The following is a 143668-nucleotide window of genomic DNA, read 5'->3' as shown; positions in this document are numbered from 1 at the left end:
CATCTAAAAGTAATATAAAACAAAATAGAATTAAATAAAAGTAAACAAACATGGGTAGGACGAACCAAACAAACTACCAGCGTGAAGAGAGCCAAAGAAAAAGTACAAGAAACACATATAGAGACAGACAGACACACACACACAGACACACACACACACACACACACACACACACACACACACACACACACACACACACACACACAAATCCCGGAAGTCTATTGGAGAAAAAGAATTTTCCTTTTGTGAGTGGTTGTTAATTAGAGACAGTTTCGGGCTAGGGATGGGGGGCTTGTGCCTAGATTGTGCCACAGTGTCTGTGAGTTCATGTGTATGTCAGTCCTGCTGTGCTTAGAAGGCCTTTTTTTCTTTGGTGTCCTCCGTCTACTCTGGCTCTTAAAATCTTTCCACCTCCTCTTCCTCAAGATTCCCTGAACTCTGAAGGGAGGGATTTGATATAGACATCCCATTTAGGACTGAATGTTCCAAGGTCTGTCACTCTGCACTTAATCCCATTGTGGGTCTCTGTATTAGTTCCATCTACTTCAGGAGGAAGCTTCTCTGATGATGGCTGAGCAAGGCACTGATCTATGAGTATAGAAGAATGTTGTTAGGAGTCTCTCTTTTTTTTTTTTAAGACAAGATTTCTTTTTGTAGCCCTGGCTGTCCTGGATCTCGCTCTGTAGACCAGGCTGGCCTCGAACTCAGAGATCCGCCTGCCTCTGCCTCCTTAGTGCTGAGATTAAAGGCGTGTACCACCACTGCTCATTTTATTGCTGTGTTCCTTTAGCAGAACAGTAGTGTTTGGATCTACCTAGGTCCCTGGCCTGTCTAGTCTCAGGTTGGCCAACTACATGGTGTTGTGGGTGGGTTCCATCTCATGGAGCAGGCCTTGAATACAATCAGATATTGGCTCGTTACCCCACAAGCTCTGTGCCACCATTATACCAGTGTATCTCCCAGGCAGGTCACAATTATAGATCAAAAGGTTTGTAGCTGGCATTGTGTTGACCTTTTTCCTCTCATTTGGTGGTACATTTACACAATTTAAAAAAATGAAATCATGCAATTTATAGGTAAATGGATGGAATGAGGGGAAAAAAATCATCCTGAGTGAGGTGACCCAGACCCAGAAAGAGAAATTTGGTATGTATTCACTTATATGTGAATATTAGCTGTTAAGTCAATGACACCCAAGATACAATCCATAGAACCACAGAAGTTAAGAAAGAGTAAGGGTCTAGCGGTACAGACAGATCTCGTTAGGAAGGGCACTAGAATATATAGTTATGGATGGATAAAGGGAGGGCTGGAACTGGAGGGTCTACTGGAGAGGGTGATGGGAGAAGGGGATGAGGAAAGGTATACAGGGAGAGACAGCTAAGATGAAAGGCCATTTCAAGGGTAGAATGAAATCTAATACAGTAGGAGCTTCCTAAGATATATACATAAGAAGGTGATCTAGGTGAAGTTGCCAAATACTGAGGGAGACAGAGTCCCAACTGGCCATCTCTTGTTACCAAATGAAGCTTCTAGTACCGGGATTGTTCTAAAGCTAATTGAGTTGTTGGCCAAAGGGGTACCATGGGAATCCCCAAACAAGCCAGACTGTTAATAAGATATAAAAGTTGCTCTCTACAAGCTGGCAGTAAGGCCCCATTGCTAAAGGCAACAACTCGCTGAACATGGAGAAGCCTACACAGAGCCTTCACACCTATGTTCTAGCACCTTTGGTACAAGATGGTACTCTGCACACTACCAAAAGAGAAACTTAAACACCAAGCCATCTCCAAACCCTTTAATCTACAATGGGGTCTTGCTTGCAAGATACGCTAGGACAATGGTGGCACAAAGCTTGTGGGAGTTGCCAACCAAGATCTGGTGGATTTTAGCCGCATTCCACGAAATGAAACCCATACTACTTGGGTGACCAAGAACCAGAGACTAGATAGTCCAGAGACCAAGGGTAAGACCAAATAGGGTAGTTCTAAAAACAAAACAAAAAGTAGCAATAAAATGACTCCTAATGACATTCTGCTATACCCATAGATCAGTGCCTTGCTCAGTCATCATCAGAGAAGTTTCCTCCTGCAGCAGATGGGAACAAATAAGAGACCCACAGCCAGACAATATGCAGAGAGTGAGAGACTTGGAACACTCAGCCCTAGGGGAATGTCTCTATCAGGGAACCCTGTGGAAGAGGAGGCAGAAGTGTGTAAGAGCCAGAAGGAATGGAGGACACCAAGAAAACAAAGCCCACTAAATCAGCATGATCAAAGCTCCTATGAGCTCCCAGAGACTGAGGCAGCATGCACAGGTCTGCACGGGTCTGCACCGGGTCCTCTGTGTATATGGTATAGTTTCCAGTTTAGTGTTTTTATGGGACTCCTGAGTATGTAAACAGGTGGGTATCTGGTTCTTGTGCCTCCTCTTGGCTCTTCTCCTCCTGTTCATTTGTTTTGTCCAACTTTGATGTGTTAGTTTTTGTTTTATATTATTATATTTTATTTTGTTACATTTTATTATTGTTCCTTAGAAGGCTGTTTGTTTTCTAATGAGACAGATGGGAGGGGATCCAGATGGGAAGGGAAGAGGGGAGAAAGTGGGAAAAGTAGAGGGAGGGGAACCATAATCGGGATATATCATGTAAGAAAAAAATCTATTTTCAATAAAAGGGGGGAAAAGAATCTTCTGCTATATTGGGTTCCCATACAACCCCTCAAATGGCCCTTAGTTTTAACTGTCTCCTCTTTATTTCTTCCCTTCCCCTCTCCCCTCCATCTCCCCTCAGATCCCCTTGTTTCACCTTCTCCATCAATCCATAACTGTCTATTCTAGTTCCCCTTTCCAGGGAGATCATAGTCCCTTACTATGATAGTCCCTCTAGTCCCTTACTGTAGATGTAACCAACCTTCATATTAAATAAGAAACACAGAACCAATGCAAAGAAGAAAGCCAAGAGGTCAGAGCTAAGAGCTAAAACCTTACCCTTCCTCCTGCGGTGGTCCTACCTCTCCGAACCAGAGCTACCCCTGTGTTAAAGTCTTTATATAGAGTTCCTGTTCTGCCTTCTCATTGGTTGTAAACCCAACCACATGACCGCCTCGTCACGGCCTGTCTGTATAGGCCTCCAGGTTTTCCATGATTGGTATTGAGATTAAAGGCATGTGTATACAATAATGGCTGTATCCCTGAACACACAGAGACTTACCCAGCTCTGCCTACCAAGTGCTGGGATTACAAGCGTACGCCACCACTGCCCTGCTTTCCTGTGGCTTGCTAATAGCTCTGACCCCCGGGCAACTTTATTTATTAACATGCAAATAACATTTTAATACAAATAAAATATCACCATACCTTACTCTACATCGAACCTCTGTAGTTATACAGATTGTAGCCTGCTTACTGAAGACTTAACAGCCAATATCTACATGTAAGCAAATATATATACTCTATCTGTCTTTGGGTCTGGGTTACCTCACTCAGGATGATTTTTTTTTTAGCTCTGTCCATTTACCTGTGAATTTCATGCTTTCATTTTTAACAGCTGAGTAATGTTCCGTTGTGTAAGTGCACCACATTTTCTTTACCCATTCTTACATTGGTGGACACTAGGCTGTTTCAAATTTTGCCTATTATGAAGAGAGCAGCAATTAACATGGTTGAGCATGTGTCTCTGTGGCAAGATGAAGCATCCTTTGGGTATATGCCCAAGAGAGGTAGATCTATTTCCAGTTTCCTGAGGAACCACCACACTGATTTCCATAGTGGCTGTATAAGTTTGCACTCCCACCAGCAATGGATGAATGTTCCCCTTACTCCATATCCTCACCAGCATAAGCCATTTGTTTTATTGATCTTGGCCATTCTGACTGGTGTAACATGAAATCTCAAAGTAATTGTGATTGCATTTCCTCGCTGAGCAAGGATGTTGAACATTTCTTTAAGTGTTTCTCAGCCATCTGTGTTTCATCTTTTGAGAATTCTCTATTTATATCTATACCCCACTTTTAAAATGGGTTATTTGTTGTCTTGATGTCAGGTTTTTTGAGTTATTACATATTTTGAATATTGGCCTTCTATCAGAAGTGTGGTTGGTAAAAATCTTTTCCCATTCTCTGGCCTGCCACTTTGTCCAGATGATGGTGTCTTTTGCCATACAGAAGCTTTTCAGTTTCATGAGGTCCCATTCATTAATTGCTGATCTTAGTGCCTGCATTAACCGTATTCTGTTCAGAAAGTCTTTTCCTGTGCCGAGCAGTTCAAGGCTGTTCTCCACTTTCTCTTCTCTTAGGTTCTATGTATCTGGTTCTATGTTGAGGTCTTTGATCCATTTGGAGTTGAGTTTTGTGGAGGGTGATAAGTATGGATCTATGTGCATTCTTCTGTGTGGCAGCTATCCAATATGACCAGCACCATTTGCTGAAGATGCTATCTTTTTACAATGTGTATTTTTGGCTTCCTTATCGAAAATCAGGTGTCCATAAGTCTGTGGACTTAAGTCTGAGTCTTTAATTTGACCCCATTGATCAACATGTTTGTTTTTAAGCCAATACCACGCTCTTTTTTTTTTTTTATTACAGCTCTGTAGTACAATTTGAGATCAACCATGGTGATAACTCCAGCAGTTCTTTTATTATTCAGTATTGTTTTAGATATCCTGGGATTTTTTTGTGCTTCCATATGAAACTGAAAATTGTCCTTTCAAGTCCTGTGAAGAATTGTCCTGGGATTTTGATAGGGGGTTGCATTGAATCTGTAAATTGCTTTTGGTAGGACCGCCATTTTTACTTTATCAGTCTTTCCAATCTATGAGCATGGGAGATCTTTCCATCTTCTGATGTCTTCTTCAATGTCTTAAAGTTTTTTTTTTATTATAGGATTCTTTCATTTGCTTGGTTAGAGTTACCCCAAGATAGATATATTGAGACCCATGCATTTTGTACTCTCTCTTGGGGAGATGGCAGCAGTATGGTGTGGAGGTCTGACTTAGAGAACTCTGCCTTGGCCTTTGGCTGCCTGCATGTGCCCAGACACCACCCACTCCCACCTGTGTCTGACCAGTGAGTGCACACTTGCCTGGGACTTTGGGATGCGTCTTGTCAGCTATGACCTGGTGAGGTAGAGCCTGCAGACCTGCCGTGCAGGCAGTGTATGATGGCGCCCAAAGTCACCTTTCCCTCTATGGATGGCAGGACTGTGAGTGGATTATCACACACTGAAAGTGACCCCATCCAGGACTTATGGGCAGAGGATAGCTAGGGTGCCATATTTGAATGCCCTTGGATTCTGCCCTCTGCATCTGCTCTTTTGTCCAGTTGTGCTTTGGGTCCTTTCACTATAATAAAACCTTCACAGTTGAGAATAAGGCACCCCTGCTGGGTGTGGCAAAGTCAGGTGGATCTCTGTCAGTTTGAGACCAGCCTGATCTACATAATGAGTTGGAGCCAGCCAAGGCTTGTGTCGTAAGACCTTGTCTCAAAAACAAAGACTAGCTCTGTGAGTGCTGTGGTCATTCTAACATAGTCTCAGGCAGTGGTGTGAGCTGTCAACTCACGGCTGGTGTCTGAAGTTAGGGCCTTATGGTGGCGATTCTCTGGGCCATATGGCATGCCTGTATTGCTTTGCAGAAGATAAATCATACCAGGTACAGCAATCAACACAGAGTATTAAAGTGTCCTGGTGTATTTTGGTTTGGTTTCTCTTTGATTTCTTTGGGGACATTTTACTCATCCTGATAGTAAGATGAACAACCAATCAGAGACCAGAAGGATGTGCTCAGAATCACATCAAATGCTATTTCATTGTTATTTCATATATATGACAATGAAATTGAGCCACACTGAGAATTTTATATATCCCTCTGAAGTCATAGATCAGGGACCTGTTCAGCAATAGACCCAGTGGACCCATCCATTGCATTAGACATCACTGCCACTTGCCAGGAGGCCACATCTTAGAAGGTAAAGTGGCTGCTAAGGACTCTGGGAGGGTTGGTCCTTCTTGGTTCCACACCAGTGAGGTATCCCAACAGCCTGTCCTTGGGGACAGATGGATAGAGGAGATGGACAGTTTCTAAGAACTGTCTTGAGGAAGGAATTACGCAGGTGGGTGGAGAAGGAAGGTGGTATAGGTGACCAGGTCAGGGGCAAGCATGCAGCAGTGAGGCCTGTGTTGGAAGAAGTGGCTAATCCCTGATACACGTCTGGTCTGCCGGCTCCAGTATACATTTAGCTCTCTTTCCTGGTGCACTGCCCAGGGACACTGTCCTTCAAATACTCATTGACTTCCTGTTGGACACTGACTTCCTGTTGGACACTGTGGAGGTCAAAACATGATGTGGAAATGTCATCAAAGAAATGGCTGAGAAACCAAGACGAAACACTCACCTATAGTTGTCAAAAAACATCCTTTAGAAATGAAGATGGGATCGGCACATCCCCAGGCAAAGGAACCAAGACAATGTGCAGAGAGTGCACAGGGAGCTAAACCCAAGGAAACTTCTAGCAGAATGGAGGAGACTGCCAAACAGAGCATGCGGCTAGGACACACTTCCCCCAAGAATCTCTTTCTTCAAGGTGTGTTCTGGTTTCCTTTCTGTTGCTGTGATAACCACTGACCAAAAGCAACTTGGGAAGAAAAGGGCTTATTTGGCTTAAATGTCCAGGCCTTAGTCCTTCACTGAGGGAGTCAGGGCAGGGACTCAAGGAACCTGGAGGCAGGAACCGTGGAGGAATGCTGCTTACTGGTTTGCTCACTCTAAGGCTTATACTTTGTTAGCTTTCTTATACAGCCCAGGACGACCTGGGAATGGTTGGTAGGGAATGGTGCCACTCATGGTGAGCTGTGCCCTCCCATTTTGATTAACATGACATTCCCCCAACAGACAATCTTCTAGGTAACTGGAGTTCTTCTTCCCAGGTGACTCTAGGTTGTGTCGATTTGACAATAAAAGGTCAGTGGTGAAGAGCACTTCCTGATCTTGCAGAGGATCTGAGTTTAGTCACTCTGGCTGGATGACCCACTACTACCTATAATTCTATCTCCAAGGGTAGCCAATATCCCTGACCTCCATAAGACTGAAACACAAATGCACATACATACAGACAAACATACACATACACATAATTTTAAAAATTACATCTTAATAAGTCAATATTTTTTAGAGGAGAAAGTGAGCTGAGCTCCAGCATTCACCTCCCTCTGCTTTCTGACTGTGGACGCAGTGTGACCAGCTGCCACGAGCCCATGCCACCATACTCTGCCCCCAAGGACTGCACCCTTGAACAATAAGCCAAAAGAAACCCTTAGTGAAGTTACCTTTGTTAAGTATTTTGTTGTAGCAACAAGGAAAGTAACTAATATAGTAGGACAGTTCCTATCAGGCAGTGTGACATTGCTTTGAGAGGCTGCCTCTTGGGTGCAGTCTACAGGGCCCTCACTCAAGGGTACACCTGCCTGGCATGTGTAGCACGAATCCTAATTGGTCTTAATAAAAACCTGGAGCCAGATATTGGGATAAATGCTGAAATATCAGAGAGACAAAGGAACAAGCTATAGCCACCTCTCACCTCACCAGTTCCTCAGCAGAAAAGGACTGAGCTCCTGTCTCCTCCTGACTTATGTTCCTTTCTCCACCCAGCCATATCATCTCCTGTTTCCTCCTCCCTAGTGCTGGGATTAAAGGTGTGTGTGCCTCCCAAGTACTGGGAGCAAAAGCATGAGATCCCAAATGCTGGGATTAAAGGTGTGTGCCACCACTGCCTGGCCTCTATGGCTAACTAGTGGCTGGCTTTGCCCTCTGCTCTTTAGGCAAGCTTTATTTGTTAGAGCACACACAAAATATCACCACAGGCATGTTTTTAATTGTGTGGTTTCAGTTCCTAGCCTCCTGCGTGGCCCTGAATTTGGTCCTCTCCAGTCCCTTTTCCAGCCATCAGTTTGTTGACGTTCTTTCAAGCTACTGACTGTTCAGCCATTGTTGTTGCTGTTGTTGTGGTCTCCATCCTGTTCTCATTTGTTTTCAGGAGCCCTGGGCTGTGAGTTTGGAGCTGTTGATAATATCCTCTGCTCTGTTCCTGCTCACCTTGCCCATGACTTCCTTCAACCAACAGAATGCCTTGTTTTGACTTCTCAAGCACACTGTGTATGTCCATACGTGTGTGTGTGTGTGTGTGTGTGTGTGTGTGTGTGTGTGTGTGTGTGTGTGATGTCTCAGGGTTTTGTTGAAGTACCTCCTCACTTGCAAGGTCACAGAGATATTCTGAAATTTCTTCTATGATCTCTGTGGTGTTAACTTCACATTTCAACTTTTCCTGCATCGGAGGAATCCATCCAGCTTTATTGTTCTCTAGGAGGGAAATCATATTATCTGTACTTTAATTTCTCAATTTATTTCTAGTGAGGCTTTCTTTTCCTGATTGATGTGGTTGTTTTTCTCTGTAAAAGTCTGGTATAGTTTGTGCAGAAATGAGGCAGAGCAGGCCGAGCTGGCGGCTGCACTTTCAAGGAATATACTGAGTATTTGCTGGTGACCTGGCTGTGGCAAAATAAACGAGTTAAAAATTGATTTCTAGTTCAGTGCTGGGAGGGATCATTAAACTTGACATTTTATTCTGTTTGAGGTTGGAACCTTCATGAGAACTAAAAATGATTCCAATTTACTTCCCACCCTATTTCCTGGAAGGGAGATTTCATGGTCCAAATACGACACATAATGAGAAGGGGGCATTCCCAGCTCTAATTGCAGAGCCTTAATTGACAACTGGGGTGCAGACTCGCCCTTTCCTTTCGAGTCTTACGTGTCTCACTCCATCCATTCAACCTACAGACTTCTGTTTCTCCTGTCTCCCTCCCTCCCGAGCCTCAGCGCCAGCTCCCCATTCTTTGCCCTGCTAATTTGCTCTACTATAGAACAAGCAAGTATCTCAGCCAGTGGACCTTCTTCTTTTTATTTAGCTGAACTTAATTGAAGTCTAGCACAAACAGAAAAACATGCCAATCATAGGTTCACAGCTCAGGGGGCCTCCCAGGCCAAGCCAGCCCAGCCAGCCCAGGAGACAGCAGTCCTCTCAGAAGCCGTCTGTGTCCGCCCTGAGTGGCCACTGTCCCGTCTTTCTGAAGCTCAGATGAGTGTTGCCTCAATTTGACTTTCTCCACAAAGGTTAGAGGAGATGCCTCTTTTTGTATTTGGTTCCTTTTTCAAGCAGTTTTGTGGAATTCACCAATGTATGTATACATGTGCGAGTATGTGCTGGTAATGGTAGGTGCATGTGCACACGTGGGTGTGTGCATGTAGAAGCCGGAGGTCCACCTTGAGGTCATTCCTCAGGACAGCTGTCCACCTTGTTTTGTGAGACAGCATCTCTCACTGGCCTGGATCTCACTGATTCAGCTAGGCTGGCTGGCCAGTGAGCCCCGGAGATCGTCCCATCTCATCTCCCCAGTGCTGAGATTGCAGATGTGTGCCTCCACGCCAGGACAGCCGGGGCGGTTACACAGAAACCCTGCCTCAAAAAAAAATTTGAGAGATTTAGTGTATTTATAACACTGAGTCTTTCCATCTCTGAACATTGCAACAACTCTCGAACTTTTAGGCCTTATTTAATCTCAGTAATGTTTCACAGTTTTGGGGGAAAGTTTTTTTTTTTTTTCGTATTTTAGTTATATTTGTTTATAGGGGTTTGAAGTGTCTTATTCTTTCTTGTATATTTTCTTGCTACTACATAAAATGCAATTGATTTATATGTTGTTTGTGTTCTGTGACCTTAAATCTTAGTTCAGTCTATGTTACTGTAATAGAATACCCAGAAGCTGGATAACTTACATAGAAAACATATTTATTACTCACGGTTCTGGAGATTAGGAAGTCCAAGGTTGATGACCAGCATCTGACAAGGGACTTCGAGTCATGAGAGGAAGTTAGAGAGATGGCAAGAGAGAGACAAGAAGGGACCAGCTAAGTGTGGTGGGGCACACCTGTAGTCTCGGGTCTTAGACAGAGGGGGAGGGTTGATTTGTCAATAGTTAGGAACAAACAAGCAAACAAAGCCATAAAAGATGTGACTGGCAAAATGGTTCAGCAAGTAAAGGGGTGTGTGTGTGTGTGTGTTTTCAACAACACAAGCCTCAACTGCATTTTCCTCTCAACCATCTTATGGAAAGCTCTGTTATTATTGCTGGCATTATACAGATGAAGAGCTGAGTTTCAGAGAAAGAGGAAATATTTTGGTCAAGGTCACCTAGAGGGCAAGCAGCAGATACAGGACCATGGGATAGCTCTGTGCACAGCCACTGACTCAGTCCAGAGGCTCTGGCCCTCAAGGATCAGCTCTCCTAGACTCCTGGAGTTTCACACCTCCACCTGCTGACTCCAGTGGCTTTGGCCAGATGGTGACATCAACTTCTGTGCAGGCTCATTTTCTTCTTGAGAAGGGGCACAAAGATGCCCATTATTGAGAGCCAAAGAAGTGTGTGGTCTGGAGACACCAGAGCTACCAGCAAGGGCAGAAGTTCAGAGAGAGGGCAGATTCCATGAGATATGTGATGTGACTTGGTAATCACATGGCTTCAAGCAGGAAAATGAAGCCCATTCACTTTTGAGGTTCTGAGGAGCCTGTGGCTACCTAGAACTGTGATAGATAGAATTAGGACTTTGGAAAGCCAGGTAGGCCAGCTGTGAGCCCAGGACTCCTGTCACCATATACAATGCCACTAAGTCAGAGTGGTACACTGTGGGTCACTGGTGGCACAGAGAACCTGAGTCTGGTCTCAGCAGCCCTGGTGAGATAGTCTTCACCTGCAGGCAGCGGGGCAGCCAGCTAGCTCCCAACAGGGACAGCTAGCCAGATCTTTCTAGCAGCCCAGGGCTGGGAGCCACTAGGTGATCTAACGTTGTCCCTGTCCACTCTTCCCTCCAAAACTCCACTGTTGTGTGTAGCTATCTTTGGGACCTTTTTTTCTTTTCTTTTCTTTTCTTTCTTTCTTTTTTTTTTTTTTTCAGAATAAGCCCTTGGGTTGGGGAGGTGGCTCAGTCATTAAAATGTTTGCCATGCACGTGTGAGGACTGGAATTCAGATCCCCAGAAACCCATATAAATGCTGGATGGACATGGCAGCCTACCTGTATTTCCAGCCTCTGTAGGCAGAGCAAGATGGCTTACAAAACGAAACATTGGCAAGTTCTGGGTTCGATTGAGAGACTCTACCTCAGTGACTAAGGTGGATGAGCCACAGAGGATGATTCCTGACCTCATCCTTGGGCCTCCACATACATGAACACACACACACACACACACACACACACACACACACACACACACACACACACATCTGGGTGTGGAAAAGGAAATAAAACGAGACCTTAAACAGTGACTAGGTTGCAGAGGCTCTGCCTGAGGGGTGTGCAGAGGCTGCCATTCCAGGCCGAGGTCAGCTCCGGTCTCTCTGTCCTGTGTGCACACTCTCTCAGTATGTGATGGCTTCCACTGGGTTATGACACAGCATGCAGCTCCTTGCCAGATGCCAGTGCCAAACTCTTGGACTTTCCAGCCTACAGACCTATTAATAAACTTCTTATGACTATAAATTGCCCAGTCTCTGGTATTCTGTTACAGCAATGTAAAACAGACCAAGGCAAGCACCATTACCCTGTCTGCTTATTCCTTAACTACTAAAATTCACCTGCCTGGAGACTTCTGCTCAGGATCCAAGAGTCTGGGATTCACTTAACCTAGAAAATTACTGTATTTCTAATATTGGCTTAAGCCTTATGGCACTAGTTGGATAGTGAAAATAATTTGGTGCAAATTAGTAAGAAGATCCATTCTTCCTGTGGGATAGTCTGAAGACACAAGATGATTGACAGGAAGGTGAAAGGCAGTGGGGAGGGTCACCAAGCTGAAGGCATGTGGGATGTGTTCTGCAATGACTTTGGAAAATCAGCTTGGCCCTCCTTCCTGACCCTTTCCCCACATCTTTTAGGCTAGAGTATGCCCAGTCTGAGACCGCAGGCCCAATTCTGTTGACTCCTAGCTGTCTCTACACCTGGCCATGCTGAGGTCTTTCCCAGGATCCATGCCTCTTCTGTCCTGGCATGTGCCTTAGTCCTTGCCTATACTCTCTCCTTCAGGACATGATGTAGTGGGTACCTGTTCCACCTATGACCTTGACATACCAGTCGCTAGGGTGAGGGGCACATACGCCTCACTCTCTTCTCTCTCTCGTGGGCTTAGACAGTATGGACTGACTCAGGCGGCAGAAGCAGCGTGGGACTGACCATCAGCCTTCCAGAACTCTGCTACAATTTTGCCTTATCCTGTTTAGTGAGTTGTTCCCCCCCAACTTATAGTCTAATAAACTCCCTAATACTCATTAAGCAGACTCCCTTGGATATCTCGCTATAACATGCCTCTGGGTATGTTGGCTGGCAGCCTAGGTTATGCTCTTCTGCCTTCGTTACTGGGGGCCTGGACATAAGGCCAGCAGCCGGGGCCTGTATGTGGACTTCTGGGTAGGAAGACAAGTTTCAGCAAGGCTCAAAGTGTCCATCACCTACTTTGGGTTTGAGGCGGGTGGTGGTGGCACATGCCTTTAATCGCAGCACTCGGGAGGCAGAGCCAGGTGGATCTCTGTGAGTTCGAGGCCAGCCTGGTCTACAGAGCGAGTTCCAGGATAGGCTCCAAAACTACACAGAGAAACCCTGTCTCAAAAAACCAAAACCAAAACCAAAAACAAACAACAAAAAACCTACTCTGGGCTTGCCTTGCAGGGCTGCCTAGAAATTGGCGCAATTATTGTCCACTCAATTATAACCTGCAGGGGTTTAAGAGCAGCTCATGGAGATGCACCCCAGATAGCACCAGTCCAATCCAGGCTTTTAGCTTCTATTATTTCACATTGGGCTCTGGTTTGATATGACCCAAGGGCAGGACTCGCCCTTCTCTGCCCCTTCACCAAAGCATGGCCCAAACTCAGCAGATAATTACTTGCACTTTGCCCATTATTCCCAGTAATACGTTGAGGACCTGTGACTCTCCAGCCTAGACACAGTTGAGGATGTCAGGGGCACCTGAGAGCTGATGACTTCATTTTCTCAGAAACTGCAGCTTCATCGGTCAATGCTCAAAAAAAAAAATGAGAAGTGCAGCTCTCTGCCCACGAAGGAAGTCACTGCTAATTTGGGGGAGATGGACACACCATGAACATGGATATGGACGTGACTGGGTCAGTCCGGATCAGCGTGAGGGAAGGAGAGACAGACCAAACAATGAGTAAGACTAAGACTAATGTTGGCTGATTCACATCCTGGTTAAGATTCTCATCAGAGCGTGGTGGGACACCGGTGCTGGCCACCTCAGTGAGAAAGAGCCCTCCTGGACCACTTGATGCTTGAAAGAGAAAACATCCATTTGCTCGCTAGTACATGCACCTCTGTGGAGCAGGGGGTGTGGGATTTGTGGCAGCAGAGGAGCAAGGAAGGATCCTCAGAATGCCTGGTGAGAGGGGTCAGAAGGGAGTTCTCTTCAGCAAGTGAGCAGAATCCTCTTCAGAGTGGCTCCTGCCTCTGAATGAAAAAAGTGAGGGTGTGTCCATGGCTATAGTAGAGACTAGGGGAGCTTTCTGGTCTACCTCAAGGGGCTGTGAGGAGCCAGGAGAAAAGAATGCCCAGGACTCTGATACAGGGACTGATATCCTTCACTGAGGGAAGGATGCTGACGGAAGACATTCCGGTCTGAGACAAATGAGACAGAGAGCAGAATTGAGGGTGTTCCTGTGAACCTAAGAGGAAGCAGGGACAGTTGGCTATTGGGGGGTGGGGGACATCTTGTCTGTGCAAAGGATGTGTAGATGCAGCCATCTCTCACAAGACAGTGTTTCCTGTTGAAGTGCCAGCCCTCCCCCAACATCAGACATCTAGGTTGCAAATGGCAGAAAACGAACTAAAAATGTGTGGGGACTGGAGAGACTGCTCAGTGGTTAAGAGCACTGGCTGCTCTTGCAGAAGACCTGGGTTCATTTCCCAGCACCTACATGACTTCTTACAACCATCCGTAACTCCAGTTCCAGAGGATCTGAACCCCTCTTTTGGCCTCTGTGGGCATTGCATGGATATGGTGCACAGACACATGCAGGCAAAATATCCATGCACATTAAAATGAATAGATTATTTTTGATAAAGCTAGAAATCATTTTAACCCTTTAAAAAAAATAATGTTTCTCCTTGGCCTGAGGGTCCAAGGATGGAGCTGTCTTCAGTGGCTCAGAGTCTTTGGCTTTAGTAAGGCCACAGACATCTCTCTTCCTGTAACTCTGGTGTCCTGTGTTAGCATCATCCCTGAGCAGACTGATCCCTTGGGGAAGTTGAACCCTATAATGTATCGGTAATGTAAGTAAATGTGTGGGGGTGGGGAGAGGGGTAAATAGTTTGTTTACAGCTACCAGGAACACATGTTGTAAACATAAATCACATTTAGTCTTATGCTTTATTAAGTAGCTTTATTTGAATTAATGACTATGAACTAGATTATGGAAATACCTACATCTCACCAAAAAAGGTGGGGGAGACAACCAGAGCTTAAAACTTTAGCACCAACCAAGTTCACTGTGCCACAGGAAGCCTGTCTATCAATGACTGGAGGTTGGGCCCTTGAGGGACGGGTCTCAGGGCAGCAAGAGTGGAGAAGACCTTTCCAACCCAAAGACCACAAAGCACTTTATTCTGTTTGAAAGCCAAGTGGTGCAGCTTTGATGGGGCTTACCTGTTGGTCTGTACTCACCCGAGACAGAGACATCCAGGTGTATCAGCTGGGATGTGAGGTCCCACCTCAAGCTTGTGCTGATGGATGACAGAGCAACAGCCGAGTCCACCCTGGGGTGTGCATGCAGCCTGCAGCCAGCCTGGGGGTTGCCAGAAGGAACAGGTGCTGGGCAGTGGCCTTGGCCCTGTAGGCAGCCTCTCATGGTGCTTTATTGGTTGCTCCCACACTGCTAAGCAACATGAGCCTGAGGGAGAGCCAGGACAAGCAAAGCTGTTTGTTCTTCACTCCACAAGAAGAATACACACTGTCTAGAAAGGTCAGGGCATTTGAAAAAGGTCAGGGTTCACAACTATGTACATGGAGGCAGGCAGCATTCTGCCCAGGATGGTTTCTGCACACACAGCAGGAGACAAGGGCTCTAAACACCCCATGCCAGGCTTTGTTCCCCTGCTTTCTCCTTGTGTCCCATTTTTCAGGTCTCCCCCTGACTAAAAAAAAAAAAAAAAAAAAAGAGGCCTGTCTAAGTAGCACCCCTAAGCAGTTTTATTACAGTGATGCTGAGAACATCAAGGCAAAGCTACATGGGATACTGATGATCTGTGCTCACCTGGGTCAAGGCATCCATGCGTGTCTGCTGGAATGTGAGATTTCCCAGGGCCTTGTGGAGGGACTTAGCTTTCACTGCTTGGTGGCTGGTTTTCACAGACTAACAAGAGAATATTTTGAGGTAGGTATGCAGAAATGTTAGATAACACTGTGGTTGCTAGAGTAAAAAGAACGGGCTAGAATCTGCACACAACCCCTGGAGCATGAACACATCACCAAAAGGGGCTCGGGGCAGCAGGCAGAACTTAGCGCTATCAGAACTCTGTCAATACATTTCTTTACAGGGGCTCCTGCACTCACTGTGGAACCACATCTCAATAAACCCACTGTAAACCTCAAACACTCGTGTTCAATGCCTGTGTCTGCTGAACATAGCAGCTTAGCACAGCCTACTTTCCAGGGCCCAGCCAGGCAGTGCCATTAAACACAAAGCATGTCTCGTGATAAAGTCCATTGTTTGTTAGGTGCTTTCCAAAGTCTGTGGCATTCTGGTTGTCTCCCTGGGGGAGAACGGAGCTCAAGACTTGAAGTACAGTTTCTACAGAATGCATAGCATTTTTACACCATTAGACAATTGGGGAAAAAATGGAAATGCAGCCATCATGAGTTGGGGACTGTTTGCAAGGTGAATGTGGTGTTTCCCATTTATAATCCCAGAGCTGGAGAGGCAGAAGCAGGCAGATCCCTGGGCCTTCCTGGCCATCCAGCTTCAACTACTAGTTAGTTCCAGGCCAAAAAAAAAAAAAAAAAAAAAAAAAGTGGATAGCATATACCTGACAATCATCTGATGTTGCTCACTGACCTCTGACCTCCTGATGAAGGCACACACATGTGGACACACGTACATACTTCATAAAAAGACTCAGAGGCTCATGCCCCACCATCCCTGCACAGAAAAACAGGCCAGCCCACTCCCTCCACACAAGCACTCGTTGGGCAGAATCTGTTTCCTCCCAGGGACACCAGCAGCAGTCTGAGCACCTAGTTACCACAGGCCTTCTCAGGTGGGTACAACTGATGCTTCAAAGCACTCACAGTTGTCCAGTCTTCAAGTCCAGGAGTTGAAAAGGTTTGACTCCAGCAATTTACACGTCACAGAATCAACGTGATGTTAGAATGGAGCCAAAGTTGGTCTATGTTCTCAGAGCTCATTTCTCTCTTTAAAACTCTAAAGGTAAAGTTCAACCCCAAAGGGCTATGTACTCAAAGCCCTGTTTATTTCAAATTCAGTTTCTTTTGAAAAAAAAAAAAAGCCAATATCTCAGAAGGAGAGGAAGTCAATAGCTTGGCATATGAGATATTTGGTCTGGGCTGCAGGGAGGATGCCTTCCAAGAACAACAGAAATGTCTTAATCAGGGGGTCACATGTTACAGGTGAAGGCTGCCCCAATGACACTGTACCTTGGAATTCACAGATTGAATCATTCTGTGTCCTTGAGGATGGCCAGGCATACAGACCTACTTGAGTCTAACAAAGAGAATAAGGCATAAGTGATAGGCTGTCCGTGGTAAGGATTCAGCTCAGTTGGTAGAGTGGCTTCTGTCCTGCTGTGGGACACGGTTACAGATGTGCTACAGTGCCTGCATTTTATGGGGATTCTGAGGACTCATACTCAGTTCCTCACACCTGCGAGGCAAGGTCTTTGCCCACTGAGCCATCTCCCAAGTCCCAAAGTATCTTTTATTTAATTATTTTTTCCTTCCCCAAATTAAAAAATAACTTTAAAAATGGCTATTCTTTTATCTAGTAATTTTCTCTTCTAATCACATATCCAAGGGAAATGAATATTGCTAGACCTTTGTGTCACGAAATCTTCATTTCGGGGTTGTTTGCAGAAGAAAGCATTTCAATGTCTCCAAACAAAAGGGCTGAGAGGCATGAGTCTATCTAAATGGTACCACAGTGTGCAAATACTTAAGACCTTATTTCTAAAGGACATTACGAGAAAACGCTCACACCATGTGATGTCAGCAGAGGAGGAGGACATGGAGTGGACCTCCCTGGGCGGGGTGGATTTTTCTAGAGAGAGAATTAACAGGTGACATCTACTGATCTTTCTGAAAAATCTTCCAAGTATCTGATGGTGAAATCTGTTGCTTTTATGTTCATGAGGGAACTAACAAATCAGAATGTAAAACACTCCCTCCCCTAGCTCAAGAATTTTTGGAAGGTCTTAGTGTCTCCACATGAAGTGCTTGGAGCCTATAGAAGCCCTTTGTGAAGGTGGGGGAGCCCTGGGATGCCACCAGACCCTGTCACTCCGTCCACATGTGTACTGAGGTAAGGGCAAAGTGTTCACAAATGGAAGGACAATCAGATAGAAGACCCAGGAGGTAAAAGCACTTCCCACTGATGACCCAAGTTCAATCCCTGAAACTCACAAGGGAGGAGAGAACTTACTCCTGCACACTCTTGGACTCCCACAAGTGTGCTGTGGTACACACATACACACAATATAAAAAATAAATTTCAAAATATGGACTAGAGCATGGTAGAAAATACCAGAATTCTTATAAGTTCCAGGAAAATTTGTTAATTGCCTGTTATTTTCCACCCCCACCCCCCAATGTAAAAGTTACATCTCATTGTGCATAACTTCAAAAGTATGTGAAAGCCACTAGTTCCCTTACCCAGAGTGTCACCCCACCATGGCATCTAAGCTGTCTAGCATGGTGACTGTCCCTTGCAAGAAAACAATGGTTTCCCTGGGCAAGCTGGATGCTGGGTCTTTTCCCTAACCTTGATTCTTCCTGAGTACCCTCAACTCCGGATGCTCAGAGGATACTACAGCCAGCATCTGCAGGGCGGGCAGAGGCTGGGAGGGGCTGTACAGCACTTGGTGCCTCTGTCACAGCTGTAAGCAAGGCGGTCCCTGCCCACTGCCCTGGGATATGCCTCTTTACTATTTAGTCAAAGACTGGGCTACTCTCCTTTGCATGTGGGGTGAACCCAGCTCTCTGCTTCTGATAGCTGGCTAAATGCTAATCTTGGGAGATTGCACCCCCACTCTGCTGTGGCTCCTAAGAGTAGGGTCACCCTAGCCAGACAGCCATTGATGGGAACAGCTGCCTGTGAGTGCTTTTCAGTCCTGGAATCACTTTTCTCGATGGCACCAAAGACAGTGAGACAAAGTCCATCCAGTATCTTTCAGCCTTTGCATTAGATTGCAGTTGGAGGGTGTTGCCAAGCTTCCAGGGAGCAGTTGGACAAGCAGTGGGCTCACAATAAACACTTGATCTCTGTGCATTGCACTTAGTTGGATGCTGTTAGGGGCCTGGGGTGATGCTTGCAGGCAAGTACAGGTCTGCAGGGCTATTTCCACTTGGCTGGTTCTGTACTCTGGGCATGAGGGGCGACTTGAGCTGCTTTCAAAGCTTTGTGGATAAACTTATGTTTTATCCATTGAAAGTGTCTCACAAAGAGAGAATACAGAAATTATCAATTCAGATTCCCAGCCTTGGTGAACCTTTCTCACACTTCAGGCTGCCTAGAATCCACACCCGTTCCACCCCAGGGATTGGTTTATCTCCTTACAGGGCCTGAGTTGCCTTCTACTACAGGTACCAAATAGCCCTTCAGTCCCTTTCTAGTCTTCTTGTAGTCAGTACAGACATGTGACTGACTCCCAATGGATACACAAGCCCCAAGCTTGAATCTGAATCCAGGAGGAAAAGCCACCAGGATGCTGGGGCTCAGGAATGCTGGGACTTGGGGATACTGGAGCTTGGGAAGACTGGGGTTCAGTGAGATTTATACAGAGGGTTACTGGGGCTTAGAGATGCTGGAGACTGACTGCCTCTCACAGTGTTTAAAATAATGGGAGCTAACCACTCTCCCATACCCCACTCCTCTGTGATGAGAGCGTCAAGACTCACACCTAATTCTTCCCTATCCAACAAACACTAGTTAAGTTAAATAGAATGGGGGTGAGAATCCAGCTCTGTCTTTTCCAAATCCCCCACCACTGAGATTACAGGGTACCTGGGTATCAGAAAGGATATAGGACATGATGGGGCCTACATCAAAATCCAAAGACCATCCCTGCTGGGTGGCCACAGTCCTCTCCTCCCTTTCTCCAACCCTGTCCTTTCATGTCCATGGACCAACTTGGTGACGTCATGGCCCCGTAATATTAAAACAAAACACAAATCACCCTTCAGGGCTCCCTCCCGTTAGTGCTCCTTTCTCTCATGTTCTTTCGCCCAAATTATAAGTATCTATCATTTTTATGTGCTTGCAGAAGTCATTAAATAAGCCGTCAGAGTGGCAGTGCCCACTGGGACAACTGGCATAAATAGTTTAGGAGTGTTTAAGGAGTAGTTATTACTTCTGTGTATCATATGAGCACCAGGCAGGCGTCTGGTGAGCCATACTTTCTCCTTCATAAGATAAAAACCTGTAAGCCACAGGAAGGTGAGGGACCCACCTGGGGTTAGGCCATCGGATGCAGTGCCTAGCAACCACTCAGACTCCCTGTCCCTGTGTGGGTTGTCTCAAGGTCATCACTGGTGATATTACTGCAGTCCATCACAAGTCCTGAGTTCTGTGTGCTTTAATATTTTATGGGTGTCTTTGAGATGCTGGCGCTAGGCTGAGGAAGCAACAAAACACAACTCAGTTTCATCTTGTTGCTTAGTCATCAAGGATTTCAGCATTTTGCTTTTAATTTTACTTTTTAGATTTATTTATTTTATTTTATGTGTATGAGTGTTTTGTCTGTAAATATATATGTGCACCACGCACATACCCAGTGCCCTCAGAGGTCAGAAAAGGCCCCCTGGAACTGGAGTTATAGGCTGTTAGGAGACACCAGGAAGGTGCTGGTTATTGGACCTGAGTCCTCTGCAAAAGCAGCAGGTATTCTTAACTGCTGAGTCATCTCTGCAGCCCTCACAGGAGGTTTGTTTGTTTGTTTTTGTGGTTATTGTTGTGGAAGTCAAACCTAGAACCTAGTGCGTGCTGGGTAAATGCTCTATCACTGAGCCATAATTCCATCACGAATATTATTTTGAATTAGCAGACTATGGGGTTGGAAAGATGACTCAGTGTTAAAGATCTTGTACTGCTCTTGCAGAGGACTCAAGCTCAGTTCCGAACATCCTCATCAGGTGGCTCACAGCCACCTGTAACTCCAGCTCTGAGGGATCCAGCACCTCTGGCCTCCATGAGCATCTGCAATCATATGCACATACCTCCACAGTGAAATGTACATGTAAGTAAAAATAAAATACAAAAGAGGTGCTTTAAAAATTAGTTAACAGATGTGCCTGTTAGTTTTATGTCAACTTGACACAAACTAAAGTCATCTAAGAGGAGGGAACCTCAACTAGGAAAATGCTTCCATAACACCAGGCTGTAGGCAAGCCTGTAGGACATTTTCTTGTTTGCTTTTCTTTTTCTTTTTCAAGACAGGGTTTCTCTGTGTAGTCCTGGCTCTCCTGGATCTTGCTCTGTAGACCAGGCTGGCCTCTACCTTCCAAGTGTTAGGATTAAAGGTTTGCACCACCATGCCCAGATAGTAGAGCATTTTCTTTTCTTTTCTTTTTTTTTTTTTTTAAGATTTATTTATTTATTGTGTATACAGTGCTCTGCTTGCATGAATCCCTGCAGGCCAGAAGAGGGCACCAGATCTCATTACAGATGGTTGTGAGCCACCATGTGGTTGCTGGGAATTGAACTCAGGACCTCTGGAAGAGCAGCCAGTGCTCTTAACCGCTGAGCCATCTCTCCAGCCCAGTAGAGCATTTTCTTAATTAGTGATTAATGTGGGAGGGCCCAGCCCATTGTAGGTAGTGGAACCCTGGGCTGGTGGTCCTGGGTTCTATAAGAAAACAGGCTGAGCAAGCTATGATGAGCAAGCTAGTAAGCAGCATCCCTCCATGGCCTCTGCGTCAGTTCCTGCCTCCAGGTTCCTGCCCTGCTTGAGTTCCTGTCCTCGCTGTTTTTGATGATGAACTGTTACACGGAACTGTGAGCAAAATCAACCCTCTCCTCCCCAAGTTGCTTTTGGGCCTTTGTGATGGTGTTTCATCACAGCACTAGTAACCGTAACTAAGACAGCAGACTATCTTTAACTCAACTCCACTGCAGCACCATGCATAATGATACAAACTGGGTCATTCCCACTGCAGGGCAGACAAGGAAGCCAGCTGCTGCTGCATTTGTACATGACCATCCTGGCAGTGTGAGTTGTCTTAGGCTGTGTCATGCTGCTGTAAAAAAAAAAAAAATGAGGTAACTAGTGATGAGCAGACATGTGTTGTCACAATTGTGAAAGCTGAGGAGTCCAAGACCAAGGGGACTCATGTGGCAAGGTCTTTTGGGGTTGTAACGTGCCAGAAAAGCTAAGAGTGAGAAGGGGGCAGGGAAACGGAGCCTGAAGACATGCCATCATGTGGGTGCTGCTGAGCCCCTCCGCGGGACATGGCCCGAGTTCCCCAGAGTTTCTGGGATTGTCGCCCAGTGCTTCTCTCCTCAGAGCTGCCCTTAGCACGAAAGTGCTGTTTCTCCAAGATGACTCTCCAGCCCTCACTCTAACCCTAAAGACAACCCCTCATCCATGTCTGGTCAACAGAGGATGCAAAGGTACTGTCTGCTTAGGTCGGTTGGGCATGCTAGTGAAGGCCTGGCCTCTCCACACTGCAGTGAGGTTTGCTTCCTGGTCCTGCTGCCCTCACAGGTGTTGGTCCCAAGGGTATACCTAATAAATTCCCACATGCAAATCTTGGTCTCAGAGGCTATTGCCTGGGAAACCTGGTCATCATTCCTCGGGTTTAGTTTATAAAGTTGAAAAAAATCCCAATACACACAATGACTTAAGTTTTGAGACTGCATTATACAGGGAAGTAGGCATTAAAAACTTACAGCAAGGCTCCATATTTCTCTCAGACCAGTGGGAGATAAAGACTATAGCAAATAGGAAGGGTGGCGTCTCAAGCCAGCAGGAAGTCAATTGCTCAGTGCAGAGTTTATCTAATGCATTGACTGTCACCACATACCAAACATCCAGTCAGGGTCTTGAGGCCTCAGGGAACGCCTTAGCTCACACAGCTTCTCGGGGTCAGGTGATATACACAGATGGTTGTGTCTCTTGTGAGGTTCAGCTAGGGCCCTGACAATGCCTTGGTTGTTGACTAGGCTGAGGGGTCTGCTTCTTCCATACTTTCCAAAACATATGCCAAATTCATCTGTGTCTGTTGGCGTCCTTACCAAGTGACCACTGCTCCACAGAACTGCAAGGGCCCTCCCATCCTGGAGTCCATTTTTCTCCTAGCAGTGATCTGAGGGAGGGCAGGGCAGATGTTCCAAACACTGTGTGACCATTGCTTCACTTGCATTTTGTTACTAAAAGGGAGTTGTGGAGAATTAGCTGATACCTTATGAAGGCAGAAATATCAAAGATTCATGGGCTTCTATATGTCTTTTTAATGAGACATTTTGTTAACTGGTACAGTATTACCATTTAATGTACAATCAGTATGTAGGTGTTGATGTTCTCTTTCCCATCTTCTGTTCCCAAGACTTCATTTTAGAGCAGCTAGAATATAGCTAAAATGAAAGGGACATGCAGGTTCTTATAAAAAACCCTCCCCAGTATTGGTGTCCCCTCCCTGAGGTGGGCACAATGGCATAGTCCCCTGAAAGCCACAGTTCACATGGGATTCACTCATAGTTTTGTACACTGTGTGCCCGTCCCCAAGTAGAAACACATAACATGCAGCATACATGGGTGTGGACCTCAACTTCATTATATTTTCACATGATTATGATAATTCCTTGTTTTTGAGTGTGAGTGTGTGTTGGTCCTTGGGTTATCTGCAATTATTTCTAATCCTGTGAAGTTACAGCTAATATAATCACTTGACAAGTCTGGGTGATTTCGGCCCCTTCGTGGACCATGGATGGCTGTCTTGTGATTTCCATCATTATCATTATGGATTGTTTCTTATTGGCTATTTTTATCCAGGGGCCAGGAATTCGGTGAGATGCCCTTGAGTCTGCAAGAATTCCTTGCCCTCCCCAAGCCTCACATCTTCAGATGGGCCACTGCTGCGGGACTACTCCTCTCCTGAGCTGCAGGGTTCTCTGGTGAGTCCTGCCTCCCTGCCCCCTACAGTATCGCACCCAGATGGTCCCTGGGAAGGCCATAGGCACCCACAAACTCCTCTCTTGTCTGGGTGTGATGGTTTGAATGATAAATGCCACCCCCAGTCTTGGACATGTAAATAGTTGTTTTGCAGTTGGTGGTGCCATTTGGGTAGTTTTAGGACGTGTAGTCTTGTTAGAAGAAGGATGCCACTGGGGCAGGGCATTGAGCACTTAAGGCCTTGCCTTCCTTGGACTCTCTTGGTCTCTCTCTGCTGTGTGTTTGTGGTTCAAGATAGAAACTCTCAGCAGCTGCTCCTGCCATCTCACCTGCCTCCCTGCTTGGACGGTGGTGGGCTTTTAGCCCTTTGGAATCATAAATCCAAGTAAACTCTTTCTTTCATAAGTTGCATTGGTCATGAGGTTTATCACAGTATTAGAAGTGTAACCAAGACACAGAAGGAGAGCCAGTCCTCTTCACTGTGCTCCCTGGTATCTGTCACCCAGAAGATCAGCTTGTGCGCACGCTAAAGGAGAAATACAGCCAGCAGTATGCTCCTGCAGACATTCTGTCTGTGGTTTATGGCCCTTGAAGATATCCAGATAATCTTGCTGAGCAGTCCAGATAATCCTGCTCAGCAAGTTGTGGTTCCCTGCCAAAAATCCAACCCAATAGTTTCAAATATGGTTTCATGCCAAAAGTCTAGACCAATAGTTTCAAAAAACCACCTTGTCCCATATCCCTTCTACCCAATCCCAGGATGCCAAAGCATGTAATTCCCAGCTTGCAGTTTTTTCCTATAAAAACTCTCTACCTCTGGGCCCTCCATCACTGCCACATTTCCCTCCATCTGCCATGTGGTAGCCCAGGTTCGAACCTGACAATAAAAGGACCCTTCTGTGCTTGTATCGGAAACCGGCTCCTTGGTGGTCTCTGGGGGTTTCTTGAAATGGGTACAACAATAAAAAATTGATTAAAAAAGAATAAAGTGTGGATGTTAGTTGGTAACAAGTCACATGAGTCCAGTCACTGGGGTAGAACACACTGATGTGGGGTACTAAGATAGGAGAAATGATGGACGGTGCAATCAGGAACTCTGGACTATCTCTGCAACTTTTTTCCAAAGCTAAATCTGGTCTGGAATAAAAAGGTTGTTTAAAAGAGAGGGGCTGGGGAGCAGCTCAGTGAGTGAAGCACAGGACCTGAGTTTGGGGCCCTAGTATCCCCATAAAAGCTAGGCATGACAGCACTCCTGGAACCCTTGTGCTGAGGGGCAAAGACGGGCAGATCCAAGCTTGGGGCTTGTTGGCCAGCCTAGTCAAAACAGTGGGCTCCGGGTTCAAAGAGAGACTCTGTCTCAAACAATGAGGCACTGGTGAGATGGCTCACTGGGTCAAGGTGTTTGCCGTCAAACCTGAAGACCTGGCTTTCAATCCTGGATCCCACATGGTAAGAGAACACTGATTCCTGCAAGTTGTTCTCTGACTCCCCCGGGCATGCATGTCATGTCTGTGTATACACGCAATAAATAAATGTAATGGAAAATGTGTAAAGGATGGTAACAGACACAAGTTTTTAAAAAAATGAGTTGGGGGCTGGCAAGATGGCTCAGAGGCAAAGAGCGCTGGCTGCTCTTCCAGAGGTCATGAGTTCAATTCCCAGCACCCACATGGTGGCTCACAACCATCTGCAGTGAGATCTGGTACCTTCTTCTGACCTACAGGGATACATGCAGGCAGAACACTGTATACATAGTAAATAAATACATTTTTTAAAATGAGTTGGAGAACTGATTGAGGAAGATACTCAACAAGCTCTGGCTCCCTTGCCCATCCTCGTGGGAAAGTGCACCTACACACACCTACATGCACGTGCTCATACACACACACACACACACACACACACACATTAAATAGAAACAAAACGAAAAGAAACCAGTTGTGTCCGTACGCTAACCCTTCAGGCGCCAGGGGGCTCTTACTGTTTAATCCGATCTCGGTCAAATTTTGTCATTATAACTGAATAAATTCTCAGTCAAAGAGGAGCAGAGTGAGCCTGGGCCAGGCAACTCTGACCTGTGAGCAGGAGACAAACCAGGCTCAGGCTCTAAGGAGGGGACTGTGCAGCTTCGAGGCCCTGGGGACAGCTTACTAGAAGTCGTTTATGGGAGGCTCAGGAGACAAGTCTACTTCCTCCTAGATGCACACGGGTACGTCCCCACAGTGCCTCTGTATCAACCAAGCAGACCTGAGTGGACTCTGGAGCACCGAGGGATGGAGATGTACCTGGAAGGTGGCCTTAGCATTATTTAGCATTAGTCTTTTCTGTCTCGTAGCTACTTTTGGTAGTGAACCTGACTGTAAAGTCTAGATGTGACCTTCTTCAAAGGCAAATGAGGGTGAGAATGTTCCAGGCTCTCCCACTGTACCAAGCTCCCCTCTTGACTCAGGAAGCTAGGGTCCCCAGGCAAAACCCAAGAGGCTGTATTCTAAAGCTGTATTGAAAATGTCCCTACCCTGAATCCATTAGCATCTTCACACAGGAACCATGCTTGTGAAAACCAGCTACAGGGAAGCTATTGAGTCAAGACTATCCCAGACCTCCTGACAGCCCCGCACCCAGATGGAGGACAATACCTTTCCCTTGCTCAGCCCCAGTGGATCCCTACTGGAATTTTAATTGCTCCCTCAGGATTGAGAAGTAGCTCCTAGAAATGTCACAGTGTCCTGGACTGGCAAAGGAGTAAATGATATTGTCACTTAATGTTGCAGGGTGAGGTAAGATTCTCCAGGGAAAAGTGAAAAATAGACTGGTCTCAAGGGGCAGTCCTGGCAGCAGACACAGTTTTAAACTCAGCTGCAGCCCTGAAACTTGATGCTGGGCGAGAACTGGGGTACGGGTCCAAAGCTCACAGTGACCTCAGGACACACAGAGCAGATGTGGGCAGCATGCCCCTCTGCTGTCTTAATGAAAGTTGGGTGTCATCAGTAGACAAGGAAAAGCCACTCACTGTGGTCCAGCTGCTGTCCCTGGGGGCTTCCTTGTGCTCCCTCTGCAGGTGATGCCACCTCTGCACAGAGACAGACAGACCACATCTTCATCCTGATTCTCACATCCAAGCTGTTTGTCCTTCCTCAGAGCTAGTAGCAAGCAGAGGAAGGGGATCCTTGTGTCCTCCGCTCTGTTACCAGACTTCTTTTGGGTACCACCAGTCACAACATACATAGAGTAATTCATTTTGCATTACTATAATGAAATGTCTGAGGCAAGCTAACTTTATGGAGAAAAGAGGTTTGTTTAGCTCACAGGTGGGTCTAGGGGCTCAAAGGCATGATGCCAGCATTAGCCAGGCTCTGGTGAGGACCCTTTGGTGGGGTGGCGTCACAATGACAGGTACATGTGGAAGGAAGGGATCACATTTTGAAATAAGGAGTCAGAGAGCATCTGGGCTCAGGCTGGCTGTTAACAACTTGTTACATAGAGAGCTCAGGGTTCCCCAAAAATGGTATGAAAATCTATGCCCAACATGTCAGGAGACTTGGACACCATGGGTAAAGGAGGAAACTAGGCTCCTACCTCAGCACACAAACTGAACTGAAAATGAACTGATACCCCAAATACCAAAAGTAAAGCCGCGACACTCTTAGAGGGAAACAAGAGGAGCTGGAGATGCAGCTTGGGTGGGCGATCCCTCACATAGCATCCACAGAGCCCCAGGTCTAGTCTCTGGTACCACATAGACCAGGTCCTCCCAAGGAAGGGTGAAGGCAGGAGGATCATAAGTTCCAAGAAATCCTCAGCTACAGTCAAGGCCAGCCTGGGCTACATGGCTCCCTCTGAAGAAGAGGAAAGTGGAGATTATAGGGAAGGGAGGAGAGAAGGGGGGAAAGAAGAAGGGGGGAGAGGAGGGAAGAGAGGAAGAAGAAAAAATAATGTAGTCTCCAGAATATGTGAAGAGATGTTACAGCTGAACAGCAAACCAAACAACATGATTTAACAACGAACAAAAAGTCTGAAGAGAAGCTTCCAAAGAAGCCATGTGGGTTCGAGGAACCGAACCCAGGTCCTCTGCAAGAGCAGTAAGTGCTCCTAACTGCTGAGACATCTTTCCAGTCCCCGAGCTTTTTTTTTTTTTTCCCAGTTGAAATTAGACCAAAGAACAGAGCCAGGTACCTGCACCTCACTACAGTCCTCCAGGTCATGAGAAGTCATGGCTGGGGCTGAGCCCCACGATTGCAGCAGCAGGATGGAGATTTCTATACCCTGAGCATGGTGCAGGAAAGGGGGCAGCTGTGCACTATATGACAGTTCTTTTCCTGGTTGTCCGACACCCTCCCCTAGTGGACTCTGGTGGAGGTTCAACGGGCACAGCTCAGGCCCTACCCTGCATACTGGGGAGGCTCTGATGGTGAAAGGAGCCACCACCTGAGGAAGAGGGCTTGAAATATACGTGCAGGAGGTGTTTGGGAAGCACCTGAGTTGTGACCCAAGCTTCCCGAATGCTGTGCGCCCACTCGACATCCTCCACACTTAACTTCCGAACTAGTTTCCTCCACTGAAGAAACTGCTCGTGGTGCTCCTGAGGACAGCAGGATTCCCACTGCCCCTGAGTATTCCGCAATGTGTGCCCAGCATCTGTTAGGCACCTGCTGTCTCCACAGTGCCCAAGGAGAAGATAAGTCTGTCCTCAAGGCATGACCACTCAGCAGAATGCCTCTGTGCCTCCTTATCAGAGAAAGCAGAGAGTCATGGAAAGTTGGAGGGAGGTGCTTGTGCTGGGAGATGCCTCTCTGTACCATGGCTAGTGTGAGACTGAGGGAACCTGCCGTGTGGCTTAGCTCGTGGTGTGCTGGCAGTTGCCAGGAGATGGGTTTCTGTATCGCAGCGGGCATGAGCGACACAAGACGAAGAAATTGCTCTTGGCTCTATTTTTCCGTGTTTAAAATCGTTTTCAAAGCTTGCTTAGGTTTCATGTGGAAATTCCAGCCTCATGTTGAAGTGCCATATAGGGGGAAATGGCGAAAGTTTGGGCCAAGCACCTCTCTCCTATCTGCCACCTTTGGCTCTTACAATCTAAGAAAAAAAATCGAAAATTAAAAATAAAAAAGGCTGGTGGGAAGGGTTCACAAGGCCCTACCCTTCCCTGAGGATCTATGTGCTGTTAATGGTTGCTAGGGAAACAGTTTCTTAGTGGTGTATCCACTGGTAAGATGCCCATGCTCCTGACAATAGCCCTTCAACTACGTTCCTGTGAGCAACCCTAATGGAACGCATTGGGTCACATAGAAAGAGGCATAAAAGTGGAAGGGGAGCTAGCTGGGAAGAGAAGGGGTTCAGCAGGAGTGGGAGGGGGACTTAAGAGGGTGATGGGGTGAATATTATGAAAATACATTACATACATGTATGAAAATGGCATAACAAAATCCATTATTATACATAATTAATGCTAATAAAGCATTTTACAAAGCTTTGAAGGCAGCTAGATCACCATGATTTCAATATTGCTTCTTATTGAGTGCATGTGGCATGTGTCACGGAGGGCATGTGGAATCCAGAGGACAACTTTGGAGAGTTGGTTCTCTCCTCCCACCTTGCTGAAGCCGAGTCTATGTTGTTTTTGCTGCTCTGTGGACCCTAGCCTGGCTGGCCCGAAAGCTTATCATTCTGGCTCTGCTTCCATGTGGGTGCTGGGGACAGAACCTGGGTCCTCTGCAAAAGCAGCAAGTGCTCTGGACCTTGGAGTCCTCTTTCCAGTGCCCACTTCCTTGTTTTCTTAAGAACACCGCAGTGTTTGAGTGAGCTTTAGCCAAGCACAGTGTGTCGATAACTACAGTTAAACAGCAGCTGGTGGGTTTTCTCTGCGACTGATCCCTGGGAACCGTGCCCTTCCTGCAGGGCAGTACTGCTCGGCTCATCCTCCCTGTGTTCCAGACTCCTCTGCCGCACTCCTGGGCCGAAAGGGATGCTCGCGCCCTCCTCGTGTGACTGAATCCACAGTACAGCACACTTCCTCTTTGTTCAAGCCCCTCCCCATCGCAGTCACCCACTTCCATGGTTGTCCCTTGTTTGAGGGTGTGGGCTGAGCTTGGCTGTAGAACCGTTGCAGTAACGTGCCGTCTTCCGGGGACTAACTAGGGTTTTAGAACACAGAGGCAAAATGCCTGGTTTAAGAAGTATTGTGCAGAGCCGTAGTGGCATGCACCTTGGATCCTAGCACTCCGGAGGCAGAGGCAGGCAGATCTCTTAGTTCAAGGCCAGTCTGATCTACAGAGTGAGTTCCAGGACAGCCAGGGCTGCACAGAGGAACCCTGTCTTGAAAGAAGAAGAAGAAGAAGAAGAAGAAGAAGAAGAAGAAGAAGAAGAAGAAGAAGAAGAAGAAGAAGAAGAAGAAGAAGAAGAAGAGTTCTGCAAAGCCTAGTTAAGAACCCCCCACAGATTTATCTTACATAGAAAGGAAGGAAGGAAGAAAGGAAGGGAGGGAGGGAGGGGGAAGGGAGAGGGAAGGAGGGAGGAAGGAAGAAAGGAAGGAAGGGAGGGAGGGAGGGGGAAGAGAGAGGGAGGGAGGGAGGGAGGGAGAGAGGGAGGGAGGGAGGGAGGAAGGAAGAAGGGAAGGCCTAATCCCTTTTGGGGAAAGGCCTTGGCAAGGACACACAGAAATGGAAGGCCATTGTGAGTTTGTGTGTTGGAAGAATCAGCAGTGTCACAGTGCCCGTGTGCTCCACAGCAGTCTGCAGCACCCACCAAAGCAGCAAGCCTGCTGCTTGGTGTCAGGGTCAGAAAGAGGACCAGGATGTCATCTGCACTCCCATGCTCATTCAAGATTGTCTGCAATAGCCAGGCTCTGGAGTGAACCCAGAATTCACTGGTAGATGAGTAGATAAGGAAAACACGACATGTATGTACAAAGAAATGCTACTTGGCTGTAGAGAATGAAAGAAATTCTGTTGCTACCAACAACATGAATGGAACTGGAGGGCATCATGTTAAGTCCAAGAAGCCAGACACAGAGCTGGGCATGACGTTGCCTGCCTTTAATCCCAGCACTCTGGAAGCAGAGGAAGGCAGAACTCCATGAATTCAAGGCCAGCCTGGTCTCCATAGTGAGTTCCAGGGTAGCCAGATCTATGTAGAGAGACTCTGTCTCAAAACAAACAAACAGAAGAACCCAAATACAGAAACATAAACAGCACATATTCCCACCCACAGCCTGAAAACGTAAGCTCCCGTGTCCATAGCAAATGTGTGAGATGCCTGGGGTTCATGTTCATGTGGATTTTTCAAAGCAGTCAGAAAAGGACATTTTGAATGTTCTTAACACAAAGAGTCAATGTTTGAGATGACAGTTATGCTAATTACCCTGAAGACATCACTGCACAGCTTATATATAGCTATGTGTATTTATACGTTTTGAAAGAGCACATTGTAACCCCAAATATGTACAGTTCTGTATCTGTCAATGATAAAAAGACCCAAGGCGATCGAACGCCCTCTTCTGGCTTCTGCAGGCCCTGTATGCATTCAGTGCGCATATATACCTAGGCAAAACAGTCATACATATAAAATAGAAGTAAGTAAATCTTTTCTCTTTTTTAAAGATTTATTTATTTATTATGTACACAATGTTCTGTTTGCATGTATTTCTGCAGGCCAGAAGAGGGAGCCAGATCTCATTACAGATGGTTGTGAACCACCATGTGGGTGCTGGGAACTGAACTCAGGACCTCTGGAAGAACAACCAGTGTTCTTAATCTCTGAGCCATCTCTCCAGCCCTAAATCTTTTCTTAAAAGTATCTGTTGGCTCATTTGGTGCTCTTGCAGGTGACCCAGTTTCAATTCCCAGCACCCAAATCAGTTGGCTCAAAAGTGCCTGTAATGTTCCTAGTTCCAGGGCATCTGATGCTGTCTTCTGGGCCATGGAGCACCTGCACACAAGCAGACACACACACACACACACACACACACACACACACACACACACACACACACACACAAATTGTTTTAAAGACCTACAGATACCAATGGGCTTTCTAGCACCAGAAGAAATGTTGTATGCTCCATCTTAGGGTCTGGGTGGGAGGTGATGGGCAGAAGCACAGTACTGCGACTCTGCCAGTGTCGTGGAGGGCCCCCAATCCCTGCCCGCTCCTCATGCTGAAACTCCCCTGGCAGCTGCCCTTCTCTATCTCTTCTCCAGTTTCACACAATGTTCTTAAATGTCACACTGCACCTGTGTGAACAAGCTGCTCACAGCGGGAGGGAAGATTGCCCCCCTGTTGAGCCCCTGCAGACAGCCTCGCATCCCCTGGGGGACACGGTGACATTGCCGGCTCATGTCTCTCCAGACCGAATCCTGTTCTCCCTCCCACACCCGTGTGTCTCAGCTGGACATTTATGGGATGTGTCAGAGACTCTTTTTTTCTCCTTGTAGCGTTTGGGCCCAGGCAAGTGAGAGATTTGGGGTTGACAAGTTGTTTGCCTCAACGAAAATGTGTGTTTTCTGCCTTACATAAGGCATTGGGGAAACCAGATGTACCCCTTTGAATATTTATGGCCTCACAGCTTCTTCTATTAATAATTCATGGTGCATCGTCATGTCTACCCATCAAGAGGGTTACATAGCAAAAAGGGACAGAGAGAGTCCCCTCCTCCCCTCGCCCTGGAAGTCCCTGCACCCGGAGCAGACAGATGGGCACCGCATGCCTTGTTTGGTTCACCCTGCGAAAGATAATAAAACACACTTTGCTGGAATTTTCTATAACAAGCCTTGATTACTTTAATAAACCACGGGGGGACTCATCAGGAAGCACACAGCACTTTCCCAGCCAGACTTCAAAGAGAAACATTTGGCTGCCTTTGTCATTATTGGGCCAAAAATTTGTTGCTAAACTAGTCTATTTGAAATACATTTAAAAGAGCCCTTTGCCACTCAAAGCTTGGTCTCCAGCTCGGGTGGCTTTCAAGGTTACAAACACTTTTGTTTCTAATTGAAATTCGGTTCTTGACAAGAGCGTCAGAAAATATCTTAAAAGTGAAACTGGCCAGTCACCTGGAATGTAACCCAGAGAGGTAAGCTCCAGTTGTGTGGCCTGAAGCTTTCTGAGTAGAAGAGGCCACATAGGTTATCAGATCCTCATTAAATTGACACCAGGTGGCGTTGTGGGGGTGGTACTGTGAGGGTGACATCTCTAGAGTTGTAGTGAGAAGGTGGCATTTGAGGGTGACATCATGGGAGGAGCACTGTGAGGGTGGCATCATGAGGCAGCATTGAGGGGTGGCATTTTGAGGTGTAGCATCATGTGACTGGCATCATGAAGGTAACATCTCTATAGTGGTAGTATGAGGGTGATATCATGAGGTCAACATCATAGGGTAGCATCATGCTGTGTTTCCTTCTTTCATAAATTCCTTAAAAGGGAGATGTGTTATAATCTCCTTTTCTCATAGTTTATTCAAGCACCTGGGCTTCACTGGTGCTTAGTGATGCTCCATGCTCTCTCCTGGTTGATAGCAAAGTTGCGTCTTCATTTTTTCTCTTACTGAAAACAGTTAAAACGCATCCCAGCTTCATTTGGTAGAGCACACAACTGGCATGCAAAAGCCCTGGATTCAATCCCAAGCATCTTGTAAACCATATAAGGCACACACCTGCAATTCCAGCACTCTGGACATATAAGGAGGAGGATCAGAAGTTCAAGGTCATCCTCGGCTACATAGTGAGTTCAAAGCCAGCCTAGGCTATGCAAGGTCCTGTCAAAGGAAGGAGGAAGGTAGGAATGAAGCCTCTGGCATGCTGGGCAAGCTTGCTAGTGACCAGCATCTGCTCTTCCCTGTCTCCGTCCCCCATCCTGGAAGCAGCGTCTGTCCCCTGACCTATCCTCATTCTGGTCAGCTGACCAGTGACCGTGACCTTGAATATCCCTCCCACTGGTCCTGTTTGTCCTTCTCTGTTGAGTTGCAAGAGCAGAAGCAGCAAGAATGGGTGACAGGATGGCCAGGCCTAGACCCATTCCCTGTGGGATTGGCATCCTTCTAAAAAAACAACTAATTACAACATCGGCTGCGCTCCCTGTGAAAGGGTTAGCGAGCTGGAGAGCCCCACCCATCTGGATGTTGTAATCAAAGAAAGATTTTCCTGAACCAGGAAGTGACTAGGGAAGGCTTTCTCTGGGACTTACAACCAGGGGGAGCCATAGAGCACCATATAGCAAGCAGCCACACAAGCCCAGAAGGACCTCCAAGGTTGCACCCCAGCACCTTCTCAGCCTGCCTGGTGCCTCACCGTGGCCCCTGAGTCCTCCAGGCCACTCTGCCCACTAGAGGCTCTGTGGCCACCTGCTGTCTGCTCAGGATACTCTTTGCCCAACTGCTGTCCCTTGGGGATACTATGTTACCCCTGATTTCTTAGATTATGACTAACTCCAGCCTTGGGTCCACCAACACTTTTTGAAAGCTTTACTTTCCTACAATTGAGTTCCCTTCAAGTTGGATTCTCTCTCTCCCGGCAGAGACCATTGGTCATGCTCTCCACACACAACTCCTAGTAAGACAAAACCCACTAGCGTCTCTGTCAGGAGCTCGACCTTATCTTTGTAAAGTGGGGGCCCTATCCCTGAGAGATCCCTGCTTTTTCCATTCTTTTTCTTCCTGGAACCAAAACAATTGTCATCTTAGGACTGGGAGACAGCCTAGTTAGTAAGGATGTTTTCTGTGCAAGTATGAAAACCTGAGTTCGAATCCCCAGAAACCAAGTAAAACGTCAGAGACTGGCTTGGGTAACTGTAACCCTAGGCTTGAGGGGCAGAGATGGGTAGATCCTAGGAGTTTGTTGGCAAGCCAATCTAGCCACAATAGTGAGCTTTCAGTTCAGTGAGCAGTCATTCTCAGGGCAACAAGGGAGGGGTGGCAGATGACACCCAGTGCTCTCCTCTGACCTCTCATGTGCACACATCCATGTGCTTGTATTGCCACACACACACATGCAACACTCACACACGCACACACCACCTCTCTCTCTCTCTCTCTCTCTCTCTCTCTCTCTCTCTCTCTCTCTATCACACACACACACACACACACACACACACACACACACACACCTTACTCTCTGCTTCTTGGGCTCATCTCTCACTATGATACAATATCACTTAGGGTCTCAGAATCAGCTTCACTTCAGAATGTGGTTTTATCTTTTGCTGCACAGCCTGAGTCTCCTTTGAAAGAGAAAGTCCCTTCCCTCAGGGTAACATCCAGCCTTTACCTTCAGCAGTACAGAAATCAAACAAGAAAACTGAGACGAGGCTTCCTAGAGACGTCAATCATCTCAGGTTGGCTTCTTAGCTGGCATGCGAGCAAAGTCTTCAAACACAGCTGTGATCATCGCAGGCATTTCCGAGCATGGGGGCTCCCTGCTGCGGAGGAAGGAGTCCCAGACAGGAGCTTTCTGTGTGATCCACTCATTCAAGGCTCTGTTGAAATAGAATCGAGTAACTGGCTGTGACACGCAGCACTTTGGGAGGTAGAGGCAAGAAGATTGAGTTCAAGGCAACCTCGACTTCACAGTAAGTTTGTGGCCAGCCTGGGTTACATGAGACCTAAGAGAGAAGGAGAGAGATGGAGTTTGAAGGGCAGAGGAGTTTAGGAAGTTCTTTCAGATCAGATCTCTCAGGACTTACTTTGTCTTTTCAAAACTCCTGCCATGGTGCCGCTGCAATTTAATTGGAATTTTGGCAGGTAGACAGATACCCTGGTGACCAGGAAGGAGACAGCAGTTGCTTTGAAAAGTGTGTGCCCAATTTGTGCTGTGGGTAAACAGCACTGGTATTGGTCAGCACAAGAGTTCATGGTTTGTGCAGACAGCCATGGTCAGCACCATGGAGAGGTCAGATGAAGCGACTGAGAACTAGGTGCTGTGGAGGGGTCCCAAAACAGCCTGACCACACCCCAGCCATGACAGGCTTAGTTAGGGGCCCAGCTTCTGTGACAGGCTTACTGGCAGGTAAAACCCAGATCCAGGAAAAGCCTTAAGCTGATACCACCCAGGGATCCACCCAGGGATGATGACGTAACCTACATCCCAAACATTCCAACCATTAGATAAGGTGGCCAGATGTCCTTGAGTCTAGCACACACCTATTTCTGTTTTAAAGATACCCCTAGACAATTGTCAGCCAATCAGGGTCCTGGACCCTGGAAATCCCCTCACCCCAGCCTCTGCTATGATAAAAATCCCACCCAGCCTGAGCTCAGGGTTCTCTGCTCTCACTGCTGTGTCAGACAGACAGAGGGACTAAGCTCCAGAGTTTGAAATAAAGGCTCTTTGCTTCTACATGTGGGATTTAGTCTCCATGGTGGTCTTTTGAGGGTCCCCTCGATCTGGGCATAACAGTGCCAAGGATCAAAATTGTGGAGGCTTTGCTTCCTGTTGAGGGCTCCCTGCCTAACTCACAACCAGGCCAGATTGAGGAAGGCCTAGCACATTAGGGAGCCATATCTCTGGAAGTGTCCGTAAGGCCATTTCCAGACAAGATTGGCAGAGGGTGGAGCCCAGGCTGGCCTTGCACTTTGATCCTCTTACCTCAGACTCCCAAGTGCTGGGATTTACAAGTGTGTGCCACTATGCTCTGCTTGATGGGGGGAGGCAGGGAACCAATTACATATAGACTAGAGGGGTCAATTTTTCTCCCTTCTTGAACCCCTGGAGGAAGTATTTTCCTTTCCTTTTCTTATTTATTTATTTATTTATTTATTTATTTATTTATTTATCTATCTATCTATCTATTTATTTATTTATTTTTAGTTTTTGAAGACAGGGTTTCTCTGCCTAGCCCTTGTTGTCCTGGAACTCACTTTGTAGACCAGGCTGGCCTCAGAGATCTGCCTACCTCTGCCTCCGGAGTGCTGAGATTAAAGGTGTGTGCCACCATGCCCTGCTGGAAGTATTTTTCTATTAGTCCCTGAACCTTAAAAATCAAGGGCCTTTCATAACATTTTTTAAAAAGATTTATTTATTATGTACAGTATTCTGCCTGCATGTATGTCTGCACACCAGAAGAGGGCACCAGATCTCATTATAGATGGTTGTGAGCCGCCATGTGGTTGATGGGAATTGAACTCAGGACCTCTGGAAGAGCAGCCAATAATCTTAACCTCTGAGTCATCTCTCCATCCAGCCCAACATTTTTTTTAAAGACAACTTCTTCCCCCACATAATGTTTTTATTGATTCTTTGAGGATTTCACATCACACACCTCTATCACATTCCCTTCCCTTTCCTGTCCAACCCCCGCCCTTGTGACCACCACCACCCCAGCAAAACACAACAGCACCAACAACCAATTTGTGTCATCTGTATACTCACTGGAGCATGGTCAAACACTTGGTGGCTTGCCCCTTACGCAGAGCTGAGTCCTTCCCCTCCCTCACTCTGCTGGAAGCCATCTGTTGTGGAGAAGGACACTTCAGCATCCTATCACAGTTTTTAAGAGTTCCCTTCCATGGCTTCCTGTTTAGGCTGTTACTATTTGGGGCGGGGGTGTTGCCACAGAAGTCCTCCATGTCCTTCTTTCTCACTGTGCATCTGTTGCATCTGTAATCATCGATATCACTGCCAAAATAGCTTATTTGCTCTTTAGGGACCGTGGATCAGAGGCTTCCATATGGTTTCTGGCATCAGCACAGAACACGAGCAGGGCTCCAAGTTGCAGTAGGGCCATAGACCCAGACAAGGCCCTCCAATGCAGCAGGGATCATGGACACCAACATGGCTTTAGGCTCCTGCATAGACCACAGACATCTGCCTGGCCTTTGGTGGTAACATGGGCCACCAATATCAACACAGGCTGGGCCTCAGTAAGGCCACTGATTCAGACATGGCCCTCTGCAGAAGCATAGACTCACCATGGCCTTAGGTGGTTGCGCAGGCCACTCAGATCAGTATGGTCCCCAGTGGCAGCATGGCCCATGAACATCAACCTGGCTTCAGTCTGTAGCACATTTGAGTGGCCTTCAGTGGTAACATGGGCCACAGATATCAACTCAGACTCCGATTGTAGCAGGACCTCGGACCCAGACATGGCCTTGAGTGGAAGCCCAGACCCAGACACCACCACGGCCTCAAGTGACAGGGCAGGCCACTCACATCAGTATGGTCCCCAAGGAAAAGCATCCCATGGATCATCAACATGGATTCAGGCCATGGCATAGGCCATGAATATCCAAATGTCATCAGGTGATAACATGGTCCTCGGATATCAACCTGGACCCCAGCCACATCAGGGCCACTGACCCACACACGGCTATCAGCAGCATAAAAGGACATAGTGGTCCTTTGAGAAGGTTCAATCTAGAAAGTGGACTGTTCCTTATCTCAGGCCTCTGTCATTGCCCAGAGCTAAGGTGATCCTGAGGCCAGGCAGCTTGTTTGGAAGCTAAGACTGCATCTATGAAAGCTCTGGGCTGCTGGACACCATCTGGTCAACCCCACTGGGCAATGACATGATCCACCATCAACCTCAGTCCTCTCTCATGCTCATCATTGCTCTCATGTCACCAGTTCCACCTCTCTCCACAGCGCATGCGCCGCTCTGCTCCCCCATCGCTCCCATTCCTCCATCACCTGTTCTTTCCGTGCAGTGGCGTCTGCCAGGCCCACCATACCCACATGAGCGCTGCTCATAACGGTTTTTAAAGTCAGTTTTTATTGTTTTAAAGACTCATAGGAAAACATGATTGGTTAGAAAACAAATAAACAAAAAACAAACAAACAAAAAACCCAAAACCCAAAACTCAGGAGGCAGAGGCAAGTGGATCTGTGTGAGTTCAAGGTCAAACTGGTCTATATAGTTCCAGACCAGCCAAGAGTACATAGTGAGACCCATCTCAAAAGAACAAACAAACAAACAAACAAATCTCTTGAGTTTGCTAAAGCCTTTGGCTAGTATTAAGAATTCTGACAAATGTGAGTAGAATGGCTGGCAAGGATTAGCACAATAGAACTTCAATCTCTAGCTGGGACCTCAACGAGCAGGCATGTGCATGGCCTAAGGTCCTGTGAATTGGCCATAAACATGACCCTACCGTGCTGGTTGCACCTTGGCATCAAGGAAGAAACTTGGCAAGCAGAAGAAACTTAGCTCCAGCAGTAACCAGGATGTGGGGGCTTGGATTCTACTGTTACCTGGAGAGAAGACTGGGTCCCACCATTACAGTGAGGCAGGTGAGCATCAGGATGGCTGAGCAAGCTGGGACCCACTTTTGAATGCAGTTATACATATACCTTTTTCCTAACAGTGTGTCTGGTGACCTGGTGATGCAGGAATCCAACCTGTATCAAACCGTCCGTACATTCCACCTCAAATGATGAAGTAAACCAGTGGTGACTCATACCTTTTTTTAAAAATTTATTTATTTATTTATTTTTCTATTATCAGCTTGATACAGTACAAAATCTTATCCTAATAGTGAAATGTTTCATTGAGGCTTGCCCAGTAATTGAGTAAAATAAATACTTACTATAAGCCACAGTCATCCTAGTGTCCCCCCTGCTATATAGCCTCTCTGGTTCTGTGGGTTGCAGTCTGATTGTTCTTTGCTTTATATCTAGTATCTACTTATACTATACTTATACTTATACTTTATATCATACTACTTATGAGTGAGTACATACCATGTTTGTCCTTCTGGGTTTGGGTTACCTCACTCAGGATGATATTTTCTAGTTCCATCCATTTGCCTGCAAATTTCATGCTGTTATTGTTTTTCTCTGCTGAGTAGTGTATGTGTACCAATTTTTCTTAATCCATTCTTCAGTTGATGTGCATCTAGGTTGTTTCCAGGTTCTGGCTATTATGAATAGTGCTGCTATGAACATAGTTGAGCATGTATCTTTGTAGTATGATTGAGCATTCCTTGGGTATATGCCCAAGAGTGGTATGGCTGGGTCTTGAGGTAGATAGATTTCCAATTTTCTGGGTGGCTCATACCTTTAATCCTAGCACTTGAGAGACAGAGGCAGGCAGATCTCTGTGAGTAAAAGGCCAGCCTAGTCTACAGAGTGAGTTCCAGGACAGCCAGAGCTACACAGAGAAACCCTGTCTCAGAAAACAAAACAAAAATATGGAGTAAATTGTTCCTACCTAGCATCTGTGATAACTCTTTTTCCTGGTTAGTTTCCATTCAAATCTGTCCCAAACATATTCAGCAGCTAGAGGCAGAAGGTTGACCAAGCCTAAATTGACTTGGGGTCCATGTACAATAAGGCAAACTATGTCCTTTGAATGAGCTTTTAGGGGAAAAACAAACAACCATGTTCACCATCTTATCCCTATGCATGATTGACATACAGATGATTAAAATCAGATGCATCATGAAAAGGAACAAACTTATTCAATAAAAGCTTACATAACACAAGCCTGTCAGTCAAAACAGATTTCCCATATTCCACCCTTAGCAACCAACTCGTCTTCCTTCTCCGGGTACCCATAAAAGGAGAGAGACTTCTCTAGCTCAGGTAGCTCTCTGCTCTCTTGCCTGAACCTTCATTTTGCTACAGAAAAATCCCCCAGGCTACTTTGCTATTTTTGTGTGATTCTTTATTTCTCCGAACAAGATGCCAAGGACTTGGAAACACCTAGTCTAGACAAGATCACCAGCACCAAAAGACATATAAAACCAAAGCTTTCTGGGAACACAATGGAATTCCAAAGTCCATCAAGCAGGTGTTGGTTCTAACTGAGTACCAGAACTTCCCCCTCAGCAGCAGTGACAGCAGCTTTCTACAGACAGTGTGGCCCGTGGTTTCTAGGATCTGTCCTCCTGTCTCCAGTTCTGTCCCCCTCTGTACTTCCAAGCATAGAGAAAAGTCGTGGGGCTCCTTGGAGCCCAAGAAGGCAAGTAGCTGTAGCGGTCAGAGAAGCAGTCATTACTCACGAACTCAGAGGCTCACCACGGTTCTGTTGTTAAGTCTTCTGGGCAAGAATAAGATCACTACCATTTTGAGCCAAAATTGAAGCAAGTTTGATTTTATTGGGGTGCACCCAAGAACTGGCCAGCAATGCTTCCTAAGTTGGGTTGAAGAGAGCAGCCCCAAGTCTATTTCTTGGGCCCTCTTTCAGGAGTAAAATTACAAGTAGTTGCCAACAAGTTTATAGAAGATAGACTGTAATGGGGTGTGATTAGGAAGGGTCAGGGTGTTCTCAAAAACCAGTCAAAATCATGGGTTGGGCAGGTCAGGCTCTGGGAAGCAGACTTAAAAACGGCAACTCCGTTCTTACGGTAATAACGCATTTTGTTCACAATACATCATGTCTCCTGCCTTCCACGTGGAATCCCTCACTGGTGACAGGTCCCTCACTGTCACCACAGCAGCTATGCTGTTGTCTGCTGTTCTGCTAAGCCAGGAAGGGAAACAGTGGTGTATGGTGACATTTTACTTGTGCTGAAATGTGGTTTTATTTGGATGTTAATAAATAAAGTTGCCTGGGGGTCAGAACCAATAGCAAGCCATAGCAGAAGTCAGGCAGTGGTAGCACACGCCCTTAATCCAATCACTTGACAGGCAGAGTCTGTGTGTTCAAGGACATGGCCAGCTTGGAGACACACGCCTTTGATCTCAATACCAACCATAGAGACCTGGAGGTCTGTATAGACAGACAGTGACAAGGAGGTCATGTGGTTGGGTTTACCACCAATGAGAAGGCAGAACAGAACGTCAATAAAAAGACAGACACACAGGAAGTAGGTCTCTTTCTCAGGGGAAGGATGGCAGTGGCATCGGGTGATAAGAAGGTGGTCTCAGCTTTTGGCTACTGCTCTATGATCTCTGGGCTTTTAACTCTGCATTTGGCTCTGTGTTTCTTATTTAATAAAACCGTTCAGAATTACATCTACAGTGGTGTTGGTGTGAAGTTAGCACAGCAAGCAACCAGAGCAGAGTGACCAGGGTGGAGCTGGGGAAGGACAGAGGTCATCATTGCTTCAAGTGGCCAAGTCACGGCAGGCGAAAAGCTCGTCTCTGGATAATTCTTCCTTCCCACAGTATTCATGTCAGAAAGCCTCTTTGCACATGGAGAAGGGAGCCCGGCTTCCAGAGCTTCTTCACTTCATGGAGTCTCCTCTGGGAGTCTGGATGCTCCAGCAGAAAACAATGAATATTCATGAGGTGGTAACTAAGCTGGGATACTTCCAGATTCCCTGTTATCCAAGGAAAACCAGTTTTGAACCAGCAGGCTTCTGTTGCTCAAGCCTCCAGAGAAGAGGAAGAAGCCCCCAGAGATGGGTTCTGCTGCTCTGTAGGAGGAAAGCAGCCCCTGAGCTTCATCAGAGGCCATCCCAGGTCTGCCCTGGGAGTGCAGAGCCTAGTTAATTGTTCTACAGTTCACACAGCCAGACTGCAGGTGGGTGGGTGGAGACGTGTGAGGGCAGGGCCTGTGGGTCAGCTAGGACCCTTTCCTAAATGTACCCCTCACCTGTACTCTTGAGGCTGGTAGGCACCAGACTTCAGGGTGGAAGTGTGGTGGATGGTCTTGCAGATGGCTCTTGTTTGTCTCTCTGGGTAAAGAAGTAGAACTGGGCCTCCTGGTCTAGGCCACACCTTTCCAGAAAGTTCTCCCTCCGTTCAAGACTTCCACACCTCCCAAGGCCAGAGCCAAGTCCTCTCAGACAACAAGAAGAGTGACTTCCCAAACCTGTTGACTCCTCCCCTATGAAGGATGGACCTCAGCCATTACCAAGTCTACCATAGTGGAGGCACAGCCAGGTGTGGTGTGAAGAGTGGAAGAGGCTGACGACTTCCTGTCCTGGCTTCATTTCTGTGAGCTTCCGTGAGTGTGATATGTCCTGACAAAAAATGGGTTTATTCTGCTTCCAGTTCCAGGTTACAGTCCACCATCTCAGGGAGGTCAAGGCAGGAACCCCAGGCACCACAGACACAGTGGAGAGCAGAGAGTGAAGAGCAGGATCCTTGTTTGCCTAAGCTGTGCTCAGCTTTCTTCACTCTTAAGCAGTCCAGGACCCAGCCCATAAAATGGAGCCACCTACATTCAGGGTGGCTCATTACGTCCATAGACAATCAGAACACTCCCCCACAGGCCACCTTGATCTAGATAACTCTTCCATTGAAACTCTTTCAATGCCTGGGGCATAGTGGCACATGCTTTTAGACCTGCAATCAGAAGGGAAGAGTAGGTGGATGCATCTCTCTGAGTTTGAGGACAGTCTTGTCTACATAGCAAGGTTCAGGCCAACGAGGAAGTGAGAACCTGTCTAGAAATGAAAAAAAAGAGAGAGAAACTCTATGCTCAGGTGGTTCTAGGTTGTCAATTAACAGTTAAAATTATCCAGCACACTCCCCAAAGTAGCAAGTTCTCACCAGAAGAAAAACAAAACAATAACAACAACAACAACAAAAAACACCTCAAGTCCTGATTGCTCTCCTTTCCCATGGGGTTTATACCAGAAAGCAGGAACACTTACCACTGCTGCAGAGAAGCTAAAAGTACTTTCGGTAAGTGGTTCTAGTGTGGGAGCCAACAGTGTTTTAATTTTAGTTAATTTAATTTTAATTACTGTGCCTAAGAGATCCATGAAACAAAATGCCTCTAACCTGTAAGCCCCTTGCCCAAGGACAGATGGTTATTGAAATGCTGGAGGCTGTTGTTTATGGGAGATAACAAGCCACAAGTTTTCACTCCCCTAAACAAGTTTGTTTGACCCAACTACACCCGATGTGCTTGATCACCTGTAGGTGTGAGGTACGCAGACAGGAAATATATCAGGATATATGCTCGCTCCTGATTGGACCTGATGGAAAATACGGTGGCCTTATGGGGCTGCCTTTTTAAGCCTCTGCAAAATGTGACTCATTGCCATTTTCTGGGAACCCAGGAAGGGACCTGGCCACAGTCCCATCATCCTGGCCTGTTGTGGAATTTTGTACACTGTGAATATGTGTCACTCTGATTGGTTTAATAAAAAGCTGACCTGCCAAAAGCTAGGCAGGATTCTAGGGGTAGAGAGAACACTGGGAAGAAGAAGGGTGGAGCCATGAGGAGACACCACCAGACACAGAGTGAGAAGGATGGGCAATACATAGATGAGGTAAACGAGCCTCAGGGCAGCACATAGATGAATAGAAGTGGGTTAATTTAACTTGTAAGAGCTAGCTAGAAGCAAACCTAAGCTACGGCCAAGGTTTCATAATTAATAAGCAGTCTCTCTGTAATTATTTGGGAGCTGGCTGGCAGGACAGAAAAGTCAGCCTACACTGGCCAGTGGTTAATTAAAGCTCGCTTCAAATTTGGCTTAAAATTGTGGCAGTGGTCTTACTCTTGCCCTGCAGAGTTAACACTAGGAGTTGGCAAAAGTCCTGTACAAGCTTGTTTGGATGGAGACAAACTGTCCTATAGCCTCCAGGAAGCTGTGGTGAGAGGTTCCAGTATTGGATGGACCATCTCCCCACCCACACCCCTTGGCTTATTGAGTGGATAGCCCATTTCCACACAATGGCCTCTGTTTGTGAGTTCTGTGTCTTTCACTACACTGGGGGAGGGAACCTTTTGGCCAGTTCTGGACATGTCAGAAGTTAAACACTCTAGAGGGCATCAGCAGATTCCTGTACAACTGTCCCAAATCCCTTGTCCATGATGAGTCACTGCTGAGGTCCCCAGAGGTCTGCAGCTCTTTTCTGGTGCCTGCTGGAGTACACCACCACAGGCTGGCTTCCCTCCTCTGTTGTGCTTTCTGGGATCAGTTCCCAAGTTCATACAGAACACCTGGCCCTGGCATGGAACTGGTACCTAAGGAAGCAGCCACCACCTCCCCATGGAGGGAAACCAGGAAGCTTAGAAATTACTGAGTTATAGGAGCTCAGAGGGCTTTTTTGGTTGTTGTTGTTTGTTGTTTTTTTGTTTTGTTTTTTCTTTTCCCATATTTATTTATTTGTTTGTTTGTTTGTTTTTCTATTATCAGCTTGATACAGTATAAATTCTTATCTTAATAGTGAAATGTTTGATTGAGGTTTGCTCAGTAATTGTGTAAAACCAAAACTTATTATAAGCCACAGTCATCCTAGGGTCCTCCCTGCTAGGTAGCCTCCCTGGACCTGTGAATTGCAGTCTGATTATTCTTTGCTTTATATCTAGAATCCACTTATGAGTGAGTACATACCATGTTTGTCCTTCTGGGTTTGGGTTACCTCACTCAGGATGATATTTTCTAGTTCATCTATTTGTCTGCAAATTTCATGCTGTCATTGTTTTTCTCTGCTGAGTAGTACTCCATTGTGTATATGTACCACATTTTCTTAATCCATTCTTCAGTTGATGGGCATCTAGGTTGTTTCCAGGTTCTGGCTATTATGAATAATGCTGCTATGAACATGGTTGAGCATGTATCTTTGTGGTATGATTGAGCATTCCTTGGGTATATGCCCAAGAGTGGTTGGGTGTTGAGGTAGATCGATTCCCAATTTTCTGAGAAACCGCCATACTGATTTCCACAGTGATTGTACAAGTTTGGATTTCCACCAACAGTGGAGGAGTGTTCCCTTTAGGAGCTCAGAGGTCTATGGCCATGAGGGGAGCTCAGCTAATGTGTCCTGAAGGAGCCAGGGGTGAGACCTTCCAAAAGGCAGCTGCTCACAACCCTCCCTCTTCCTTCTGCAGCCTTGGGGCTTCTCAGGCAGAAAGTGTGTCTTCTGGTCTGAGCTGCAGCCACACCCGAGCCATGCATGGAAGAGCAGCAAGTACCCTTTTGACTTTGGTCTCTAGAGTGAGCATCACGTGCAGAAGCTAAGGGGGAATCTTAGTCCAAGGCTTCAAAAAATGATGTGAAGGGGGCACGGTGCCATTGGTACACTAGAGGCACCCAACCAAGTGTATCTCAAGAATCTTCATCCACCTTGGGAAGGGAGCCATTTTCTCCTTAGGAAGATGGCTGGAAACAGTAGCTGAGATTCACATTTCTTAGTGGATTCACTCGATCCACCCATCATGGCTGTGCCCTCATCTCTGGTGCCTCATGTGCACAGTGAAGACAGGAAGTTGCAGGTCCTGAGTAGTTGCCCTGTAGATGTAGGAAGACAGACAGACATCACAGGAACTGCCCTGTGCATCAGGTAGAGGCTTGTAAGGAAGAACAGCAGGGACTCCGCTGCCTAGTATGGAACAGACTTCGGGACAACACCTCATTTTCCCCCACATTCCTACCCCATGTTGTCTCTGTGTGGCTGGCCTGGTGTGGTACTTACACTTCCTTGTGTGAGGACAGTATCATGATCTCAACAGAATCCACACAGAAACTAAAGTGCTCCTCTAGGAATAAACGACACATCCCAAGTTCATCTCAAGGGTAAGTCTGGAGCTGGATAAATGGCCCAGCAGGTAAGAGCACATACTGCTCTGTCGATAGACCTGAGTTTAGAGCCCAGCGCTCACATCAGCTGGCTCAGAACCACCCCTAAGTCAGCTCCAGGAGATCCAATGCCTTCTTCTGGCCTTCCTGGGTGCTGTACACATGTCACACACACACACACACACACACACACACACACACACACACACACACACACACACACAAATAAAGCAAATATTTTTAAAGTCCACCGAATGATCCCAGTTCTGATAGACCCAGCAATATCTTCTTACCTGTCACTACTGTACCTGGAAAATACAAGCCTTCAGATGACCCAGAGAGACTCAGGTCATCCATCACAGGAGAGCATCCCCTTAGTGTGTTATCTGTTATGGGACAGCGGAGCTGTGACTTCTTTCTCGGTTCTGTAAGCATGCTCCTACTCACCCTCAAGAGGACCTACAGGGAATCTTGAGCCTCCTCAAGCCTGTCTGAGAAAAGTGGTCCTGACAGTATGGGCCCAAGGAATGGGCACTGGTTTCCTAGTGACTGACTTCAGCTGTGACTTTCATGGACCACTAACCCTACCACATACTAGCCTTCAAGAGCAATGGAAACAGGGTGGAGAGATGCTCAGTGGTTAAGAGCACTTGTTGCTCTTGCAGAGGACCTGGGTTCAGTTTCCAGCACCCACATCAGGCAGCTCACCATTGTCTGTAACTCCAGCCTCAAGGGGTCTGTTGCCTCTGGTCATCATAGGCACCTGCACTCACATGCACAAGCCCACACACATACACACATAATTTAAAAAATATTTTAGAAGAGTAATGGGAAGCATTCCACAAATATTTGAATTGCGTACTAGAGACACAAATCAACATATGCACCTTGTGATGTGTTTGTCAATACATCCTTGCATTGAGATGAAAGCACAATAATTAATTGCTATTTACTCCTTGTGTACTGTGTGCTTCATGCCCTAGGTAACATTTGAAGATTTAAGTGTTGTCTGGGAGATGCTAAGTACATCTAAATGATAATGTACAAGTTCATCTTATGAAGAGACTAATAATAGCCTCAGTTAGAGATTCAGGTAATTTGATCATATCATCTTCTAACTAGAGTATATAGAATCATTGGGCAGTGAGGGTCACTCAGATCTCACCTCTTCCTCAGTCTTATTGAAAGGTTTAAAAGAAATGAACCTTAAAAAAAATATTGGGGCTGGAGATGGCTCAGTGGTTAAGAGTACTAGCTCCTCTTCCAGAGGACCTGAGTTCAGTTCCCAATACCCACATGGTGGCTTACAGCCATCTGTAACTCTAGTCCCAGGAGATTTGGTCCCCTCTTCTGGCTTACTCAGGCACTGCATCCACATAGTAGACAATCATACAAATAAAATAAAAATTAAAGGTTAAAAAATCATTATATTTATTGTTTTGAAAATTAGGTTAGCACATGTGTGTATGTGTACAGGTGCCTGCTCAGGCTGGAGGTATCAGATCCCATAGAGATGGAGTTACATGTGGTTGTGAGTCACCTGATGTGGGTGCTAGGAATAGAATTCAGGTGATTTGCAAGTGTAGTATGTGCTCTTAACCACTGAGCCATCTCTCCAGCTTCAAATAAACCTTTAAGAAAAACCAGTAAGATAAATATTGAAATTTGGGACTGAATGAGAAATCCCACCGGGAATCTCAAATAGACAGACATGGTACAGTTTGCACTGGATTCCACATGCTGTGCCCATTCCTTTACTTGTGGGCACTCAACAGACACATCTCCCATTATAACAATGAAAAGCAATAATGCCCAGTGATCCCCGTGGTTCCAGGTGATCTTGGGGACAGAGAAAATAAGGAAGTAAGTAAGTCTGTATTTTAAACTATTTATGGGTCTAGTATGCCAAGTAAGATATATACAGAAGTAAGGAAAAAATCCAAGGAGATCCCAGTTAAGTTCTCCATTGCATTGCTTTCGTACAGACAGGACTCCACATTCAGCATGTGTACAGTCACGCTGCTGGCTGTCTAACACCCTAGATCCGTTCACGCTCTCGTATAAAGGTTGTCTTTGCAGGAAATCCAAGATAACTTCATGTCAAAGCCACAAAGAAATTATCACAAATTTTCTATTTTGGAATGTTGATGGGTATAATTTATTATATACAGTATAATATGCCTGTACGTTCATGTTACAATACACAGTTTTAATTTGTGCACTTGAGGAATCCGGGACATGGAATATAATGGAGTTTTATTGCCCAAGAGTTTGTAGACGTTTTGAATGATGAGTAAGAGGTTTGTCTTAAATTGAGGTGCTATGGGCAAAGCTGCCCCGTGTGGTGATAAAAGTGGTGGCAGTCAGAAGCCTTCGGGTGGTAGCATGGGCTAAAGTGACTGTCGGGATCTCAGCATGCAGCTGAGTGGGCGGTCGCTAGTGGCTAGATATCTTTACACATGCAGCTACAGAGAAGTGGAGAGAAACTAGCACACTCCTCCTTTCCTCCATCTAAAGGCTGAGGGGGACAGTGAAGGACACAGTGCAGAATTTGCACAGTTTAGAACATTCTATGTGCATCGTTTTCATAGGACTCAGACTCAAAAAAACAAACAAAAACAAAAAACTTCTTATATCTGACTAAAGCCAGAAAACAAAAAAACAACAAAAAGCGAAGCTTTTGTTCAAACACTTAGCAAACCCTGGTTATGAGAACAGTCATGGATATGTGAGCCATTCTGTTCGATTTCCAGCCTGGCTTAGACCCAGTCCTTTAGTGTAGGATGTGTGACTGGTTCAGGCCGCTGCTCCCAGAAAATGGGCCCCAGAGTATTGGGAATTTTTGTATTTAAAAAATTCAGGTATGATAGTACACACCTTTTCAGCAAAGGCAGAAGCAGGTAGCTCTCTGTGAGTTTAAGATCAGTCTAGTCTATAGAGTAGGTTCCAGGACAGCCAAGACTACTTAGTGAGGCCCTGTCTTAAACCTAAATGAATACTTAAAAACTCTTAGCCAGGCGGTGGTAGTGCACGCCTTTAATCCCAGCACTCAGGAGGCAGAGGAAGGTGGATTTCTCCAAGTTTGAAGTCAGCCAGATCTACAAAGTGAGTTCTAGGATAGCCAGAGCTGTTACACAGAGAAACCCTGTCTCAAAAACAAAACAAAACAAAAACAAAAACAAAAACAAAAACAAACAAACAAACAAAAAAAAACAAACAAGCCCCAAAAGTCTTAAGGATGGAGCTGTTGCCCTTCCAGTCAACTGAAGAAACACACCAGCTCTCTGCACCGGCATCATCACCCGGCCAGCTCTGAGGGTCCACACCCTGGATGAGGATTCTTCAGGAAACAGCCCCTCCACGGCTGTAAAGGCAGCATGTTTCTCACTGCTGTGACCTAAAGCACGGGTGCTTTTGCTCACTCAGGATTTTGCTGAGAACCAAGTGCTGAGAGGGGTCCACAGCTCCGTGGGTTCTGATGCCTCCACCCTCAGTGTGCGGGAAAAGTCAGCACGCACGGCGGGGTTCCGTTTATCACTTTAGCTGTTTTGCTAAGGCTCTCAGAGCTCCCTCGGGCTGCCTTTGGAGGTGTGGGTGCAGCCAAGGTTTTCTGTGACCGTGTAAACACTCTGTCTTTACCAGACTCGCCAGTTACACTGCCAACTTGAGAGAGGCCATAAGTGACCTTTGTTTGCCAATCTTACAGCCTATTGGTCAGGTTCATATACCAACAAAACCACAACAGCAAAGTGACCAGCACTCCTATTACTGAATGTTACTGATGGACAAACAGACCCTTGTGGTCACCAACTGTGAAACTGTATTGAGAAGTCAACAGTTCATAGCTATTAATAATCTGGAGTCTTATTTATCCAGGGATGATGAAACACTAAGGCCAGAAACATTTGAAGGAATTACACAAAGAAAAACCCACAGCAAATAAATAATTTTGACAAATTCTGTGACATTAGTAGTTTTTTTTCTATTTTTTCGTGAACAGTTGTTTCAGAATGGAAGGAAATATTTCATTTTTCCAGTTCCAAGATGATGGACTGAGTTGATTTTAACTGGAAACTGTCCTTTTCTGCAGTATGTGTGTGCGTGTGCGTGCGTGTGTGTGTGTGTGTGTGTGTGTGTGTGTGTGTGTGTGTGTGTTTATCATGAACAAAACAGTAAAGACAACAATCACTGTCCTCACAAGTGGGACTGGGCTTTGCTATGTTTAGGGACAGAATTTTGTGGTCAGATATCAGGAAGGACTCAGAAGTATTAGGGTATACACTCTAGGACCACAGAGCAGAAGTCTGACATGATGACTAGCTACTCAGAGAAGTTTGGCCGTATGGTCTGCTGCTCTGCCAACAGCCTCACCGGAGTATTTTGTTGTTGTCCTTAGATAGCCCAAGCTGGTTTTGAACCCATTATGTAGCCCAAGCTGGCTTCAAATTTGAGATCGCCCTGCCTTAGTCTCCTGAGTGCTGGGTTTACAGGTGTGTGTGATCGCCGGCAGCTCTAGGTCTTGTCATTCTTTCTGCCTCTCTCTACCTGCTGGTTCACTCCCTCTCTCCTCCCTCCTGTCTGCTCTGGCCAACTTTTCTCCTGGCCATGCTAGAGTGAATTTAGAGGAGGAATGGGCACTTTGTGGGCCAGGTCCGTGGCTGCTGGTACAGAGTGAGGGAGAGTCCCCAAATTGGGGGCATAAGCCACCAGAGCCTTCAGGAGAAGACAACTCCCAACCCATGAGCACAGACGTGAAGCGAGCTGAGCTCCGATGTGACCCTGGTGCCCTTGGCAGACGGATCTTGTCCTCAGCACTGCTGGGCAGACTGCAAAGGTTCATGGGACAGGGCAGTCCACTGAGCTACGGGAAGAAGGCACTCCCAGATGGCCCCTCACTGTTGCTTAGAGAAGAAGACCTTGAAAGCACTGCTGTAGCTCCTGTTGAAGGCTGTGTAGATGAGCGGGTTGAAGAAGGAGTTGGAATAGCCCAACCACAGGAAGATGCTCTTCCAGATGGCAGGGATGTCCCAGGAGCACAGGGGACCGATGAGCTCTGTGACAAAGAAAGGAAACCAGCAGAGCACAAATACCCCGATGAGGATGCCCACCATGAGGGCCGCCCTCTGCTCCTTCTGCTCCCGCCACGTGTCCCCTTCTGTCTGGAAGGTAACGGTGGCATGGCGGACTGTGAACACCATCTGGGGCTGCTGAGTAGCATCCTTCACCTGCAAAGTACAAACAGACACTTTGTAAGGAACAGACTCTTCAAACCCGCCAGGTGGTGGTCAAGCTGAACCCAGGTACGGGTGGGCCTAAGCCCCACAAGCTGCTCCAAAGGAAGTGTTGGAGTTTAGGTGGAGGATTCCATAAACTAGGGGCAGAGTAGTGCAATGGCTGCGTCAGGGGGTCTGCATCTTAGAAAAGGGAGGATGCTGCAACACAGAGTTCAATGCAAGTGAGTTTGTGGTTATCTCATCAGCTAAAGGGGCAGCAAAAATAAGCAGAATGTGGGGTGTCTTGATTAGCTTTAGCTGTCAACTTGTCAGCTTGGCATAGGGCAGAATCATCTGAGAAATTGCCTAGATCAGATGGGCCTGTGGGCTCTCTCTCTCTCTCTCTGTGTGTGTGTGTGTGTGTGTGTGTGTGTGTGTGTGTGTGTGTCTGTGTCTGTGTTTGCCCAGCCCACTATGGGCAGTATCATCCCTAGGCAAGTCATCCTGAATGGTATAATAATAAAACCAGCTGAGTTTCAACCAGCAGTTCTCAACCTGTGGGTCGTGACCCCTTTGGCAAGCCTCTATCTCCAAAAATATTTACATTACGGTGGATAACAGTAGTAAAATTACAGTTATGAAGTAGCAATGAAAATAATTTGATGGTTGGGGTCACCACAACATGAGGAACTGTCCTAGAGGGTCGCAGCACTAGGACAGTTGAGAACCACTGGACTAAGCCATCTTACAAGCCAGCCAGCAAGAAGCATCCTCCATGTCTCCTGCTGTCCTTCTTGGGCTGTGCAGTGTGTTCCTCAGTTAGAGGTGATGCTGTGTGGGCTAGGACGCAGGCCTGCCTTCAAGCTCCTGCCTTGACTTCCCTCAATGATGGACTGTGGTCTGGCGTTACAGGCTCAAATAGAAACTCCCCTCTCCCAAGTTGCTTTTGGTCCGAGTGCTTTCTCACAGCAACATAACTGAAACTAGAGCATGAGGCATGTGGATTTGGTGGCAAAGACACAGAAGACAGGATCACAAACTGGGTGGAGTCCGAATCACCCGGGAGGCTAACTTCTAGGCTTGTCTGTGAGGGAAGACACACCCTCAGTGTGGGTGGCACCATCCCATAGGCTGGGGTCCCAGACTAAATAAAAGGACAGAGTGAGCTGAGCACCATCATCAGCCTTGTTCTGCTTCCCAGCTGCACAGACAGTGTGAGCAGCTACCTCAGGCTCCTGACACCATGACCCCCCTGCCCTGATAGATTGCACCCCCAGACCATGAGCCAATGCAGAGCCTTCCCTTGATTTGCTTCTGTAAGGTAATTTAATGGCAAAAAAAAGTGTGTGTGTGTGTGTGTGTGTGTGTATTATATATATATATATATTATATATATATATCCTAATGAGCTCATTATAAACAAAATAGTGAAGACTGAAAATTCATTTACCATATCTCTCATACCAGGTACCCTAACCCAGCCAGCTACATGGCACCCTGTGGAGGTCAGTGATTTTCCTTTGCCATCTGGAGGCTAGCTGGTGTTGGCTTACTGTTGCTGCCCAGCATTAGAGAGGACCCACTGTTGGGGTGGGCTTTGAGGTTTCCTTTGCTCAAGCTTCACTCAGTGTGACACTCAGAGCACTTCCTGTTACCTACAGGATCAAGGTGTAGCTCCTTATCTACTCTCAGCTTCTTCTCCAGCACCATGTCTGCCTGCACACCGCCATGTCCCGCCATGATGATAATGGACTAAACCTCTGAAACTATAAGCCACCCAATTCAATGTTTTCCTTTATAGGAGTTGCTGTGGTCATGGTGTCTCTTCACAGCAATAGAAACCCTCACTAAGACAGCAGGTATGGGGGCTCAGTGGGTAAAGGTGCTTGCCGCCAAGCCTGATGACCTGAGTTCTATCACCGTAGACTTCATGATAGAAGGAGAGAGCAGACTCCCCCAGGACTCCCAGGAGGTCCTCCCTCTGACTCTTCCTCCCTCAGGAGGTCTTCATCACTCCTTTTAATTTTCATGGGCCAAACTGAGCATTGCTGGTGGCCACAGGACTTCTGGCAACCTGAGGGTAATAGCAACAGTGGGGACACTGAAAACATGGGGTGCTGTGATACTAGGGGTGCTGGAGACATGGAAACACTGGGGCATGTTTTTGCATCAGGAATTCTTCAGAGTTTAGTAACAGAGCTCCATATTTCTCAGAAAAGCACACCCCCACCCCAAATTCTGTTTTCCTTCGGTTGCTGTGCTAAACACTATGACCCAAAGCAACTCGGAGAGGAAAGGGTTGATTTCAGTTTACACTTCCAGGTCACTCTTCATTAGTGAGAAAGTCAAGGTAGGACCTAAGCAGCAGCTAAAGCAGAAACCACAGAGGAGTGCTGATTGCTGACTCACAGGCTCATGCTCAGCTAGCTTTCCCACACAGCCCATGCTCACCTTCCTAGGCGTGGTGCTGCCCACGGTGGGCTGGACCCTCCCACATCACTCTTCAGTCAAGACCCTCTCTCACAGACATGGCCACAGGGCAATCTGATTTGGGCAGTGTCTCAGTTGAGGTTCCCTCTCCCCAGGTCACTCCAGGTGATGTCAACTAACCAGGACACACTTCCATGTGAAACATGGATCCTTCTCCCAGGCCATGTTCTGGTGCTGTGTTCAACACCAGCACCTCCCCTGTCCCCCACAAGTGAGCTCAATGATTGAAATCACTGTCCACGGAGCTGTCAGGTTCATTGGTAGGAGATCCTGGCTGTTTGAAGAGTTTCCACTTTCTCTTGTTTCCAGGTTTGTGTGCTCACCCTGCCTTCCAGACCTTGGCTGTCTGCTCTCTGCCAATCAATGGCTACAATGAAGCACTTAACTGGGTCTGTAGAATGACCTGTACCAATTGCCGTAAGAGTTTAGCGCACTCATTAGCAGATCTCAGGAAGAGAGAATGAGGCTAACACAGAGTGAGCAGTCAAGCCAGATCCTCTCAACTCTGACACACACTTAGAAAAGGTGCTGCACAATTTCAGACTCAAAGAAAATTTCCAGCTTTACCAGCCTTTTGTCTTTCAAAACTGAGTTATTTGGGGACAAGTACCACTTGCCAAAGCTCTTGGGTTTTGTTTGTTTGTTTTGTTTTTAAAAATATTGATATGCTAAATAATTGTTTATGATTTTACTGCAAATCTAGCATGCTCTTTCCACTGCTTTGTGGTGCTGAAGTTGGGGGACAGAGACTTTCAGCTCTAAAGGGTGGGTTCAGTTGATTTGCAAGACAGGTCACCTGGACCTGCCAGAACACTCAAGAAACAGATTCCCAGATTAGAAGAAGGCTCTCCATGGTGGTGACTCAGGGACAGACTGCTTGTGCTGTAGCTATGGTAACAAGGAGGCTTGCTGGTTATCTAAACCTCTTCCTCTGATCAAGGACAATGCAGTTCCCAGAGCACATGCTTATAAACAAGCCAGTAATCATCAGCCTTCACTCAGGAGCCAGCCAATCAAGTCAGAGTCACCCTAGAAACCTGACTCTGAGAACCAATCATTTTGAGTACTCACATTCTACAGATGACGTTGGCCTCTGCCCCGCAGAATGACCACCCACCCTGAGCCCGATCATTCTGAATTCATTGAGATAATCATGATTTCCCTTCTCCTAAGAACAGTTAGGGATGACGGGATTTCTCTTTGGTGATATATTGTGTACTCTAATAAAATTTGCCTTAAGATCAGAGAACAGAACAAGCCACTAGATTAAACATAGAAGCCAGGCACTAGTGGCACACACCTTTAATCCTCAGGAGGCAGAGATCCATCTGGATCTCTGCGAGTTGAAAGCCACCCTGGACTACATGAGATTGACTCAGTCTATGAGAGAAACAGAGCCAGGCAGTGAGGCACATGCCTTTAATCCCAGTACTAGGAAGTAAGTAATACAGCTGGGGGGAGAAAGGTATATAAGGCGCGAGGAGACAGGAACTAAAGGCTTTTCGGCTGGAGAGCTTCAGAGACATTCAGAGGGTTCATGGAGTTGGCAAGGTGAGACGTGGCTGTGGTATGTTCCTTTGTCTCTCTGATCGTTCAACATTTACACCAATATCTGGCTCTGGGTTCTTTTTTTTTATTAAAAGACCTATTTTAGACTTCATATTACATTGTTTTTACTGCCTAGGCCATTGATTCACTAGTTCTTTTCATCTCAGCCTTTGGGTCACAGCTGTGCCACCCTTAGCCAGTTTTAAAGGTAACACTGAGACCAATTCTAGGACCTGCCATGATATTTCCCCACCAAAAGGCATTCACTGGACCCCAGCTCCAGGTACCTTTTGTTCAGGCACTCCTGGTTCCTTGGGTTCCTGCTGGCCCCCTGGGCTCCTATTGCTATCCCAGAATTTGCAAATAAGGACGTCTTTGTGCCAGATCACCATATTGAGGTGTTTGCTTCAAGTAACTAGAGCCTCAGCTACAAGTCTGCTGTTGGGTCTTGGATTAGATCTTGGGATAAGGTGTAGTTGGTGTCAGAGTGCAATACTGGCAAACACCACCATGCTGTGCAATTAACTTGCAGCATCTACAGTTGCATGCTTTTTTGTTTTAAAGATTCATTTTGTGTGCATGCGTGCGAATGTGCATCTACATGCCGGTGCTCTCAGAGTTGTAAGCTGCCAGATATGAGTGCCAGGATTGAACTCAGGTCCTCTACAAGAACAGCAAGTACTCTTAATCACCGAGCCATCTCTGTCTAGTCCCAGTTAGTTTGTTTAATTGATATCCAGAGGCCCTACAACATTGCCCACTTGGGGTCTCTCTCTAGCATGTTCTGGGAGCTCTATCAACTTCCTAAGTGAACTGCCCTTTCTTCAAGATTTTTTGTTCATGAAAAATTGAAGCATTCTGTAAACTCACTAGATATAAAGTCAGATCTATAAACTATAAATTCAAAGCCTATACCAGAGTCAGGGGCATAAGGGAAATTTTTTCCTAAACTTCAGAGAAAAGGGCAGAAATGTGTTATGGAATTCAGAATTTAATTAGACTATCAAACAAACAATATTACCAGGATCTGTCACAGCCTGAGTTGACATCTCTTCAGATTTGGAAATATTTAAAAGGAGGACAGAGAGGAAAAGAGTTATCTAAGCCAATTGTGGAAATTTAAACACAAAGATAAAGATAGAATATGGATTACATAAGGTACTTTCAGAAGCTTCTCTTGCATGGGATGACTGAACAAAGGTGCAAAATTGCAAAGCAAACAAAGACAGAGAATAGGTTTAGCATTCATGCAGCATTTGTGTGGAACGGAAGCCCACGGCTGATGGAATAAAGCCTTTGCTGAAGCCCAGTCTTCTTCTCCTTCTTTCTTTCTTTCTTTCTTTCTTTCTTTCTTTCTTTCTTTCTTTCTTTCTTTCTTTCTTTCTTTCTTTCTTTCTTTCTTTCTTTCTTTCTTCCTTCCTTCCTTCCTTCCTTCCTTTCTTCCTTTCTTCCTTCCTTTCTTCCTTCCTTCCTTTCTCTCTCTCTCTCTCTCTCTCTCTCTCTCTCTCTCTCTCTCTCTCTCCCTCTCTCTCTTTCTTTTTTTGTTTGTCTTTTTGAGACTGGGTTCTCTGTGTAGCCATGACTGTCCTGGAACTCACTATGCAGACCAGTCTGGCCTCGAACTCACAGAGATCTTCCTGCCTCTGCCTTCCAAGTACTAGAATTAAAGGCATTTGCCACCTCAGTCTTTTCTTTCAATAAAGGGACTAAAAAATAAGAAGTAAATGGAACAATAAACCTAGCAACTTATAAAATACTCGATATGAGGCTAGATATTTCCAAATAGCCTTAAAAAGTAAAGGCCAGCGATCTGTATGAGATAAGGTTTTCTGGATACACCTGACTAAGCCTCTGTACCCAGAGATGTGGGAGACTAGATTAAGACCCATGTACTAATAGATTATCTATCAGTTGTCTATCTGTCTTTCATCTCTTTATATCTACCATGTATCAATTATCTGTCATCTATTATCTATCATCTACCACTGTCATCTATCACTTATCTATATCTTTCATAATCTATTAGCAGAAGGCACCTTAAAAGAATCAATATCTCAAGCTAGAAACTGAGTGCAGTGGAAACTCCCAGGAATCTATGAGGGTGACCCTTGCTAAGACTCTGAGTAATGGGGGATATGGAGCCTGAACTGGTCACCTCCTGTAACTAGACAAGATCTCCAGTGGAGGGATTGGGACCCCAACCCAGGCATATAATCTCTGACCTACAATTTGTCCTGCCTGTAAGATATGGTGGGACAAAGGTGGTGCAGAAATAATGGGAGTGGCCAACCAATGACTGGTCTAACTTGAGACCCATACTATCAAAGGGAGCCCACCTCTGACAATGCCTGGAGGGCCAGAACCCAGAGACTGGACAGAGTCCTAGGATAGAACCAAACATGACTGGCAAAAAAGAAAAAAAGAAGTCAATGAAATGATTCCTAATGATGCTCTGCTATATTCACAGACTGCTGCCTAGCCCAACTGTCAATAGAGAACCTTCACCCAGCAACTGATGGAAACAGGTGCAGAGACCCAAAGCCAAACATTAGATGGACCTTAGGAAATCCTGTGGAAGAGTGGGAGGAAGGATTATGCAAGCCAGAGGGGCCAAGGACACCATGGGAAAACACAGAGTCAACTAACCTGGGCTCTTGAGGGCTCACGGAGACTGAACCACCAACCAGAGAAATTACATGGGCCCTCTGCACATGTGTTGCAATTGTGTGGCTTGGTCTTCTCATGGGATGCTGCAAGCTGCAGGAAAATGTAATGGAATTCAGCTACTATCACAAAGGCTACTACTTGGAAAAGTCAAGGACTTTTCCGAAGGTCAAGCCATGGCTTAAGAAGTCTTGGTGATATTTTAGCTTTTGTATATATATTAACTGGTTCCTATAGTGATTTTCTTGTAATACTTGCTTCCAAGAACTCCTAACAGTGTATTTATCTAAAATACCTATCAAGCATCCAAGGCCAAACAATCTCCTGAACTAAGGTAACACCCTTGTGGAAACAACGCCTGTTCCCTAGGTCGGGCGGATAGCCTTATTTCTTGTGCAACCTGAGACCCTCCTTTTCTATTACTAACATTGTAGACTCCTAACTTCTCACCTAACCACTTCTAGGAATGTAGATTGAGCACATAAATTCCCTTTTTGATATACTAACCGATCATTAGTTCTCAGTTGACCTCCTCCTTTACCACTCCCATTTTGGATTGTAAAAGAAAGCCTGGTGGTCACTGCCTGGGGAAAACTCTTATCTGCCTTTATGACCCTGCAAGAATTCAAGCCTGGTGACCTTGCTCTGCCAGAAGATTGCTATTGCTTGGGTTTATAACTGGATTTCTGAGAGACTTGGGGAGAACTGAGAGAATAAGGAGACTGAGAGGAGGAGAGAGAGGGGAAAAAAGAGAATGGAAGAACCAGATGGTAAGGACTGGAAAGGAATGAACTGAGATGGGGAAGAACTAGATTGAAGGGCTGAAAGAGAGTACTAGAGGAATGAGATGGAAGATGGGGAAGAGCCAGATGGGGAAGAACAAAATGAGAGAGAAGGAGATGGGAGAGAAGCTAAGATGGAAAAGAACTAGATGGATGAGAACCCAGATGGGGCAAAACCAAGATAAGAGAATCAAGTCAGCGGATAAATGTAGAGAGAAATCAGGCAAGAAAGGAGCTAGGCATGAGAGCAGAATAGAAGCTGTGTAGAGAAAGGACCAACACAGAATAATAAAGTGTATGGACCAAGGAGTTTCATGTACCTAGATTTGTTATATATCATCAAAGATTAAATTATCAGCTGGTTGTAGATTCTTTCTGGACCCTGGGAGGGGATTATTGAGGGGCTGGACCTCCATAGTCCCAGATAGTGGGAACTCGTGGCAGAGGGAGCAGAGACTGTCTCTGACTCTGTTTCCTGCTCTTAACACCCTCTCCTCCTGCTGGGTTGTCTCATCCAGCCTTACTAGGACAGGAGGTGCCTAGTCTTGCTGTAACTGGATATGGCATGGATGGCTAGTATCCATGGCAGGCCTGCCTTTTTCTGAAGGAAAGAGAGAGGGAGTGGATGGGGGAGCTTGGGAGAGGGACTGGGAGGGGAAGAGGGAGGGAGGGAGGAGAAACTGTGATTGGGCTGGCAAAAAAATTAATTGATTAATTAATAAAAAATTAAAAATAAACCGGGCAGTGGTGGTGCACGCCTTTAATCCCAGCACTCGGGAGGCAGAGCCAGGCAGATCTCTGTGAGTTTGAGGCCAGCCTGGTCTACAGAGTGAGATCCAGGAAAGGCGCAAAGCTACACAGAGAAACCCTGTCTCAAAAGACCAAAAAAAAAAAAAATTAAAAATAAAAATAATTGCCAGGTGGTGGTGGTGTATGCTTTTAATCCCAACACTTGGGAAGTAGAGGCAGGTGAATCTCTGTGAGTTCGAGGCCAACCTGGTCTACAGAGTGAGTTCCAGGACAGCTAGGACTGTTACACAAAGAAACCCTGTCTCAAAAATAAATAAATAAATGAATGAATAAATAAATAAATAAATAAAATATCTCATATTAACTGATAAACAAAGTCACTATCCAAAATCTGCTTACTAAAGTCATTCCAATGGGGACATAATCACCCACTAAGTCCCCATCCTTCTAACTGTGGATGCCCTGCTTGTACTGAGTTAAAGCTACCTTTAACCCTCACACTATAGAAAGTTAACTCATTTGGTATATAATTTAAAAGTTACTTGGGGATGGGCTGGAGAGCCGGCTCAGCAGTTAAGAGCACTAGCTGCTCAGCTAGGTGTGATGGCTCCACCCCTTTTATCCTAGCCCTGAGGAGGCAGAGGCAGGCAGGTCTCCAAATTTGAGGCCTGCCTGGTCTACACAGTGAGTTCCAGGACAGCCAGGGATACATAGAGAGACCCTGTCTCAAAACACACACACACACACACACACACACACACACACACACACACACACACACACACATATATATATATATATAACCACTCAACCAAAAGACCTGGGTTTGATTTCAGCACATATAGCAGACCAATACTATTTGTAACTTCAATTCCAGAGAATCTAACGTTCTCTTCTGGACTTTGCATGCACTGGGCACACACATGGTATACATACACATATGCAGGCAAAACACCTATAACACATAAAATAAAATAATTTAAAAACTAAATGAAATAAAAATTACCTGAGAATGGCTGGTTGGCTCAACAGGTAAAGACATTTGCCGCCAACCTTTATGACCTAAGTCTGAGCCCTGGAATACACGGGTTGGAAACAGAACCAACTCCGACCAGTTGTCTTCTGATTTACATGTGTGCACGGAGGCACACACACACAAAATGTAAAACAATGAAAAGACAAGACATCTGAAAGGCAAAGGTAACCTGGTTTGCAGTAAATTTAAAATAGTAAACCTAGGGAAATTTTTCTTTAACAAAATACTTTGTTGCTGGGCATAGTATGTGCTGTAATCTATTTTGGAGGCTAAGGAAGGAAGATTTTCAAGGTTAAGGCCAACCTGGGCTACATAAGGAATTCCAGGCTAGCCCGTATTATATAGGAAGACCCTACCATAAACAAATAATGGATAGACAAAATGATTCGTTTGTGCCAGGTGATAAAGAAAGAGCAAATGAAAGACCAAGCTGCGGCTATGCAGCACATTTCTCAAAGGTTTGAGAGAATGTGGGTGCCGGTGGTGAGAAGACAGCCCTTCCGTCTGTGACTCTCCTAGAGTTCAGTGAGTATTGGCTGTTTCCTAACGAGTGTGCTACCACTCGGGATGAGACTGTAGCTAAGAATGCTTACACTATAGACCAGAGCATTACCGAAAAGGCAGCAAGGGGCCTGGAGTCCCTGTAGACACCCCACAAGCAAGAGGAACTGCAGCCCAATGCACTCATGCAGCTGCATGAGAGCCCCCAGAAACCTGTCCTTTTACACTGATAACAGTGTACCAAGGGGGCTGGAGAGATAGCTCAGTGGTTAAAAGCACTGGATCCTTTTCCAGAGGACCCCGGTTAAATCCCAGTGTCCACAAGGCAGCTCACAACCATTTCTAACTTCAGTTCTAGGGGATCCAACACCCTTTTCTAGCCTCCACAGACACCAGACACACATGTGGTACACAGATATACATATAGACAAACACCTGTACATATAAAATTTTTAAAAATGTACTGAGGCTAGGGATTTAGTTCAGTTGGTAGCATGCTTACAGCATGCGCAAGCCCCAGATACAATCTTGAGCACCAAATAAACTGGGTATGATGAGTTACACCTCTAGTCCCTGCACTAGGAAGGAGAAGAGAAGATCAGTCCACAGAGAGCTGGAGGGGACCCGGCACCCTCTTCTGGCCGCCGTGGACACTTGCAAAATGCTTGTTTTTAATTATTTAATATCTGAGAGTTTTGCCTCCGTCTATGTCTGTGTACCACGTGCATGCAGTGCCCCCAGAGGCCAGAAGAGGGCATTTGATCCCCTGGAACTTGAGTTATAGATGTGGGTGCTGAAAATCCCACTGAGGTTATTTGGAAGAACTGCGGATGCTCTTAACAACTGAGCCATCTCTCCAGTTCCCCGAGAAATGTTTTTAAATTAAAAAAAAAAAAAAGTACACACTGACTGAGCCATGCTCCCCAGCCTCAGTTCAGTCATCAAAGCTTTGTTCCTTTGACTGGTGGTCCTCTGTTACTACTTGTAATGAGCCCCAACCCCCAATCACTAATGGACCTACCCAGCATCTCCCTGTTGTTAGAGTAGGGGGGAAAAAGTGATCAAGAGACTGGAGTCTCTGGCCTGAATGGAGACCTAACATTCAGTTGAGCAGGATCATTCACTTGGCCAAGAAACCACGCCTAGGAACTGAGGCTTCCTTAAGCTATGCTGCAGAGGTAGGTGAAGTAATCAGTCCTTTAATGAGGTACTGAGATTTTCTTCCCCGAGTCCCCACACAGTAGCTCATGGACCACAACCACAGTGTTTGGCTCCTTTTCTAAGTGCAACGTCTTCTCTTCTCCTTTGTCTCTTTTCTAATCGTGCTTTCCTTAACGCTTTGGGCTCCCTCCCCCAACATTTTGGACTTCCTTAATCTTCCTAAAGCCTCCTCCCCACCCCGTGGCCTCCTGTCCACCTTTCGTCCCATCTCTACAACAGGCTTCAACTGAATGACTTTTCCCTTCCTCTCCTCCTTCTCTGGGCAGTGGCTGAGTTGTTTTTTGTTTTTTGTTTTTGTTTTTTTTTTGGGGGGGGGTTGAGACAGGGTTTCCCTGTGTAGCTTTGGAGCCTGTCCTGGATCTCGCTCTGTAGCCCAGGCTGGCCTCGAACTCACAGAGATCCGCCTGGCTCTGCCTCCCGAGTGCTGCCCGGCAGCGGCTGAGGTTTTAAGGCTTGCCTGCCTTCGAGATTTTCTTTCAAATTCTAAAATTGTCTTTGTGTTTCCATTTGAGTCTATTCCTAAGTTATTTTATTAATGAGACCAAGAACACCCAAAGGGGTTCATAATTGGAGTCTGAGTGTGTTCCTGGGGAAACTGAGGCTCACCTTTTAGACTGTCAATCTCATCACTCATTCATAAAAGAATTTAGAAGCAGACTAGAAAGGAAGTTGGGGATAATTTTATTGGAGTTTAAAAGAAAAACAACAGGGCGGGGAAGCTGTGACTCTCCGCAGCTGCCAGGGGATGGGAAATGGGGACAAGGGAGAGAAAGAGCCATGCTGCTCAGGGAGCAAGCGGCCCCAGGGAGAAGAGAGGGAGTTCAGAGAGAACGTGAGACAGCCCGAGAACCAGGGACAGCACACTTGGCCTTTGGCCAGTGTCTGAAAGAAAGGGAAATAGATGAAAAGAAGAAAACGGGCCAAGTTACACCAGGCAGATTCTGAAAGGGGCTGCGCCAGAGAAGAGGCCTTTGGAAAGGAACAGTACATTGTCTCATTAGGGGTAATTTATCCCTTCCACCTCCTTTTTGGCTGCTTGAAATGCCAGGTCTCCACTCAGGCTAGAGACAGAACAACCTTCACCCTTTTTTTTTTTTTTTACGGTAATTTAAATTCCAAGGAAGAGCAAAGCATTCCGTTACCAGGGAAACAGAGGTGGAACCCAAGCTTTAGTTGCCTAAAGCTATTTAGAACCTAGTTCTGGGCTTTTTGGTGGATACAGTAGAGTTTCCAAAATTCAGTTCAATGAATTCTGGTCCTTGAAATTCTTCATTGTGGGGCCGTCCTGTGCTATTAGGAATCACCAGGCAGTCCAGACATCATCCTTGGTGGAGGACCACTGCTCTAGATGGAGGAACAGGGAGCCGTGTCTCCCTTTGCCCCTTCCTCTACCTCCTCCATCTATTGTGCCCTAAGCTTGAATGACTAGGAATGCAGCCACGCTGACAAGGTCTTCACAAAGAACCACCATTTACTTAGGCTTACCTTTACATCAAGCCAGTACAACACACCCAGCACATTCAGTTAAAGTATTCTGCTGTCCCAGAGCCCAGCAACAGAAAACCGGGACTGTATTCTTGTCTGATCTAACTTCAGTACATAAGTGAGGCCCTCAGCAATGGGTAGGGAGCTGACTCCTTTTCCTGGAGTTTGAGAACATTGAATCACCAAGTCAGATTTCCAGGAGTTAAGGAGAGGTAGACAGGGAATTGTGGGTGGCAGAGGATGGAAGCTGGACTTCCTTGTAGAGATTGTCTGCTTCAAATGCCAGCCATAGGGAGCTGGGGGAGCTATCTGTTCTGAAACTTGAATTTCTTCCTGCATATTACTCAAAGGGAAAGCAGATAGGCCAGGTGATCCTCAGTAGTGCCCATGGTCTGATGGGGCTGCAGTAAATAGGCCCAGAAGGCAGTGGTCCAAACCATAAGGCAAGGAGAGCAGACACCAAACACAGGCACCAAGATGACAGTAAACAGTTGTCTTTAATCTTGGGGGGGGGGGATGATTAGACAGGACACTGAAGAATGATAAATGACAACCTAGAAATAATAATTTGCAAAAGAGCCTAGAACACAACACAACCGATGTGCCTGCTGTGTGGCAATCATCCTGTCAATCATTCTAATCTTCCCTCCTCGGACGCTCCCTCACTACTAATGCAGAAAAAGGCAGGTTTTTTCGTTCCGTTCCCCGCCCCGCCCCCCCCAGTACTGAGCCAACGTCCCCCAGACACCAGCTTCACCAGATGTTCTATAAGGAATGCTGTCCATCCACAGAGCTTTAGTGCCAAAGTGGACCCGATAGGATACGATCACAAACCCTACGTCTTCCACATAAGAAAACAACCCACCAGACACTCAACACGGGAGGGACTCTGTAATTCAGAGCTTAAAGCAAAGGTAGTCTCTGGCGCTTGCGCCCTCCCTTGCCTACGTCTTCCTAAACTGGAGAGTTTCACCTTCCATAGACTTCGGGGGAGGTCTGCCGAGAAGAAAGCCTTTGCAGATGCAAGTGAAGTATTTTTAGCGATCCTTGTAGCACCCACCTCCACAGCTTCGGGAACGGGGGAGACGCTGTTGGTCTTCCTGGAGCCCACGCGGAACTTCGCGGCCTTGTAAATCTTCCAGTACACGAAGAGCACCACGCACAGCGGCAGGTAGAAGGCGCCCACGGTAGAGAACACGGTGTAGGAAGGCTCGCGACTGACCTGGCACTCCTCGCTGAGCTCAGAGTACGTCTCCCCCCAGCCGAAGAGTAGCGGGGTCAGAGAGATGACCGCAGAGAGTGCCCAGGTGAGCGCGATCATCACGTTGGAGACGCGCTTGCGGGCACGGAGTGTGTACTCCAGGTGGCGTGTGATCGACCAGTAGCGGTCCAGGGCTATGGCTGTCACATTCCAGATGCTGGCTGTGCAGCAGAGCACGTCACACGCTATCCACAGCTGGCACAGCCGCCGGCCCAGCTGCCAGCGGCGCCCGGACAGCTCGTGCACCAGACTCAGTGGCATGACCAGCGCAGCCACCAGCACATCCGAGATGGCCATAGACGCCACCAGGTTGTGTGGGACGCGGTGGAAGGTGCGTACCCTGAGGATGGTGGCCAGCACCAGCAGGTTCCAAGCAAACGTGGCCGCGGCTAGAAAGCCTAGCAAGGTCAGAACTAGCACTCGGAAAACTGAGAGAAAGGGCCGACTAGGGCGCAGGTCTTCCGCACCCAGGCTGCGATTGGGTTCCAAAGAAGAGGGAGTGGAGAGGGAAAAGGAGGTCAAGTTTACAGGCAGATCCATCGCTGGTCCAGGACACCTGCGTTCAGATTCAGTGTAGCCACCGAGCCCACCGGAGTCAATATAGAGATGTTTGCGACCACTGACTAGTGGAGAGGTTTCTGTCAAGAGCCTGTCACCCTGACCCCAATCTCCAATCAGTGAGAGTCTGGAAGAGACGTGGCAGAGAGGAGCTAGGCTGCAAGCCGCACAGTCTCTGTATCCTTAGGGATTTGGAAAGCGGACTCAAGGGGCTGAGTCTAGAAGCCAGGGCTCGCTTAATCTATCACATGCCTGCGTTTCCTCACCTCGGCGGAGACCGCTGTCTGGTCGCCAGCAGCAGAGCATCCTTGGATTCGTCTCTGCCCGGTGGATTCCTGGAAGCCGGCTGGTGCGTCAGAACAGTCACTGGTCCAAGATTGCTCCCTGCCCGCTCCCCCACCCCCTTCTCCGGGCAGTGGCGCCCTGGGGAACAGCCGGATGCTGAAGAAGCCACGCAGGTACCTGCTTTCTAGAGATGGTCTTCTGCTCTACGCTGGCCTCTCTCCACCATGCCTGGGGTTGCTACTCCGAAAACGCACGCTGGCGCGCCCACCCGGACCGGCCTTAGCAAAGTGGGGATCCAGCGCTACGTAAGGCATCAGCTGATGAAGCCGCCTCTCCCCGCCCCTGGCTCCCCGAGCGGCGGTGCTTGGCGCTGTCCACGGTGCTGCCGCCTACACCAGCACTCAGCTTGGTGGCTGTCCAAGGTCCAGTCGCTCTTTACCAATTGGTCAGTGGCCGGGATCCAGTTTACTAGTAAACTTTCCTAAAGCCTCCCTCCAGTACCCACGCCCCCCTGGAGGTGATTTTGAAGCCCCGAGCGGCATCTCGGTTTCCAATGGGTGTTGTGCACAAGTGTCCCGAGTGAGGCACTTAACTAACAGTCTAGCGTACTGTTTTCCCCCTCCAGATTTCAGTATGTGATTGCCTCCTAGGTGGGTAAGCTCAGTGTCCTCGCTTAAAGAGTTGTTTGCCTTAGAGGAGGAGACAGATGGCTGTTTGTCCTATTCTCAGAGAAGGCTGAGGTGTAGAGCTAGGGTGCCTGTGTCCTGACACCTAGAAAGAGGCTTGCAGTAATCTCTCCAGCAGCTCTACTGAAGGAGCCGGAGAGATGGCTCAGCCATTAAGAGCACTGGCTGCCCTTGCAGAGAACCTGCTTTGGTTCCCAGGATTCAGGTAGTGCCTCACAACTGGCTACAACTCCATTTTCAGGCAATAAGACACCCCCTTCTGGCCTCCACAGGCACCAGGTACGCATGTGATGCACATACATACAAGCAGGCAAACACTAATACACAGAAAATAAAAATAAACAAATCCTTAGGAAAAAAAGAAAAAGAAAAGGCCCATGACACTTAAAAAGCAGGGGCACTGAGCCAAGTGTGATGGTACAGCCTTTAATCCCAGCACTCAAGCTTGAGGTAGGTGGAGCTTTGTGAGTTCAAGGCAGCCAGGGCTACACAGTGAGACCCTGTCTCAAATATAGATATATTTTATATATATCTCCAAGCAAATTAAAAGAAAACCATGGGACATTAATTCTTCACCCCAATGCACATGTAAACAAATTGACACAAGTGTGCTCAAACACACACACACAAATACATATACACACACAGAGTTCTGCACCTATGTACACATGAATGAGTTCATGTGCACACGTAACACATATGCACACACACAGATGGCCATTGACCCTTAGTAGTCCCAACCCCTTTCAGTGAATTTCCTTGGGGTCAAAGTCTTTCTGCAACAATGTTAAGGTAATACTTGTTTTTTACAATGTTAACACTCAGCCAGGTGGTGGTGGCGCACGCCTTTAATCCCAGCACTTGGGAGGCAGAGCCAGGCGGATCTCTGTGAGTTCGAGGCCAGCCTGGGCTACCAAGTGAGTTCTAGGAAAGGCGCAAAGCTACACAGAGAAACCCTGTCTCGAAAAACCAAAAAAAAAAAAAATGTTAACACTCATGTTGGAGGTGCAAATGTGGGACATGTGCATGGTCCTTCTGATAATAAGGGAAGATGCTTATGCTGAGGAATTCTATTTACATAATCATAATTATGTATATGTTGACTAGAACTAGAAGGTTTTCAGTTTTGATTTTGGTTTAGTTTGCTTTTTTCTAGAAAGGATTCTCTGTGGAGCCCTGACTGTCCTGGAACTTGCTCTGCCGACCAGGCTGGCCTCAAACTCACAGAGATCTGCCTGCCTCTGCCTTCCAAAGCCTGGTATTAAAGGCAGGCACTACCACGCAGCAAGAACTGGAAGTATATTGAATGAATAGCAATTTTTCCTTGAAAGAATTATGGACAGGTAAACTACCATTCTTCGTCTTGCACGTAAAGCAGATATTTTCTTTCAAATGAGTGAAGCAAACCTTTTAGGAAAACAGCTGCCAATATTTTTCATCCATAACAAAATTCTGGAACATTCGAATCCATCATTGGAAATCTGGCAGCTTAGAGGTACTAGAGACCTGTGAGCTGAGTTTGATGATAAGGTTAATGAATGCAATTCTTTCTTTAAAGATTTATTCAATTATTTAAAATATTGTATATGTGGTGGGGATATATACTCATGTGTGCAGGAGTGCAGAGGCATCAGATCTTCGGGAGCTGAAGTTCCAGGTGGTTGTGAGATGCCTGAAGTGGGTCCTGGGAACGAAACTCAGGTTTTCTGGAAGAGCAGTACAGGCTCCTAACCATTTAACCATCACTCCAGCTGCATGATACTGCATTATTAATGTGTCACCATCTGGAAAGTCTGGACAACTCAATACCCAAGTTACCGGGCATGGCATGACAATATCCTGAATGGAATTTGACTCAGTTCAAAAGGCAAAGTACACAATAGGATGTTTTTTAATTGTTTGTTTGTGTGCTACAAACAGTTCAGAAATTAGCATTTACTGAGTTTTGATATAGCACCACAGGAAAAATACCCATAATTATCTGAAAAGAGTATTTAAATCCTCCTCCATTTTCCAGTTACAGCTATGTATGAGACTGGATTGGCTTAACCAACTTAAAAGAAAGGAACATCTCCCAGAAGATGGGTTGAAGGGACAGATACAAGATTCCAGCTGTCTGAAGAGAGTCACAAAAAGATTAAGCAATGTAATTTCAAGTTTTGGAAAATATTTTTTACAAAGACATATCGTTTATGTGACTATGTAATGGGGTCATTGTTTTATTTTTAAAAATAATAGATGTGGTAGTTTGAAATAAAATGGCCCCTAAAGGGAGTGACACTATTAGGAGGTGTGACTCTGTTGGCATAGGTATGGCCTTGTTGGAGGAAGTGAGTTATTATGGGGGTGGACTTTGAGATCTCCTAAGATCAAGCTATGCCCAGTGACACTGTTCACTTGCCTGTGGATCAAGATGTAGAATTCTTAGCTCCTTCTCCAGCACCATGTTTACCTGTATGCTACCATGTCCCTCCATGATGATAATGGACTAAACCTCTGAATTGTAGACAAGCTTCAATGAAATATTTTCCTTTATAAGAGTTGCTGTGGTCATAGTGTCTCTTCGCAGCAATAGAAACCCTAACTAAGACAATAGATAAGTGTGTTCTGAATTGCCCCACTTAAATTTATAGCCCAAAGCTAGGTATATTAGTGCACACCTATATTCCTAGCACTCAGGAGGCAGAGGCAGGAGGATTAGGAATTCAAGATCTGTAGCCAGATTATCCACTGAGCTCTTCGGGCTCTCTAAATTTAAGTGCACAGTGTAGCAGCCTTGATGGTAACTGTAAGTTTCTCCAATCTCACCCAGCCCATGGTCCTGTGTTTCTCTGGTCTGGCCTGGCCCCGCAGTCCTGCAGCCATTTATAAAATAATTACACAGAGGCTTATATTAATTACTAATTCTATGGCCTATTGGCTCAGGCTTCTTGCTAGCTAGCTCTTAAAACTTAACTCAGCCCATTTTTATTAATCTATGTATTGCCACATGGCTTCATGGCTTACTAGTACTTTCACATCTTGCTTCTCCTGGTGGTGGTTTTTAGTCTCTTCCCAGACTCCACCCTTCTTTGTCTCATCCTCAGTTCAAATATCCTGCCTAAACTTATCCTGCCCTGCCATAGGCTAATGCAGCTTTATATATATCAACCAGAGAAACACATATTCACAGCATACAGAAAGACATCCCCTTTACTATCAAATCAAAAAGGAAGGCTTTAACTTTAACATAGTAAAATTACATAAAATAGAACAGTTATCAAGTGAAAATTACAGTTAAAATATCTAGTCTATTTGTATTTGACAAAATTAAAGAAAATATTCTATCATCTATCCTATATTTGTGAGTCTAAAGTTTCATGTTTAATTTATCTTTTATCATAACCAAGGAAAATTGTAACTAACTAGTCTTTGACTACATCAAAGACTCCAGAAGGATATAATATTACCTAAGAAAACAGAAAGTGCATTGCAAGCAACTTCCATAATTCCAGAAATGACAGAGACAGCTGGCTGACTGGACAGTCATCCAAAGTTCCTCTGTAATATTGGGGCATCTATCTTCAGCCTACAGGTCTAAAGTCTCTGGCAGACATTTTAGTGAAGCAGGAAATCTGAAGTATTGTCTCACCTATTGGCAAAGTTCATCTGAGACTGGCTGCAGACTCTACAGCTAGTCCTATTGAGACCCAACTATCTAAGCTTTCTTACAGGACCCCACAGAGATACCATCGTCCCTAAACAGCAGGATGCAATTCTAAAAAAATGATGCCCCTCTCCCAAAGTTTTCATTTTTCTCAGGGTTATGGATGGATGGTTATAGGGTTGGGTGGAGGACAATAAAACTTAGACTCAGGATTCTTTTTTGGAAAAGAAAAAAGGGGAATGGATAGGTATAGTATATTAAGGTAAATTATTGTATCTACTAGTAAACTAATTTAGCAATCAGTCTTACATGATTTGCACAGATATAAATTCTTGTATATTGATTCAAATGTAAACTATTCTTATATTCCTACTTAAGATAATTTGTATAGTGATACATATGCAAAACTATAATTGTTGTATTGTACACATATTTCTACTTCTGTTTGAAATATTTTGTATATTGATACAAATGTAAAATTATAATTGTCATACTATATGTACATTCTACCTCTGTTTAGGATATTTTGTATATTGATACATATTAAGGATATTGCTGTCATATTGCATATTGCACTATACATTTCTACCTCTGTTTAAGATATTTTGTGTATTGTCACAATTTTGAGATCATTGTCCTTATACAGTACATCTGCTTATAGACTGTTTACCTTGTTAATGTGTAGCCTTAATCCTTAGGTTATTTAGGTAGATAAGACTTGCAGAACTATCGTCACCCATGCTTGTCATTTCTATAGTTATGTTAGTTAGGTTGTCCAGATTTACAGAAACATATGTCAGATGGATAGGTAATCTTCAAACACTTCATAGGTCTAGAGAATATGGCATTTAAATGTTTTGATAACTTAGAATTCTATTGATGTGAGACACGATTGCTCCTGGCAGGACTGATCTGATTCCGAGAGAATGTTGGGCTTCTAAGACATTTCTGTTTGGAAGTTTGTATTCTTCTTGTCACAAAATGGCCTGCTGGGCAAAGAACTGCCCTTGCCTCAACTGCTGACAGTATGAATGCTGTCCTTTCTGAATGAACAGGACACAAGGAAAAGTGACTACTGAACTCTGCCAAGACAGGGTAAGATGGTCTTTCAGAATTCCTGCTTCTGAAAATGGTCTGACAGATACTCTAGGCCTGTAGCCAAATTGGATGCCCCAATAATGATAAGAAACTTTAGATGACTGTCTAGGCTGCCAGCTGTCTCTGCCTATTCTCACAAGAATTTCAGAAATCGCTTGCTTGCATTTTCTGTTTTCTTAGGTATTATTATGTTCCTTCTCAGGTCTTTGATGGAGTTACAGTTTGATGGAGATAGTTACAATTATAGTCCTCTCATATCTTAGCTAAGAACATTTTAGATATTAAAGTTAGAATCTTCAGGATAGGACAGCTATTGGAGCAATCTTGGTAATTCGCCATTTACCTACAATCTGGATATTTCTGGACATTTAGCATGTCTTTCTTGTTTGATGTTGTTCTTGTTGGTTGTAGTTGCATTTTTGTTTATGTTATTACCCTTTGTTGTTCCTGTACAATACTTCACAATCATTCTTTTTTTTTTTTTTTTTTTTTTTTTTTTTTTGGTTTTTCGAGACAGGGTTTCTCTGTGTAGCTTTGCGCCTTTCCTGGAACTCGCTTTGGAGACCAGGCTGGCCTCGAACTCACAGAGATCCGCCTGGCTCTGCCTCCTGAGTGCTGGGATTAAAGGCATGCGCCACCACCGCCCGGCTACAATCATTCTTATTGTACGTAGTTTGCATTAAGTTTAAAACCTTCTTATTGGCCGGGCAGTGGTAGCACACACCTTTAATCCCAGCACTCGGGAGGCAGAGCCAGGCAGATCTTAGTGAGTTCGAGGCCAACCTGGTCTACAGGGTGAATTCCAGGACAGGCTCCAAAGCTACACGGAGAAACCTTGCCTTAAAAAACCAAAAATAGCTGGGCGGTGGTGGCGCACGCCTTTAATCCCAGCACTCGGGAGGCAGAGCCAGGCGGATCTTTGTGAGTTCGAGGCCAGCCTGGACTACCAAGTGAGTTCCAGGAAAGGCGCAAAGCTACACAGAGAAACCCTGTCTCGAAAAACCAAAAAAAAAAAAAAAAAACCCAAAAATAGATAGATAGATAGATAGATATAGAGAAAACCTTCTTATTTAGACAAAAAGGGGAAATGTAGTGGTATTTGCTCCCCCATGACCTTGGGCTGTAGGACCTGAAGGAGGCTATGCTTCTTGCTATTGTATGTGACCTCTTAAAAGGAAAGGGAGAAGGGGAGAAGGGGCTCCCTTCTCCCTGCTGCCTGCTTCCTGGTCTGATCAAATTGCCAGGTGGCTTCGCTCCTGGTCAGAACAGAGCTGTTTACTTGGTTCTGTATTTGTGAGTGTATTTCCTCAATTTATATCTTAATAAATCTCCATTACCCATTAAATAGACTCACGTGGATTGATCATGTGGATTGATCTTAACACTTGACTTATGCTTGCAGACAGTGGGATGCATGTCTAACCCAGTGAGTATCCTTGGCAGAAGTACCATAGCCCTTGACGGGCAGAACACTGTAAGCTGCAGTAGGTTTGGGGTGTAATGAATGAGCTTCCAGACCCCTTCCTCTGCCCTTGTATGGTCTCCTCTAGGAGGCTAGGTGTGATGGTTAGTGTGAATTGTCAGATTACCTATGAGGCAAGCCTCCGGAAACACGTGTGTGGGATTCTCTACATTAAGGTGCTGAGAATATGTGATGGATTGCCCTGATTGTACTAATGGTGTGCAGAGACACCCCTTGACTGTGGGTGGGACCGTTTCCTTGATAGGGACCCTGGGCTGTATGAAGCACAGCAACAGCTGAGGTGAGCGCTGGCATGTGCTGCTCTCTTTTTCCTGGCTGAGGATGCCATGTGACCAGCGGTGTCAAGCTCCTGCTGCTGTGACTTCCTGCTGATGGACTGTTCCTGGAACTGTGAGCCAGAATAAACGCTCCCTTCTTTAAGTTGCCTTCTCCAGGGTATCTTTTGAACATAATTTCTTTATTGATTCTTTGGGAATTTCACATTATGCATCCTAATTCTGCTCACCTTCCAGTCCCCATATCCTTCCCTCACCCCTCAGAAAAATTTTTAAAAATCAAACCAAAACAAAAACAAAGCAAGCAAACAAATAAACAAAAACAAAAAGTAACCTCTTCGCTTCTCCATCTTTCCCGCCTCTCCAACACCTCTTCATCCATCCTGGTGGCATTGGGAATGGTGTGTCATATAGTATATATACCCTTTCATCCAATCAGCTTTACTAACAAATGTTCGTTGCAATGAGTCATTGATCTGGTTCAAGGCCTCTGGCTTCTGGTATACCATCATAACTGGATCCTCACTGAAACTCCTCTGGGACGTCCTTCGGCCACCCCTAGTCATGGAGAGCCTGCAGGAATCTTCCACAGGACCAGTCCCTTCACAAGCTCTAGCAAGTCCTAGATGGGGTAGATATTAGGGTAGACCAACCAAAGGCCTGGCTGTGGGTATGGGTGGTAGTTGAGTTAGTCAGTCCAGGCCACTGGGGTTACCTGACTCAGGTGAGAGCGTGGAGCCAGCTCCCCTATGTCCATGCAGTCAGGGTCAGTCTCCCTCATGGTGAAGGGTAGATCCATCTCTTCCAAGTGCAGGGGCCAGGTCTCCTGTGAGGTTAGGGGCCATCTTTCCCCGGTACAGCAAAGGGTGGGGCTGGCTCAGCATGACCCTCTGATTTCATCATATATGGTTCCTATGGCCCCTGAAGCGGCATAGGCCACAAACATCAACACAGACCCCAGCTGAAGCAGTATCACAGACCCAGACACTGTCCTCAGCAGCAGCTGGGTCTGAATGTCACCATCGCCCCAGGTGGCAGTGCAGGCCACTTAGATCAGCACGGGCCCCAGCGGCAGCATGGCTCTCGAACACTAACATGGCCTCAGACCTCAGATGTCCTCATGGCCTTTGATGGTGACAGGAGCCTCGGACATCAACACAGACCCTGACTGAAGTAGGGCCATGGACTCAGACATGACCCTCAGCTTCAGCTCTGGCCCAGATGTCACCATGGCATTGGGTAGCAGCACAAGCCACTCAGGTCTGTATGGCCTTAGCTGCAGCATGGCCCTTGGAGCCCAACATGGACTCAAGTGGCTGAGCTGACCCCGGGCATCCACAGGGCCCTTGGTGCAGAAGCCACAGATGTCAACCCAACCCCTGGCTGCTATAGGGCCACAGACCCAGACATGGCCTTCAGCAGCAGCCCAGGCCTTTTCCAGGGTATTTTTTATCATAGCAGCAGAAAAGTAACTAAGACACAGATCTTCAGTTGGCAAAAACTCACAGACTTCTCCTTGGGAAGTGAGTATCCCCCTAGCAAACTGTCTGCTGTCCCAATGGGTAGCCTGTCCAAGTTCTATAGAGTCCCACTCCCTTTACCTGAATGTGGGATAGCTCTGACAGTTTGTTCTTGCTGGAAGGTTCCTGCAGGATTGGCTGAGGCCCAATTACATGTACACGGTGACCAGCCTGCCCCTGATGTCCAACTCTCCCTATCTCCTTGTGGGTTTTTCTCCCAGATGGGGTTCCCAGCAGAAGCTGCTCATGATTCTCTACCCCAGAGAATACAATCTAAGGCAGCAAATGAAGTTCCTCTATGGAAAAAGGTGTTATGCTATTAAAAGAGGGGTCCTGGATTGGAATGTAGCTTTCATGTGTGAGGCTCTGTATTCAGTGTTTGGTATTGCAATAACAAAACAGGGTTGATGAGATGGCTCAGTGGGTAAGGATACTTGGCACCAAGCCTAATGGATCTGAGTTCAATCCCCCAGGCCCACATTAGAGGACTAACTTCTGCAAATTGTCCTCTAGCCTACAGACTTTCACACACTCCATGGCATGCACCCTGTCCCCCATACAAAGCAAAAATAAGTGTTACCATAAAAAATTAAGATGGGGACCAAGATTCTGCTAACATTCCTCAGAGTATTTGGTAAGTGTGCACACTAAGACTGGCATAAATACAAAACTCAGGGTAGCTAATTTTCTAGAGAAGATCCCACTGTGTGGTTAATTTCTATTGAACAAAGTCACCCCAGTAGAATTCGGGGAAGAGATTGTTTCACACACATGCTGGAAATACAGGGTAATTTTCAATGGTTTTGGTTTGGAATTTTCTGGAGTGTGAGGGAGCCAACATGAATCCTTAAACTGCTGTGACCTTTGTAATATTAAATCATCAACTTAGAAGGCAGCTAATGAAGAACAAGGACCATATCCCCCAATACACAAACGTCTTTCCATCCTGGAACAGATACAGGATCTGCCGTTAGTCTTAGTTTTCTATTTCCCGGCATCCCTACTTCATCTGCACATGGCAGAGTCAGGGGAGAGGAGTGGCGATAACCAGGTCCTTTCCCACGGTTTGTGTGTGTGTGAGGGGACAGGGCAGAGACAGAGAGTCACTCTGAAGCATGGGCCGTCCTCACACTGGTGGCCATCTTGATGTCTCAGCCACCCAAGTGCTCAGTTACAGCCATGCTCCAATATACTGAGCTTCCATGGATGACTATCTTCACATAAGTTAATTCGGTCATTTACCAGGTATAACTCAGAAAGCGACCTTTAAAAAAATATGCATTTATTTGTTTGGTTTTGTGAGACCAAGTCTCATGGCTGGCCTCAAATGTGGTTTGTAATGAAGCTGGCCTTGAACTCGTGATCCCCCTGCCTCCACCTCTCAAGAGTTGGACTACAGGTGTGCACCCATGCCTTGCTAGAAAACTACTTAGAAATAGCACTTGTCTTCTGTGACTGTGGAGGAAAGCTATAGTGAGTATGACATTTTGTGGGCTCAAGTCTGTCTGCAGTTCCTGAAGCCATCTGGCTTCTTGGGGGATAGCTTAAAAGCAGTGTCTAAATGTGCTATTGTCCCCTCACCATACACAGAAGCACATTCCTCAGTCCAGCTCATCCCTGGGGAGCCAGGACATGGGGTCTTGAGAAGCCCCTGAAGCCCACAGCAGTGGAGGTCCTTTCCTTTGTGCTGGCAGCCACCTCAGAGGTCTCCTGTCCCTGTCCCCTCAGTATCTGCTCTTCCTCTTCTGGTTTCTGCACCAAAGCAAGTGTTTGGGGCTAGAGGGACAGCTAGAGGTGGAATGTTAACCAGTGTGTGTGAGGCCCTGGGTCCCTGCACCACCACTGAGCAAAGTCTCAGACACTAACCTTACCTGGCTGAAGGAAAGGGCAAACAAACAGACCATGAGCTGTAGTGCTGCCTGGTTTATCTAGCAGACTTCAGCAGGAATGGAGGGAGGGCGCCAAGTGTTTGATTTTCTCAAGCTGAATGAAGGATTCCAGAATATACAGCTAGACAAAGATGAACCCACTGATTTGGGGCACTGTCAGGGCACAGGACTCACTTCCCCGGCAAGGGAGCCAGAGGACCCATGGATGGGGCAAACTCAGTGGGAACGTGTTAATAGGTTGTTTGGGGGGAAGCCTGAGCTGTGTTTGCAGATGGCGGAGGAAGGGATCTCGAGACTGCATTACAGAGCAGATGGTGTGTAGACCGACTGGGTGTCCCAAAAGCTGAGGAGGTGAAAACCTGTTCCTTCTACTCTATGCTGACGGCCCATGGATGTGTGGCCTTTGGGAGGTGACTAGGCTTAGACGAGGTCATGAGGGTGAGGTCTTCTTGATGGCAGAAGTGTCAGAGAAAAGGAGGCTGGAGAGACGACTCACTGACTAAAGGCACTTGCTACTTTCCCAGAGGACTTGAGTGTGTTTCTCAGCATCCATATCAGGTGGCTCAAAACCTCCTGTAGCTTCAGCTCCAGGACATCTGATTCCTGCCTCTACTGGTACCTGCACTCACTTCTACATACACTCACACACAACAGACACATATTCAAATAATGTTTTAAGAAGAGGATGATCTCACCCATTTCTCTGTCATCGGGGGATCCCTGTGTCTTTCTTAGGGTAGCCTCCCTTTATGGATGAGATCTCCATGAGCAAACTGGGGGTGGGGGGATAATGGAGGGCAAGGGTCGGGGAAAGAGAGCTTAGGGGAGCAGGAGATCCCAGCTGGATCAGGAACAGAGTGGGAGAACAAGGAAAGAGAGACCATGATAAATGAAGACCCCATGGGAATAGGAAGAAACAAAGTGCTAGAGAGGTCCCCAGAAATCCCCAAAGATACCTCCACAATAGACTACTGGCAATGGTCAAGAGAGTGCCTGAACTGACCTACTCTGGTGATCAGATGGCCAAACACCCTAACTGTCATGATAGAACTCTCATCCAGTGACTGATGGAAGTAGATGCAGCGATCCACAGCCAAGCCAGGTGGAGCTCCAGGAGTCCAATCAGCGAGAGAGAGGAGGGATTCTATGAGTGAGAGATATTGAGACCATGATTGGAAAAAGCACAGGGACAAATAGCCAAACTAGTGGAGACACATGAACTGTGGACCAATGGCTGAGGAGCCCCCATGGAACTGGAGCAGGCCCTCTGGATAAGTAAGACAGCTGATTAGCTTGAACTGTTTAGGAGGCCCCCAGGCAGTGGGACCGGGACTTGTCCTTGGTGCATGAGCTGGCTTTTTGGAACCTAGGGCCTATGCTGAGACACTTTGCTCAGTCTTGGTGTAGGGAGGAGGGGACTAGACCTGCCTCAACTGAATCTACCAGGCTGGGCCGACTCCCCAGGGGAGACCTTGCCCTGGAGGAGGTGGGAATGGGGGGTGGACTGGGGGGGGGAGGAGGGAGGACAGGGGAATCTGTGCCTGATATGTAAAATTAAATTAATTAAAAAATAAAAATAAATATTAAAAAAAGAAGAAGAGGATGATTATTTTGGGATGTAGCTCAATGGCAGCATGCTTGCCTAGCATGTGCAGTGCCCTGGGTTCAATCCCATCTTCCTCAGAAAGACCACTGGGAAAGAACTGGCTGACATCTGAGTGGTGGATGGGAACCTAGGAGCAAAAGGGTGGAGATGCCTTAGTGTGCCCGTGTCCTCCAGGACTGCAGGAACTGTCCAGCTCAGCTACAGCTGAGGTCAAAACTGGGTCTAAAGGATGTGATCATCCCAGACAGCCCAAACCTGAGACTCTCATAGTGTCAAATGTTTTCCTTGTCCCTGGCTGTGACAGCTGACATTGACCGTACCTAGGAGACAACCCTCGGGGCACAGCTATGAAGGACTGTCTGTATTTGGTTAGCCTCTAGGCATGCTTGTAAGGAATTATGCTGATAGCGATAATTCAGGTGGGAAGACCCACTCTAAACGCGGACACCACCATTTCCTGTACTGACATCTCAAACTGTGTAAAAAGGAGAAAGTGGTGGGGCCTGGGAGATGGCTCAGTGGGTAAGAATGCTTGTGGCCAAAATTTAGATTCTGAGTTTGAACCCTAGTACCTTCAAGTGGAAGGTGAGAACTGACTCCTCAGGTTATCCTCTGACTTCCACATGTGCACTGGGCCTGGGCACGATTCCTCTACCAATTGATCAATCAATCAATCAATCAGTCAGTCAGTCAGTCAATCAATCAATAAAATGAACATTAGCCAAAAAGGAGGCATGGAGGGAAAAAGTAAGTAAGAAATCAGCATTCATCTCTCTCTGCTTCCTGGCTGCACACATAATGTGATCAGCTGCCTCAAATTCCTGCTTCCTTGATTTCTCTGTCATGATGGACTTGGCCCTTGAACCATGAGCCAAAATAAGCCCTTTCTTAAATTGCTTTTGTCACCATATTTTATCACACCACAGCCCCTCTGGATGAAGCCTGAGAAAGATCTCACTTGTCTTTTGTTTTGGTAGTGAGTTTTGAGACACTTCTCACTGTGTAGTCTTGACTATCCTGGTACTCATTATTTAACCCAGACTGGCCTTGAACTTTTGGAAAGCCTCTTGCCTCATCATTTGAAGCATTCAGGCATACACCACCATGCCTGGCTGTAAGAACGTGTGTAGGATACATGAGTGACCACATTTCGGGGGCTCTCTTAAAAGGAGGCTAGCCATCTCCTCAGTCAAAAGTCCTATCTGTGGAGGTCCAGGAAGCGGGGTGGATTTGAGAAACCACTGTGGCAATTTGAGTTGAGGATCAGCTCCACCACCACGTCTACCAAGCATTCCATCAAAGGACACCTTTATCATGGTACCTCTATATTTGTTCCTAAGTATCCTGTGACTGAGTAGCCATCTGGGACCTTGTAGTCAAAAGATCTTTGATATCTCTTTTGTGATGCTCTGGTACATGGATTTTTGTCTGACAGCTTAGTTCTTCCTGTCTTGGGGGCATGATTTTAGTTCAAGGAGGGTCTGGTCTGATTCAATGTGCTGTATTCTTCTTCCTGCCTTTGCTCTGCCCCCACAGAACTTTTGGAGGCTCCCTTTTCCATTCAGCTCTGTACTCTCAGAATTTAGGAGGCTGAAGCAGGAGGGTTGCCTAGAGTTCAAGTCTACACTGGGCTACATAGCAAATTGCTGATCAGCCTGGGCTATAACAGGAGAACTTGTCTCAGAAACAAAATGGAACAAAACCACACAAGTAACTAATAAAGCAAACAGTGATGGTTAGTGTTAATTGCCAATTTGACAATCTAAAGCCACCTGGGAAGAGAATCTCAGCCAGAGATTATCTACACCCAGTTGGCCTGTCAGTCATGTTTCTAGGGGGTTGTCTTGATGACACTGATTGATATGAGATGATTTTGGTTTTGTGCAGCACAATGTTATTCATTAAACGGCACTGTTTACCACGTGAGGAAAGCCACCAGGCACAACAAAACCCACTATGGGAAGAAGTGGGGAGGAGTCTGTGACCCACTTTTTATGGATTCCCCTGCACATGCGCATATGGGCTTATGGAGCTATGCCACACATGCCCATAGATTGTGTGATCATGCTGCGTGCAAATTATGTGATCGCACAGCACATGGATTATGTAGGACGTAAAGCCCTGGAATGACTAAACATCTGTACAGTGCATGTGTGGTCATATAGCTGGGGGGTGGCCAGGAATTTCAGTAGAAGACCCCATCTGATGGTGGGTGGCACCATTCCCTAGACAGGTGGTTCCTAACTGCATAAAAATGGAAATGGTAAGCTGAGCAATAGGGATGCATTATTTATTTCTTGATGGTTCTTGACTGTGGATGTGATGTGAGCAGCTATTTTAAGTGCCTACTGCCTTGCCCTCTCTACTATGACAGACTGTAACCTGGAATTGTCAGCTAAAATAAACTCTGTCTTCATTAAGTTGGTTTTTTGTTTTATTGTTTATTTTTTTTAAGACAGGGTTTTTCTGTGTAGCTTTGGAACCCTTCCTGGAACTTACTCTACAGCCCAGGCTGGCCTCGAACTCACAGAGATCCTTCTGCCTTTGCTTCCCGAGTGCTGGGATTGAAGGCATGGACCACCACCACCTGGCCAGGGTAGGTTCTCATAGCAAGTGGAAAAGAAATGAAGACATAAACAAGCAAAAATGTAGTCCTAATGCCTTCTTATCAATGTTCCCATTGTTAGAAATGAATAAGCTTGGTGTCACACGAGAAACACATGAACACAATGAAAGTAACCAGGCAAGGCAATTTCTTTTTGTGAAAAAGAGTGTGCTGTGACTGTTATGCCCAGATCGCGGGGACCCCCAAAAGACCACCACGGAGACTGAATCCCGCATGTAAAAGCAAAGAGTCTTTATTTCAAGCTCCAGAGCTTGGTCCCTCTGTCTGTCCGACACAGCGGTGAGAGCAGAGAGCCCTGAACTCAGGTGGGGCAGAGTTTTTATCATAGCAGAGGTTGGGGTGAGGGGATTTCCAGGGTCCAGGACCCTGATTGGCTGACAATTGTCTAGGGGTATCTGTAAAACAAAAAATAGGTGTGTGCTAGACTCAAGGACATCTGGCCACCTTATCTAATGGGTGGAATGTTTGGGATGTCAGGTACTTCCTCACCCCTGGGTAGATCCGTGGGTGGTATCAGCTTAAGGCTTTTTCTGGATCTGGGTGTTGCCTGCCAGTAAGACTGTCATGGAGCTGTGTCTAGGCCCCTAAGTCTGTCACGGCTGCTGTGTGGTCAAGCTATTTTGGGGCCCCTTCACAGTGACCAAAATTGGGCTAGCAAGCGTGCAGCACCAAGATGGCCTATGGCTTTCATCCTCAGCATAAGGGGAGACTTGACTATTCCTCAGAGGCTGAAGTCCAGTCTCACAGACGACTCCAAAATGGCTGGTTTGTAAAGTGACCAGAAAAGGGAAACAAAGGACCCAGTGTTATTCATTAAGCAGTGCTGTACCATGCAAAGCCACGTGCTATAACAAAACCCACTGTAAGAGTTTATTAATGGAAGGGAACAGAAGAGGGTGCTTAGGCCTATGGAAAGATCTTGCAGGAAGACAGGGGAGGGGTAAGTGGAACCTCCTTTTATAGGTTCCCCTGCACATGCGCATATGGGTTTACGTAGCTACGCCATGCATGCGTATAGATTATATGATCACGCAGCACAGGGATTATGTAGGACCTCAGGCCTTGGGTTGACTAAGCATCTTGCTAGCGCATGCGAAGTCATGGGGGGAGTGGCTAGGAATTCTAACACCCAGGGAGAGGAGGACACCTGAGGATAAGCAGGCACACAGCCATTACATGTTTGTAAGAAAAGACTGAATATCTCAAATCATTACTCAAAGACATACTGTTGGTTAAGCAGCAGCGCTCGGCAGCAGCCATGCCGATGGAGGAGAGTGCTGGATGTATTGGTGATGGAAGAGTCACAAGCCATGGTTACCCTTCTAGAGCTTTATTGGGAGAGAAAGGGAGAGAGAGAGAGAGAGAGAGAGAGAGAGAGAGAGAGAGAGAGAGAGCGAGAGAAAGACCACGGGGACGGGGGAGAATACAGAAGGAGAGAGTGCGGAAAAAGAGAGCACAGAGAGGGCATGCCCGCTTTTTAGGCTGGGACTCCATCACAGGTTGATGACGTAATTAAGGACACAATCCTTACACATATAAACTTAACACGTTCAGTATAACAAACCCCCATATGCCCACCATTCTTTCAATTCAGGGTCAACCGTTGTCTTAGTTTTCTCTGCTCCCATCCCATTCTTTCATCTACTCCACACACTAACTGGATTATTTCGAAACCAATCACGTGATGTTATTACATCTATTAACTATTTTTGCATTTGTGTCGACTTTTGATTCTCCTGTATTGCTGAGACAGATGTTTTTGACAAAGCAACCTAACGGAGGGCAGTTTACTTTGGCTGACAGTTTCAGAGGGTCTTAGTCCCATGGCAGGGGAGGAACCAGGGAGCAGCAACAGTGCGGAACCAATGCAAGTACGCTGTTGTTTCTATTTCTGCCGGCCAGGCACTACCTTCTGAAGAGTCCACAGCCTCCAACTAATACCACGAGCAGCTCAGGAGCAGGGTCAGAATGCCAGCCACTGGGGGATGCTACAGGCTCAAACCGTAAGGATTTTTAAAAAAGACAAAATAAAGACTTCACCCCAATACTCAGGGGGCAGAGGCACATAGATCTCTGAGTTCTAGGCCAGTTTGGTCTACATAGTGAGACTCTGTCTCAAAAAACAAAAACAAACAAACAAAAAACCAACACAAACAAACAAAAAACCCAAACAAACAAAAAACGTATCGCAGTTCAAGCACTTAGGAAGTTAAGGCTGGAGGAGCAGAAATTCAGTGCCATGTAGGTGCTGGGAAATGAACCCGGGTCCTATGGAAGAGCAGTCAGTACTCTTAACTGCTGAGCCATTTCTCCAGCCTGAAACCCTGTCTTTAAAAAAGAAAGAAAGAGGGGCTGGAGAGATGGCTCAGAGGTTAAGAGCACTGGCTGTTCTTCCAGAGGTCCTGAGTTCAATTCCCAGCAACCACATGGTGGCTCATAACCATCCGTAATGAGATCTGGTGCCCTCTTCTGGCCTGCAAGCCTACATGTAGGCAGAATACTGTATAAATAAATAAATAAATAAATCTTTAAAAAAAAAAAAAAGAAAGAAGGAAGGAAGGAAGAAAAAGAAAGAAAGAAAGAAAAAAAACAGCCAGGTGGTGGTGGCATACCCCCTTTAATTCCAGCACTCAGGAGGCATAGTCAGGTAGATCTCTGTGAGTTCAAGGTCAGCCTGGTCTACAGAGCAAGTTCCAGGACAGTCAGGGCTACCCAGAGAAACCCTGTCTCAGGGGAAAACAAAAACAAACAAACAAAAACACCCAAAGCAAACAAACAAAAACAGGAAAACAGAAACACCATACCTAAAATATGTATCACTGGTCCTCCGCCAGTCCCTTCCTTTTTATAGTCCGTTTACTAGGATCACCACTCTGCTCTTGGGGCAAAAATCAGGACGCAGGTGGGTCCACCTTCCATGCCTGGTTGCCGTGTCTCCTTAGACTTTTCATGAGGACTCGTTGGCCCTCATCTTTCACTCCTGTAATGGCTTTATTGAGGAGGATTGGCCATTTGTCCTGCATACTCTGCTTCTCAACTTCAAAGGGCCCACAGATGGCCCAACAGTCATTTAAAGTGTAGATTGTGGATGAGTTAGCTCTGCCCAGGAGACATCCCTGCTACCCTCTGCTGGCCACTTCCCACACCAAGATTCTAGTACCGCATTCTTTTATATATATGTTCATTTTTTCTGTGCTGGGAACTAGATCCAGGAACCCACACAGTGGGTTTGCTAGGCAAACACTCAACCTCTGAGTTATATTTTCAGCCCCAATCTTGTTTTAATTCACCATTTTATTTTTATATACACTGTTTCAAAAAAAAAAAAACACTCTTGGATTCTAAATTTTAAAATCACTTAATGCCAAAATCAGTTTCTATCTCCTATGGTTTGTAATTTATAGCACTTTTCACAAACTTGTTTTCTTTACTATTATTATTAATTTTTTTGTTATTTATTTATTTTTGACAGGGTCTCACTACTAAGCCTGCAACTCATTATAGATCAGGTTGGTCTTAAACTGCCTGCTTCTGTCTCCAGAGTGCTGGAGTCAAAGGCCTGTGCCTCCATACCCAGTATGTGCGTGTGCATGTGTGTATGTACGTACGTGTGTGTGTGTGTGTGTGTGTGTGTGTGTGTGTGTGTATGTGTGTGCATGTGTGTGTTTGGTGTGTGAATGCATGTGGAGGTCAAAGAACAACTTCATGTAGTTGGTTGTCCCCTTTCAGCTGTACGTGGATTCCAGGGTCAAACTCAGGTCATCAGGCTTACATGACAAGTACTACCTGCTGAGCCCATGAATTGGTTTTTCAAATGCAAGAGAAGCAAGCCTCAGACAGAAAGAATTCGAAAGTGTCACTGATAAACTAAGAAAATAGTGGCACGGAGAATATCCACATTTAGGAAACCAACAACAGACAATGAAAATACAGAGGCTCTGCACTGTCTGGTTGCTGTCGTAACATCGAGACTACCATGGTACTAAGTGATGCAAAGGCAGCTATTGCTGGCTAGTGATGTCAGCCTGAACCCATTGGACGGGAAAAGTTAGGGTTTGTTTGTTTTAATTAATTAAAGGTAGTTAGCCCAGCAGAGACTCACATTTGCTCAGCCTTCCTCTTTGCACCAATTAGCCAATTTTGTCAGGTTGTGAAACTGAGCTCCCATCAACGGGGTGAGACACAGTCACCACCTATGTCAGGGATAAAAGACAGAAACCATCTTGGCCCCTGTGTGCTTGCTAGCCTAGTTTGGGTTCCGGTACACCCTTTTAAAGAAAAGAGTTGTCTTCCTGAGCTCCCTCAGCTTTGTGTGTCCTTTGTGCAAACTGGGGTTAGTTGTCATTTCTAAAAACGGCAAGAGAAGGAATTGCTGCAGAATGGGGAGCCAGTCCTGGTATTGTGAACTAATTTCAGAAGACCAGTGTGGAGATGGGGGTGCTTCTCTAACTCACAGGAAAGCTGTTCATTCCTGAGGAGAAGACACTGGTGTCCTTGCTTCCCCCTTGAAGAGTGGGCCTGGCTTATAGCTCCTGTTCACACACCTGGGCATCATTCTATGAACCTGTCTTTAGGCCCCTAGTATAGCCTGGCAGAGGCAGTAGAGAGGGTACCGACCGAGGGATAAGAAAGAAAAGACAGAGTGGAACCAGTCAAACTTAGTGGCATTTTATGCTTCTTGCAAACTCTTCTCTGAATAGACTTGACTGACTGGTTACTGAATAGCAGCTCCCTAACTGTATTCAGTTCCATAAAACCAATTTTACTATATGTCTACTTTATAGTAGGAATTTGGCTAGATATTAAGAACAGAGGAAATAATCAGACATTGATCCTGCTGTGAGGGAACATAAAGTCTCCTATAGTGAGTGCTTGTTGTATGCCCAGACTCATACTCGAAAGGAAAGTGAATTTAAATAATAACTACTTCTTCTGACTCTAAAGGAGTTGTAATCCATGAGGGAGTTTAAGACATGGGACTATGGGAATTCTTGTTGATAGTACCCAATCCTAGGGATAAGGTGAGATTTAAGGAAGAGGTGTCTGGCCTCCACAATCATCATTATGGAGTCATGGGGTACTCCACTTAAACCTGGACACTTCCTGGCTATCTTCAACATAGAGAGGTCCCCTCCATCTTAGAAGCTCCCCTGCAAACTACAGAGGCCCTCTTCATCTCAGAGATCCCCTCCATCTCAGAGGTCCTCTCCATCTCAGAGGTCCCCTCCATTTTGGAGGTCCTCTCTATCTCGGAGATCCTCTCCATCTCAGAGGTCCCCTCCATTTCAGAGGACCTCTCTATCTCGGAGGTACTCTCCATTTTGGAGGTCCTCTCTATCTCGGAGATCCTCTCCATCTCAGAGGCCCTCTCCACCTCAGAGGCCCTCTCCATCTCAGATGTCCCCTTCATCTCAGAGGCCCTCTCCATCTTAGAGGTCCTCTCCATCTCAGATGTCCCCTTCATCTCAGAGGCCCTCTCCATCTCAGAGGTCTTCTCCATCTCAGAGGTCCTCTCCATCTCAGAGGTACTCTCCATCTTAGAGGTTTTCTCTAATTTAGAGGCTGTGTTAATTAGTCTCAGTTGTCAACTTGGTGATCTCTAGATTCACCAAGAGAAGGTTTCTAAGTATGCCTGTAGAAGATTATCTTGAAACAGTTCATTGTTGTAGGGGGCTCCATCCATTATGGGTGGCACCATATAAAAAAGGAGAACGTAAGTTAAGACCAGCATCCATCACTGTCTTCTTCCTGACTGTAGATGGGATGTGACCACAGTTGCTTCAAGCTCCTGCTGCCTTCCTCTGCCCACCACGATGGGCTGTGCCCAAGAACTGTGGAACAAAATAAGCCCTTTCTCCCTTAAGTTACCTCTGTCAGATATGTTATTACAGCAACAGAAAATGTCACTAAGACAGAGGTCATCTCCATCTCAGAGACTGTCTCCACCTTCCAAAATACCATGATTTTATTTAGCTGATTGCAACTTGAACTGTATCAGTCACCACATTCTCTGCCATATACATTTATCAATTGCAAGTGAGATTTAAAAGGTTGGTCAGATTCCAGTGTGGATTTGGGTGAGGGAGGGGAGCAGGAGAGGACTACTCCAGAAAGCTCCAGTTTCCTTCCTTTGGAAGGTACTTACACATTTTGATGGAGAATTCAGATCTTATCCTTGTCATTGCTTTGTTACATTGGTTTCTACCAGATTTTCACTAACTGTAAAGATAGCAACTTTGAGCTTCCTCATGTCACTCCAGATTGCTAAATGGTGACGTCTGTTACTGGACCTTCCATCAATAGATGCAGTATTTTGAAAATTGTTCTTAACTATTTAATGACCTTGACTTACAGTTAATACAGAAATGATGGGACAAGGTCTAGAGAGATGGCTCAGCTGTGAGGAGTAGGTATCACTCTTACAGAAGGCCCAAGGTTGGTTCCCAACACCCGCATCAGGCAGTTCACAACTCCAGGTTCAAGGGATCCAGTGCCTTCTTCTGGCCTCTGTAGGCACCCCAGTCATGTGCACAACCTCCCATATACATATTTTTCTTTAAAGAAGAGGTAGGATAAATGCCTAATTATTTCTCTTTATTCATAATTTTTGGCCATTGGCTACTTGAAATGAGGACACTATACCAGACTTTATAAACTTGATTTGAAAAAAGAATGTTAAATTTTCTCTTCAATAAGTTTAATTATAAATGATTTAAATAACAGCACCATTGGCCAGCAGCTGCCTTCTGCTTTTTGTGTTATTGTGCAGCCATTTTTTTAAACCAAGAATATAACTGGTAGCAAGTAGCAGAATGGCTAGGGAACGACGATTCCAAAGTGATAGTGTCCCAAGAGACAGGATTCTAGGGATGCATAGTCAAGGGTCAGAGCATGGCAGGTTGGTACCATGAGGAAACCTGATTACTCTCTCTTGGTATGCCTCATGCTTTGCAAAGTGGCTTGCCCCCTTGTGGTTGCATGTCTGAACATCTGTCTTGTCCACTTGAAGGAAGGAAGGAAACGGTGGTATAAGAGGTATGGTTTTGCTCAGTGATACCTGTGCCTCTTATTGGCAGTGTGAAAAATGGGTCACTCTAGACGCCCCTGCATCCACTGCATCCCAGTGATCATCCACTTTTACATTTCCCTTGTCATCAGGCCAGTTCTTGCTATAAAGGAAGCCAGGAAAGGTGTCACTTAGCTTCCTGTCCCACATATCAGAGAAAGGCAAGGACAGGGGTCTGGGATGGCACTGAGACAACTTACAGTGATTGCTGCTGCAGGCGTGGGTTTCTCTCTTCTTTTTAAATAGTTAATGTATTATAAGTCTTTCTGTTACTATACTTTGTTATTCATCAATCCTTGGACCTCCCCCCCTTTTTTTTGACAAGTGAATTATATTTTAAAGAGATGCCATTATTCCAGGAGCTGAGAAGGGTGTCTAGATTTTTGTTCATTTGGTTTTTTTTTTAAAGGTTTATTTATTTATTATGTATACAGTGTTCTGTCTACATGCATGCTTGCAGGCCAGAAGAGGGCACAAGATCTCATTATGGATGGTGGTGAGCCACCATATGGATGCTGGGAATTGAACTCAGGACCTCTGGAAGAATAGCCAGTGCTCTTAACCGCTGAGCCATCTCTCCAGCCCCCTCATTTGGTTTTTGTTCTGTGCCATTTTATTACTTCTTGGAGAATGTCATATGATACATTTTTTAAAATCATATTTATCTCTCAACTTCTCCTAGATCCCTATCCACCCAACTTTCATCCTCCTTCCTCCTTTAACCGGTCAAGGTCAATCTGCGCTGCCCATATACTCTTATGTATGTGGCCTTCCACTGGTGTGCAGCAGATTTATCAGGGGCTATACTCTTAAAAAAGAAAAAAAAACCCGACTCTCCCTGTCCCAGAAGCTATTGTTGACAACAGCTCTTCAGCTAGGGGTGGGACTTCATGTCCACCTCCCCTCTCCATGCTGGAGCTTGCACAGGCCTGGTGCATGCTGTCACACAGCTGAGAGTTCATATGCGCTGCTGCCCTGCTGTGTCCAGGAGACAATGTTTCCTAGTAGTCATTCTCTGCCTCCAATTCATTAGTGGGTACAACAAGTAGGTTGGCATTTTAGTCAGTGTTCCATTGCTAGGAAGAGACACCATGGCCAAGGCAACTCTTATGAAAGAAAGCATTTAATTGGGGCTGACTTACAGTTTCAAATGATAAGTCCATTATCACCATGGTGGGGAGTGTGACGAAATGCAGGCAGGTGCTTAGAACAGTAGCTGAGAGCTACATCCTGATCCATAGGCAAAGAGAGAACTGGGCCTAACATGACCTTTTGAAACCTCAAACCCCACCCACAGTGACACACATCCTCCAACAAGGCCACACTTCCTCCAACAAGACTGTGTCTCTTAATCCTTATAATCTTTTCAAATAGTTCCACTCCCTGGTGACCAAGCATTCACATATATGAGCCTCTGGGGGGCATTTTTACTCAAACCTCCATCATCCAGTTATAATAAAATGGAGATATATAGGCCTTAGATGTTAATGGCAGTATTCTTAGCCCTTTGTTGGTGGGTACTACCATTTTAAGATAACACAGTCCAAAAGGTTTTTTAACCTATCAGCCACAGAATGTTATGTCCAACACAGAGGGGATAAATAATGGCTATTTAGGGGGCTGAAGGAAGTTCAAGATCAATTATACTTTTACTCTGGATCCTCAACATTTTGCTCTGGTTCTTCAACATTCTAAACTCTCCACAATTACTGAAATTCTAATCAGTCTGTCAGTCTTGAAGAGGTTTTCAGTTTGAAGGCACAGCTTCTTTCTCAGAACATTCAGTTACATTAGTGAAGCTGAACACTTAATTTTTTTTTAAATTTTACTTTCTTTAGATTTATTTATTTATTATGTATACAGTGTTCTGCCTGCATGTGTCTCTGCAGGCTAGAAGAGGGCACCAGATCTCATTACAGATGGTTGTGAGCCACCATGTGGTTGCTGGGAATTGAACCCAGGACCTCTGGAAGAACAGTCAGTGTTCTTAACCACTGAGCCATCTCTCCAGCCCTTTTATTTTATTTTTAATTATGTATATATGTATGTCTGTGTGGGGTATGTACAGATGAGAGCAGGTACCCTCAGAGGCCAGAAGAGGGCATTAGATCCTCTGGAGTTAGAATTTCAGATAACTGTGAGACATCCTACTTGGTGCTGAGAACCAAACTGGGATTCTCTGCTCTTAACCACTGAGCCATGTCTACAACCGCTGAACACTTTAAAAAACATTCTTGTTTGTTTGAGGCAGGTTTTCTCTATGTAGCCTTGGCTAGCCTGGAACTCTCTGTGTAGGCCAGGCTGGCCTCGCAGAGAGCTGTCTGACTCTACCTCCAAGTGTTGGAGTTAAAAGCATGCACTACCATGCCTAGCCTTTAAAGACATTCTTACTGACTGCATTCATTTTTTTCTTTTAGAAATGTCATTTGGCTCTACTGTCCCCACTTGCCTTTGCTATTGTTTGCACCTTTTACGTTCTGGAAACGAATCCCTTGACAGACGAGAAGATTGCAAATGCCTTCCTCCCTCTTGTCAGTCAGTGTGCTCCCTTTGCTATAAAGAAACACTTTGGTTTGATATAAGCCTATTTGTCAGTTTGGGCATTTATTGCCTGTACTTTCAAGTCCTAACTTAAAAAAAAAAAAAGATCAATGCCAAGGCTTTAACACATTTCCTGTTTTCCTCGAGTGTTGAAAAGTTTGGGGTCTTACGTTGAGGTCTTAGATGTGGCCTTTCTGATCATCCTGTAGCTCCTGACTGCTCATGCTCTTAGTTGTTGTTTTTCTTTATAACTGTGGCTCCCTTTTAAGCAAGGACTGTCCTAATCAGAGATTGCAGGCAAGGGCTGCAGCCAGAGGGGATTCTGTTCCCTCAGGCACCGACTCTTTCCAAGCTACTATGGGAACTTATCTAAATCTCTATCCCTCTAAAGAATTAAAGATTCAAAGGTTGAGGTGGAGTTCTGCTCGCTCAGAGGATAAATAGCAAGTAGCTAACCTTCTCCCTTAGCTGGCATCTTTCAAAAAACCCAGTGTCCTTCTCTCAGCCCCCACTTAAGAACCCTTGCTATTCATGGTTCCTCCCTACTACTTCCTGTCAGCTACTTGCTGACTGAGCCTCCTCTTCTCAGGTTAATTTTATTTAATCAAACAAATATAACATATCTTTGCATTATTAACAAAAGCAGTAGGAAAAAATGCAACACACTTTAAAATAATATTCCACAACATTTACTAGTCTCTGTCTTTCTAAGGAGCAGATTGTTCTTAAGTGATGAAAATGAACTGTTTTGCAGCTGAGGAGAGAATTCCTTGTGAGCCGCATTCATGGAATGCAGTACTGTCTTAGAGTTTCTATCACACAAACAGCCCCAGTAAAATCTTTGCTTCCCCTCCAAAACGTCACAAGGCAGGCCTTCATCTTCTGTGATGCTCTCAGCATTATCTTGTAAGTTCCCATAACAGCCCATTAAGCTCTGAGCACTCAGTGGCTTTTCTAGCCCAGGGTTCAAATGCCACCACAATCCTCCCCAAAACACATGGTCAGGTCTGTCCGAGCAATACTCCATGACCTGGTACCAATTTCTGTTTAGTTAGGGTTTCTATTGGTGTGATAAAACAACATGACCAAAAGTACTTGGGGAGGAAAGGGTTTCTTTCAGCTTACATTACCACATCACAGTCCATCAGTGAGGAACAAGTCAGTAAGCAGCATTCTTCTATGGCCTCTGCATCAGTTCCTGCCTCCAGGTTCCTGCCCTCACTTCCTCCAGTGATGGACTGTGATATGGAACCATAAACTAAAATAAGCCCTTTCTTCCCTGTCTTAGTCAAGGTTTCTATTGCTGTGAAGAGACACCATGACCATGACAACTCTTAGAAAGGAAAGCATTTAATCGGAGCTGGCTTACAGTTTCAGAGGTTTAGTCCATTATTGTCATGGCTGGACATGGCAGCATGTAGACAGACATGGTGCTGGAGAAGGAGCTGAGAGTTCTGCATCTTGATCTGCAGGCAGGCAGCAGAAGTGAATCCCACACTAGGCCCAACTTGAACATATACAACCTCAAAACCCACTTCCACAGTGACATACTTCTTCCAACAAGACCACACCTCCTAATAGTGCCACTCTCTATGGGACAAGTATTCAAACACATGAGTCTATGGGAGCCATTCCTATTCAAATCACCGCAATTCCCCAAGTTGCTTTTGGTCATGTTGTCTTATCATAGCAGCAGAAAGCAAACTAAGCAGGTTATTAGAATGTCCACGTGTGTGGGTTTTTAATATGCCTGGAAATGTGTCTTGACAATTCATTGGTATTAGAATGCTCACAAGAAGAGTGACTGGGATACTCTTTTGAGTGTATAGCCTTGAAACCTGTTTTAAACCTAACATTCAAATACTGTTCAGATAAAAACACTGAAAGAAAAATTTTTTTTTTTTTTTTGGTTTTTCGAGACAGGGTTTCTCTGTGTAGCTTTGCGCCTTTCCTGGGACTCACTTGGTAGCCCAGGCTGGCCTCGAACTCACAGAGATCCGCCTGGCTCTGCCTCCCGAGTGCTGGGATTAAAGGCGTGCGCCACCACCGCCCGGCGAAAATTTTATTTAAGAAGTTATTACTAAGCTGGGTCGTGGTGGTACACGCCTTTAATTCCAGCACTCTGGAGGCAGAGGCAGGCGGATCTCTGTGAATTTGAGCTTGGTCTACAGAGCTGGTTATAGGACAGCCAAGGCTACACAAAGAAATCCTGTCTTGAAAAACAAACACATGAAGAAACAAAAAAGTTATGCACTTAATTTTGAGTGCCTTTTCTCTTTGTGAATGTGTTAAAAATGGCTCTCAAAGGAAAACTTTCAGCTTCATATGGAAACACACACACACACACACACACAAAACAAACAAACACAAGATAGCTAAAACACTCCTGAATAATAAAAGAAGTGTGGGAGTTATCATCCCGACTTCCAGTTGTACTATGATATTGTCACAAAAACAGACACTTTGATCAATGGAATCAAATTGAGGCCCCAGCTACAAATCTACACACTTATGGACACATCAGGATTTTTGATAAAGAAGACAGAAGGACACAATGGAAAAAAGAAATCATCTTCAACAAATTGTGCTGGTCAAACAGGATGGCTACATGTAGAAGAAGGCAAATAGATCCATCCTTATTACCCTGCACAGAACTCAAGTCCAAATGGACATCAACATAAAGCCAGATGCACTGAATCTGGTAGAAGAGAAAGTGGGGAACAGCCTTGACCTCATTGGCACAGGAAAAGACTTTCTGAACAGAACACCATTAGCTCAGGCACTAAGATCAATGATTAATAAATGGGACCTCATGAAACTGAAAAGCTTCTTCACAGCAAAGAACATCATCATTCAGACAAAGTGGCAGGCTATAGTATAGGGAAAAAAGTTTTTTCTTTTTAGTTTTTCAAGACAGGGTTTTGCTGTGTAGACTTGGCTGTCCTGGAACTCACTCTGTAGACTCAGATAGCCTCCAACTCAGCCTGGCATAGAATGGGAAGATTTTTACCAACCGCACATCTGATAGACGGCTAATATCCAAAACATATAAAGAACTCAAAACAAAACAAAACAAAGCAAAGACTAGATATCAAGTAAACAAATAGCCCAATTAAAATATGGGGTACACATCTGAACAGAGAATTCTCAAGAGGAAATTCAAATGGCTGAGAAGCACTTAAATGTTCAGCATCCTTAGTCATCAGGGAAATGCAAATGAAAATGACTTTGAGATTTCATCTTACACCTGTCAGAATGGCTAAGATAACAAGACAAGTGACAACTCATGTTAGTGAGGATGTGGAGTAAGAGGAACATTCATCCATTGCTGGTGGGAGTGCAAACTTGAATAGCCAGTATGGAAATCAGTATGGCAGTTCCTCATGAAGATGGAAATCGATCTACATCAAGATCCAGCTATACCACTTTTAGGCATATACCCAAAAGACACTTCATCCTGCCACAGAGACACTTTTTCAACCATGTTAATTGCTGCTGTAGTAATAATAGGCAGAAATTGGAAACAACCTACAGGTCCCTGGACATAAGAATGGGTAAAGAAGCAAGGTGGTGGTGGTGGTGGTGGTGGCGGTGGCGGCTGTGGCGTCGGCGGCAGCAGCAGCCCACGCCTTTAATCCCAGCACTCCGGAGGCAGAGCCAGGCGGATCTCTGTGAGTTCGAAGCCAGCCTGGTCTACAGAGCAAGATCCAGGACAGGCAACAAAACTACACAAAGAAACCCTGCCTTGAAAAACAAAACAACAAAAACAAACAAACAAAAAAAATGGGTAAAGAAGTAGGGCAGTGGTGGTGCACACGCCTTTAATCCCAGTGCTCAGGAGGCAGAGGAAGGCGGATCTCTGTAAGTTCAAGGCCAGACTAGTCTACAGAGTGAAAAGTGAGTTCCAGGACAGCCAGAGCTGAAACCCTGTCTCAAAAAAACGAAAAGAAAAAAAGAAAGAAAGCAAGCAAGCAAGCAAGAAAGAAAGAAAGAGAAAGAGAATACATGGTTATACATGGTTATGGATGGATTGGGGTGGGGCAGGGCTGGAATGAGAGGATCAAGTCTGAATGGCTAAGATCAAAAACACTAATGACAGTCTATGTTGGAGAGGATGTGGAGCAAGGGAAACACTCCTCCACTGTTGGTGGAAATCCAAACTTGTACATCCACTATGGAAATCAGTATGGTGGTTTCTCAGAAAATTGGGAATCGATCTACCTCAAGACCCAGCCATACCACTCTTGGGCATATACCCAAGGAATGCTCAATCATACCACAAAGATACATGCTCAACTATGTTCATAGCAGCATTATTCGTAATAGCCAGAACCTGGAAACAACCTAGATGCCCGTCAACTGAAGAATGGATTAAGAAAATGTGGTACATATACACAATGGAGTACTACTCAGCAGAGAAAAACAATGACAGCATGAAATTTGCAGGCAAATGGATGGAACTAGAAAATATCATCCTGAGTGAGGTAACCCAGACTCAGAAGGACAAACATGGTATATACTCACTCATGGGTGGATACTAGATATAAAGCAAAGGACAATCAGACTGCAACCCACAGAACCAGGGAGGCTACCTAACAGGGAGGACTCTAGGATGACTGTGGCTTATAAAAAGTTTTGGTTTTGCTCAATCACTGGGCAAGCTTTAGTGAAACATTTCACTATTAAGATAAGAATTTGTACCGTATCAAGTTGATGAAAGGATATGCTGGCTGTACTTCCAAGAGGGGATTAGCCTATAGAAAAACGTCTGCTGTAAATCAAACAGTGAAGGGGAAGATGAATAGGAATCTCACTTATACAACTTAAGTAAAACATAACTCTCTGAACGGATGAAGATAGGTTTCTTCTGTATCCCAGAATTTAATCAACATTTATATTTATAATTCAGCTATCATTTGGCTTAAAGGGGCTTATTTGGAAATGTTATCATTTTTACTATTTTCTACAGAGGAAATATTTTCCAGTTTCAAATAACCCTGGACTTTGGAATTATAACCTGTTTTTATGTTAAAAAAAATCTGTATGATATACTGGTTTTGTGTGTTTTCTGTCTACCTCCTATAATAAGAAAAGCATTTTTTAAAGTTTATTTTGTTCAGTGATAGGATTCTCAAATATGTAGAACAGTGCTTTGTACAAGGTTGGTACTTGTATTTGTTCAATAAATAAATTAAGACACTTTAAAAAATGTAAAATAACACAAACTCAAAAAAAAAAAAAAAAACCAGGCAGAGAAATAGAATACATGGCTATGGATGGATTGGGGCAGGTCGGGGCTGGAATGGGAGGATCAAGACAGAGGGGGAGGGGATGAGAGAGAATACTGGGAGAGACAGCTGAAATTAAGGGCCATTTAAGGAGTAGTGTGGAAACCTAATACAGTGGAAGCTTCCTAAAGTATGAACATAAATAAAGGGGATCTAAATGAAATCACCACATAATGGGGGAGACATAGCCCAACTGGTCATCTCTTTACTAAATGAAGCTTCCAGTTCCAGGACTAGGTTACAGCTAATTGAGTTGTTACCCAAAGGGGTACCATAGGAATCCCAAATAACCCAGGATGTGGCTAAGACTATGGGTTGCTGTCCACAAACTGACAGTCAGGTCCCATTGCTAAAGACAATGCCTACACAGCTCACTGAACACAGAAAAATCGAGTTGGTGCCCACACAGAGCCTTCACCCCTACATTCTGTCATCTTTGGTACAGGAAGGTACTCTGCACACTACCAAAAGAGAAACATAAACACCAAGCCATCCCCAAAACTTCTGATCTACAATGGTGTCCTACCTACAAGGTATGCTAGAGTAATGGTGGCACAAAGCTTGTGGGAGTTACCAACCAAGATCTGGTTTGATTTAGGGCTCACGTCCTGAGATGGAATGGGTACCCTACACTGCTTGAATGACCTAGATCCAGAGACTAGATAGCCCAGGAACATAGGTTAAAACCAAAATCTACTGTTCCAAAACCACATAGCACTAAAACGAGTCCTAACAACATTCTGCTATACCCATAGATCAGTCAGTGCTTTGCTCAGCCACCAGCAGAGAAGCTTCCTTCTGCAGCAGCTGGAACAGAGACCCACAGCCAGACACTATGCAGAGAGTGAGAGACCTTGCAACACAACCCTAAATGGGATGTTTCTATCAAATCCCTCCCCTCAGGGCTCAGACAGCCAGGTAGAAGAGGAGGCAGAAAGAGTATAAGATCCAGAGAAGATGGAGGACACCAAGAAAATAAGGACCCCTAAATCAGTATGATCAAAGCTCATATGAACTCACAGAAACTGAAGCAGCGTGCCCATGGCCTGCAGGGGTCTGCACAGGCCCTTTGTATATATCATGGCTTCCAATTTAGTGTTTTTATGGGATTTCTGAGTGTGGGTTTCTGGTTCTTGTGCCTTCCTTGGGCTCTTTTCCTTCTATTTGTCTTGTCTAACTCTGGTGTGTTAGTTTTTGTTTTATTTGATTATATTGTGTTTTGTTTGGATTTATTATTATCCCTTAGAAGGCTGTTTGTTTTCTAATGAGAGACAGAATTGGAGGGGATCCAGATGGGAAGGGAAGAGGGGAGGAACTGGAGGGGTAGAGGGAGGGAAACCATAATCAGGGTATATTATGTGAGAAAAGAATCTATTTTCAATAAAAAGAAAAAACAAACTAAAATATGTTTACCAAATGCTAAAATGCCCTATTTTGTAATTCAAATGGTTTCTTTAATGTTGTGACACATGTCCCTAGACTCTCTGTGGTCGGACCTTTTAGTTTTTTTGTAAAATAACCTTACTCCTTTTACAGGAGCTTGCCTCACCACAGGCGTGCGTTCACGGATTCTACTCAGTGAACGAATTTCACTAAGGCCGCTCATTTTCACCTGGGCTGAACTAATAAGTCTCAAATTAAACAGCTCCATCAAGTCTCGGCAGCTGGCACCATCCCCCACTGAGGACCACAAAGTGAAACATGGCTGTTGGGGGAGGCTTCATAATTATGCTAAGACGAAACTCTTGGCAGCCAGGAGATACATATTTCTCAAGATCTGAGAGAAAATTTAATGAAAGTGCCACAAATATATTAGTTAGGATGATAGTTTGCACTTAATATGAGGTCCTTTTCTCTGTGGGTTTCAAAGTCTTGACTAATTAATTAGTTGAATTCCCTCATCTTCCTGATGGTCAAGCATTCCAACAGACCTCCTGAGTCCAGAGATTCTCACAGAAACAGAATGTACTGTACTTGGGCACTCAGGCTAGTAGGGTGGGGAACACCTGTTGGGTGCTGTCTTTGTTTACTTTACTTGTGACCTTGGAAGCCTAACTCAGAGTCAGCAAACCAGTGCCCACAGGCCACATTTGGCCCACTGCCTGTTACTCTACATGGAGTTTTATTGGGCCAAAGCCTAGTTCATCTGCACCATAGGGTCTAGGACTGTTGTCCACTGCCATGCAGATTTAAAAGGCCACCACCTGCAACTTCTGACCTTGACAGGGGCAAGGGTGGGGGTGGGGTGGGGTTGGTGGGGGGGAAGTCCAATGGAGCCCTAACTTCCCTCAATTTATTTCCCAATCTACAAAGTAAAATTCAGGAGCTAGAGAGCTAGATGGCTTGGGAGTTTAAAGTCCTTTTTCAGAGAACCTGAGTTTGGTTCCCAACACCCACACTGCAAGTTCACAACCACTTCTAACTCTAGCCGATGTCCTTTTCTGGCCTCCAACAACTCCATACAAAGGTGTACACCCTGCCCATAACATAAGTAAAAAATAAAATAAATCTTAAAATTGACGCCAGGCGGTAGTGGTGCATGTCTTTAATCCCAGCACTCGAGAGGCAGGTGGATCTCTGTGAGTTCGAGGACAGCCTGGTCTACAGAGCGAGATCCAGGGCAGGCTCCAAAGCTACACAGAGAAACCCTGTCTTGAAAAACCAAAAACCAAAAACGCAAAAAAAAAAAAAAAAAAAAAAAAAAAAAAATCTTAAAATTGAATGCAGCTGGCAAAATAACTCAGTATGTAAAAGCACGCATGTACACACACACATGCATGCTCTCTCTCTCACACACACATACACACACACACACACAAATAAAATTAATCTCTTAAAAATAAAATTCATTTAATCAATAGCAAAGAAGAGTTACATTTTAAACTTTTAAAATAATGATTATCTCCCATGCTGCCTTAAAACTAACATGAAAAGCCCCCAAGAGTGATACTGCTTTATTCAAAATGCACCCATCAGCTCTCCATTGATCTGCCACCCATTCCCCAGGTATCAGGTACCACACATCACACTAGCCATCCTAGTAGTTGAGATGGGCTAGTCCAGACTAGGCGAGGCTGGTCATCCTTGACCCACGTTGTGGGGTATCTCTGTATCATCTGTTCACATCCCTGTGTGTTCAGAAGAAGAGGGGCCAACATCAGAGATGCCATCAAACAGGGACACTTGAATGAGAAGAGGAGGTGAGATTAGTTCCTTTCAGAGGGAACCAAGCCAGACGCGAGGTGGTTCTGAGTGTGTTTGGGGAAAGACCAGGGGTGCAGTCTGGTGGGAAGAGAGCATTTGTAATGTGCAGCAACAAGAGAGGGGCCCTGTGGCAGAGTGAGTGACAGAGTGGCAAGAGGTGACAGGGTCTCACTGTGTAACCCTGGCTGGCCTGGGACTTGCTAAGTAGACCAGGCTGGCCTCAAACTCACATATATGCGAACTGGGATTAAAGGTCTAGGCCATCAAGCCTGGCCAGAGCAAATTCTTGTAACAGAGGATTCTATGGTGTAAGGCTTCTTTGACTCTAATTGAAGGACATGCTCTGTTGAATGCTGAATTGATAGTAACAATTGAGCCTCAATTCAAGTTTTACACGTCTTGTTTCCAAACAAGGGGGAAGCCATTTTTTTTTGGCTGCATCTGATCCCTCACCTAAAACTCCCACCTTCGGTCCTAGGCCGGATGCTCATCCTCAAACAATAAGTGTAAGATATGCCAATATTCCCTCTTGTCACGAGCTTTCCAATTATTGAAAATGAAGTAAATCCCTCCAGAGGCGAAACCATTAAATATATAGTAAATAATGAGGTTAATTAATTTAACCCTTCTAATTAGGAAACTAATTAAATCAGAAAATTAAAATTGACACCAGACATTAGAATCAGGAAGTTTTGAGTGTAGACCTGGCAATTGTCTCTCGCTTCTCAACCAATTTCGAGAGAGGAGCCGATGTCAGCTGCAAAGACACAGTGCGCTCCTCACAGCCCAGGGAGATTTTCTGTCATAAACACATTTTCTGAGCATTTGTCTCACTTCTACTTCCACTTATTTATGGAATAAAAAACCCTTCTTCTTCTTCTTCTTTGATTTCTCAAAAGAATGAATTCAAATACCTCCAATAAGAAAGGTTTAACTCAAACTGTGCTCGTCACTATGGCTGTGGGCAAGTCACTTAAAATTCTCTGGGCCTCCCTCTAGTCATCTTTCTATGATAGTGGAAAAGGTAAGATATTGACTTCCTTGTCTTGGTGAAGGAAATTGATTTGCCTTGGGAGTATCAGACCAGAGGCTGCTGTTGGAGGTGTGAACAAAAGTCCTGGAAACAACCAAGCCTCCACCTCAGCCCCTGCCAGGCTGATGAACTGATTGGAAGGTCAGTGGTTGTGGAGTTGGAATGTGCGAACCCAAGTACCCTGGGCCAGTTGTTAGCTCCTTTGATACCCTCCTCCATACCTGACCCTTAGACAAATCATCTAGAGCGTACAGCCTCCTCACTCCCACCACCCAAAGGCTAACAATACCCTGAGACAGCATCTGAGGCCTATGGCAGCAGCTTTCCCCAGTTTCCTGTAACTGCCTACCTCATGTTTCTACCAGTGAATTTTAAAAGTGCCTCAATTATGCCTTTCTTTGTTCTGTTACTATAAAAACTTCCCCAAACTGAGACCACATTAGAATACGGAATTTAGGGTCCCCTAAATCTGTGTTCCTAGCTACGGTCACTCTTATTTGACCCCTGAACCCACAGGCAAGTTGGAAATACACTTGGCAACCAAGTCCAACCCTGTGTGTAGTCCTAATGCTAGTCAGAGTACTGACACACAGCCCTGGCTGAAGGGACCACACACAGGACACACGGGAGCCTCTGAGGGAGTCTGAGAGCTACAACGCAACTATTAGGTTGTACTCTGTGTTGCCACTGAAAATGGTGTTTCTAAGCTCAAAAACGTCTAAGCAGCTATTAGACTTTCCCGTTAGAAATTCTAGAGCTCTGTAGGCTTATTTCAATTTTATTTTGACAAGGTCTCATGTAGCCCAGGCTGGCCTCAATATGTAGCTGAGGATGACCTTGAACTCCTGATCCTTCTATCTGTATCTCCTCCCAAGTACTAGGTTCACAGGTATATATCACCACCTCAGATTCATGCAGTGCTGAGGCTTGAATCGGGGCTGCCTGCATGCTAGGCAAGCACTCTACCAACTGAGCCATACTTTAAGTCCTCTGCGTACCTTTTAGATTGCTCTTACACATGGGGCTGACATAGTATAGAGGTGAGCAAACACAGTTTTCTGAAGTCAGCACCCCAAATCCTTTGACAGGAGACAGGTCTCCATAGACTGTGGTCTCATCCACAGGAAGGCGAGGAACCCTTTCCAAAAACAAGACTCTTTTGATTCAGCAGGGACTTCCTGTACCTGGCACTGGTAAGCACAAGCATATATTGTATTGGGCTAAAGATGCAGCAAGTCTGGCCTACATGAGACCGTGTCTCAAAAAAAAAGAAAAAAAAAATTAAGCGTGACCAATCTGCCCAAGGGTTATACTTACATGCAGAAGCTAATGGAGCCTAATTCCTTTGTCCAAGTTTGAATGCTTAACCATTTCAATTATTATTATTATTATTTATTAGTTTTTTGATGCAGGGTTTGTGTAGACTTGGCTGTCCTGGAACTAGCTCTGTAGACCAGGCTGGCTTTGAACTCACAGAACTCTGTCTGCCTCTGCCTTCTGAGTGCCGAGATTAAAGGTGTGTCACCATTGCCCTGCTCCATTTCAATTATTTTAAACAAATGCATTCACTTGCCACACTAATGTTACTGGATCTTTTGAGTAAATGAAAATGTAGTCCAGAGCAACAGTTTTATTTTCACACACCTTCAAATCTGTAGGTAGGTGTTGTGGAGTATTATTTTAAGATGTGTTACATTTGTTTATGCTATGGAACATTTGTTTAATGGTGAAGGATGTGTTGCATTCTTTTATGTTGCATCTGTTTAACTCTGTGTAGCTGTGTTACTGTGCCTGTCTAAAACACCTGATGGTCTAATAAAGAGCTGAACAACCAATAGCAAGGCAGGAGAGAGGATAGGTGGGCCTGGCAGCAGAGAGAATATACAGAAGGAGAAATCTGGGAAGAAAAGATCGAGGAGGGGAGAAGGAGGAAGAGAGGAGGACTCCAGGGGCCAACCACTCGATTACACAGCAAGCCATGGAGTAAGAAGTAAAGAAAGAAGTACAGAAATAGAGAAAGGTAAAAGCCCAGAGGCAAAAGGTAGATGGGATAATTTAAGAAAAGTTGGCTAGAAACAAGCCAAGCTAAGACTGGGCAGTTATAAGTAAGAATAAGCCTCTGTATATTTATTTGGGAGCTGGGTGGTGGCCCCCCAAAGAGCCAAAGAACAAAGAATAAAAAAAAAAACAACACTATATTTTGTATATACAGAGACATTACTTATGAATGCCTGGCCTTAGTTTGGCTTGTTTCTAGACAGCTTTTCTTAACTTAAATTATCCCATCTACTTTTTGCCTCTGGGCTTTTACCTTTCTCTCCTCTCTTCCTCCTTCTCCGCTCCTCGATCTTTTCTTCCCAGATTTCTCTTTCTGTATATTCTCTCTGCTGCCAGGCCCACTTATCCTCTCTCCTGCCTTGCTATTGGTCGTTCAGCTCTTTATTAGACCAATCAGGTGTTTTAGAAAGGCAAAGTAACAGCTTCACAGAGTTAAACAAATGCAACATAAAAGAATGCAACACATCCTTGCATCATTAAACAAATGTTCCATAGCATAAACAAATGTAACACATCTTAAAATAATATTCTACAACAGGTATGTTCCACCTCATCCATTTATGGGCTCTCACTCAAACTCAGAAGCTAAGATAATGAAGCTGGGGGCTGAGAATGTAGTTCCATTGATTAAGCGTTTGCCTAGTACGTACAGAGCCCTGGGTTCAATGGCCAGTGCACCTAAACTAGGCTTTGTAGGACACACCCATAATCTCAGCCCTGGGGAGACAGAGGCAGGAGGATCAGAAATTCAAGATTATCCTCAGCTAAGTAGGAAGTTTGAGGCCAATCTGGGCTACATGAAATTCTGTATTAACAAACAAAATCTGTGTGCTTGTTTTATAAATAAATAAAGAGATAATGGAGACAGCTGTTCTAGGAAAGTGGCAAAGTGAGCGTCATTATTAAAGTGTGTTCTGTATGTGTTCCCCTCAGCCAGGGCTGTGTGTCAGTACTCCGACTAGCATCAGATGGCCTTCTGATGATTCACCAGCATCCTTTTCCACCTCGTGAGGGCAAAAAAATCCCAATTTTAGTGCTCATCTTTGGGCATAATCTTCTCTATACTTTATTGCTTATGTGGTTTGCTGATTATACCTTTCCATCCAGAATGCTGCAAATGAGGATCCTCCTGTCTCCAAGCTTGAACTTTTCCTGTCCTAATTAGATCAGGCAGGTAGAGACTTTTAATCTGGAACCTTTAAGAGGTGGAGCCTTACTGGAGGAAGTATGCCACTCTAGCAGGCTTTGGGAGTTCACGGTCTCCTTTCGCTTCCACTTCTCTTTCTCTGCTTTGGCTTGTGTCTGAAGATGTGATCTCTCAGCTTTCTGCTGCTGATGCCCACTGCCATGCCTCCCCTGCCATTATGGACCCTCTTCAGAACTGTAAACTGAGATAAACTCTCCCTTCTATAGATTCCTTTTAGCTACAGTGTCTTATCACAGCAACACAAAAGGACCACATGCTCCCACACACCAAACATGCAGATATAAATAAATAAAATTAAAATTTAAAAAGGAAGTATCACTAAGATTAGGAGCCATGTCTATAATCAAAATATACTGTCGACTTCCCTCTGACCCAGAAGAGTAGATTGCTTTGACCTTGTCTAAGCCTGTAAATCTCTGCAGTGCAACTCGGAGCCACCCAACAAGCTTTTTTTTTTTTGTTTTTTTGACACAGGATTTCCCTCAGTAGCCCTGGCTGTCCTGTAACTTCCTATGTAAACCAGGCTGATGTGGCACGCACAGAGATCTGCCTGCCTTTGCCTCTCAAGTGCCAAGTGCGGGATTAACTACAGGTGTGCATCATCACACCTGGCCCTGCTTGACAATCTTAATCACTAAATATCTTCAAGATAAAAAGCAGTCTATCGCCGGGCGGTGGTGGTGCACGCCTTTAATCCCAGCACTTGGGAGGCAGAGCCAGGCGGATCTCTGTGAGTTCAAGGCCAGCCTGGTCTACAGAGCGAGATCCAGGACAGGCTCCAAAAAAACTACAGAGAAACCCTGTCTCGAAAAACCAAAAAAAAAAAAAAAAAAAAAAAAAGCAGTCTAGCTAGGTGTGGTGGTGCACCACTAGAGTCTCAGGAGGTCGGAGTAGGAAGGAACATCAACAGTTCAATGTCAATTTAGGATATATAATGTGACCTTATTTTTTTAAGTGTACTAAAGGAATTTACTTAATCTCTTAAATTCTTTGAGCAGTATAGCCACCCAAACCAAATATGTAGATGTTAAGATACTTGAATGAGACTCTCTTGAGATGCTTGTACCCATGCCCTACCTTCTTTTCCTTACATGTCTCCCTTAGCCAGTGTTTCTTCTTTAAGACAGGGTCTTGTGTTGCCCAAGACTGGCCTTGAACTTCAATCCTTCTACATCCACCTCCTGTGTGCTGGGATTACAGGCAAGCACCACTGAGCGCTTCATTTAAAAAAGGAAAAGAGGGGTTGGGGTTTTAGCTCAGTGGTGGAGAAGCCCTGGGTTCGGTCCTCAGCTCTGAAAAAAAAAGAAAAAAAAAGGAAAAGAACCCTCCCCAACCCCACCCAAAGCCTCCCCAGTTCTTCTGGCACACAGGAACCCCATCTATGGATCTCTGTTGCACCTGATTCATTCCACCAGGATCAGGTTCACTGATGCACATTATTTGTTAGCTTCTTGATGCAGACATATTTTAAAGAAAACACATCTCACTGTCCCTATCAGGTTTCATGTCTCTCTTGTGGAAGACATAATCAGAAGCAGCATGCTGAATTCAGGATCATCTGCAGAGGAATAAAGGGCCCCAGTACGGCCAGATGCATGGGGTAGGAAAGAAGCCTAGGGTGAAAGGATAAGGCAGACAAGCAGGCCCTGGAGGCAGAGCGGCCAGAATGAGTCCTTTGTTCTTTTTCCACTCAAGGTGTTACTGATGGTCAGTCTCTGACAGGGTGTTTGTGTTCTTGGTTCCTTATTGAAGGAATTGAAACAAACACACACAGATTTGCAAAGCAGTAAAGCTGTATTCAAAAGCAAAGCGGCAGTACAGTTCAGAAAGAAGTACGCTTTCAGGAGTGACGGGGTGCAGTGGGGGACTGGAGAGGTGGTTCAGTCCTTAGGAGAGCTACTGCTCTTAGAGAGGACCTGGGTTTGCTTTCTATATACACCTCCTATAACTCAAGTTCCAGGGTTTCTGACACTCTCTGCTGGTCATTTCCAGCACCAGAACATGTATGGCATGCAATCACCGCCCCCTCCCTTCCAATCTTTATTTTATTTTATTTTTTTAAAAGATTTATTTATTATGTGTACAGAAGAGAGGTGCCAGATCTCATTACAGATGGTTGTGAGCCACCACGTGGGTGCTGGGAATTGAACTCAGGACCTCTGGAAGAGCAGTCGGTGCTCTTAACCTCTGAGCCATCTCTCCAGCCCCAGTTGTTTTGTTTTTTTTTTTTTTGGTTTTTCGAGACAGGGTTTCTCTGTGTAGCTTTGCGCCTTTCCTGGAACTCACTTGGTAGTCCAGGCTGGCCTCGAACTCACAGAGATCCGCCTGGCTCTGCCTCCCGAGTGCTGGGATTAAAGGCGTGCACCACCACCGCCCGGCTCCCTTCCAATCTTTAAAACAACATCGACAGCAGGCAACAGGAGACTACTCAGGGATTCCAATTACTGTTTGGGGCTTCCTTTTTATGAAGTACAAGAGGAGTTTGGCTGCTAATTTTGATTAACAAGCATGGATTACTTAGAATTCATAGTGGACAACAGTCCTGAGATTGAACTGAGGTGCTTCAGGAAGCATTTGCTGGCACTACATGGTCTGACCATCACATGCAGATGGTGTATGTGCATGTGTGTGTATTCAGAACTAAGGCTGCAGTGAAGCTGCAGGGCGCAACACATTATATATCCAAGAAACACCTTGGATTCATCACACATTTGCTTTGAAGTGTTTTAGATCCTTGCATGTTTGGAAACCTACAGTTGTTGGTTCTTTTCTGACCCCCATATGGAGTCAGGATGTACTAAGAAGCCCGGCTGTAGCCTATAAATCTAAACTGAATTTGATAATACCTAACTTTAAGGACTGTACAGCCAGCCAAACTGAACAACAACAAAATGAAACCACTGTGTACACTATTCAAATGTACTTTTAACTTGTTAAAGATTTTTTAATTTAATTTTATTTTTCAAGACAGGGTTTCTCTGTGTAGCCCTGTTCTGGAACTCACTCTGGAGACCAGGTTGGCTTGGAACTCAAGAGATCTGCCTGTCTCTGCCTCCCACATGCTGTGATTAAAGTTGTGTGCCACCACTGCCTGGCGATTTATTTTTATTTTCTGCTAGCCTGCATAATTTGTATGTGTGCCACCTGCATGTCTGGTGGCCAGAAGAGGGCCTCAGAACTCCTGGAACTGGAGGTATAGACCGTTGGACTCCCCTATGTACATATATCATTCATAACATAGAAACACACACACACACACACACACACACACACACACACACACACACACATGCACACTATTGACTCCCAAAGAACCTGGGCAAATACTATCTCAATAACTTACTTTGCTTTCTCACTGTAGACTGGGTCTAATATTTCCAGCACTACTTTTATTTTTGCTGGTTTCCTTTTTCATTTTTTTGCCTGTCTGTGCACTCAGTACCTGCAGTGTTCTCAGAGGCCAGAAGGGCACTGAAGCTCCTGGAACTCGAGTTACAGGTGGTTGTGAGCTGCCATGTGGGTGCTGGGAACCAAATCTGGGTCCTCTGATGATTAAGAACAAGTGTTCTTAACTGTTGAGTCATCTCTCCAGCCCTTTACACTTGCATTTTTTACCAAACTCAGTTTACCTTTTTGAGAGGAATATATTTATGTAAAATATGTATATAAATATAAAATATATATTATACATTTCCTGAAATAGCATGAGCAATAAGCAGGGTGTTTATTCTCTGCCGGCTATCAAACAAAATAGCCCTGCTCTTTATTCGTTTGAGGAAATTCTAAGAACATCAATACTCAATCTGCATGAAGGTCACAGAAAACAAAAAGTCTGATTAATGAACAGTATCACCGCAGTGATAGGACTTGTCATTCTGTGAAAATCCACCAGTTTCAACTTGACAGTGTTTCCTGTAACTCTGAACAACACATTTAATAGAGACATCTGTGAAGATAATTTTTATGGATTTTGCCGTCTACCTTTATAAACTAAATTGCCTAAGGCTTGGATGGCTCAGCAGTTAAGAACATTTGGTGCTCTTGCATTTCCAAGTTTGGTTCCCAGTACCCACATGATAACTCCAGTTCCAGGGGATCTGAAGCCCTCTTCAGACCGCTGTGGGTACCAGGCACAAACATACGTGCTGGGAAAACTGCAACACACATAAACAGATTTACATTTATTCAGTATGTGTGTGTGCCACGTGTGCGTGTGCAGGTCAGACAACAACTTGCAAGAGCCGGTACTTGCTTTCCGCCACGGGGGTCCCGGGGATCGTACTCAGCTTGGCGGCAGGTGCTTTTGCCTGCTGAGCCAGGTCGTCGTCTCCTACTTTGCTCTTACGCTGCCTCACCGAGGTTCTGTTCCCGGCCGACTGCTGCAGCAGACGCGGAAGGAGCGGACGAAGAAAACTGAGCGGTAGCCAGGGCCCGCCTGGCCCTAGGCATGACCGTGCGCTTCCCAGCAGGACTGGCGGCGACACCACAATGCCGCACGCCGAGTTCTGCCGGTCACCCTCCGCACCGAGGCCCCGCCCCCTCGCGCATGCGCTGCCGGGTGGCCGCGCGGGGTGACGGGAGCCCCGCCCAGGCCCCGCCTCCTGGCTGGTCCACCGCGACTATGCAGGGGATAGTGACTTTCCGTGTTCTCGGTTCTCGGTCTCGAGAACGTGGCAATCGCAGGGCTGCCCTGTGCTGTGCGCAATAATACACGACATTGGCCCAGGGGCCAGGGGCAGCCGTGGAAGAGGAGCTCTTTGGCGCACGGAGGATGGGCAGTCCCACGTGCTCCCCTGCCGGCCGGGTGCGGTGGTACGTGCCTCAGGGCGCGCGCTGCTCCCGCGCTCCGGGCCTCGGGCGGGCGGGGGCGCGGGTCGGAGTGCGGCGGCGGCGGCGGCTGCGGCCCGGGTTGTGCGGCCGAGCAGTTGGCGTCGCTGCGGGCGCTGGGCGCGGCGGGCCGGTGACGCGGGGCCGGGCGCCGCCGCGCCGCCGCGATCATGTCGGAACCGGCGCCCGAAGTTCCGGAGGATTTGTTCCGCGAGGTCAAGTACTACGCGGTGGGCGACATCGACCCGCAGGTACCGCCCGCGCGGGGCCCCTCCGTCGTGCCATCCCCTGTTTCGGCGCGCGCACGCCCTGCAGGACTCCGGGCCGGAGCCGCGGGGCACGCCGGGCCGCGAAGGGCCGCGGGAGGGGCCTCGCGAGCACCGACCCGGTGCGGCCGCCGGCCGAGCATCCTGCGGGGCCCTGCTGAGAGCGTCCCTTGCAGAGGGGCCTGCCCTCTCGGCCCCCGGTTTTCCCTAAGGGTGGATTGTACGGTAGGTGTGGAAGGTACCCTACCCACATGGTCACAGTGATTCGTGCGAGTAACCGTGGGTCTGTCCACAGGACACTGCCTGTGGTCGTGGTATCTTAAGGACGGTGTTGTAGACATCTTCACTCCTAAACTATGCGTGTACAGTTGTGTCGCCTTCGGTGTCTCGTGACGGGTCCTACGGAAGGAATTGTCTAAGAACCATTGAGCATGGCCTTCCAGAGGCTCGTACTTGTATCCTAGTAACAGAGGTCCGTTGGGTCTTGGTTATAGAGACTTCTGGCTGAGCCCAGAGTGATCAGGATGAGTGTTTATAACAGGCTCTTTCCAGTTCTGATCACCCCACTACCACCACCACCTTCCTTCTCTTCACCCTTTCTTATTTTTCATTTCAGGACTTTGGCTCTTACAAGAGACCTGGACCAAATGTCACTTGAAACCAGGAACACACTGAACTGAGCTGTTTGCCCAACTATGTGTGAAATCCGAGTGCTTAAAAAATCTCCCTGGCATGCCCTTGTAATCTGAAATAGTGTGTTTTCTTAAAGGTTTAGAGCCAGGGCACCTATTCCTTGAGGCTTGAGATGAAGGTTGAGGAAGCTCACAGGTGGTGAGCACCTTAGTACAGGCATTGGGCCTGGTACACAGTGTGCTGCAGAAGAGCATTCTTGAATGCTGCATCTATGAATAGATGTAGATGCTGTAGGTGCTGAGTCTTAAGTAAGCAGATATTGAGCATAAGAAGTTGTTTTCTCTGTGTGGAATGTATGTGCTAGGAATGGAAGACATTTATATATACTTGGCATGTGTCCTGATGGTCACTGGGCGGAGTTACAAGGTGGCTTCTGTGAGACAGAATTAGTAATGTGCAGTTTGGGAAGAAGTTTGATGTCCTCAGTGTCTGAAACCCAAGTTTCCACAGTTTGATGGGAAGGGTTCCACTGCAGGGAGTTGAAGAGCTGATGCAGAGAAAAGACGGACAGCAAAGTGAGAGTTGTTTCTGGAAATTTGTCATGAAAAGAAAGCAGTGGGACCTGAGGAGGAGAAGGCCAGGGAGAGCTTGCTGTGTACATGTCCCTGAATGTAGTGCAAGGCTGCAGCAGGTGGATGGAGTCCATGTGTCTGAAGGTGCTTGGGGTCTAGGCAGGATGGCTTGTGGCTGGTGACTGTTGATGTTCCATGCCTCAGACACGCACTTTCTGGGTTGCTTCGGGTCTTAGATGATGGTCAGCAGACTATCCAAGGCATTGTGCTGCTTTTGGCTCTTCTTTGACTACAGCATGCACTCACCTGTAAAGTTACTCTCCTCTGATACCACTCTTAGCTCCACATGACGAGTCTTTAGCATTTGGCAGCCAGGTGGCTGCCTCAGTGACTCTCAGAACTTTGACTCCCATCTGTAACAGCTGGTTATGATCTCTGGAGAGCAGGATCCTCTGGGTGTAACTGGAGGTCTCTTGCCAGGTTTCTATCACATGGGGCCAAAGAATAGTGTGCCCACACTTGAATGAAGGGCAGCAGTGCCCCTTCCCCTCTCTGCTTCCGATCAGCCCCTCCAGAAGATGCCAGCATTTCCATCTTGGCTTTTCTGTTATGCTTGCACCCTGTCTAGTTACTGTCTGGCTAATTCTACCCCGTTTTTCTCCTGTTGCTACTGACATTTCTTTAGTGACCTGCCTTTCGCTGTTGTGAGAATTGTCACAGTTGTGTCTTAACCAGTCTGTTAAGCCAACCCATGTATTCCTCTGTTGATGTCCATCTGTAAGATCTGATGGTGCCATCTTCCTTTGTTACAGCCTTCCATGACTTAAGGAAAGACTGTTGTGCATAGCACCCAAGACTACACTGTCCATGATTAGAGATGAGCTCCCTTGCTGGGCTCTGTACATTTTGCCTGATAGGCACCCACAAGTAAGGATTCTCCTGGTAGGTCTCTGCCTCCAGAAACTTCCTCACTGTGGTGGAACTGCCAGTCCTCAGCCTTTGGGCTGGAGACCCAGAGCAGGTACTCTGTAGAACTTAGCAGGTGCTTTTGCGTCCTGGTGTCTCCTGTCTGTCTGGAGGACAGCAGATGGCTAGGAGCTGGCCACCGCGTCTCTATGGACTGTGAATCATCTTGGACTGTGAATCAGGGTTGCTGTATTTTATTGTCCAAAGCATTTCATTGGTTTTATCACTCAAGAAAAGGCTTGTCTGTAGGATACAGGGTGTGTTTATTAAATGTTTCTATTATTGCTAATAATGACTTCTTTGATAAGGAAGGCAATTCAGTTTTGTTTTTTTTTTTTTAATTTTTCGAGACAGAGTTTCTCTGTATACCTCTGGCTGTCCTGGATCTCACTCTGTAGACCAGGTTGGTCTCAAACTCACAGAGATACTCCTGCCTCTGCCTCCCAAGTACTGGGATTAAAGGCATGCACCGCCGCCGCCACCACCACCTGGCTTATTTATTTACTTACTTATTTTAAATTAATTGTGTTGTTTGTTCTGTTTTCTTAGGTTATTCGGCTTCTTAAAGCTGGGAAAGCCAAGGAAGTCTCCTACAATGCGTTGGCCTCACACATCATTTCAGAGGATGGGGACAACCCTGAGGTGGGAGAAGCCCGGGAGGTCTTTGACTTGCCTGTTGTAAAGGTCAGTAGAAAGTCGGAGCCTCTGCCTTAAGTCATGTGTCTCCAGCAGTGCCTTGCCCTATAGCAGGGCTTTCTGCCAGGCTTGGTGTGTGGGGGTCAGTGTTAAGTGGAATGCCATCGGGTGAATGAAACCGTTGAACTTCAGTCACCTGCCTTAACTTTGGGGCTTGTGGTACTATGACTGCATGGCAGGGTTGCTGTGTAAGTAGTTCCTGGTCAGTGTGGGTGTACTCCCTTACCGTCATTCCCTGCCAGCTCTCCAGCCCAGGAAACCTGCCCTAGGAAATGGCTTCGCTGCCTTGTCAGATAGGTGTTTTACATTATAGGAAGACATTTGATTCCAGAAACTTCTGAAAGGCAGCTGTCCTTTGCCTGGTGGTCCTGATCTCCATCTGCATAGCTGAGGGGAGGAGGCCTCTGCGCTGCTAACTGCCTCATCTCCCCTGATGAGGGTTGCTCTACTAGCTGTCCACCTGGTGGCTATCTGGACTGTTCTTCAGCCTGACCTGTGGGCACTTGTTTTCTCGGCTTTTGTTCACCTGCATACTGTACTGTGGGGACTATTGGGTCAGGATGCGGGTATGTGATGTGGTACTTTTGTGGTGGCCTTTCACTTCTTTTGTTCCTTGCCTGCTGCCATTACCCCTCTTCATACTGGTCAGTGCTTTACTTTAAGAAACCAGCAATTCAGTGCCCATGGTTCTACAATAGCAGTTAGGAGTGAGGTGACTGAGTCAGATCAGGTGTTGAGGGGTTGGCTGACTGTTGGATGTGGTGCCCTGCCAGCATCTGGGGTCTAGAAAATTTGGCAGGCTTGCAGACTTGACTTTGAAAATGAGCCTGAATGGTGGTCTGCCTCAGGAGTCACAGAGGTTCTTGACCTACCGTCAGGAAACTACCATGCCAGAGGATGATTCATTTGTAGCAGTAAATATAGTGGTCACAACTGTACATCAGCACGTATGCTTGCTCAGGCCCCCTTTGTCTCTGAAGATTGGTGCTCAGTGTGGTTCCTGGGTACTTCACCTGTTGCTTCTTGCTAAAGCTTGCCAGACATCTGGCTGTGAGCTGGGGAGGCTGGCTCTTCAGTTTGCATCCTAGTCTGCCCTTCCTGTGAGCTTGCTGTCTGTCAGCCATTGTGTAGAAAAGTGGTTGTGTGTCTCATACAGATCGAGAGGGAAAGGTTTACCTTACAAACATGTTTTTGGGCCTAGGTCACTGTTGCCAGACCAAGTATAGTGATGGATCTTAACACATTTGACCCCAAGACTCCCTTTGCAATAAATCCTTTATGTTACCCCCCATTAGTCTATGAAATAAAATTCATGTGTAAGATAGCTTATCACATGATTTAATCAGAGCTGGGGAGATAAATGATAGATGAATAACAGAGCTTGCTTGCTTGAGGACCTGAGTTCTGATCCCTAGCACCCACGAAAACTATGCGTGGCCATGGATATATGTAACCTCAGTACTAGGGGAGGATGGAGATGGTGATTGCTGGGACTTCCTGACCACCAGCCAATTTCAAGTTCAGTAAGAGACTGTTGCCATGACTAGGGTGGAGAGTGACAGAGTAGGACACCTGATGTTGTGTGCAGGTGCACACATATGCAGATCTCTCTCATATGCAGCACATAGACATTTGTACTTCGGGACTAAGGGTGTAGCTTGGTGGTAGGGCAGTGTTCAGTATACATGCGGCCCCAGGTTTTATCCTCAGTTCCAAAACAAAAACAAATATAAATTGCTGAAACTGCTGACATGTAAAGGAAAATGAACAGTAGGTAAATACTTGGGTACACCCACCTGATAAAATGTAATAAAATCGCCAGATAACACTGTCTCTAGGATCAGTGCACTCCGGCCAGCAGTGCAGGTGGCTTCATCCTGCAAGAGGAGTTTCCACTTAAAAGGTGACATTTCAGAGTGGCGATTACAAAGTTGTAGGGCTGAGTAGAGCAGCCAGTCTGCTTTTGTCTTGTATCTCTAAGAACTGCCATGGTACCACTGTGGCAGACTGTGCCCTGTCCACTCTACCTGCTTTGGCTGTCGTTCTTGGTCAGGTGACTCATGTTAGCATCCTGGTCCACTTGTCACTTGTGGCAGTGCCCATGTTAGCCAGCAACTGTTGTGTTTTGTCACAGGAAGACAGCCAACCTGCAGCTGAGTCTTTGGAGGCACTTCCTGCCTTATCCTGAGCCTGAGCTGAGGCCTGTCCTTGATCTCCTGCAGCTACTGGAATGTGGATTTAGCTGGGGGTGGCAGTAGGGGTGGCGGATGGGTGAGGCCTGGTTCTCAGGGGCAGGCAGATTCTTTGGCCTATACTTCCGTCCTAGTCATTGTTCTGTTGTTACTGTGATTAACACAAGCATTTCACTGGGGGTATGCATGCAGTTTCAGAGGTTTAGTCCATTATCACCTTGGTGGGGAGCATGGCAACATGTAGGCAGGTGCTAGAGCAGTAGCTGAAAGTTACATCCTGATCCATAGGCAAAGGGAGAACTGGGCCTAACAGACTTTTGAAACCTCAAAGCCCACCCACAGTGATACACTTCCGCTAATAAGGCCACACCTCCTAATCCTTCTCAAAAGTGCCACTTCCTGCCGGGCGGTGGTGGCGCACGCCTTTAATCCCAGCACTCGGGAGGCAGAGGCAGGCGGATCTCTGTGAGTTCGAGGCCAGCCTGGGCTACCAAGTGAGTTCCAGGAAAGGCGCAAAGCTACTCAGAGAAACCCTGTCTCGAAAAACCAAAAAAAAAAAAAAAAAAAAAAAAAAAAAAGTGCCACTTCCTGGTGACTAAACATTCAACTATATGAGCTTATAGGGGTCATTCTTAATTCAAACCACCATAACCTGGATACTGACTTTTAAAATTATTTTATTTTATTTTATTTGTATGAGTGTTTTGTGTGCATGTGTTTCTGTGTACCATGTATGTGCCTGGTTCTTGTGGAGGCCAGATTAGGGTATTGGATTTCCTGGAACTGGAGTTATAGATGATTATGAGCCACCACATGGGTGCTGGAAATCAAACCTGGATCTTGTGGAAGAGCAGCCAGTGCTCAAAATAGCTGAGCCATCTCTAACCTGTTTCCATTCTGCTTTACCAGTGAGTCTAGCTTTACATTACTCTGGTGCCTGGAGAGGTGGCCCTCCTCCACTTGGAATGGACTTGGAAGTGTTTAAGTTGAGGAACCCTACTCAGGCTTTGTGAAGGCTCTCTAGGGCTGTGAAGCTGGGTGGATGTAATGTAAAGGGGTACATTTCCAAACTGGTGCTTTCTAAAGCTGCCTGAGAGCACTTTGGGGTTCCCATGGCTCCTTCCCACTGAACAGAAGAAAAGTGCCACCATTGTTGTCCAGACCAAACTTCACAGTCCATTGCTGCAGGCTGTGACAGCCTTCTGGGTGCAGACGGCATTGACAGCTGGCAGTACTGTTTCAGGGAATGCTCCTGTAAGCTCAATTGTAGCTCCACAGGTTCTCATGCCTTCGGGGTGTCCCTCTTGGGAAGAAAGTTTGGCCATTAGAAGGCATTCTGAATTCAGAAGAGTCAGCCACAAAGCTTGTTGTTTTGTTTTTTTGTTTTTTCCAAAATGATTTTGGTATGTGGTCTAGGCCGTGTGCTCCTACCCTGCCAAATTTATTGCAAGAGTACAGGTTTGCACCACCATGCCTGGTCCAGTACAGGTGATTGATGTTGACTCAGTACCTAGATTTCATTGGAATTGATCAGGATTATCAGAAAGTAGGGAGCAGTGTTGGTTATAGCAAGGAAATGGTAAGGGCTTTTTGCCAGAGCCCCATACTATCCAGTAAGTCAGCTCATGCCTCTGGTGAAATTACCCCAGTTACAGCCACTCTTCATTTTGTAAACTTTACTATTCTTGTCATAGAGAACAGACTTTAGCCAGGCATGGTGGTACAGGCCTGGAATTCTAGTATGGTCACAAATTTAAGGCCAGCCTTGGCTACATATCAAGTTTGAGTCCAGCCTGGGGTTCATGAGACCCTATCTCAAAAAAAAAAAGAAGAAGAAGAGGAAGAGGAAGAGGAGGAAGAAGAAGAAGAAGAAGAAGAAAAGAAAGAAAGAAAGAAAGAAAAGAATTACATGTGTCACTTGAAAATGCTATGTAGGGCACACTCTGGGTCTCAAGGCAGTAAGATAGACCTGACCGTAGTGTCTGCCTTACTGATCGGCATGAACGGAGACTGCATTCTTCCTGTTCAGTGTCTGCCCAGAGTCTTGCACCGTCTGCACAGATCTGGAATGTAGTTTGCTGAGTACGGTGCTGTCTCAGTAATGAGCAGTTGAGTTTATGTGTTTTGTTTGTCCAAGCATCTGGAAGTGAGCTGGCTGACAGGGGGTCATTGTTAGACTTTCAGATTGTCCTTTCTTGAAATAGAGTTATTAGAATAGTAACAGTTGGTCTAATTTTTAAAACTGAATTAGAAATATAAGGTGAGCTAATTTTCCAAGAATACAAAGTACCCAGAAGGTAGCTGTTAGTTCACCTTGTAATGAATACAAGTTTGGAATTCATAAGATTAGAAGACTTTAAAAAAAAAAAAAAAATGGTATGCAAATATTGTGTATCCTTCGTTTTAAATAGAACCAAAATGTGAATTTAGTCTGTTCCCTGACTGGGCTGAGCTGGTGGGTGAGGTGGGCAGCAGTAGGGTGTGGACCTAAACTTAAGTATCTGTCACAAGCCTAAGGAAGGCAGTGGCTGCTTCATTCTGGGACTAGGGTTTGTGGCTTGGGCACATAATCTTCTGTTACTGCTACCTGGTCCTCAGGTTTACAGGTGGATGTCTGTAGTGGGTCACAACTGAGCTTTTAATTTCCAGAAGCAACTACTAGTGAAGTCACCTCCTTTTGGTCACAGATTGTGAATGGTTTTTGATTTGTGTCGTTCTTTTCTTTTTCAGCCTTCCTGGGTGACTCTGTCCGTGCAGTGTGGTGCTCTCCTGCCGTATCCTTTTCTACATCGAGATTGGGGGGATAGCTGCAGGTTTAAGATGCATTGAGTCAGTGGGCTCATGATCGGGGTCTGGGGGATAGCTGTGGGTTTAAGATGCTTTGAGTCAGTGGGCTCATGATCGGGGTCTGGGGGATAGCTGCAGGTTTGAAATGCATTGAGTCAGTGGGCTCATGATCGGGGTCTGGGGGATAGCTGCGGGTTAAGATGCATTGAGTCAGTGGGCTCAGGAGTGGGACCACCCGTTTCCTCTGCACCTCTGTCCCTGCTCTTTCCTTTCCTGTATGAAATGGTATTTGCCTGGTCCTCGTCATGACTTGCATCAAAAAGTAGTGACCAGCAGTTGTGGCGAGGACCCAGAGTTCTAGCTCTTTTCAGTCTTATGATGTCTATGTAGACAAAAAATAGTTTTAGAATTCTAAGTCAGGTGAGAAAGACATGAATGACTCGTAGAGAACACGCGAAGGAAGTCCTGGTTTGATAAGTATTCATCTTTTAGTTAGTTAGATTCTATGTCAGGTGTATTCACTCCTCCACTCAGCCCTTGCTTTGGATGTGAAAATAGAGTGGTGATGATCTTATTCTGGGGCTTGTAGAGGGGGTGGGTGGGCGGCTTGCAGCTCAGTTGATAAAGGGCTACCTTAATTTTAGGTCCTGGGCTCAGTCCCTAGCATTGCATGAATTGGGCATGTTGGCGCATGCCTTTAATCCCAGCACTCAGGAGGTAGAGGCAAGAGGATCAATAGTCAAAGGTTGTCCTTGGCTTCAGAAGAACGTTTAAGGCTAGCCTCAGTAAATGAGACCCTGTCTCAAAACCAGAAGCAAACACTCTACCCTGGGTAGCTTCCTCATCACCTGTGTCAGCCATGGCGTAGTTCCCCCTCATGACTGCCAGCATCCTGTCTTGGGTTCCAACTGGAACGCTCCACCATTTCTGTTTCCTCCCGGGAGGCCTAGTGACTTCTGGTTTACTCTGTTGGGATAAAACTTCACTGGAGAGGCAGTCCAAGCAGAACTTGACGTTGGAAATCATTTCTACCATCCAGGAAACACACTAAAGTTCAGGCTGGTCACCTGGGGAAGGACACCATCATTCAAGGCACTTCGTCTTACAGCTGTAAGGCACACTTTGTCACACAGCTGTTTTGAATGTATATACTCAGGTCTGAGCAGAGACTCAATTGAGCACTACCAAGGGCCTCAGATGCTTAAGCCTTCCTCTCAGCAACTCTTCTTGTAGGATGCAGTTCTGGCTCAGAAATTCTCATTCTTCATTCAGAATGCAAAGAGTGAAGGGTTCTTTGTTTTGTATCTTTATAAGCACAGCTTTCGAACAGACAGACCAACCAACCCCAGGAAAGTGGTTCTTTCTGAGATGGAGTCAAGTGTCTTATCCATGATGTCTTTTCTGGACCTTTTCTCTACACCAGTCTTCCTGAGGAAGGTTATTTGAGCTCTTGTCTATCTGTCCATAAAGAAACTAGAGCACTAGAATGAAGGCCCAAGTTTGGCTGATGGTCACCTTGAGATTTGTTGGTGTCTTCCCCCATCTTTAGAAGGAGAGAAGCCCTGAAGTTAGGTGGCAGAGTAGAAAGACCTTGGCTAATAGATCAGAGTGCTCTGTGCCTGTGTCTCCATTTATTACGGGCAGGAATGGCCCACATTTAGGATTTGTCCGTGTATCCGTAAGGGAGGTCTAAACAGCAATTACAGTTTAGTCTGTTCATAGTCCACCTATCTCAGTGGGTTCTTCCCAACTGTTTTGAACTCTGGACATTCCATTGTGTTGAAGACTCCGTCTCCAGGAGACCTTCTCTATCAGTGCTTTGAAGCACAGCAGAACTCAGAAGAATGGGTCAGTCAGCCTTAGAACTAGGGATGGACTTGGGAATTTATATTTTAAGGATTCTAGGGCCCTGAGTTGTCCTGCTTGAGTTCAGAGCCCACAGGCTCTTGTAGGAAGGAGCCCTGTGTGGGACAAGCACAGCCTGGGTGCTGCATTGTGACATCCTCTGCATATTGCTTTTTAGGGTGTGTGTTTGTGTGTCTGTTCCGTTTATCTGTGTGGTGTATAGTTAGGTAACAGTTGGGAGTCAGGAAGTTTCCAGTGAACACACTGAGTCTGTCTTAGTGATGACATGAGTAGAGAATTGGATTTTGTGATGTCCTTTACTAGAAATTGCTCGCTTCCTTTCATGCTTTACTCCCATCTGCTCTGCAGTCTGGTCATCTTCAGCCTGTGTCACTTGCTAATGCTCCAAGCGGGAGGGAGGTGGCAGAGCCTGCCCTGGCGGCCGGCAGGACTCGTGTAGTGGAGTTCCCTTGTGCTGCTCGTCTTACTTCATTGCAATCTTAATAACTGTCCCACAGAGTCAATGGTTTCTCTCCAGAGTCCTGTCAGATTTTTTTTGGACTCACTGCCTGCCTTTCTCAGGTAAGCATGGTTATTATCTATGACTTCTGAGCGCTCATGCGCTTGGACCTGTGACCTGTTTGTTAACCAGTTCCCTAGAATTCTTGTGCTAAACGGACTATATTTGATAATCAACTCCTAGCACACTTACCATTGTCTAACTATAAAATATACATACATATGTAATTTAAAGAAATACAGATATTTAAAACTTGAATATGAAAAAGAACTAATTGAAATTAGAAGATGACAAAATTCACTCAGCTTTGTAGTCTTAGGGATTTTCATATAGATGAACTAAAAGAAAAAGATAACAACCTTAGCAGATGACTCTAAGGAGTGGATTTAGCTTATATTAGCTCATCAAGCTGTTTGCTATAGTTTTTAGTCAGATGAACATTTTAATAATGAGATAAGAATTTTTGTTTAATTATATTTATAATGATGCATTTAGTCCTGGTGAGGATGCAGGGGACATACTGCTCACTGTGGGCAAAGTCAGTGTAACTCTTTGAGAAGGTTTAGCATTATCAAGAACTGTATAATACTCCCAGTGTTGAGAAGCTTGGAAATGAGGATGGCCATGCACATGTTATCTATGGGAGGGCAAAGTCAGAAACAGGCAGCTATAGGGAGGTGCTTAAGAACCCTATCTCATACACTTACAGAATAGTTTAGATAATTGATGTTTTATAGAAGTGTAAAGTTGGGTCATGATAGTAGTGGAAAAATTGAATATAACAGATACACAGCATTACGGCAACCAGGGAAAACAGGAAATGGAGGAACTGAATGTTGATGGTGGTTCATTTTGGGTCCTGAGAGAGGTGGGTATTGTTTTAAAGTACATCCTTAGGAGTTGTGTCCTGTTCTAACCGCAGCTGACTAAAGCTGGAGCTATAACAGCAATCACAAAGTCAGGGCTGTCCTCTTTAAACAGTGTGCCAAAATCAGTGACTTAGGTGGGAGATAGTGCAGTTCACAGTGGTCCCACTGTCTGTCCTTGGGTGCTTGTGATGGCAGGTCTGAGGGGCTGGCCTGTCGTCCTCTCTTCAGGCCTCTGAGAAAGGAGCAGAGCGGGGTGCTTGTGAACTGGGGAGGCCTTGGCCTTTTTTCCTCTTCCCTCAGCCTTGCCCAGGCAGGTTGGGAACCAGGGCGTGTTGGGTTACCATTGTTAGGTTGTTGGCTAGACTTAACCTTTAACCCATGATGTTGCCAGTCTGAGTGACCCCTCCTTTGTCCAGGCAATGAGTAAGTAAGTTTCTCTGGAGTTCCTTGTTCTTTTCTGTTGTATAAATTCTAGAAATTCTGGGGAATTATAGAGGCTTCTTTGTGTTCTGCTGCATCAGTTTGGTGCAGATCATTCAAGCCACCCCTTTATTTCTTTGCACAGGAGTCTGTTGAGATTTGTATTTTTTTTTTTTTACTTTATTTTTTAGTGCTTCCCCCTCCTCCATCTGTATATGTGTATATTTACATGAGGATAGTCTTAAATTTTGGTTAATGTACAAACTTGTAAATGGTGGGGGTTCTGGGTATATGCGGCTTGTATTATTTTCCATACAGTCTGTGTGCTTTCCAGATTCATATTCAACATCAGACGAATGGGAAGTGAGGCCATATTACATGTCTCCATCTCTACTAGCACCATGTGCTTCATCTGCAGTGCGTCTCACTTCCCTACTCTGACATCCATTGGGCATCAGGGTTCCATAGGCATTGCCTCTGCCAGAAGGGGTTCAGACTCTGAGAAAGGGAGAAGGCCGGGCTGAGTTGGGGTGGGGAGGGCAGAGATGTGAGGTTCAGTAGATTTGACTTGGGGAAACAAGAAAGCCAAAAGTATGCTAATATAAGATGATTACAGGTCTTTTTGGGGAGGGGGGTGCAGGTTCCAAGACAGGATTTCCCTGTGTAGCTCTGGCTGTCCTGGAACTCGCTCAGCAGACCAGGCTGGCCTTGAACTCAGAGATTCACCTGCCTCTGCCTCCCAAGTGCTGGGATAAAGGTGTATGCTGCCACTGCCTGGCTGATTAAAGGGTTTTAAGTGAGCTAATTGGATATTATTAAATATTAACCTGAGTTGAGTATGAGAAAACACTTTTTAGTCTTAGACTAGTAGTTAACATATAACAACAGTAGTAGTAGATGTAATAAGTGGCATTTAACGTCTAAAATGGGGTTGTAGCACACATGCCATGCTTTGTTTGAAAGGTGACGGCAGGTCCAGGTGTGACTGTGCTTTAGAAAGGAGGGTATTAGTTTGGCTTAGGGGGGAGGCACATACACTTTGACAGAGTGTGACCTGAGTGGGCCTGGAGTGGGGCAGATTGAAGGAAGATGGGACTGGGTCCAGAAGGCCTTTAAGCCATGTTGGTGTGCTTGGTGTTGGGGGAAGGCAGGGCTAGGTGGCCAAGGGAGGTCAGGGAAGACTATGAGATAGCTCCTTGGGTTTGGGCTTGGGAAAGAAGCCCTTACTGTTTTAGCTACATAGTTAATTTTGGATTATAAACATTCACATTAGAAACTTTGGAAAATGAGATTAAAGTGGCAGATTAGTACTAGGAAATTTTGTCTGAGAGCTGTGGGCATGATGGGGGTCGGCATGGACACTAGAATTTTACACCTGTGGAGAACAGAGATGAAGACTGGGAGCCGAGTTCACAGATGGAGCATGGACCCTAGCAGTGGTGGGAAACGCACAGGTTCCAGGACTTGTCCGTTATGTGGTGTGAGGTCAGTGCCTTTGCTGAAGTTCGGAGCCAGAGCAGCCGTGTCTTCAGCCAGAGGCTTGGGGCATGCTGATGGAAATCAAGTAGAGCTTGGTGTATAAGGGATGAGAGTATGCTGGTGTGCAGTGGGATTTGGGGCATCCATGAGCAGTCTACACGGAACAACTTGGAGGACCCGTGGCATGATGGGAGTTCTTCAGCATGGGGGAGAGGCAGCAGGGGCCTGAAAGACCCTTGGGTTGGGCATGTAGTTACAGGGATTGAACGTACTTGGAGAGGGTATTGGACAGGCAAGGTGTTGGTTAGGAGTAGTCGGAGGAGTGGATTGGATGCTACTGTTTTTGTTTGTATTCCTAGGAACAGCTGCTTTCTGGGCAGTGGATCAGCATGTGTCTGTAATGATGGTTGTGTGTGGTTGTGTGTGCTCCTTCGGTCTAGTTCTGTGACCCAGTATCAGAAAAGATGGCAAGGTTAATAAGCCAAGGCCCTGAAGCTCAGGAGCTACACAGGCCTCTAAGTGGTCTTGGGATCTGAGCTGTGGACACCTAGGGTGGTCAGCCTGGGGAATGGGGAGGATACCCATGGAAAGTAATGAGGTGAGGGGCTGTGGCCAGAGCATGCCTGTCCAGACACTGAGAGGTGGGTGTGTCATTTGTGGGGCTCTGGAGGCAGAGCTTTTTCTGAGGACCAATCTCCATTCTCAAAGTCATGACAGGATCATACATCCTTTAGCAAGTTTATTGAGTAGGAAAAACCAAATTCAGAAGCAGTAGATCTTTATGGATCTCTTAATGCATGTCTGTCACATTAGTCATTTACTGAACTTAGTTGAAAACTCCAGTGTGTTTTCACTGGGAGGTAAAAGCACTTTTTGTTTTGTTTTTGAGACAGGGTCTCTCTGTGTAGTCCTGGAATTTGCTGTATAAATCAGGCTGGCCTCGAACTCTCAGAGAGTCCAACACTACTCCTGACACAAACACTTTTTTAAGAAAGGGCGGAACCCTGCAACTATCAGCTTCCAGTGTACACTGGGAACACTAATATTTATTTTATGGTTGCTAAGAATATTAATTTGCTTTAAGCTGTGTTAACAAATATGTACAACGTGAAGCTCAGGGACTTGGGGTACACATTAATTACAGTATAACTCGTCCCTCAGGAAACGAACAGGCTGCACACAGCCAGACACATGGAGGAATGCAGTGTGCTGTAACAGGTGTAGGGGCAGCACAAGGAGCTGTCCTCATGGTTCGGCTCTGCTCTGCATGCAGACTGCCACAGGCTTGGCACGCCTTCAGCAATAACTGCATGAGCCCATGCACCCACACTCAGGCCTGGCCACCTGAGCAAGGCCTGCTTGATTCCATAGGGCTCTGTCTTTTCATACTGGGGCGTTGGAGAAGAGCTAGTATTCCTCTCTGGAGTCTTCTAGGGAGAGATGGGGAAGAGGGCTCCTGCCTGCAGAAACCATCTTATTTTAGGCAGAGAGCTCTGTAGTGTGCTGGGTAGGTCTTGGAGAGAAAGTCAGGAGCCTGACGGAGAGTCTGGCCAGGTGCGACCCAGATTGAGAGGCTGCAAGTGGCTATCTGTACGGTTCCCTGTCAATCACATTTCTTGACTGTACTGGGCCCTGTGAGAGGTAGAAGATCAGCTTAGGGCTTACATCATTTGGGGACCTTAGTGTTGAATAAGGAGTGTTAGCTGGCTGAGGAGGGGAGCATGGAAGCTGGAATCATGGGCCTTCCTCCTCGTGTGTGCGGAGCAGAAAGAGCTCTCTCTCTCTCTCTCTCTCTCTCTCTCTCTCTCTCTCTCTCTCTCTCTCTCTCTCTAATTGTTTAAGACAGAGTCCAAACATATAGGCCAGTTTAACTTCAAGTTTTCTGGGTAGCTAAGTGTGGTTTGAATGAGAATGACCTTTGTAGGCTCATATATCTGAATATTTGGTTCTCAGTTGGTGGAACTGTTTGGGAAGGATTAGAAAGTGTGTCCTTTTTTTGGGGGGAGATGTGTGACTGGGGATGGGCTTTGAGGTTTCAGGAGCCCATACCAGGTCCAGTCTCTTTCTGCCTTGTGCTTGTGGATCAGATGTGAGCTCTCAGCTACTGCTTCAGCGCCATGCCTGCCTGCTGCCATGCTCCCCACCGTGATAGGCATGGACTCACCCTCTGAAAGTGTAAGCAAGTTCCCAATTCAGTGCTGCCTTGATCATGGTGTCTCTTCATAGCAGTAAAGTAAGACACTAAAAATGGCCTTGAATTTCTGTCTCCATTTCCCAGATGTGGGAGTTGCAGGCATGCACCACCATGCCTAGCTGAGAGGAGTGCCAGTTGGTAGTACAGGGGAGCAAGTCTTTTTGGGAGTCAGGGAATTCTGCATTGGGAGGGCAATGGGATAAGAAAGCAGATTGTTGGAGTGTGGTGAGCACTCAGAGGAGTGATAGCAGGAGCAGGGCTTGGCACATAGGTGGTTTAGTGTGTTGACAATGGCATTTAGGTGTGGTTGGCACAGGAGCCAGGCAGGCCAAGCTGCCTTGGTGCCATGCTGGAGAGCTGGGATTCAGCCTGACACGGAGGAGGCAGTAGAGCATTGGAGCCAACATGACTCAGAAAGATGCCTTTTAAAAAAGAAAAGCACTTTTCCCCATTTAAAGAGATTGCTTTTGAAAATTTGGAGATGACAGAAAAGTGTAAAAGCGAAAATAAAAGTACTCGCGTCTCCTTTGGCCAGGAGGTGGCAGTCGCTGGTGTGGAGGTGTGGAGTCGAGTCTCCCTGCTGCAGAGGTCTGAGCTGCTGTGGGTGTTTGCAGTACTCGGTTCCAGTGGGCTCTGAGTTGATGGGCTGGTTGTCAGAGAGCGTGATCCAGTCCTCCTGGGTGTGCGCCCTGCCTGGTGAGGTGTGTGCCTGTGGCAGGATGTGCACAGTGAAGGTCAGTTACTGTAGCTGGTAAAGCAGCCGGTCCTTTCTGACATGGCCACTCAAGTGGTAAGGCTGCATCTAGATGAGGTTTCTCACTCATTTTAAATAGAGATTGCATAGTGAGTCATCGGATCAGTCTTTTGTCAGATAATTGAACCTCATTCTGCAAGTGCTGCCGGAACCCACTAATGGAGTAGCCTGGTCAGGTACCGATTGAAAGTGACGTTAGAAAGCTCACATGTAGTCAGAGCAGTGTGGGATACAGAACAGCTTCTAGGAGTGGCTGTCCATGGATCCACGGGGGCCACTGCTGGCATTAAGAAGTCAGCTGTTTATCAGTTCTGGAAGCAAATGTAGAGACAAACCCAGGCTTCACTAACACCCATAGTCTTCATTTATAATACGTTTATCCAGAAAAGGTTCCTGTGCCTAATGCGATTATCTTAAGGTGAATGTGCGTTACATTTCTTAAGTGTTTCTTTTGCCTTTCAGACTAAATTTGATCCTTTAAAAGTTAGTTTGTCCTTTCCCAGAGGTCCTGCCTCAGAGAAGCAGCTGGCACTGTGTGTAGAGTTGGATCTGGGCTGACACACTGGGGTGTCAGGTGCCAGTGTTCACAGTTCCCAAATGTCCCTGGGGTTGATGGCAAGTTCTGTGTTCACAGTTCCCAAATGTCCCTGGGGTTGATGGCAAGTTCTGTGTGCCACGGTTGTAGTCAGGTTCGTCTGAGAGGCATGTGACAGTTTCTGCACATGGAGGGCAGGCAGTGGTGGCCGCAGGGCGGAGTGCTCCGAAGTGTCAGGACTGTGGCTTCTGCACCTGCTTCAGGCTTTCCCCATGGAACGTTTGTTTTCTCTTTGGCTTTCCACCCACTGTATTTTTATCTTGTAATTTTATACTTGTCATAATTAGTATTTGTTAACTAATTCTGAAGGAGTTCTTTGTAACTGATTTAAAAGTTTTATGATTATTTTTTTTTTTTTGAGAGGGTCAGGTGTCAAAGGATAGTTTTGTGAAGTTGATTCTCTTGCTTTTACGTGGGCTCCTGGGATTGAATTTAGGCCATCAGGCTTGCATGACAAGTGCTTTACCCAGGAAGCCATCTTACTGGCTTCTAAAAATATAAGTTTGATGTTTGAACATTTTCAGAAATGATGGAAAATGGAATCTTTCTGCCCTTTTTAGTTTTTTTTGTATCATTTTTTTTAATTGACCAGAATCCTCTATTCAGCCTTTGGGGTGTAGATGGAATTTTAAAAAGATTCATTGCTTTTATTTTATATGTATGGGGGTTTTGTCTGCATGTATGTCTGTGTCTGCACCACATGTGTGCAATGCCCAAGGATCCCAGAAGAGTGTGTTGGAGTCCTTGGAACTGGAGTTACAGATGGTCGTGAGCTGCCATATGGGTGCTGGGAATTGAACCCTGGTCCACTGGAAGAACAGTCAGTGTACTTAATTAGTGAGCCATCTCTCCAGCCATGGATGGCAATTTTTAAAAATTATTTTGTGGTGTTTGGGATCTAGACCAAGGCCTTGTATATGTAAGGCAAGCTCTACCACCCAGCTACTTCCCCAGCCTAGGATGGTACTAAGTTTTGCTCAGTTAGTGACATGGAAAAGGCTTCTTATCTGTGAAGCTGCTGGGAGTGGCAGGACGGCCGAGTGCTGCTCTTACTTCTTAGCAGCATCCTCTGGCCAGCTGACTGAGGGAGCCCACTGCTGAACGCACGCATTGTGTGGACACGGCCGTGTGATGAAGTAGAAATGGACAAATGGCGGAATGTGTGGTGAAGTCGTGTTTCTTATTTTCTGCAGGTGTCGTCTGAGGACAGAAGTGCCCTGTGGGCCTTGATTACTTTCCACGGGGGCAATTGCCAGCTGAACCTCAACAAGAAGTGCACACATTTGATTGTTCCAGAGCCAAAGGGGGTAAGCACTTCAAATGCACCATCCTCTTATGTCACACACACACACACACACACACACACACACACACACACACACACACACACGGATCAGAAGTGTTTTTAAAGACACTCTTTGCAATGACTAGATTCTGTTTGCAAAAGCTGCTTCTATCAGTTTCTGCCATAAAAGATGTGAGATTATAAGTTACGAGTTTAAGAGGAAGTACATGAATAGGGTGGGTTTGTCAAGCGTTGTCTTTGAATTTACATCAGCCTGTAATACTTATTTACTTGCTCATTGATTATCTGGAGGCTGGAGAGAGGACTCGAGAAGCACACTTGGGGTTCTTCCAGAGGACCTGGGTTTGGGTGTTGGGTTCCCACAGCACGTTGGGCAGTCAGCAGGAGATGGGCAGATTCCTACCTTCTGGTGTTGATGCTGATGCTGCAGAGTCTGCTCTGGGCTGTGGTGAGTGCTTGCCTCCCGTGCTTGAGGCCCTAGGTCCTCCGCAGCAGCAGGGAGAAAATAATCCAAAAGGAAGGTACTAGCATTCTAGTGTGCATATCAGCCTAGGAGAACACTCACGGGTGGGTGGGTGGGTGAGAAACAAGACATTTGGTACCTGCTTCTGGAGAAGGGCAGTGCTGTTTGCCCTCCCGATGTGCGCGTGTGTGTTTAGAACAAAGCAGCTGAAACCAGCCCCCTTTGTTAGCTGTAGCCTTTCACCATTGTGATCCCAGCCCTGCTCATATTCCTTTACTTAGCTGTTATTTTCTTTGTTTGTTGAGACAGGGTCTCACTATGTAGCCTTGGCTGGTCTTGAACTCATTATTGTGAGAAACTCTTTTTTTTTCTGTGAAAGGTAACTGGTCCACCAAGGACCCATATTGCATAAATCTCCTCCAACTCCTAAAACTTGTATGTAATGGAATTCAAATCCACCCCCCCCCCCCCCCCACCTACCCCCAGTATAGTCCTGGCTATCCTGGAACTCACTATGTAGACCAGAATAACCTCAGACTCAGAGGTCCACCTGCATCTACCTCCCAAGTGCTGGGACTAAAGGTTGCAGCTCTACACCTGGCTGGGAATCTAAATCTTTTAATCCTCATGTAAAACTTGTTTACACAAAATCCCTGCTGCATTTTCAGGATTTGATGCCCTGGAGGGGCCCATCCTGCCCCCTGTCTTACATTTCCTTGAGCTGCTTTCCAAAGTTGGGAGTAGACTTTGGGGTGAAACCTCGACCAGTAAGGAGTAACCTGTCCTACAGAGCATGGCCTTCTCAAGGGCCGGAAGTCTTCTTCATCCTGCTGTGTCCCTGCCCCAGCCTGGTGCCGGCCTTGCTCCACCATAAACTGCAGCTGTGGCTGTGTGTTCTCTGGAAGCATGTGGGCATTAGTTTTGGTGCTGTGTGTTGGCCAGAGAGAAGCAAATGGGTGTGATTTGACTGAACAGTACTTGCACGCTTTTTTTTTAAACCACTTTTATTACTTTTGATTGTCCAGGAAGCTTCACAAGAGGCAGGCCCTTACCTCTTCCTTCCATTCTTTGCTCTTTTCTCATAACTGCCTGCCTGTCTGCCCTCCACTAGGCAGTCAGTCACTCCCGCCTGTGTCCTAGTCACAGCCTTCCTGGGAGGCGTTCCCAAGACCTGCTCCTGTCAGTTCTTCACTAACATGCCCGAGTTTCTTTTTTGTAGCTGCAAGAAAATACTCTAGCAAAAGCAGCTGAAGGGAGAAGCTCTATCATGGCAGGGAGGTGACAGCGACAGGAGCCCGAAGGGAGCTAGTGGCATGTCCACGGTCAGAAGAAGGGAGCGACGCATGCAAATGCATGCCAGCAATCAGCTTACCCTCCCCATCATACTGTCTAGGATCCTCTCTTTGGACATCATCTGCCTACAATTACTAGGCCTTCCCATATCAGTTAATAGAATCAAGAGAATCTCTCACAGAAGTGCCCAGAGGCCTGCCTCCTAGGTGCCAAGTTGGCAGTTAATATTAACATCACACCTTGTCACTTAGTGCTGGTTTTAAGTTTTATTCTTACTGTATGTTTAACTTCCATTTTTTTGGGGGGGGTGGGGTCGGGGGGCCAGCCACACCCCTGTGACCATTCTTATAGTATTGTCTTGAAGGCACTAACTCTAGCTCTAGCTCACAGATACAGTCATGGGTTTTGCCTCTGGGTAGCGGGCATCGACAGCAGCAGCTCTGTATCCCTGTCCCACTTAAAACTCCCTCCTCGAATGCATGATTATAGGATGAGAGGAAGGCATCATTAAATGTGTTTATGCTTTACTTTTAGGAGAAATACGAGCGTGCTGTCAAGAGGGCAAGTATTAAGATTGTCACCCCTGACTGGGTCCTGGACTGTGTGTCTGAGAAGAGCAGGAAGGAGGAGGCCTTCTACCATCCGCGTCTGATCATCTATGAGGAGGAGGAAGAGGAGGAGGAGGAGGAGGGAGACAACGAAGAGCAGGACTCTCAGAACGAGGGCAGCACCGAGGAGAAGTCGAGTGCGGCCAGCTCTCCAGAAGCCTCTCCTGCTGACCAACCGTTCTCTCCCAAGCCCAGAGCCGAGGTGTCTAAAGGGGAGTTGATGTTTGATGACTCTTCTGATTCATCCCCTGAAAAGCAGGAGCGGAGCTTGAACTGGGCCCCTGCTGAAGCCCCACAGCTCACCACGGCCCAGCGCAGGCTGCCTCAGGGAAAAGGGCCAGGACTTATTAACCTGTGTGCCAATGTCCCACCTGTCCCTGGGGACATCCTGCCTCCTGACATTCGGGGTAACTTGATGGCTGCTGGACAAAACCTCCAGAGTTCTGAGCGATCAGAAATGCTAGGGACCTGGAGCCCAGCTGTCCGGACGTTGAGAAACATCACAAACAACGCTGACATCCAGCAGATCAGCCGACCATCCAATGTTGCACACGTAAGTCTCGGGAAGCTGAAGGCTGCATTCAAGAGTGGGATTTTGTGACCCTTCAGATCAGATTACTTATGAGTCCCATTTTTGTGGGAACTTCTTTACGGTCATGTTAAACAGGCATGAACCAGATGGTGACATTTGAGCCGGTGGGGAACAAATACCTGCCAGTGGCTACATGAGGCCTTATGGCCTGGTAGTGTGTCATTTGTGTCCGCCTGTGTCACCCGGGAGTGAGCTCAGTGGGTTTCTAAAGACTCCTCTCTCCGTATATTGTCCTGTTGGTGCATGTTACTGTGTGTTTCAGTGTCCAAGTCTGCCGTCAGACTGATGGCGGGAAGAGTGTTACGAAGGAGGTGATGTCGGTCAGGCTTGAGCCAAAGGTTGTGGAGAGGACTGGGGCACAGCTCCGGGTGAAACCCCAAGCCGGCACGGATTTGCTGTCCTGAGAACATGATGAGAAGTGAGCTGAGTGGTGTGAGAAAGCCATGAGAGACAGACAAGGAGCTTGTCATTTGGCCATGGCAAGAATGTGCACTTTCTTCACGGGCAGCATCCAGGATTGGAGTAGGAGTGTGCTGACGTCTGTCGGGTGGATGAAGAGTTATAAAGGGGTGGGGGTAGGTGGGAAGGAAGCAGGAAAGCTCCACAGGAGGCTAGAAGAAGGTGCTAGAGAGGATCCTGGTCAGTGAGCAGAGATTTTACTGCACTGAAAGAGCTGCAGGTGTGACACCTGGAGACCTTTCAGGTGGTGTGTGAGAAGAATGATGTGGGCAGGGAGATGTCTGAGAAGTAGGGAGGTGAGTGGACTCAACAACACACAGTGCTCTCCAGCTTTGGAGCAGATGAGACTGTGCATGAGGTAGGAGGAAGCAGGAGCCATCCGGGTCATGCTGGGAGCAGCCAGAAGCCCTCCTGTTCAGGAGCTGCTCTGGTGGCTTCTCTGCTCTGGCAGATTTGTCCTTTTTTGTTTTCTCTTGAACGGTTTTCAGCTGTGGGAACAACCTGAGGCAGGACCCAGTGCCATTTGAGGTGGACATAGGGAACTCTGCATGGCCTGGATGTGAAGTGGTGTTAAGAGTCATTTCGCTGGATTTAATTGTGGTGAGGGCTTTACGAAAACCTCTGTCGGTTGGAGATGCTTAGAAAACCATGCCTGTAACTTGAGCAGTGAATACTGATGGTTGGCATTCCAGAGACAGTGGAGGGAATGGAGTCCAGATCCAGGTGACTCCATTCTTTAGGTGTTGGCAAGAGAAAAGCAGCTGCTGAGGCGAGATTGATAGAAGAGAGTTATCTGGGTCTGAGGAGAGTGGGAGACTGCAAGGTGGTTGATTCAGAGACCAGAAGGCAGTACTGCTGGGCATGGCCAGCACTAGTTTAGGTTGGCAACTACAGCTTTGATGCGACCTGGGACGTAAGAGGGAGCTCAGGCTGGACAAAGGGAAGATGAGGGCCCAGCTGGAGCCCTGTGGAAAGAATGGTTCCAATGGTGGACAGGCAAGTGGTTATGGACAGAGCCTGGACTGTGACCTTTGGAGATGTCAAAGTAACAGGTACATTTTGCCTTAGTCAAAATAGTAAAATGCATTTGCCCAGATTCCAGGATTCTCCATACACGCTGGAGTTCAGACTTTTTTGGGGTGGTGATAGTTTGGTAAAAGCTGACCAGGTTGGGGCTGGAGAGATGGCTAAGTGGTTAAGAGCATTGGCTGCTCTTCCAGAGGACCTGGGTTTGAGTCCCAGTACTCATGTGGTACCTCACAGCCATCTGACTCCAGTACTAGGGGATCTGCTACCACTTTCTGGCCTCAGTAGCCACTGCATGCACATGTTACACAGGCATGCACATGTTACACTGCATGCATGTTACACAGGCATCCATGCAGGCAAAACAACTGTTCATGTAAGAGAAAAATAATGAATCTTAATAAACAAACAGAAACTCGGGCCTAGTGTTCCAGAAGCTGTAGCCACCTTTAGGAATGAGTCTCTGGTGGCCTAAGATCCCACTACTTCCTGCTTGACTGCCCCTGTCCCTTCCCAGATGTCAAGTGACTGTTGATGAGGTGCATGCCTTTATGACTGACCAAAGCTCCTCAGTGTGTCTAGGAAGGCGTGGAGGTGAGGGGGCCCCAGATCTGACAACCAGGCATATCTGCTTGTGGGTAGTGTGAGGTAGGGACTACTGGACTGCATAGAAAGGTGGTTCCAGCCCCAGGACGGAGGGCATACCACCCTGCCTTCCTGCATACCAGTGTCCAGGAGGCAGGAGCTGTGTGGCCTCACAGCCACAAAGTAGGATTGAGCTTAGGAGAAGAGCAATGGAGAACAGCAAGAAGGGTGTTGGGAAGCCAGTGGGTTTGGGAACATTTTGGAAGTGAGGGGTGTTTGGTCAGTAGGCTGGAGGCAGTGAGAGTGGACATTTCTGACCTCAGGGCTTGAGAGCGGGTGACACCACCAGGAGGGAAGATAAAAAGGTTATTGGGTGCAGGTGGACTTGCCCCATAAACACTTGGAAATGTTGACTAAAAAGATCTCAGAGCTGGTGTGAGAGGTGTGAGGCTTGTGGCTGCTCAAGAGTCTGCATCCCTCCCTCCCTTCCATGAGAAGTTCTGAGTGGTAGCCATGCATCAATATTGAAGGCATGGGTATCCCCCTCTGCTTTGGACTAGTGATTAACCCCCTAGTGACTGACTAGAGCTGGTCAGTTACTATACTCTTGCTGTCTGTGTTCACATGCATGCAGGTTTAAGTGGGGGGATTCCTGAGTGTTTGGATTTAGACATAGACAGATGTCTGAAAGGAGCTGAGGGCCGGGGACTGCTTGGACACTGTCCTCCAGTGATGCTGGCTCCAGAATGGAGCCAGCTCAGCTAACAACAGCAAAGGTAGGTTCGTGTCATTGTGGCGCTTCCCGTGAGTCCCCACCACTGTGTACAGAAAATGAATTGCAGAATGCTAGACAAGGGAGACTTAGTTTGATTTTTTTGATCAAGGTGGAGGGGTTGAAGGTGTCTGTCAAACTCCTGTTTGATGGCAAGTATGTCCTAGCTAGGGCTTGTGTGGTATGTCATAATGCTGTTTGTATTCTAGCAGGAACTCGGATAATGCAATTTGAAGGAGGGGAGATTCAAAGTTGCTGTCTGTTTGGAATTGCTGCTTGCAGGTGGCATGGTCACATGGTCAAGTCCTTGGAACTCTTTTTCCCTTGGGTTCCTCAGGTTGCTGCCTTCTCAGCTTGGGGCAGATGAGATGGGAGGGTGGTATGAGCACAGCAAAGCTCTGGTGGTTGTCCCCACCACTGATATAGAGACACCCCCCCCCCCCCCCATGCTAATGGCTCTTCTCAGGCTGAGCCATGGCAGGGGAACATTTCAGCCTTTGCTTCTAGGCCCAGGGCAGAGACAGCCCCGTCATGCCCTTCTCCGACGTCCTTTTTTGTTCTTCTTGTTTTTGTTTTTGATTTTTTAAAGATTTCTCCGTGTAGTCCTGGATACCTGGAACTCACTCCGCAGACCAGGCTGGCCTTGAACTCAGAAATCCACCTGCCTCTGCCTCCCAAGCGCTGGGATTAAAGGTGTGGGCCACCGCCACTGGGCTTCTTTTCTTCTTTTTACCATATGACCTCCCCACATAGACATCAAAGTCTGCTGTATCCACTGATCTCTCAGAACCAGGAGTTGTCCGGGCGGTGCTCCCTGACTGCAGATTTCCCCCATGCCTGTCCTGGCAGCTGCTCTTGTGTTGTGGGGCATCTCTTCTGGGGTCATTTTGGGTGGGGTTGATAGTGCAGAGGACGGCAGTGCACCAGATGGCTGCTTTGGTCTGTTCGTGGAGCAGGCGGTCTCTGTATTTGCCCTTCTGGTGCATGTTTGAGGAAGGATAGTCAATAGCTGTAATGATTTCTTAGGAAGGCAGAACACTGTCTTTAAAAAAAAAATTCTTTAAAGACATTTATTAAACAGTTGTACATTCTAAGCACTGTTCTTAGTGTTGGCATATATCTGTATATGAAACAAAAGAAAGATTGCTTTCATGAGCCCAGTTTTTATTTTTTTGAAATTTTCCCTTTTCCTTTCCTCCCTCCAAACCCTCTCATATACCCTTCCTTGCTCTCTTTCAAATCCATGACTTCTTCTCCATTAATTGTTATTATGTATCTGTGTGTGTATGTGTACTCCTAAATACATAAACAGAACCTGCTTAGTCTGTACCTTATTAATTGTATGTTTTTAGGACTGACCGTTGGGTGTGGGATAAGCAATTGGTGAGCTCTTCTGGGGAAGCCTGCTACTCTCAGCTCTCCTCAGTTGCCTCTCGCTCCTTCTGTAGAGTGGAGGCCTTGTGAGCTTTCCCTATCCCAAAGCTATGGGACTCTTCATAAATGTGTGTGTCATCCTTGTGCAGGGGCCATGCTAATCTTCTCTGTAGTGTTCCAGTTTTAATATTTGTGCTGCAGAAGTGATCACCATTTGCTTAAAACAGTCTTTGTTCGTATGTGTGTCATACGTGTGTGGCGGCGTGCCTCTACCACACTGTTCATGTGGAGGTCAAAGTAAGCAAGACTGTCCGGCCTTGCCTTCCACCGTGTTTGAGACAAGGTCTCTTGTTCACTGCTGGGTAGCTAGGCTGTGTGAACCCTGAGCTTCCTTACATCCCCAGTCTCTGCCTCCCTTCTCCCTGTAGGAGCATTAAGATGACAGGTGCCTGGCTCTTAGGTGAGTTCTGGAGAACTGACCAAAGGATGTCAGGTTGGCATGGCCCATTCTCCAGCACCTCCCTCCTCTTAATAATAATGTTATTATTATTTGAGAATACTGAATTGTGTAGCTCAGGCTAGCCTTGAACTCCCTGTGTAGCCAGGGTTGACCTTGAACTCCTGATACTCTTGCCTCCACATCCCAAGTCTGGAATTACAGGTCCGTACCAACAAGTCCAGCTAACATTGCCTTTAAGCATTGCCTTTTGTTAGAGTCCGTCTGCCCCTCTTCTGTGTCCCTTGCACTGCCCAGGGCACTGTCCGGCGAGGGAGGAATGGGGACTGTGCTGCACATAGCTGCGGTCTGAGTTGCCGTGGTGGTGAGAGCTTGTGTTCCCTGCCTTATCTGAGTGGAGGTGATTCCTGGAGGCAGGAAGATGTAGAACATGGCTGCACCGGTGATGAGGTTGGAGCCGAGGCTGCCATCTCCAGAGCACTCTCTAGTTAGTCAGCAGCAAAGCATGGTGTGGAGGGAAGGGTTGCCCTCTACAGAGTGGCACATTCCCAGTACCCCAGCCTGCGCAGGACCAAATCCTGCCGCTTGTTTGTTTGCTGCCCTGGGTGTGAATCAGGGCCCCAGTGTATGTGTGTGAGGGGTGGGGGTGGATCAAAGACAACTTCGGGGAATCAGTTCTCTATTTGCACAGTGGGTTCCAGGGCTTAAACCCTGGTTGCCAGGCTTTGGTAAGCAAGCTCTTCACCAGCCGAGCATTTTGAAGCTACAGTGTTTGTTAGTCCATTTTCTGTTTTTTAATTCAGCGTCCTGCTCTCTGGATGTTGAATACAAAGTACATGTGAGAGCCGTGTGGTGTTGCTGTCTGGTCTCTGTTATGTAGCGGTTTGGCGTATCAGCTGCGTGGATGCACTGTTACTTGTCTGGGAGCGTGTAGTGCCTTTCAGCAATTATTGGTAGTGACTTGGCCCTCCTTTTGTTTTTTAGATCTTACAGTCCCTTTCAGCACCCACAAAAAACCTAGAGCAGCAGGTGGCGCATGGCCAACAAGGACACCCCACTGCCAGTGCTGTGCTATTTGGCCAGTCTAAAGGCGCTCCCGAGACACACATGTTGCAACAGCACCATCCTCCCCAGCAGCCACCGCAGCAACACCCAGTCCTGCATCTTCAGCCCCAGATCATGCAGCTCCAGCAGCAGCAGCAGCAGCAGCAACAGCAACAGCCACAGCCACAGCCTTACCCCCAGCCGCCATCACATCAGTTCCCTCAGCAAGTCCATCAGCATCAGTTTTCTCAGCAGCAGCTCCAGTTTCCACAGCAACCATTACACCCTCAGCAGCTGCATCGCCCTCAACAGCAGCTGCAGTCATTTCAGCAGCAGCATGCCCTGCAGCAGCAGCTCCATCAGCTGCAGCAGCAGCAGCTCCAGCAACACCAGTTAGCACAGCTCCAGCAGCAGCAACAGCAGCAGCAACAACAGCACAACCTTCTCCAGCAGCAGCAGCACCAGCAGCAGCAGCTCCAGCGCCTGCACCAGCAGCAGCAACAGCAGCAGCAGCAGCAGCAGCAGCAACAACAACAACAACAGCAGCAGCAGCAGCAACAGATGCAGAATCAAGCAACACACTTGAGCCAAACATCCCAGGCACTACAGCACCAGGTTCCACCCCAGCAGCCCCTGCAGCTGCCCCTGCAGCCCCCACCTCAGCAGCAGCAGCAGCAGCAGCTTTTTGGACATGATCCGGCAGTGGAGAGTTAGTACTGGTTCCTCTTTTCCCCTAAGTTACAAGTGCTCCCAGAGTATGGCACCTATCAATAATTGCCGCCCATGGAGTGTGAGTCTCATACCTGTCAAGCAGGCGTTACAATGAGATAATTAGGGCTCTTTGTACTTCACACACTGCAGTGAGGGTCAGTGTTCACAGAGTATCCAGGCTGCCTCAGGAGAAATGCTGAGGATTTAGTGCTTAGACCCGAATTATGTCCTGTTTTTAATGATCTGGTTTTGTATGTAGATTAGTATATTTGTAGCAACATTTCAAGTGTAGTTAGGATTATGGATTCAAACTAAACATCAAAATGCACTTCTTATGTTCACGTCTGTTACTCTAGTTCCAGAAGAAGGCTTCTTGCTAGGATGTGTATTTGCAATTGCGGACTATCCAGAGCAGATGTCGGATAAGCAGCTGCTGGCCACCTGGAAAAGGGTGAGCTGGGGAAGCTGGGGGCTGTGTGCTTGAGGGTGCAGGCTGGTTGCCTGGTTGGATGGCTTCATGCACCAAGTTCTCTGTGTGTACTCTGGTATGATGGGTGCCGTCATGAATGCTGCCCTCTGGAGAGGTACCCATCCCTTTCTGGGCTTTTGTCACTTAGGTACTAGATGGAGTGTTGGGCGAAATTCCTTCAGGGGTAATGGCTACTTGTAACTGGTGTAATTTTGGAATGCTAGTCCATGTATTTATTTAGTCGTCGTTTATTCATTATTTTATGGATGCCTTTAAAGAAAAGGAAAAGTTTGGAAAGTCTTTCTTAAAATCATGCTTCAAATCAAAATGGAACACACACACACACACACACACACACACACACACACCCTTAGCTATTTTTATATATATTCAGTTGTCTGAGTTTGGAATAGAAACATACCTTGAGTGTTATTCACTATAAGCATTCTTCCTGGTGCTTAGACCTCTGCTAGGTGCCAGTGCTGCAAGACTGGGTAATGTTGAATTGGCAGAGGCTGGGCAAGCCAATAGGACAGAGGCAGGCATTGTGGTGGTATGGGAAGATCTAGGACATGCAGGAGCCTGGAAAAGGGGCATGAGCCCAAGGTTGGGCAGGACTTGTTAGAGCTGTTGGAGGTGATCATGAGACTGTCCGTGGGAGGAATTAGGGCAGGAATAGGGGGAGATGATCCAGACAGAACAGCCTAATGAAGGTGGACCTGTGACACTGATGGGGAGTGCCATCAAGTCTAGCCCTGGGCAGCTCTTGAGTCAGGGAGCTCAAAGACAAGGGTTGTTTTTCAGTACTTTATTAGGTACTATGATAGTGGAATTTGGAATTTTCTTACAAGCTGTGTAGAAAAGGGGTAAGTGGAGTTATTAGATTCTGTGTTGTGTGGTAAGGAGACTTTGGGCTCATTAGGCGGGTGAGTGGTGCGCCAGCCAGGAGAGGATGAGGTATGAGGATAGGGCTAGGGAGCCAGAGGGTATCCAGGGGCTGCAGTGGCCAAAAAAGTGGGGAGAATTGGGAGCTGTGGAATAGGGTATTGAGAAGCTTCATGAAAGGTAGAATCAGAATCAAAGATCATGAAACAGGAAGTGTGGAGTTTCATATGCTTGTTTGGGGCAGGGTCTCTCCAGAAGCTGTCCTTGAACTCTAAGGATGACCTTGAACAGCTGAACTCATTGCAGCCACTTGGGATTACAAGCATGTGTACCATACCCAGTTTCTGGGGTGCTGGGGACTGAGCCCAAGGCCTCTTGTCAGATTAGCTTGCTAACGTGTTGGAAGGAAGGGTCAGACCGAGGGCAGCAGCCTAAGTTTCTTGCTTTGTTTTTGGTCTTTTTCTGATTTTCACCTTTCCTTTTTTTTTTTTTTTTGGTTTTTCGAGACAGGGTTTCTCTGTGTAGCTTTGCGCCTTTCCTGGGACTCACTTGGTAGCCCAGGCTGGCCTTGAACTCACAGATATCAGCCTGCCTCTGCCTCCCGAGTGCTGGGATTAAAGGCGTGCGCCACCACCGCCCGGCTCACCTTTCCTTTTTTTCTCCTGAGCTGAAGGTTAAACTTGCCTTGCTCTCGAGAAGCAGGTGCTTCCTTCCCCACTGTGCTAACAACCCCTGTCCTGCAGTACCACAGAAGGGGAGTTGGGACAGAGAGGGGAAGAGAGCTGTCGAGGATGCCAGCTCACAGCTGGGATACACGGGCAGACTAAACAGGGAGAGGAGCGGTGTTGGAGCAGCACAGTTCAGGACACTTGAGAAACTAGAGGCTTAGTCAAGGGAGGCTGCTAAGATCAGGGCCAGGCCAGGGGCTAGGGCTCAGCATAGGCTGCAGGGCCACTATCAGTTGAGATGCTGATGTCTGATTTGAGTAGCATATAGCCTGCCCATCAGATGAATGCAGCTGCCGAGTGTGGATGAGTCCAGCTCAGAGTGCTCACCTCCCCCACACCTCTACTTGGAAGCCACTGATCCAGCAAGAGGTACATGGCAGCCAAGAAATAGGATTTGACTCTGGATGATGAAGGAGTCCCTTGGGTAAGCATGAAGGGAACTTCGAGTAGATGTGAAAACAGAGCTAAAGAGTTGGCAGGTGGGGCAAGGAAGGTGAGGAGATTGCTTGCTCTTTCTTGCTGAGGAAGCCAATGAAGGTTCCAGTTCCCTCCTGGGTAAGACTTCTGAGATGACTTGGTTGGCTGTGACTCAGTTGCTTGCAGGTGGCTTGAGGGAGTGCTTGCCATGCCCTGGGCTAGCCGAGGCCTCACCCCATGGGGCATGGCAGCTGTCTGAGTGGCCATGGTGCAGCAGTTGGCTCGTGCGCCTTCTTCCTTGAGTGACTCAAGACCAAGAGCAGGATGTGGAGGAGTTTGTGGCAGTGCAGGAGGAAGCCCTGAGGCTTACTGAGAGGATATGTGACTTGAGGACACAGTTTACATGCATTTCTGTGGACACTTTCGAGACAATAGTGTCAAGGGTGGGGGGAGGTAGTGGTCAGCATCAGGAAACAAAACTTAAACAAGGAGGAGTATTTGTCTTAGGGTACCATGGGAAGCTGCCTGGATGACCTGGCCTTCACACAGGAAGGTCAGTAGATAATGTGTAAGATCAGAAAGCAGTGTAATAGCATAGCATGTGTGCGTTAGAATGTATTAGTAATTATCAGAGGACACAGCTCAGGTGGTGGGAAGCCGGTGAAGGCAGGAACTGCTGTCTTTGTCACATCCCCTTGAGGCTAAACTTATGACCAGTTAAAATAAAAATAAACACTGCATTTAAAAGTGGCAGATGAAACCAGAATCGGATCGAGACAGGTCTGTTTCAGTGTTAAGTTTACATTTCAGCTGCTGCGCGGTAATGTTCAGTTCTCTGTGGTGACAGCCTTTTGGCTGATACCTAGGATATAAAACCAGTAACAGGATAGAATAGTTCCTTCTTCAAAGCTGGAATCAGTTTTCATATGTTTCATATATGTTGTGTGTGTGCCTGATGCTTGAGGCTTTGGATCCCCTGAAGCTAGAGCTACAGGCAGATACATGGGTGCTGGGAACTGAGCTTGAGTCCTCTGGAAGAGCAGTACTCATTCATCTCTGCTGAGGCATCTCCAGCCACTCAGATGTAGTCTTACACACTACATTCTGATGTGGCTTTCTGTTACAGTGTGAAGGTTTGTAAGGGCGGTGGATCTGCTCTGGGAGCATTTGGTAGTTAGATGAGACACCACTGGTGACCAGTGAGAAGTTTGGGTGAGCACTGGACCCCATGCACCACCCAGGCAGCTTCCCCACATACTCCATTGGTCAAAACGTCAGCAGTGCTGAGGTGGAGAGGCTCGGTTTTAAGTATGAACACTGCATTCCACTTCTGTGAAATAACTAGAGTAGCACAGTGCTACTCTAGAGTGCTGGGGGAAGGTTCTGTGAATGGTGTGTGAATGTTGCCGTTAGGTGCTGTTTATCCTATGGTGAAGGCACCATGCCAGTGTAGCCTGGCTTCTCTCCATAGTTGTCTGAGTTGAAATCACAATTCTGTAGTATCCTGAATAATTGGAACTGATGGCATGTTTGGCTTCGTCTTTTGTATAGATAATCCAGGCACATGGTGGCACTGTGGACCCCACATTCACAAGCCGATGCACACACCTTCTCTGCGAGAGCCAAGTCAGTAGTATGTATTCCCAGGTAAGAACAAATGGCCACTGTGACTGAGAGGCAGTGGCATTGCTATGTGCAGCCCAAGAAGCAAGTGCATACTATGTTTGGGGAACAGAGTGTCATGTGGCCCACACTAGCCTTGACCTCAGTGTGTAGCAGAGGACAACCTTAAACTTGTGATCCTTTCATCTTTACCCCTTGAGTAGTAGAGACATGTACCATTGTACTCAGTTTTTGTGGTGGTGGGAATCAAACCTCATGTGTGTTAGATAAGGTAGCTACTGCGCCCTCACCTCACAGTGCTTATAATCTTCCAGAGAATATTTTCCTGCCTCAAAATAAGAAAGCCACTTTATTGGGTTTTATACTGTGGTGGATGGCTCTGGCCAATAGAGAGGGTACAGAAGTTCCAGGTAGAGTCAGAGAAAGGGCAGGCCCTCCTAGTCACCATCCAGATGACCCTCAAGATGGGACTTGGCACCATTTGGGGTTTTGCGTGCAAGAGCTTCTGAGGGTAAGACCCTGAAAGAGCAAATAGTAAACCCTGGCCTATAAGTTCCTCCCAGAGTCACCTCCTTACCCCTGAGGTTTTCATTTCTTCTCTTTTGTAAAAATGTTCCTGGTAGTTGACAGGTGGGTGTTACTGTGTATGTGACAGTGACTTTAGGAGCACCTTCTTAGATACTGTTGACGGTGAGCTTCATCTGTGGCTAAGCTGAGGAGTGCGTTATATGTCCATGCTTTGTATGCAGGGGATGGGGCGTTTCTCTTTGTGGGGGGATTATGTTGAGTCATTTCTGACTATAGTTTTTCTTTAAGGTTTAATTTTAATCATGTGTATATGTGTTTCTTTGTGAGTGTATGAAATGTGTGTAGGTGCCCTGGGAGGCCAGAAACCTCATATCTTTTGGAAGTGGACTCTGATTCACTGGCTTCTGGGAAGGTGGTGTTGTATTATGCAAGCCGACCATTTTCTACCTAGTTGTACAGCAAAGAGCCAGCGACAACATGACCGTTGTTTTGTTTGCCAGGCCCTACGGGAGAGGAAGCGGTGCGTCACCGCGCACTGGCTCAACACAGTCCTGAAGAAGAAGAAACTGGTGCCACCCCATCGAGCCCTGCATTTCCCTGTGGCATTCCCACCTGGGGGCAAACCCTGTTCACAGCATGTGAGGCCTGCCCCCTCTCCTGCTTGGCCCTCCACAGTTCTGTCCCAGACTCTTGGGTTGCTTTTTACTCTCTCCTGTGTGCCATGGCCACCATAGCAGTGGAACAAGACACATGCCATTTTACCTCATTGATACTGCAATCCTCGGATGAGTCAGCTACTGTTAGGTAGAACTTGGTCAGTGCTTGTGGGTACTTGCAGCCAAATGATCCAGAGTCTGAGTGAGCGAGGAAAATAAAGAGCTGCCCTTTGTGTGTGTGCTCAGCACAGTAACCTGAAATTACTGCAGTAGCATTACTCAGATGCCAGAAATCCCTGTGAGCGAAGCTCCTTGTCTCTTCCTGCCACAGGCTGCTGTATGGTTCATGTTCCATCAGTGAAGTTATTCTCCTGATGCTCTCAGGATTGAGAGTGCCAGATACATCCCCTAATGCCGTAGGAGCGTGAGAAAGTAAAATCAAAGCCACTCTGTTCGTATCTCATTTGCTCTTTTCTCCCCAGATTATCTCTGTGACTGGATTTGTTGACAATGACAGAGATGACCTGAAGTTAATGGCGTACCTGGCAGGTGCCAAGTACACAGGGTACCTGTGCCGTAGCAACACGGTCCTCATCTGTAAAGAGTAAGCTGGGCTTGGAAGCTGTTTCAGTCCTGTTTGCCCAAAGGAGAGGGACGTGGAGATAGTTGGGTGATTTGGTTTGTCTAGGGGAGGCATGGCCTCTTGTAAGCCAGGGTGGTCTCAAACTTGTGGCCATCCTTCTGCCTCCGACTCCCAAGTGCTGAGTAGGCATGCATTACTATCCTGGCAACAGTCCTTTCTTGATACAATGTAGAAAGGCCTTTGAGTGTCTGTCTCCCAGCTCACTGTTAGCCCACTTCCACTCAGGAGTGCCTTTTACTCTTTCTGTTTTTATTGTTGTTTTTGAAATGGGGTCTCTAAGTAGTCCTGGCTATCCTGGAACTCACTGTGTAGATCAGGTTGGTCTTGAACTCCCAGAGCTCCACCTGCCTCTGCCTCCCTAGTGCTGAGATTAAAGGTGTGCGCCACCATGCCTGGCCTGTCGTTCTTTCTTTTTTTTCTTTCTTTCTTTTTTTTTTTGGTTTTTTGAGACAGGGTTTCTCTGTGTAGCTTTGCGCCTTTTCCTGGAACTCGCTTTGGAGACCAATCTTTGTCTCTATTTTTTAAGAGGCATCACTGTTTACAGTCCTGTCAGCAGAAGCATCTGTAAAAGACTTCACTTGGTGAATGGATGAATTAACAGAATGTGAATTGATGAATTTAGATACCAGGAATAGGGGTAAAGTTAGAGACTGGGATTAACTACCCTTGGCCTCCAGTTTGGATTGCTGACAGCTTTGCTGAAACATGCCTGCCACTTTTATTAGTTTTTGTTTTTTTTAATTGACTTTTGTTGAATATAGACAAGAATTCATGGTAGGATGACACTAATATTGAATGTCATTTCTCACAAAAAAGACCAAGCGGTTTGAAGTACGAGAAGGCCAAAGAGTGGCGGATCCCGTGTGTGAATGCGCAGTGGCTGGGGGACATTCTGCTGGGGAACCTGGAGGCCCTGCGGCAGGTGCAGTACGGCCGCTACACCGCCTTCAACCTGCCGGACCCCTTTGCGCCCACTCCGCACCTGGTCTTGAGTCTTTTAGGTTAGTGATGCTTCGTGTGCTGCCAAAACTGTTGGCACGGCCACTTCCTTTAGTTCCCTCCGGACATATATATCCCCATCCCATCATCTCCCCCCAACCCCTCTGGTTTGGTTGTTGGGTTTGTGTCTGAGAGGCGTTTAGAGCTGGAACACCCCGTTTTCTCCTTGGGGTGATGCCTTCTTTGTCACTGTCACTCCCTGATGGTGCCCTGCTTGTGTGGCCAACCCTTTGGTATTATACAACTCCTCAGGGAGGACTGTCCCATGAAGATAGGGGATATAAGATGCAACACAGGTTTTTTTGTTTGTTTTTGTTTTTTGTTTTTTTTTAAGACCCTTTATTCATCTTTAAAATTCATGTCTGTGAAATACAACACTGGGTTTTAATTCTGCCAAGTGAACATTGCTCAGGTTGTGTTTTCACATCCCCTGAGAAGCCCAGTTTCATTTAGAAAACGTTCATAGTGAGAAGGGTTTTCTTCAGCCTTCACTATGCAGCTGTTCTCACGAGGGACTGCCCAGGCCTTACAGAGACTTTTCTGCATGCCTGGCCTCAGGTCCACTCTGCTGCACAGCACAAGCTCCTCCCTGTGGCCGGCACCTGAGTATTGGCCCTTGTGGGTCCTGTTGTCACCTCTCATCATAACTGCGCTCTTCCCAGAACGGGACACTGCACACAGTCCAAACCCTTGTGAATTACTGTATGGGAAGCATCAGCCATGTTTGCCTCACCTGTCCTGGAAACTTGAGCTACAGTGTTCTAGCTACACTTGCACTGAGTGAGTGCCATGGACACGCCTGTGTGTCTAGGTTCCCTGCCTAGGAAGGGCTTGCCGCAGGCTTGTGTATACATTCCATGTGGAAGATGAACATCTTTCTCTTTCAGATGCGTGGAGGGTCCCAGTGAAGGTGACTGCGGAGCTCTTGATGGTACGCCAGCCCCACACCCCACAGTGGCCACTCCTGTATGTCAATACCCCCTACACACACACACACACACACACACACACACACTGGCTGCTGCTGTGTTACTCAAATGCAGTGGACATGTGTGTGTGAATGCTAGCTTCTCCTTTGGTAGCATATGAAGGGTGTCTTCTCCATGTCATAAGTGTGTAACATACCAGTCTACATGTTTCTCTGTTGTCAGTGTGGGTGGTGAGTGGGCACATGTATGAATGAGCTTTGCTAGCTTCAGAGAGCTGTGTCACACTCCAGGAACCAAGGAGCAGAACTGTCAGATGTCGGCTGTTTTTCATAGCTAGTGGGCAAGGCCTTCAGAGACGCTGGAAGTGGCAGAGGTATGACCCAACACAGGCCACAGAGGTCCCTGTTCTTGGGGAACATTCCTGAGGGTTCCAGGGTAGGGTCATGTCATATTGGATGTTCTGGCAGGCCATTTCAGGATAGAACATTCTGGAAGCTGTTAGTTGAAGATTGGCTGGTGGGAGCTATCTATATTCTCACCTTTAAGGGTTGATAAGATTGGCTTTGCTCTGTTAGTGTTTACTTGCTTTAGATCCATTGTTCTTGTCATGAGTCCACACCCTGGGGAGAGCAGGTCTTTGCTGCTGGGTAGTGACTACTGTAGGCTTAGG

The 143668-nt window shown here is 46.3% G+C and overlaps 2 protein-coding genes, 2 long non-coding RNA genes and 1 other non-coding gene across 5 annotated transcripts in view; 2 read left to right on the top strand and 3 right to left on the bottom strand.

The window, feature by feature from the left end:
- Positions 1-8927: 8927 nt before the first annotated feature.
- On the bottom strand, positions 8928-15012 carry LOC128098933 (uncharacterized). The gene is made up of 2 exons (XR_008214393.1): positions 14777-15012; positions 8928-9506 (listed from the first exon to the last, which is right to left on the bottom strand). It is a non-coding gene; the product is annotated as an uncharacterized LOC128098933 (long non-coding RNA).
- Positions 15013-47210: 32198 nt separating this feature from the next.
- Htr5a (5-hydroxytryptamine receptor 5A) lies at positions 47211-66545 on the bottom strand. The gene is made up of 2 exons (XM_052720500.1): positions 64547-66545; positions 47211-51021 (listed from the first exon to the last, which is right to left on the bottom strand). The coding sequence occupies exons 1-2, from the start codon at positions 65285-65287 to the stop codon at positions 50689-50691; spliced, it is 1074 nt and encodes a 357-aa protein (XP_052576460.1). The 5' UTR covers positions 65288-66545; the 3' UTR covers positions 47211-50688.
- A 1826-nt stretch (positions 66546-68371) lies between these two features.
- Positions 68372-74636, top strand: LOC128098952 (uncharacterized). Its single transcript, XR_008214399.1, has 2 exons — positions 68372-68486; positions 74442-74636. It is a non-coding gene; the product is annotated as an uncharacterized LOC128098952 (long non-coding RNA).
- A 33124-nt stretch (positions 74637-107760) lies between these two features.
- Paxip1 (PAX interacting protein 1) overlaps positions 107761-143668 on the top strand; it is a 48036-nt gene continuing 12128 nt past the window's right edge. The window contains exons 1-13 of the mRNA XM_052719971.1: positions 107761-107894; positions 110630-110764; positions 115699-115742; positions 118119-118182; positions 125625-125738; positions 128028-128654; positions 134351-135119; positions 135478-135572; positions 139172-139267; positions 140272-140409; positions 140910-141031; positions 141887-142071; positions 142957-143000. Of these exons, the coding sequence (XP_052575931.1) occupies positions 107814-107894; positions 110630-110764; positions 115699-115742; positions 118119-118182; positions 125625-125738; positions 128028-128654; positions 134351-135119; positions 135478-135572; positions 139172-139267; positions 140272-140409; positions 140910-141031; positions 141887-142071; positions 142957-143000 (2514 nt within the window). The 5' untranslated portion in view covers positions 107761-107813. The remainder of the gene's footprint in view (positions 107895-110629; positions 110765-115698; positions 115743-118118; positions 118183-125624; positions 125739-128027; positions 128655-134350; positions 135120-135477; positions 135573-139171; positions 139268-140271; positions 140410-140909; positions 141032-141886; positions 142072-142956; positions 143001-143668) is intronic.
- On the bottom strand, positions 133014-133120 carry LOC128100268 (U6 spliceosomal RNA). The gene has a single exon (XR_008214769.1). It is a non-coding gene; the product is annotated as a U6 spliceosomal RNA (small nuclear RNA).

Source organism: Peromyscus californicus, unplaced genomic scaffold (genome assembly GCF_007827085.1).
Source record: "Peromyscus californicus insignis strain IS unplaced genomic scaffold, ASM782708v3 Scaffold_6__1_contigs__length_162567912, whole genome shotgun sequence".
Classification (NCBI taxonomy): Eukaryota; Metazoa; Chordata; class Mammalia; order Rodentia; family Cricetidae; genus Peromyscus; species Peromyscus californicus.
Note: the sequence above shows the minus strand (reverse complement) of the source record. Positions and strands in the feature narration are given on the sequence as shown.

Excerpts from the sequence above, each read along its gene's own strand:
- Htr5a (XM_052720500.1), bottom strand. The coding sequence starts at position 65,287 with ATGGATCTGCCTGTAAACTTGACCTCCTTTTCCCTCTCCACTCCCTCT. Across the intron at positions 51,022-64,546 it reads CCGTTCCCGAAGCTGTGGAG|GTGAAGGATGCTACTCAGCA; the intron begins GTGGGTGCTACA and ends TGTACTTTGCAG.